Below are 144,179 nucleotides of genomic sequence, written 5' to 3' on the forward strand. Positions count from 1 at the left end.
AGAAGCAGATTTCTCTAAGATGTATTACAATGTTTCTTCTCATGGGTACCACTGATATTTGGAACAGAAAAAAGGCTACCTTTACAGCAGTTACCTGACACGCACTGCCTGCAGAAGCTGGCGGGGGACATTGTATGGAATACATAAGACTATTACAGCATTTCAAACTGTCCGTTTAATGTGAAATATAATGTATTGTTAATTCAACCATTGAGACAATTTGTTTCGCCAGTGTTGGCTGCTACTAGACACCTGGGCCATAAGCGGATCTCCGAGGAAAACAAAAGAATCAGGTGTTTGCGTTCAACTTCCCCTGAACAGAACGGGAAAGAGAAGGGTCAGGTGGAATCAGAACGACCCCATACACATTACATGTCCGGCCAACTTTTAATGTGTGTGTGGGGTTGTCAAGGGAACTACGTAAAACCGGATCTGTTTTAAGTTCTAAGTCACCCACAAACATAAAATAACTATTTAGGGTATATTATTTTTATTTATTTTATTATTTATCATTAATTCCATGGTGCTGTACATGAGAAGGGGTTACATACAAAGTTATAGATATTGTTTACAGTTAACAAATTTACAATGACAGACTGGTACAGAGGGGAGAAGACCCTGCCCTTACAGACTTACATTCTAGGGGATAATGTGGAAGAGACAGAAGGTCGGGGGTGCAGCAGCTCTGGTGGTGTATATGCACTTTGTCTTCTCCAGTTGCGTTCATATTATATCTGCTATTTACGGTCCATACTGTGCTTAATTCTAAAAGAAAAGAAAAAAGTTATATAATATATATTAGGGATTCACTCTGCTAGGTCTAAGGTAGTGTTCACACAGGCTTTGCGGTTTGGTCCAAAGAGGTGCAGTTTTATTGCCTTCATAAAACTCCAAGGGACTCAGAACCAAAACATCCTCTTCTAGGGAACAAAGGTATCACAGCAAATAAACAGTTCATTCAGCAGGCACTTGTATGTCACACAAACAAATTACAGTCCTTTCTCCCGTAGCAAACTTCATACAGAGAGAGGCCCGATCCCTCCAGTCTCTTTATCCACTTCCAGCACCAGATATAAGTATTTGGGTATGTGCACACGTTGCGGATTGCTGTGCGGATCCGCAGCGGATTTGGCCCTGCAGATCCGCAAGAGATTACAGTACAATGTTATCCTATGGAGAAAAAAACTGCTGTGCACATGCTGTTGAAAATTCTGCGTGGAAGCGCAGCAGTTTATTTTCCTTAGCATGTCAATTCTTTGTGCAGATTCCACAGCGTTTTTACACCCATTCTATTATGGGAATCCGCAGGTGTAATAACGCAGGCCAAATCCGCAGGAAAAACTCGTGGAATTTGATCTGCGGATTCTGCCAAAAATAGCAGATTCTGCGCGGAAAAATCCGCACAGCAATCCACAAAGTGTGCACATACCCTTCAACTCCAGAGACTGTTCACACTAAAGAAGTTGCAGCTTCCACACGATTCTCTGCTCGAAGATGCAGACTGCTCAGCTTTCCTACCTGACCCATGCAGTCTCTATTCAGAGAGAAAACCTAGCATGTCTCTCTCCCTACTATAGCTAACATTTTGGTTTGTCACTCACCAGCAGTACACTCAACGCTGCTTCATTTAGCAGACTGACACACCATTAAGCTATTTCCTGTTTTTTTGGCAATACCCTACAGGTGAATCTAATTAAGACTTGCAGTACTAGGATTTAACCCTGCTATGCTAATATATAAAAGGACCGCCAACAGGGCATTGCTTCCATACTGTCATATGGGGCCTGGCACAGAGGCCCCAGGGTCAGGATTCATCCATTCCCTCAGTTGCTACAGTTGTGGCCAAAAGTATTGACACCCCTGCAATTCTGTCAGATAATACTCAGTTTCTTCCTGAAAATTATTGCAAACACAAATTCTTTGGTATTATTATCTTCATTTAATTTGTCTTAAATGAAAAAACACAAAAAGAATTGTCCTAAAGCCAAATTGGATATAATTCCACACCAAACATAAAAAAGAGGGTGGACAAAAGTATTGGCACTGTTCGAAAAATCATGTGATGCTTCTCTAATTTGTGTAATTAACAGCACCTGTAACTTACCTGTGGCACCTAACAGGTGTTGGCAATAACTAAATCACACTTGCATCCAGTTGACATGGATTAAAGTTGACTCAACCTCTGTCCTGTGTCCTTGTGTGTACCACATTGAGCATGGAGAAAAGAAAGAAGACCAAAGAACCGTCTGGGGACTTGAGAAACAAAATTGTGAGGTAGCATGAGCAATCTCAAGGCTACAAGTCCATCTCCAAAGACCTGAATGTTCCTATGTCTACCGTGCGCAGTGTCATCAAGAAGTTTAAAGCCCATGGCACTGTGGCTAACCTCCATAGATTTGGACGGAAAAGAAAAATTGACAAGAGATTTCAACACAAGTTCAAGCTGCCCTGCAGTCCGAGGGTACAACAGTGTCAACCCGTACTATCTGTCGGCATCTGAATGAAAAGGGACTGTATGGTAGGAGACCCAGGAAGACCCCACTTCTTACCCCGAGACATAAAAAAGCCAGGCTGGAGTTTGCCAAAACTTACCTGAAAAGCCTAAAACATTTTGGAAGAATGTTCTCTTGTCAGATGAGACAAAAGTATAGCTTTTTGGGCAAAGGCATCAACATAGAGTTTACAGGAGAAAAAAAAAGAGGCATTCAAAGAAAAGAACACGGTCCCTACAGTCAAACATGGCGGAGGTTCCCTGATGTTTTGGGGTTGCTTTGCTGCCTCTGGCACTGGACTGCTTGACCATGTGCATGGCATTATGAAGTCTGAAGACTACCAACAAATTTTGCAGCATAATGTATGGTCCAGTGTGAGAAAGCTGGGTCTCCCTGAGAGGTCATGGGTCTTCCAGCAGGACAATGACCCAAAACACACTACAAAAAGCACTAGAAAATGGTTTGAGAGAAAGCACTGGAGACTTCTAAGGTGGCCAGCAATGAGTCCAGACCTGAATCCCATAGAACACCTGTGGAGAGATCTAAAAATGGCAGTTTGGAGAAGGCACCCTTCAAATATCAGGGACCTGGAGCAGTTTGCCAAAGAAGAATGGTCTTAAATTCCAGCAGAGCATTGTAAGAAACTCATTGATGGTTACCGGAAGCGGTTGGTCGCAGTTATTTTGGCTAAAGGATGTGCAACCAAGTATTAGGCCAATACTTTTGTGTGGCCCATTTTGGGAGTTTTGTGTGAAATGATCAATGTTTTGCTTTTTTGCTTCATTCTCTTTTGTGTTTTTTCATTTAAGACAAATTAAATGAAGATAATAATACCAAAGAATTTGTGTTTGCAATCATTTTCAGGAAGAAACTGAGTATTATCTGACAGAATTGCAGGGGTGTCAATACTTTTGGCCACAACTGTATATACTGCCGTGCAGGACCCGTCTCCTGCAATAGGAGATGGCAGCCAATCAGAGGGCAGCTGCTGTCGTCGGCACACACGGCTCCAGTGTATGACGTCCGTGTCATGCGCCTTTGCATCCGCACCACAAATGGTGGTCTCAGCTGGACCAGGTAATAATAATAATTTTATTTTTACCGCGCCAACATATTCCGCAGCACTTTACATTTTAGAGGGGACTTGTACAGACAATAAAAGACATTACAGAATAAAAATAATTACATAAATCAACCAATACCAAGAGGAATGAGGGCCGCGCTCGCAAGCTTACAATCTATGAGGAAATAGGGGAGACACGAAAGGTGGATGGTAACAATTGCTTTTGTTGCTCTGACTAGCCATAATGTAAGAAATCAGGTGTTCATGTAATGCTGCATTAACTGGTTATCAGCCAGAATGTGCAAAAGTACAGACAGAGGGCTATTAAATGCATAAAGCATGTAAAGAGAATTTATTATTTTTTTTAAATACTGAAATCCGCAATATGGGGAGATATACGAGGGGTCAGGATGGAGACATATGGGGCAAGGATGAGACACTTAGGGGCCCGGAAGGGGGACGTAACTAAGGAAGGTGCCAGGATTTAGGACATTATTACTGTAGGGGCTTATTAAGGGATATTATTACTACTGTGATGTATTTTATTTTTGAGGATACTGTTTTCAGTGGGGAGGGGGGTCCTGTTACTCTGCAGAGTGTCACTGTCACTTTTTTTCATCTGGTGTAGTGTAGAAGTTGGTGGAAAAATGGGGAATGTTCTCTGGATAAGTGTTATTTTTTGCAGATATGAGTCCTGGCTGGAGGAAATAATGGCAGTCTCTTCAGGATGAAGACGCAAAGCGAGGAAGAAAATCTTCAACTAGAGTCGTCACTGGTAAGTCAGTGTGTTACCTGTACACTGATGCTATACACTATAGACTGTACAGAGCTCCTGTATATAATGTCAATGGTGATCCCTGTACTATCTGTACACTGTACACAGAGCTCCTGGGTGTAATGTCACCAGTGAGTCAGTGTGTTATCGGTACACTGACACTATACACTGTGTACTATATACAGAGCTGTATTATGGCACTTAATATTAGCATTGTAGGTTTTTTTTTTATTAATGATCAGTATTGTAGTATTCAGTCACTATGTAGTGGTAATATGTGGTCTGGTCTTGGTGTGGGGTGGTATTTGTCCCCTGTATTTGGTATTAGCTCACTGTGTGATGGTAGTATGTGGTCTGGTCACAGTGTGGTAGTATTTGCTTCTTGTATGTGGTATTATTTGCGATGGTATATTACTATGTGATGGTAATATGTGGTCTAGTCATGGGGTGACGGTATTTGTTCCTTGTATGTGGTATTATTGAACATTTTAAAAAAGGTATGTGACACATTCCCTTAAAAAAGAATTAAATAAAAATATACAGAAAGTATTGGATATTTTAACAAATGTTTAATAGATTAGAGTAGAGTAGGCTCCTGCCAAAATAATCTAACTTGCATAGGTGGCAGCTTTTGGCCAAAAGAAAAGCTGATGGCAATGAATGTGGTCTTGTGTTCGATGGGAGCGGTTAACGTGTGAGGATGTTGTGCAGAAGTGGAGTTTGTCCAAGAGAGAGTGGTGGGACTGTGGTAGGTTTGTGGGGTGCAGTCGGAGCTGAGGTAGAGCCTGGGCGAAGTTTCAGTGTGGCCTGGAAATGTTGCATCTCAGTTGTTTCATTTTAAATCCAAAATAGTGGCATGCAGAGCCCAAGTATTTCTGAACTTAACTGTATATATTCAGAAATATTTGGACTGTGATCATATCTTTGTGATTTGGGAACTACGTGCCAGTATTTTTTTTTTATTTAAACTGAAACAACTGAGATGCAAAAGTATAGACTCTCAGGTTTATTTAAAGGGGTTGAACAAAAATATCCTGTGAAACAGCAGTTACAACCATTTTTCTACAAAACCTCCTCATTTCAGGTAAGTGAACAAATTAACTTTGCCATAAATAAGATGTTAATTTTTTACTACTTTGTAGAGAATCCTTTACAGGCAGTGACTGCCAAAAGTTGGGTTTCCTCCTTTTGTGATGCTTTGCCAGATCTTTACTGCAGCTGACTTCTGTTGCTGCTTGTTTTTGGGTCTTTCTGAGTGAATCTGAGCAGAAAGTATTGCCTTTTATGCTTCAGAATACATCCGGTTGCTTCTGATTTATGTCACATCATCAATAAACACTAATGACCCAGTGTACTTGTAAGCCATGCAAGCCCACTGCCTCCACCATGTTTTACAGAGAGTGTGGTGTGATTTGGAACCTGAGCTGTGTCAAGTCTTCTCCATATTTTCTTCTTCTCATCATTCTGGTACAGATTGGTCTTAATTTTATCTGTCCAAAGAGTGCTTTTCCAGAACTGGCCTGGATTCTTTAGATGTTATTTTGTCAAAGTCTAACCTGGCCTTTCTATTTTTAAGACTGATTAATGGTTTGCACCTTGTGGTGAACACTCTGTATTTGCTCTCATGAAGTCTTTTCTTTATGGTAGACTTGGATACTGAAACATCAACTTCATGGAGAGTGTCTTACTTGGTCACCACTGAATGGATTCTGTGATCAACCAACATTGTTGCTTACCTTGCACACTTTTTTTGAAGAATGTACCAAACTATTGATTTGGCCACTCCTAACATTGCTGCTATCTCACTGATGGATTTTTTCTTTTTTCTTTTTCTTCAGCCTAATGATGATCTGTTTCCCTTCAAGTGAGAGCTCCTTTGACCGTATGTTGTGGGTTCATGGCAATGATTTCAAATTGTAAATGTCACATCTGGAATCAGCTCCAGATCTTTTACTTGCTTAATTGATGATGGATTACGGAGGAAATAGCTCTTGCCTCCCATTGAAGAGCATTTGAGAGTTGTCCAATTACCTTTGGTCCATTTAAAAAGAAGCAGCTACATATTAAAGAGCTGTAATTCCTAAACCCTTACTCCGATTAGGATGTGATTTTGATTTCTACCTTCCTAACCTTTCCTTTATTCCTCTCTACCCTTGATGAGTGTTTTTGTATGCAAGTTGCTTTTTGTTATCCCTGTTTGTCTTGCGTGTATAAAACTAACATATCTGCCCTAGGCCTCCTGGGGGAGGGGACAGCTTAGGACATTAACAGGAGCATAGTAAGATCAGAGACTCTGGTCTCTCTACCTTTAAGAGTACCCAGGACAGGGATAGTTAGGGTCCCAGTTCCATGGACAGTTTGAGGCTCCCCCTTCCTAACCAAAGACTGTCAAAGTGTGACAATATGTCTAGATGAAATGTGGCTGGAGTTATGCAAATTGCCTAATTGTGGTCTCATGACTGCCTGCTCCCGGGGCCGGCACCAGAGAATCCTTACAGCATGCATTGTGAAGATTCACAAGTCTGCAGTCACATAGATTGACTGCAACTTGTTGCCTTAGGCCAGACAACCCCTTGAAATAAAATCTGGTGAAATCTGTGCTCACTAATTCAAATACCTCCCTCCCTTCTGTTCCGCACAGTGTGCAGAAACTGCTGTGAGAGTTGTAGGGATTCACTCTGGTAGGTAATGGCAGGGCGGCAGTAACGAGGCAACACACGGGCATAAAGTCCAGTTTCAGTGGTTTAATGTCACTTAGTAACCAGCTGGTTAACAGAACATAAGGAAAAACCATACACATACTCCAGCTTGGAGAACCACTGGTCCCAGACTCACCCCTTGCACAGGACGGGCTTAACTAAGCGGCTGCCAGGTCCTGCGGCATCCGCCAGGTGCCATTCCCGGGGTTCTTCCAAGTCTTGCTGCTATAGTCCTGCAGCATGGGGATCCTGTATACAAGTTTCAGGCTGAGTCCAGCCAAGATCCTGTAGCTTCCAGAAATACTCTCCTTGTGGCAATTACCAACCTCCATTACATAGGGTCCAACCCCTCCCACCAGTGAGATAGACATCACATGGGCTGATCACGTGACCATGACCTCATCGCAGGTCCTGTCTTTAGGGAAAAACCCGGCCAAACATTAATCTGCTGGGAGAAACATATCTCCCATCCAGTAAAACACCCTTTACTGTACCACAGAGTCCACATGTTTAGAATTACTGTAGTGAGAAGATCTCAATTTATGGGGTGCATGTGTCCAGAAGTACAAGCTGGGCGCAATGTATTGGGCACTAATGAAGTATATGGGCAACATCTAATTTACTTTTTTTTCCCTTAAACACCTGTGGGACCAAAATAGTCACTATACCTATAGATGAATTAATTGAGGAGAATAGTATTCAAGAGGGGGTAACTGCTGTTCTAGCATCTTGGAGGCACAAGAAATAATAATAATTTTTATTTATATAGCGCCAACATATTCCGCAGCACTTTACAATTAAGCGGGGACATGTACAGACAATAAATTCAATACAAGTTAAGACAATTTAAACAGTGACGTTAGGAGTGAGGTCCCTGCTCGCAAGCTTACAATCTACAAGGAAATGGGAGGGACACAGTAGGTGAAAAGTGCTTGTTATTTCAGGTCTGACAATTATAATAAATAGGGATTTTCATATAAGGCTGCATGATCCGGTCATCAGCCCGTGTGTTTAAGTGCAATAGTCAAGTAACAAGTGCAGTTATTGTGTGCATGGAGGGTGTGGAGACAGATGAATAGTAGGGTGCAAATTCAGAATAATATTTGGAAGGAGGGAACAGGGCAAAGTTAGTTTAATGAGTAGTTGATGTGGTAGGCTTGTTTGAAGAGATGAGTTTTCAAAGCGCGTTTGAATAGGTCGGGGCTAGGTATCACTCTGATCATCTGGAGAAATGCATTCCAGAAAGCTGGCGCAGCATGAGAGAAGTCTTGGAGACGGAAGTGCAAGGTTCGGATTACGGAGGATGTTAGTCTTAGGTCATTTGTAGAACGGAGGACACGTGCAGGGCAATAGACAGAAATGAGAGAGGAGATATAAGGCGGTGCAGAACTATGGAGAGCTTTGTGGGTGAGAGAGATGAGTTTATACTGGAACCTGTAGCGAATAGGTAGCCAGTGTAAAGACTGGCACAAGATGGAGGCATCGGTGAAGCGGCTGGACAGAAATATGACCCTGGCTGCCACATACAAGATGGATTGGAGAGGAGAAAGTTTGGTAAGAGGGAGACCGATCAGAAGAGAGTTGCAGTAGTCCAGACGAGAATGAATAAGAGCGACAGTAAAGGTACCGTCACACTTAGCGATGCACCAGCGATCCCGACCAGCGGTTATGACGCGGTCAGGATCGCTGGTGCATCGCTAAGTGGTCGCTAGTGAGCTGCCACACAGGCAGATCTCACCAGCGACATCGCAGGGGTCGGGGGTCGCTACTTACCTGTCAGACGAGGCGATCCTGACGTCCTCCCGCCCGTGTCCACGCGTCGCTCGTCTCCACAGCAGGAAGCCCAGCAGGAAGCTAACGACGAGAAACGGTCCAGGACGTTCTCGCGCGATCAGCGATAACCAGCGGGGGAGCGGTCGGAGGTAAGTATCACACATAGCGATATCACTAGCAATATCGCTATAACGTCACAAAAACCAGTGACGTTATAGCGATATTGCTAGCGATAACGCTTAGTGTGACAGGCACTTAAGAGTCTTAGCAGTTTCAAAGGTGAGAAAAGGTCAGATTCTGGAGATGTTTTTAAGATGCAGGTGACAAGAGCAAGTGAATGATCGGATATAGGGAGTAAAGGAAAGTTCGGTGTCGAATATGACCCTAAGACAGCGGGCATGCTGCTTGGGAGTTATGGTTGAACTCTCCAGGGTTATTTCGATGTTAGGTAGAGTGAGGTTAGTAGAGGGGAGAAACACAAGAAGTTCAGTTTTGGAGAGATTTAGTTTCAGATAGAGGGAGGACATGATGTTAGAGACAGGTCTGTAGTTAGCAGTGCAGTTCTGGTCCAGGGATGGCTTTTTAAGTAAAGGGGTTATGATGGCATGTTTAAATGAGGAGGGAAATATACCTGAAGAAAGAGAGAGGTTAAATATTTTAGTCAGGTGAGTGGTGACCACTGGTGAGAGAGACTGCAGGAGATGTGAAGGAATGGGGTCACTGTTGCAGGTTGTAGGCCGAGCAGAAGCGAGGAGCTTGGAAACAGGCTCAAAGATGTCTAGTGAGCTTGAGGTGCGGCAGGGAAGGGGATCCAATTATTTCTCCAAATGTCAAATGACGCCAAACAGTTTTTGACTACATATTTTGTGTCACAGGATTTAGCAGAAATTTCAGACCAAATTATGAGGTCCAGTTTCTTCCAGTGCCACTTCTCTTGTAGACAAAATTTAGAACTAGACCCGTTCCATACATTCGTCACATCATGATTGGATAACAAAGTTCTTACTATCGGTGGTGTTTATGACTTGGCCTACAATCCTTACTCATGTGAAATTTCAGAAAGAAATATTTATTTGGGTAACAAGCCATGTACTGAGAAACGTAATATGGATTTTGCATTTCAAAGAGGGTTACCTGCACCAAAGAAGATGGAGCTGGACAAAGGGACTCGTATTATTCAAGCATTGGTGCCCTTTCTGCTTCAGGATAGCCGTAATCAATATATCTGTCCTGAGTCCATGCTAGTGCTGCTCGTGATCCAGATCCCTGTGAATCAAGAATATGTGGCAAAGGGTGCCTGTTTAAAAAAAAAAAAAAGGCATTTAACGGATTTTTTTCATTCACCAAATTAATTTAAAGTGAAACTGTTAGTACAAGTTCACTATTGAAACTAGTGGTAAGGCTGGATTAGGCCAAGTAGAACATTAGTCATGCTTGTTCTGTAGTAATCTGATGCTCCTTTGCTGAGAAATTAAGCTCTGAAGCCACATGCAAATAGCTTGGAAGTGTATTGGGGGAGGGGTTAAACTCAGCGTATATAGACAAGCCCCCAATGCACTTCAAAGCTAATTTGCATATGGTTTGAAGCTTGATTTCTGTGATGGCAGATCAGATAACTAAAAAAGGTTTTATATGTATTTTGAGTTCAGTTCAGTTTCAGTTGTAAAACTCCCCTGACAGGTTCTTTAATATTTATCAATAAACTGAGACATGCCCAGAAACTTGAACCGTATATTATCCTCAATGTCTATGTCCCAGCATTTTAAATGGCATTTACATAAAATTGCCAAATGTGTACAGTATATAAAAACGTAAACTCCAGAGTTAATTCGTCACAAATTGACTAAATATACATTTTGCCCAATAATTAGAAAAGGTTACTTCAAAAAGACAAGACAAATGAATGACTTTCCATGCGGGAATTTAAATATGCTCTTATGTAGCTGCTGTCAATTCTGACTCATAGATGGAAGCCCAGCGAGATGGAAACCTTTCCATGATGTCTGGGTGTACTAACATGGCCCCCTGAGAAAGCCGACGTGAAACGCGCGTAGGGGCATGTGTCTACACTCACCGACATCAATATGGGTAAGAGCCAATAATGGTACTGTTATCTCCCCCTACTGCTTAGGTCTTTTAATTGAATGTTCACTGACCTGAGGAAATTAATGACACTATAACACCTTACCTATGTACAGCGTCGGACTGGAGCACCTTGGGCCCATCAGAGAAAATCATTCTTGGGACCCACTATGTAGCTACATAAAAATAAATACAAGACCACCAATTGTGAGGTAAAACACGCTAATATCCAGGTATAATATAAGGTAGTACACATCTTAATTATGTAGCAGAAGTTGGGGTAGCACCCCTCATAGAATATAATGTAGCACCCTCATAGAATATAATGTAGCCCTCTCATAGAATATAATGTAGAACTCTCATAGAATATAATGTAGCCCCCTCATAAGATATAATGTAGCCCCCTAATATAGTATAATGCAGCCCCCTCATAGAATATAATGTAGCCTCCTCATAAAGTATAATACAGCCCCCTCATAGAACATAATGTAGCCCTCTCATAGGGTATAATGCAGCCAGCCTGATATAGTATATTGCAGCCCCCTACAGAATATAATGTAGCCCCCTCAGAGTATAATTGTACCCTCTCATAAGGTATAATGCAGCCTCCCATAGAATATAATGCAGCCCCCTCATATAGTATAATGCAACCCCCTCATATAGTATAATGCAGCCCTCTCATAGAATATAATGTAGCCCCTTCATATAGTACAATACAGTACCCTCATACTGTAGAACATAATGTAGTTCTCTCATAGAGTATAATGCAGCCAGCCTGATATAGTATAATGCAGCCTCCCACAGAATATAATGTAGCCCCCTCAGAGTATAATTGTACCCCCTCTTAAGGTATAGTGCAGCCCCCCATAGAATATAATGTAGCCCCCTCATAGGGTATAACGCTGCTCCCCTCATAGGGTATAATGCGGTCTCCCTCACAGGGTATTATGCACCCTCTTCATAGGGTATAATGCTGCTCCTGATATCATATAATGCTGACCCCTCATGCGGTATAATGCTGCCCCATTATAGGGTATAATGCACCCCCTCATAGGGTATAATGCTGCCCCTCATAGGATACAAGGCTGTCCCCCTCATAGGGAATAATGCTGCCCCCTCATAGGATATAATGCTGCTCCATGATAGGTTATAATGCTGCCCCTCATAGGGTATAATGTTGCCCCTCATAGGGAATAATGCTGCCCCTCCTCATAGGGAATAATGCTGTCCCTTCATAGGGAATAATGCTGCCTCCCTTAGGCCTCTTTCACACTTCCGTTTTTGACCATCAGTCAAAATCCGTCAGGTTTTGAAAAAACGGATCCGCCATTTTTTTTTTTTTTTGCGGATCCGTTTTTTCCCCCATTGAGTTGCATTCCTGGCGGATCTTGACGGATGGCCATCCGTTGGATCCGTTTTTGTGAGGATCCTCCAAATTTTTTTCGTTCGCCGGCATGCTTGGACGGACTATGCAACGTTTTTTTTTTGTTGATGGATCCGCATTTTACATTGCGCATGCCTGGAGAAAGGAAGTCAGGGACAAAATTAACCCTGAAATCCTTTCTGGCGGACGATAAAAATTCTCTCTCTCTCTCTCTCTCTCTCTCTCTCTCTCTCTCTCTCTGCCAGCGGTTCCTTTAAAATTCTTCATTCTGAGGATCCGTCACAAAACGGATCCTGTGGCATACGTTCACATCAGTTAGGAACGCATCCGCTCTTCCACCTTTTTGGCGGATTTTAACTGACACAAAAAACTGAAGTGTGAAAGAGGCCTTATAGGGAATAATGCTGCCCCCTCATAGGGTACAATGGAGCCCCCCCCATAGTGTATAATCAACCAGGACACACTGATATATACACTACCGTTTCAAATTTTGGGGTCACCCAAACAATTTTATGTTTTCCATGAAAATTCATACTTTTTTAAGCAAATGAGTTGCCAAATGAATTTAAAATCTAGTTCAGACATTGACAAGGTGCAAAAAAAAAGATTTTTATTTGAAATAATAATTTTCTCCTTCAAACTTTGCTTTTGTCAAAGAATGCTCCCTTTGTAGCAATTACAGCATTGCAGACCTTTGGCATTCTAGCAGTTAATTTGCTGAGGTAATCTGGAGAAATTTCACGTCATGCTTCCAGAAGCCCCTCCCACAAGTTGGTTTCGCTGGATGGGCACTTTTTGCGTACCATAGAGTCAAGCTGCTCCCACAACTGCGCAATGGGGTTGATAATGAGTGCAAATTGTAAAGCGCTGCGGAATATGTTAGCGCTATATAAAAATAAAGATTATTATTATTATTATTATTATTATTATAGATCTGGTGACTGCGTTGGCCTCTCCATTACAGAGAGAATACTAGCTGCCTGCTTCTTCCCTAAATAGTTCTTGCATAATTTGGAGGTGTGCTTTCGGTCATTGTCCTGTTGTAGGAAGAAATTGGCTCCAATCAAGCAATGTCCACAGGGTATGGCATGGCAATGCAAAATGGAGTGATACCCTTTCTTATTCAAAATCCCTTTTAGCTTGTACAAATCTCCTATTTTACCAGCACCAAAGCAACCCCAGACCATCACATTACCTCCACCATGCTTGACTGATGGCGTTAGGCACTCTTCCAGCATCTTTTCAGTTGTTCTGCGTCTCACAAATTCACAAATGTTCTTCTGTGTGATCCAAACACCTCAAACTTGGATTTGTCTGTCCATAACACTTTTTACCAATCTTCCTCTGTCCAATGTCTGTGTTCTTTTGTTCCATATTAATATTTTCCTCTTATTAGCCAGTTTCAGATATGGCATTTTCTTTGCCACTCTGCCCTGAAGGCCAGCATCCCGGAGTCGCCTCTTCACTGTAGATGTTGACACTGGTGTTTTGCATGTACTATTTAATGAAGCTGCCAGTTGAGAACCTGTGAGGCGTCAATTTCTCAAACTACAAACTCTAATGCACTTGTCTTGTTGCTCAGTTGTGCAGTGGGGCCTCCCACTTCTCTTTCTACTCTGGTACACATCGTTGTAGGAAATCTTCAGTTTTTTGGCAATTTCTCACATGGAATAGCCTTCATTTCTAAGAACAAGAATAGACTGTCGAGTTTCACATGAAAGTTCTTTACTTTCTGGCCATTTTGAGATTTTAAAGGAACCAACAAATGTAATGCTCCAGATTCTCAACTAGCTCAAAGGAAGGTCAGGTTTATAGCTTCTCTAATCAGCCAAACTGTTTTCAGCTGTGCTAACATACTTGCACAAGGGTTTTCAAGGGTATTCTGACCATCCATTAGCCTTCTTACACAGTTAGCAAACACAAAGCACCATAAGAACAGTGGAGTGATGGTTATTGGAAATGGGCCTCTATAAACCTACGAAGATATTGAATTACAAACCAGACATTTACCACATTAACAATGTATAGGTGTATTTCTGAATCATTTAATGTTAGCTTCATTGGAAAAAACTGTTTTTCTTTAAAAAATAAGGAAATTTCTAAGTGACCCTAAACTTTTGAATGGTAGTGTGTGTGTGTATGTATACTAGGGTGACCGCAAAAAATCGATGTCGGAATTTTGTCCGTCTGGACCCCACAAAACGATTACCCTTTCCAGATATTGAGAGAGCCAAAATTTGAGCTCGATCAAACGACGTTAACCCGTGCCGCTCGTCGCTCAAAGTTTGAAAAAATCCAAATTGAGGTATTTTAAGATTTAGGTATTTTGCATAGTCTGTTAGACTATAAAGAATGTGACAACAACATTGCAGAAATAGCCCTGACCAAATTTTCGAACCATTTGTGGTATTTGAATGCAGAGTTGGTGGGATTATCGTTTTTTGATCCCACCATTACAGACAGTGAAAAGTTGTTAATGGCTAATAAATTGCTCAGTAGCACAGATGAACCATCAGAGCACGCTAGGGTTGTAAATCCAAAAGTTAGGAAAGAAAAATTAAAAGAGGTAGGAAGTAACCGACTTTAACGACCTTCTGACAAAAGATGAAGAACAAAAGCAATATGTCCTGCAAGTTGTAAGCAAATGCCGAGCATTATATTCTGACGTTTCAAAAACTACTTTAACAAAAGCTCTAGAATAGATTAGATAACTATGTAAAATTATCAACTCATGTAGGTTAGCGTGCTCTGATGGTTCATCTGTGCTACTGAGCAATTTATTAGCCATTAACAACTTTTCACTGTCTGTAATGGTGGGATCAAAAAACGATAATCCCACCAACTCTGCATTCAAACACCACAAATGGTTCGAAAATTTGGTCAGGGCTATTTCTGCAATGTTGTTGTCACATTCTTTATAGTCTAACAGACTATGCAAAATACCTAAATCTTAAAATACCTCAATTTGGATTTTTTCAAACTTTGAGCAACGAGCGGCACAGGTTAACGTCGTTCGATCGAGCTGAAATTTTGGCTCTCTCAATATCTGGAAAGGGGAATCATTTTGTGGGGTCCAGACGAACAAGATTCCGACATTTTTTTCCCCCCCATATGAGATCCGGTCACCCTAATGTATACATATATGTATGTGTGTATGTATGTATATGTATATATATATATATATATATATATATATATATATATATATATATATATATATATATATATATATATATATATATATATATACTGTGTGTGTGTGTGTGTGTGTATATATATATATATATATACAGTGGGGAAAAAAAGTATTTAGTCAGTCAGCAATAGTGCAAGTTCCACCACTTAAAAAGATGAGAGGCGTCTGTAATTTACATCATAGGTAGACCTCAACTATGGGAGACAAACTGAGAAAAAAAAAATCCAGAAAATCACATTGTCTGTTTTTTTTCATTTTATTTGCATATTATGGTGGAAAATAAGTATTTGGTCAGAAACAAGCAATCAAGATTTCTGGCTCTCACAGACCTGTAACTTCTTCTTTAAGAGTCTCCTCTTTCCTCCACTCATTACCTGTAGTAATGGCACCTGTTTAAACTTGTTATCAGTATAAAAAGACACCTGTGCACACCCTCAAACAGTCTGACTCCAAACTCCACTATGGTGAAGACCAAAGAGCTGTCAAAGGACACCAGAAACAAAATTGTAGCCCTGCACCAGGCTGGGAAGACTGAATCTGCAATAGCCAACCAGCTTGGAGTGAAGAAATCAACTGTGGGAGCAATAATTAGAAAATGGAAGACATACAAGACCACTGATAATCTCCCTCGATCTGGTGCTCCACGCAAAATCCCACCCCGTGGGGTCAGAATGATCACAAGAACGGTGAGCAAAAATCCCAGAACCACGCGGGGGGACCTAGTGAATGAACTGCAGAGAGCTGGGACCAATGTAACAAGGCCTACCATAAGTAACACACTACGCCACCATGGACTCAGATCCTGCAGTGCCAGACGTGTCCCACTGCTTAAGCCTGTACATGTCCGGGCCCGTCTGAAGTTTGCTAGAGAGCATTTGGATGATCCAGAGGAGTTTTGGGAGAATGTCCTATGGTCTGATGAAACCAAACTGGAACTGTTTGGTAGAAACACAACTTGTCGTGTTTGGAGGAAAAAGAATACTGAGTTGCATCCATCAAACACCATACCTACTGTAAAGCATGGTGGTGGAAACATCATGCTTTGGGGCTGTTTCTCTGCAAAGGGGCCAGGACGACTGATCCGGGTACATGAAAGAATGAATGGGGCCATGTATCGTGAGATTTTGAGTGCAAACCTCCTTCCATCAGCAAGGGCATTGAAGATGAAACGTGGCTGGGTCTTTCAACATGACAATGATCCAAAGCACACCGCCAGGGCATCGAAGGCGTGGCTTCGTAAGAAGCATTTCAAGGTCCTGGAGTGGCCTAGCCAGTCTCCAGATCTCAACCCTATAGAAAACCTTTGGAGGGAGTTGAAAGTCCGTGTTGCCAAGCGAAAAGCCAAAAACATCACTGCTCTAGAGGAGATCTGCATGGAGGAATGGGCCAACATACCAACAACAGTGTGTGGCAACCTTGTGAAGACTTACAGAAAACGTTTGACCTCTGTCTTTGCCAACAAAGGATATATCACAAAGTATTGAGATGAAATTTTGTTTCTGACCAAATACTTATTTTCCACCATAATATGCAAATAAAATGAAAAAAAACCAGACAATGTGATTTTCTGGATTTTTTTTTCTCAGTTTGTCTCCCATAGTTGAGGTCTACCTATGATGTAAATTACAGACGCCTCTCATCTTTTTAAGTGGTGGAACTTGCACTATTGCTGACTGACTAAATACTTTTTTTCCCCACTGTATATATATATATGCCTTAAATTGTCCGTCATCCACTTCCGTCTGGATGTCCCCGAATCCCACAATCCACCGCGCTGACCGGAAGTATGCCAACTGCCATATTGAAATACCCAAGTGATGGGTATTTCAATATGGCACCCGCTGGTGGTACCAGGCCCTTCCACAGTACCACCAGCGGGACACCGCCAGGATCCCCCCACCGCTGCCACTGCTGGACCCGCCGCTGCCTGCCCACCCACCTCCGTCACAGCCGGCAGGAAAGAAAAGAGGAGGATGAATGACCTCATGGAGATCAACATCCGACACTGCGGAGACACCATCACGTGTTTCTCAACGCAGTGATTCTAGAGCACTGCTCCCATCCCTTATGGGAAATATGTAAAACATGCAAATATATAAGCCGCAGAGACACCATCACATGTTTCTCAACGCAGGCAGTGACTAGCCAGGTCTTTCACCGGGAAGGAACAACAACAGGAAGGGCAGTCTCCAATGAAGGAAACCACCTATGCCAAAACATGGTATCCATCCACAGACAGCTGTTTCGGGGTATTGCCCCTCATCAGTGTGGAGTAGGAAACTGGCTAGTGGGAGCAATGCCTAGTAACAGACCATGAAAAGAGGAGGATGAATGACCTCATGGAGATCAACATCCGACACTGCGGAGACACCATCACGTGTTTCTCAACGAAGTGATTCTAGAGCACTGCTCCCATCCCTTATGGGAAATATGTAAAACATGCAAATATATAAGCCGCGGAGACACCATCACATGTTTCTCAACGCAGGCAGTGACTAGCCAGGTCTTTCACCGGGAAGGAACAACCACGGGAAGGGCAGTCTCCAATGAAGGAAACCACCTATGCCAAAACATGGTATCCATCCACAGACAGCTGTTTCGGGGGATTGCCCCTCATTAGTGTGGAGTAGGAAACTGGCCAGTAGGAGCAATGCCTAGTAACAGACCATGAAAAGAGGAGGATGAATGACCTCATGGAGATCAACATCCGACACTGCGGAGACACCATCACGTGTTTCTCATCGCAGTGATTCTAGAGCACTGCTCCCATCCCTTATGGGAAATATGTAAAACATTCAAATATATAAGCCGCGGAGACACCATCACATGTTTCTCAACGCAGGCTGCAAGCCACGGTCTTTCCCGCCGGACCCGCCGCCGCTGAACCCCCCCCCACCATGTACATCCACACACACGTACTCACATTCACACACATGTACTCACATATACACACACACACGTACTCACATATATACACACTCATATATACACACACATACTCACACACACACACGTACTCATATACACACACACGTACGTACACACACACACGTAGTCACATGCACACACACATGTAGTCACATACACACACACACTCGCATACACACGCATGTACACACACACGTACTCATATACACACACACGTGCTCACACACACACACATATATATATATATATATATATATATATATATATATATAAATAAAACACATATAAAAAAATAAACACAATATTCAGCTCTCCTCCTCGCTCCCACGCTGATTCTGGCTCTTCTCAGATGTCAGGAGCTGCACTGCCGTCTGCCTGACACAGCAGGTACAGGATTAAGTGACGTCTTCGCGCACCGTCTGTGTCAGAGGCAGAGGGGAATGATGGGAGAGGGAGCGTCATCTGACGCTTTCTTCTCCAATATTGTTTTCAACTATATCGGCAACTATGATGCCGATACAGTGGAATGCGGCACACACTGGGGGCGGTGCTGCCACCGGATTCCCCCGACTTACTGCTCCATAGCGGCTGCATGGGTTGGGGACCCCTGGAAGAGCGGGGACCCTGGTCTGCCGGCCCTGATAGCGGGCAGTGTTTTCCCGGCTGCTGCAACTAACGCTGTACGCTATTAAAGTGAAATAAATATTGAGATCCTCTCCACTCCCTTGGGGGCGTGGGGAAGGGTGAATATTCATTTCTCTTTAGCAGCGGGGACAGGCTTTAGCTGTAGCAGCCGGCTTCTGCCTCCTGTCACCCTCTGCTGCTCCTCTAGCACCAGGGGTCCCCATAGCAGCTGCATGGTGTGCCACTATTAGCGACATGCCACTGGCTGGGAGCCCCTGGAGCAGCAGGGGCCCTAGGCAGCAGCTGGCCCTGTATGCCAGCAGGTGTCAGTGCCTGGGTCCATCAGAGAATCCTCTGGTTCTCCTGTGGGCCAGTCCAACCCTGCCAATGTACTGTTAGTGAGTTTGCCAACTGCACTGTCACTTTATACATATGTACGATTATAAGGAGGTTTTGGTTCTGTGATTTTCTTTCCTCATATCTTATGACTGTGAGGTGACCCATATTTAGTGGTGCACCTTTAACCGGATTCAAATAGCTCTGTCTTGACAAAATTATCCTGTGATATATGTTATTGAATGTCTGTCTTGATTCAATTTGTTATTAAAATTATACCTTTTTAATCATTATATATATTTTAGTGGTTGATATGCTCTGGGTTCTTGTATTTTAATAACATGACATGTGAACCTGAATTGTCATGTCTTCTAACCACAAGATAAATAGTATAAAAATTTAAATATAGAAGGGTTACATATAAGCGCTGATGAGTGGGCAGACGGGAGGTAATATCTTCATAAGAATTTATTAACAGTATAAGGATTCTGCGTTTCAACATCGGACAGATATCTTCCTCAGGCCCGGCCTGTATGATAGCAGTGCAACAGAGATTAAATGGTTAAAAGAGAAGGAAAAGGAGTTACATACTGAAATCATGGGGTAAGGGTCAGTGCATATAAACTAATACGATATAGGCAATGTGATTATGTCCTGGCCTGAAGAAGACATCTGTCCAATGTTGAAATGCTTAGCCCTTATTCTTTTAATAAAGAACCCTTTATTAAACCCTTTATTCTTATTCTCTTATGAAAATATTGGTGGTTCCTGCATCGATCCATCCCCTGGGCAGCTGCAGCTGATTCCTTCCATCTCTGGATTTGAAACATAGTTGTGCCTGGTATTTGCACATCCCTTCAAGGTGAGCACACTACTATATGCAGTAGCGTACCTACTGTGGGGTAGATAGGGCACTCTGAGGGGCCCACCCAAAGCTACGCTACCCTTAATTGATCAGTGTGCATAGTTCGCCAATACAGGTAAGTCCTGTGGTAGAGTAGATGGATATGGCCTCCCTGAACTACCAATCTCCTTTCGGTAGACTGCAGGTTGCTTTAAGCCTGCGGTCTACAGAACTGTCGAGGCGTCGACGCTTGCATAGGATGTCAGAGTCCTGGCTTAGGTGAAGTGGGGGCATTATAAACAATGGGGGACCCTTATAGACTAGTGGGACCCTGTAACAGTGCGAGGGAGCATGATACATTTTAGCGACTAATACAGCTTGAGGACTAATGCAGGGGCCATTATACAGCTTGAGGACTAATGCAGGGGCCATTATACAGCTTGAGGACTAATGCAGGGGCCATTATACAGCTTGAGGACTAATGCAGGGGCCATTATACAGCTTGAGGACTAATGCAGGGGGCATTATACAGCTTGAGGACTAATGCAGGGGCCATTATACAGCTTGAGGACTAATGCAGGGGCCATTATACAGCTTGAGGACTAATGCAGGGGCCATTATACAGCTTGAGGACTAATGCAGGGGGCATTATACAGCTTGAGGACTAATGCAGGGGGCATTATACAGCTTGAGGACTAATGCAGGGGGCATTATACAGCTTGAGGACTAATGCAGGGGGCATTATACAGCTTGAGGACTAATGCAGGGGGCATTATACAGCTTGAGGACTAATGCAGGGGCCATTATACAGCTTGAGGACTAATGCAGGGGCCATTATACAGCTTGGAGACTAATGCAGGGGCCATTATACAGCTTGGAGACTAATGCAGGGGCCATTATACAGCTTGGAGACTAATGCAGGGGGCATTATACAGCTTGAGGACTAATGCAGGGGGCATTATACAGCTTGAGGACTAATGCAGGGGGCATTTTACAGTGTGGGAGATGATGCGGGCGCCATTTTTCAGCTTGAGGACTAATGTAGGGGCCATTATAAAGCTTGTGGATTAATGCGGGGTCCATTATACAGTGTGGGAGCTAATGTAGGGGCCATTATACAGCTTGGAGACTAATGCAGGGACCATTATACCTCTTGGGGAATAATGTGGGGCCATTATACAGTGTGGGAGCTAATGTAGGGGCCATTATACAGCTTGGGGATAATGTAGGGGCCATTACACAGCTTGGGGATTTTTGTGGGGGATGTTATCCAGCTTGAAGAGTAATGTGGGGCCATCATACAGCTTCGGGAGTAATGTGGGGCCATTATACATCTTGGGGACTAATGTGGGGTCTGGGGCCATTATACAGCTTGAGGACTAATGTGTGTACATTATACATGATGAGAGCTAATGTGGCAGCCACTATACTGCTTAGGTACTTATGCAGAGGCCATCACACAGTGTTGGAGCTAGTGTGGGTGAAGGCAAGGGGGTAGTCGTGGCTGACAGAGGCAGTACTGGCACACCCTGGCTCTCGGCCACATTAACACATTGTAGTCCACTCACTTTTACGTCGAGGTCCATTCCACACTCTCAGCTGTGGGCCCATTATACTGTGTAGAGGGCAGTTGTGGGAACATAATATTGTCGTCATATGGACAGATACTCCAGTCTCTGCTTGGGAACTCTGCAGCTTCTTCAGGGTTACATTTGGTCTCTGTGCTGCCTCTCTTATTAATGCCCTGCTTGTCAAAGCTGAGAGTTTTGTTTGGCGGCCAACACTTGGCAGGTTTATTATGGTACCATGCTCTTTGTATTTGATGATAATGGATTGGATGGTGCTCCAGGGGATCATAAGAGATTAGGATACTTTATTATAACCAAACTCTGACTTGCACTTCCCAACAACTTTATCCCTGACTTGTTTGGAGATCTCCTTGGCCTTTATGGAGTTATTTGGTCAGTGGTGCCTCTTGCTTAATGGTGTTGCAATCACCGTGGCCTTTCACAAACAGTGTATATACACTGACAGACCATGTGACACTTAGATTGCACACAGGTCTCTCATCCATCCCAAGAATAGGGTCCCAAGTCTCCTGTGTGAATGGAGCAGTAGTGCACATGCTCGAGCACTGCTCTTCTCACTTCTATGAGACTGATAAAATAGTTATCTTCATCAGTTCTGTAGAAGTGAATGATGCGGTGTTTGAGCATGACCACTGCAGTTACAGGGTAAGCTCTTTGGCGCCCTACGTTAGACATTCTTAATATAGGTTGCAATTTCTGCATCAAGCTTTCATTTTTAACCTCTCTGCTTTTTTGTTGATCTAACAGGTGCACGGCTTGATACTAGTAAATTGCACTTTATGACTACTGTATAGAAAAAAATGTCAGCATTAGTAAATTTCCCCCTTTCCACTTGGACAAATAACGCTCATCACACTCTTCATAGAAGTTTCCTTCTCTGCCAGCAGGTGGCCCCAGAGAGCTGTGTCATGTGTATCTCCCTTTTCGCCAGTGACATCACAGAAGTTTCCTAATAGATCCCATCTGGATTTTGATCCTCACAGACAGGTCAAATTAAACAAATATTTTTTTTCCACAATACAGCATTCCATTTGTTCCTAGTCAGTAGAAAGAAGTCTGAAGTCCAAAACATTCTGCAAACTAATCTCTCAAGCATTTTTTACACAATCTTAGTCATCCTTTTTATTTTCAGCAATGAAATAGCTGGAAAAAAATATTAGTTTATTTTGGAGTCAGAGTGTTGAAAATAGCTGGAGTAATCACACATTACTAGTCTACGGCAAAGGATATCATAGTGTGATGTCATTTGTCTTTAAAGGCAACCGTCATCAGAGTCGACTTTTTCCTTAGAGTGGACCCTCTTGGTCGTGGCACCCACCCACCTAGGGCGAGCTGACCTTGTGAGGAACCACCCCCTATACAGGGAGTGTCAGGGGCAAGACCAAGGGGGTGAGCCACAACGACTGCTGGCACCAGACGGCCGGCTCAAGTAGACACTATGTACGAGTGCAGGAAACAGGATAAGACAAGACGTAAGTTCAAGGTATCTTCATTAAGGCAAATTCAGGATAACATTCAGTGCAAAAACGTGATAAGCAAAACACAGCAAGGTGCGTGCGAGGGCACACCAAGGTCCATAGCATGGTACATGCCAGGTGGCACGCCTGGGTACAGGCAAGGGCTCAATGGCATCGGACTCCGGACAACTGGCAACGATCGACAGGAACGGGGCATCCGGCTGCTGACATCAGGCCGCAGTCATCAAGCTTACAGTCTCTGGCAGCGATCGGCAGGTTCCGGGCATCCGGCAGGCAAACCAGGGTTCAGGCAAGGAGGCACGACAGATCTCCAGACATGGTGCGTGCTAGGGAACACGCCGAGGTCCAAGACAAGATTCCAGGCAGGGTGCGTGCTAGGGGCACACCAGGGTCCAGAGCTAGGTGCAAGGCAAGGTGCGTGTGTAGGGGACACGCCAGGGTTCAAAGCAAGTTGTAATGCAAGGTGCGTGTGTAGGGGACACGCCAGGGTTCAAAGTTCAACATACAAGACAGGGTGCGTATGTAGAGACACGCCAAGGCACAAGGTTCAAGGCAGAGTCCTGCGTGTGCAGAGGACCACGCCAGGGTCAGGGTACCAGGCAGAGTCCTGCGTGTGCAGTGGGCACGCCAGGGTCAAGGTTCAAGGCAGAGTCCTGCACGTGCAGAGGGGCACGCCAGGGTCAAGGTTCAAGGCAGAGTCAGAGGCAGAGTCCTGCATGCGCAGAGGGCACACCAGGGTCAGGGTTCAAGGCAGAGTCCGCGCGTGCAGAGCGGCACACCAGGGTCAGGGTACAGACTAGGACCTGTACGTGCTAGAGGGCATGACAGAATACATGGCTAGACCTGCGCGTACATTTACAGAAGGACGGGGAGGTATGCCACGGGGCAGGCGAGGGCCTGCACAGTGCAGAGACAGCGTGAGTGCAAAGAAGCACAGAGAGCACGGCTGGGTCACTGGATAGCTGGACGGGCTGCAGCACAAACAGGCGGGTAAGACTGCGGCATAGCAGGCGACACAGCTGTCACTGACCGACGAGCACGGCTGAGGCACAAGCAGGCGGGCACGGCTAGCGCGGGCACGGCTGACGCACAAGCAGCAGGCTAAGAAGGCAAGGCGCATGCAAAGGGCACACAAAGAAACAAGGCAAAGCTAGGCAGGGTACAGAACAATGAGCGGAATGTAGGCAGAAACACAGAGCCAGGTGAGAGCGAGAATAGAGCTAGCAGCGGAGCGTAGGCCGAAGCCCAGAGCCGGGTCAAGGGAGAATCTTGAGACTAGCATGGAAATGTGCAAGAGAGCACAATAGGAGAGAGTCTAGCAGCGGAGCGTAGGCTGAAGCCCAGAGCCGGGTCAAGGCGGAGCCTTGAGACTAGACACGGAACATAGGACGAACAACAAGGCAAGGAAGCTTAGGCAAGACACAGCGAAACAGGCTCAGGCAGAGAACAGCGGAAGTACTACTAGGCAAGGCAAGGACAAACATTGCACGAGAGACAACACAAGACATGGCACAAGACTAGAGACAGAGTACAAACACAGCGTGTGCAGAGACGCACGACAGGGCAGAGTGCAGGGGCACAGAATACAAGGAGCGACCGAGCAGACCAAGCAGCCATGCAGGGAAGCAACACGATACTCAGGCCCCGACCATAGGAAGGGGCGGTCTGATATAACACCTACAGTTCCGGGTCAGGATCAGGGAAGGACTTCCGGTTCAGATCCTCCAGGAGCATAGAGAGCGTTGCTAGATCAGACTGGGCAGAACCATAGAGAAGGTCACATGATCAGGGCTCCAGGAATACATAGAGGATTGCAGAATCAGACAGCGTTGGAACATAGGAAAGGTCAAATGATCAGGGGGTCCAGGAATACAGAGGATTGCAGAATCAGAGCAGAGACGGATGGTTACCTAGCAACGGCATGCAACCATGAGGTAAGGCGCGCGTGCACACCGCTCCAGGCATCTTGCAGCACGAGACATAATGGGCATGAGAATTCAGTACACGTGCACACCGCTCCAGGAGTCATGCGGCACACCAGACACGACTGGCATGATAGTTCGGTGCACGTGCACACTGCTCTAGGGGTCATGCGGCAAAACAGACATGGCGGGCATGACGGACATGACAGGCATAACGGGCATGACAGTAGGCCTCTGATGACCGGTTCCCTTTAATATTTATTTTTTAATATAATAATAAAAAAAAAAAAATAGGCAGCACTCCAAATTAAATGTGACAAAAGTGGATACTTTACTGATACTCAGGTGGCGACGTTTCAACGGTGACCCGTATTTATCAAGCAACGTGCTCATAGTCAGTACAAATTTAGTGGTAACACGTGCATATAATTCCAATAATTAATCTGTTTTACATATTCAAATTGCCATTGCCATAGTAACGTTTATAAGTGCTCCATAAAACATATGTGCATATGACCAGAGATCTGGATTACAAAGTGCAACAGTGCATATAGAGTGCTTTAAAAAGACTCAGCTTTGACAAAAAAAACGATCATGACACAACCTATGAGGGTACTAAGGCTTATATATGGTACATATAGTTTTTTGTTTTTTTTTTAATTTATTTTTTAATATAAATATGTGAAATTTTATTCCAGTCTCTCAGTTTCCATAGTAAGATATGGATTCCAGCACTGTTTTCAGTGGAAAATATTGGAGTTCTTTGTATATCAGGTGTTCTGCATCCGGGATAATGAACACCATTGAGTGACGGCTGATCGGCGGGGTGTAAGGTGTCACACCCCCACAGATCAGACATTGATGACCTATCTTAAGGATAGGCCATCAATGATAAAGTCCCGGACAACCCTTTTACTGGCCATGACTATGTGAATAAGGCCTTCTGTCTCCTCTATATAGGATGGGTCTGACCAGTGAGTGACTACATAGAGGGCATCTCTCTCTAAGTATCCCACATCCATTCATTAGATATGTATATGGAGTCCATTGATGTGCAGTGGGCATTGTGCAGTGCCTTATTTCCCATGTCCTGGTCCTATGGGGTAATTAAACAGTTATTGTTGGGACCGCCCTGCAGATTGCAGCTGACTACTGTGGACTCACAGGATACCTTTTAAAAAGGTGGTCACTGGAGGACCCGAAAGGCATTATACAAAGAGGAGACCCTCATTGAGTGTTTTCTAGTTAAAAAATAAAGTCTTCTAAAGGCTGTGGATCACAACCATTTATATCAGGGTCAGGTTTGTCCTTACAAGTCCTGAAAAAGGAGTTCAAAAGATGATGATTATTTAGGGACTACAAGAGCCATCCTATTGACTCGAGGTGATAACGTGACATGCTGGTTGTTTTGGAGCCTCGAACACTTATCTTTGTGATGTAGAATTAATCTTCTAAATGTCAGTGGAAATGAAGCATTCCGTGAACGCACACCGCTGGATGAATCACTGGTGCTAAATAACAAAGGTTAATGATAATATTAGCAGTCTATAGCTCTGGCACACGGCACTTACCAAGGATTTTGATATCTGTGAGTTATTTTATCTTCACAGTTTCTGCGAAACTCTCCAATCTAATGTAAGAGATAAAATCACAGACGTAAGACCGTTGCATACAGTGCTTCCACCAAATGGGGGTAGTGAGCTGTCATACCCAAGATACTATAGAGACATGTTCTACTACGGTCTCCATTATTTTCCCAATGACCCATCATTAGGGGAAGATTACTATGGCACACGGAGAACTACTCAGAGATTAATTTCGCAGGCACGAACTCTTTACTATGGCCAAGGCTGTGGTCAACCCATTCCACATAGTCCATAGACCCCTTAAGACCAGGCAGATGCCTCTATCGGGCAGGTATACTTCATTGACATATTCACAAAATGTAAAAAACAAAGATGATGTAGCCTAAGGCCACTTGGCTCATGCCATGTTTTTTACATACAGTTGAATCCTGTTGCCATTACTTTTGCCTTAAATGTATGACCACAATCAATGGATTAATGCAAGTCCTGAAAGCTTAGTCTGGGCTTTTATTCTATACATATATTTTGGATATGTATATACATGGTTAGAGGAAACCTTGGCATGATTATACATATAGAAGTCATAATATGGATTTACAGGCGCTTCTTATGAGAAATCTAGTGTAGAAGCCGCTGGGGAAAATGGTAGTGCCCTGGGGGTGTGTCTATGCACTTGGAATTCTTCTTTCAAATCCATTGACACGCCCCTACTGCATTTCCAGCTTGATTTGCATATGGCTTCTACACAAGATTTCCCATGACTTCCACATCTGATCGCTGCAAAGAAAGGTATAATTTATATTGGGACGTAAGTGTCTACACAGCAGAACCATTACTTCTATAGGTAAAACTGTTCTGACAGGTTTTCTTTAAAGCGGGGTTTTTTTTAATTGCTGGAGTGGTGCTACTCATCTAAGGTCCCTGACACTAGTATTATACTTTACCACCTGAAATCTTCACCTTTTCTCAGCGCCATCTTATGACCCGCAACTTCTGCCTGACCGAAAGTCAGAATTAACGATTACAAGCTCTCAATGGAAGTTTATGAGAGCCAGATCGGGGCTGTTGTAGACTTGCACTAAAAACTGACTTCCGGCTCGCTTCATGAAATATTGGAGCGATCCAGCAGGTTACAAACTGTTGAAGACCGACTGGAGCGGTGCTGGTAAAAGGTGAAGATGGTGACTGGTAAATACCAGATTGGGAGCAGGGACCTTACATTAGTAGCACCACTCCAGCATTGCAATAAAAAAAACCTGCTGGAATGGTGCTTTAAAAAAAGGAGCATAACCATAGGCAGGGAGGGGGTAGATGTTACACAGAAACCAGAGCCTCACAGTGCCATAAGACCTTCATGTGTCAGAAAAAACCCCACCAGTATTGGGCCAAAACGGATCTAAAATTCGATGTGCCACATCAGAACACATGGTTGGTAGGAGCCTTATCCCAAACTGCAATGGTTAAGTTTTTCTGGGGATCTAGTAGCTCTCCTGACTTGTCTGCTTAGTAAATACTTTTCGCCTTCATAAATTAATTCTAGAACATTTTTTTTTTTAATTAAGACCATGTGTTACCCCTGCCGTTCACAGTAGCAGAGTTTGTCGAAGTAAAGCAATTAGCTGCAATTTAAGAAAACTGCAAAGATAATAATATTTTAAGGGACACACCCCAAACATAAGAACCTAGAAATAGCCTGACTAAATATCTCTTTCTGGAAAAATTCACATGACTGGCAGAAAGTTTCACCTTCTCCTAGCAGCCAAGTGATTATAGACGCTTGAACACACAGCTCTGGCAGATGTCCCTGTAATGCTTCACGACAGTAGTCAGAGATAATGTAGTCACCAGTGACTGTACAGAAATATATGGTGTATTCTTCTGCCCACCAGCGATAATGGAGATGAATTGGTGGCATTTTTTCTCTATATAAGAACATAATTATAACCTTCCAGACTAGTCCGTGTTTGCTTTAATTCATAGGTGAACTATTGAGAAAAACGTTGTAGGAAATGGCGGGAAGGCTAGTCATTAAGAGCGCGCTCCTGCTGTTCTATTCTGAGCTTAGGGAACGGAAGGGATAAGAACGGGCAATCCACAGGCTAGCTACATGTAATTAATAATGCCGCACAACTTATCAAAGGATTGAATTAGTTGTGTCCTTTATACTAAGGGTAATAAATCTAACCAGTCATTGTAATGTCAAAGTCCGACTATTTTGTTATCATATTTGTAGGTGTATTGAACCGCTCTAAGGGCAACAGATACTTTGAAGTGTAAGGCCATTGACAAGATGTGACCTAGAAACGTTGAAGGACAAAGAACTTAGTTCTCAATTAAAGCAAGTAAACCATGCTTGACAAATTGATGTCTGCTCTGGTTTGATCATGCTCCACGGCAGAAGAGGGTTTCTGAATACATAACTAATGTAATCCCATTTACTCAACTGGTCAGGCAGAAAGAATGTCACGAGGCCACACGTCTCTTCAGAATGGTAGAAGGTACAACATAGTTTTATTAAGTGTGAAGACGTTAATCTCCGTATGGGTTATTATGACAACTTGTGATACCCTGTGGAGACCACTGAGATTCAAATAACCAGCACAATATCTGGCTGTTTGGAGTCTCAATAAAATGTCTAACTAGGTTTAGTTCTAATATTTCTTTATATTTGTAAATCTATAATTATTAGTTTGTCTAATTGTCATTGCTGTCAGCAGGTGGTGCAAACTTAAAGGGCTGTTATCGACAGGACAACGTCTTCACTTCTAAGAAGTTAATAGAAGCCACAATAACAGCCTTAACAAAAGACGAAAACCATATACTTACCACCCGGACCGATGATGCTCCGGAGATATCAGTGCTGCCTCTCCTGGCTGATAAGGGGGTTGTGCCGTGAAAAAAGGACATTTTAAGCAATAGATCTTGGACTGATACTAAGGGTCCTGTTTCACTTAGCGACGCACCAGTGATCCCGACAACGATACGACCTGGTAGTGATCGCTGGTGCGTCGCTAAATGGCCGCTAGTAAGCTGCCAAACTGGCAGATCTCTTCAGCGACGCAGCAATCATCCAGCGATCCTCGGCGGTCATTGGTACCTTGTCACACAGCAGCTTTTTCTGACAAATCCCGCCTGCGTCCCTGAGTTCTGCGTCGCGAGCGAGGTCGCTCGTCGGGTCAAACACAGCGATGTGCACTGGCCAGCGGGACGCCGACGACGAAAAAATGGCCCAGGACATTCCAGCACGATCAGCGATATCCAGCAGGGGGGGCCGGTCGCCGCTATGTGTCACATGTAGCGAGATCGCTATGTGAGAAGGGGGCTTAAGTTCCACACTTGGTGTGATCAGACCATCTTCCTGCATGGTCAGACACAGCCATTACACAGCACACAGCAGGGGCACATTTATAACATTATCTCAGCACAGGAACATTTTTGAACATAATATTATTCCAAGATCTATTGATTAAAATCTACCTTGTTTGTTGGACAACCTCTTCATGTGACATTGTTATGTCAGTGGCCTCTAATTTTCTGCAGCCCTCAGTATTCGATGAGTGCAGATGTCCACCCAAATGAAATACTAAGAGCTGGACCAGATTTTTGTCATGGTGTCAGTTTTTACCTTCAGCGCTTCATCAGTTTTTCAGTTTTTCTAGTATGAAAAAACAACAACTGATGGAGGTTTATCGAGCATCTCTTTTCAAACAATGAGTGAAAACTGGACCCCATTTAGATGACATCCATATGCTATCTGAGTTTTTCACTGACCCATAGACTGGATTGTGCAATTGTCATCTGCATAATACACGAACATGTCAACAGCCCTATATGCTATAATGGGTACATGTTCTCCCCTTAAACTGCACGTGTTAATGAGGCTCTGACCCTTTCTAATCAGGGCTAATGAATGGTCATTATGCATTAATGAATCAGGGAAGTGAAGAGTAACTTACTAAAACTGTAACTAGCGTAAATATGGATTTATACAAGCAACATCCTATACACAAAGTTGATATCACAGCACTAGGTTAAAGTTTTTGTAACATGCACCAAAGTTAACTGTATGGGGAAGAACAATTATTAAAGGATTTGTCCACTACTTGTCACGTGGACCCGTCCTGTGTGACACGACCTGCAGGTCGGTAACTAAAACAACAAGACACGGCACGTGTAACTGTCCTGTGTGACACGACCCGCAGGCCGGTAACTAAAACAACCAGACACGGGGGAAGGGGAAACAGTTACAACGGTGGGCCCTGCGATAGGGAATGGGGACGAGGAGACCTCCTGCACTCCCCTGAGTCAGCATCCCTCACCCTCCTAACAGTCCCTATACAGGCTCCGCACCTGTCGCCGAGCCGGAACCCGTCACCCTAGCACAACCTACACCTATCCCTTGCTAGGGAGCTGGGTGGTGCAGGCACTGGCCCCACTGCTGTACTAATATACACCAGGGAAAAATACAAACAGGGATAACACCACTTAGCTTTGCTCTGTTCCTATTGCTCCCAGCAACAGAGTCCACCACCAGAATGCAGCTTTCCTCCAGAATAGCTGCTACTTCTCCAAGCTTTGTCAGAGCTGCAAGGAACACCTCTCTGTAATTCCTTCCTTCACCAGTGTTTACACCAGAGCTCCCCTGAGCTGCTCTCTGTAGTTTCTTCCTTCACCAGTCTTGGTTGGAAATGAGCAATATCACCAACAGTGATTGCAACCACCTGACACTCTTTTATAGGTAAGAGCCAGCAATCACACCTGCTTCATAATCACGTGCACTAAACTAAAGTAACCAGAGTGCAATGACCCTAACGGCCACCGGGGGCAAAACTAGAACTGAAACCACACAGTGCAATGACCCTAATGGCTACCGGGGGCAAAAACTAACTTTAAGCACACAGCTTAAGGAAAAAAAAGGTTACTAGTGCTTTTATCTGTCATGATCCAGCATGGATCATGACACTACTAGGCCAACCCCTTCTGAATGTTTGACCATGTTAAAATAAAAACAATTAGGCTGGAGTCACCCCACCATATAACACAGCTGAGTGCTATGTGATAAAGCATCGCATAGCACTCGGACCAGTGTTATAGTATGGGGCAGCTCAGATCTGCGATTATTTTCTGGTGCTGAATCCTCTCCTCATGATAGGGTAATCTCAGCAAGCTGCAACTGGCAGCGAGACTCGGCTCACATGAGCCCATAAAAGTCTATAGATGCGAATGAAAAATCGTGCTGCACTCGGATGTCTGTCATCCCAGTGCAGTCCGATATATGCTGACTCAAGCCATCGAGGAGCTAGAGAAAATACTTTCTCTTCTTTTATATTTACTGAGGTCAACTAATGGTTCTTTCCATCAGGTACAATCAGCATGACCATACATTCGTAAAGGTTTAAGCTAAATTCTTTGCATTGCTCATGTGAATCTCGATATGTCAGCAAATTCCAAAACTATGACATCACCTGGTTTTTGCTATGTAATCTGATAGCAGCATAACATAATGGTATAGACCCTAATTCCAGCGAAGTGTCACTTACTGAACTTCTTAGGGTACCGTTACACATAGTGGCGCTCCAGCGATCTCAACAACGATAAGACATGGTAGGGATTGCTGGTGCGTCGCTACATGGTCGCTAGTAAGCTGTCAAATAGGCAGATCTACTCAACGACGCAGCAACGATACGGCGATCCATATAACGACCTCGGTGGTCGTTGGGACCTTGTCACACAGCAGCTATTCTGAACGATTCCAGCCTGCGTCCCTGAGTTCTGAGTCGCCAACGAGGTCGCTCGCCGGCGTCAAACACAGCGATGCATGCTGGCCAGCGGGACACCAATGATCAAAAAATGGCCTAGGACATTCGAGCATGATCAGCGACATCGCAGCGGGGGCCCGATCGCCACTGTGTGTCACACATAGCGAGATCGCTGGCGAGGTCGCTGTTGCGTCACAAAACCTGTGACGTTTCAGCGATCTCGCTAACGATCTCGCTATGTGAGATGGGGCCTTGGTCTTGGGCAAGCTGCCATGTGCTGTTATTTTTAAAATAGACTACAGTATGGTAGTGGGGCGGTCTGATTTCTTCCCGCCCGGGTTTTCCATGTGGCCTACGGCCACAGGTTCCTTGTAAAAGACCTCTGCAGGGGGTATGGAATGGCCATGGAGGAGTAGAGACGTGTGTTCATGTGGCGCCCCTGAGGGTTCAGTCGCCACAGAGGTACTGCACCTCCTCCTGAGGTGCGGTACCCTACCATCCAGGTAAGGTGGAGACACCTGACCACACTCCAACACCTGCACCCCACACCACAAAGTAGTGTAGCAAAGCACCTTCGGCGGCTCCCTGTGTGGAGTGTAGTATAGCACCCCTTGGTGGCTCCCTGCTTGGAACACGAACCGTGCCGGGAGGTGGGTGGAGCTGAGTTTACATAAGAGAGCGGGAGATTATTAGGACTAGGTCAGTCTGTGAGAGAAGCTCCCCTGAGAGGGATGGATTGAAGGAAGTGCTGTAGCCGACCTCAGTGATCTGGGTCCGCTGGCACAGGGAAGAGACATTAGAACGAAAGCCTGATTCTCCATTGGAAAGAAAGGATTAGTACAGAACGTAAGGAGAATAGGAGGACTAAGGATCAGGGTTGGAAGAGAGAACCCTTACCAAGTTCTATGCGCAAGGCCGGGGTCCGGTCCCCGAGGTTGTATGAATACTAATGGTCCTGCAGCAGACACCGGAGGAATAGAAGTTGTCACCACTTTATTCCCACACAAGACTTGGGGTCACAACAGCAACGATAGTGAGCCGGGACTAGGTAGTAAGCAGGCTACAGCTGTCTGCCGTACAAGTAGTATTCTTAGGAACATCTGACAGGAGGAACTCCAGTGTAACTCAGTACTGTGAGTACTTCACTCAAAGGCGCTAAGAGGGAGACGTTCAGAAAAGGCACATATGTTGGCAGAGTGTTGGAAAGGAGTACCTCCTCTTGCCTGGAAGTTGGCAGAGCTCCTGACCCAGAGGACACAGCACGGCTGCGGGCACCTGTACCTGCAACAGACTGTGAGTAAAGCTTTGGAACTACATGCTCTGGTGTCCTCCACTTATTCCTGCGCCAGCCTGCCCGACACTGCTACATCCCTCCTGCGCCCGACACTACACCATCTAAGTGTCACTTCACCTACACTGCCCTGGGACTACAGCCCTGCCTGTGGAGGGCTATAACATCATTGCTGCACTACACCATCTGTCCCAGAAGATCTGTCTGCAGCATCGGCTTACATCTTCGTTGCCGAACACCACAGGTGGCGTCACGAATCACTTATAAACCTTCACCACCATAAGCACACTGAAACAACCCCCTTTTACAATGGAGCCCCAGGGTCACGGACCGGGTCGCTGCTGCCGTGACAACTCCCGTTAAGATGATCAACCGGCCTGGTACCGAGTACCCCATAGCCCTGGTGAGTGAGGGCGCTCCATTCACATCACTCCTGTCCTGAACTGAGGAAAACAACATCCTATACACACAGAAAACAGAAATACCTCAAATGGGGGTAAAAAAAGAAGTGAACGCAGAACATTACCCCAGATACTCCAGGACTTGCTGCAGGAGGTATTAAGCGCTTTCTCTCCAGCCCCTTCCAAGAGTCAGACATGGTGGATACTATGGCACTACCTGGTACTATGGTGAACCTCGGGGCTCGAGTCAGAGGATACACAGTGAGTACAGAGGTGGTAGCCCTGGAAGAGAAGGACCTGGAGAGTTTCCAGGTGCTTCCAGCAGCTACTGGGGGTGAGTCACAGATCACAGCACAGAGGCAAGATGTTCCCCACGCAGGTGCAGTAACAGCCGCGTCGTTACAACGCATGCGTGGGTAGAGCGCGCAGTTGTGGCTGTTAATGCGCATGTGGATCGCCCTCGCCGTGCTCTAGGATGGTGGGCCGGACTGGGGGGTGGTCCCTCTTTACACCGTGCAAAGACGTTACAGACACCAGATGGAGGCCGATTTCGGGTACAACAGGTCCAAGTTTATTTCCAGCTGTCCGTCTGACGGCTCCAGCAATACACCGCAATTCCTTCACGGCCCTCCGCTTCTAGGCCCCGGTACACACACCATACTTTCACTTGGGACGTAAATACACACATTGTCCCTTTTTCAGCTTAGTGACGTTCCTGCCAGTTTGGTCACTGTGGCCACCTTAGGTCTGTACACCAACAGCAATTTTACTGGTCAGCTGTCGTCGTCAAATTCGGTATGCTTTCCCTCAGGACCTCGTCTGTACTGCGGTACTTCGTGTCAGGACCACCCCCCTGATTTCTTTCCTCCTCAGTCCCCTGGTTTAGCTCTCCTCACAACACACAATTTGTCACAGACTTCTCGTCTCTTGAGCTCCTCCCGGGGACTGGAACTTTCTGGAACCCTCCTGTCAAATTTATAACTTTCCCGACTCCCTGTAACTCCGCCCCCATGACCAACGGTTTCTAAAGCCCTAGGCTGCTGTCAAATCCAGAACTCGCACTCCCTCTGCCATCTTGTGGTCATCCAGGGTACTGCACTTAGTCTACACTGTTCAGCTGTTTCCCTTCTATCATAACTGACAAGTCCGTCCATCCGTCAGGTCACCTTCCCTACAGTGCCAGGGCCGTGGGGTACTCGGAGCAGGGCCCGTCGATTTCAATGGGAGATGTCACGGCAGCGGTGACCCGGTCCGTGGCCCTGGGCGTCCATTGTAAAAGGAGAATGTTGAATGTGTGGATGATGATTAAAGTTTATTAGTGAATGATTTGTGACGCCACCTGTGGTGTTCGGCAATGAAGATGTTAAGCCGACGCTGCAGACAGATCCTCTGGGACAGATGGTGTTGTGCAGCAATGATGGTGTAGCCCTCCACAGGCAGGGCTGTAGTCCCAGGGCAGAGTAATAGATGTTGAGGAAGAGGGTGCAGTGTTCAGCACAGAGATGTAGCAGTGCCGAGTGGGTTGGTGCAGGAATATGCGGAGGACACCAGGGCATGTAGTTCCAAAGCTTTACTCACAGTCTGTTGTGCATACAGGTGCCCGCATCCATGCTGTGTCCTCCAGGTCAGGAATTCAGCCAACCTCCAGGCAAGATGAAGTACTCCGTTCCACCACTCCGCCAACATATGTGCCTTTTCTGAACGTCTCCCTCCTTAGCGCTCGTAGTGAAGTACTCACAGTACTGAGATACACTGGAGTTCCTTCTTTCAGATGTTCTTAGAACTCTACTTGTACGGCAGACAGCTGTAGCCTGCTTCGGGGACTCCTTGCTACTAAGTCCCGGCTTACTCTCGTTGCTGTTGTGCCACCAAGTCTTGTGTGGGTATAAAGTGGTGACAACTTCTAATCCTCCGGTGTCTGTCGCAGGACCAATAGTATCCATACAACCTCGGGAACCGGAACCTGGCCATGCGCTTAGAACTTGAGGAAGGGCTCTTCTCTAACCCTAATCCTTAGTTCTCTTCTTCTCCTTACGTTCCGTACAAATCAATCTTTCTTATGGAGAATTAGGCTTTCTGAATATCTCTTTCCTGTGCCAGCAGACCCAGGTCACTGAGGTCTGCTGCAGCACTTCCTTCATCCATCCCTCTCAGGGGAGCTTCTCTCACAGACTGACTTAGTCCCAATAATCTCCCACTCTCTGGTGCAGACTAAGCTCCACCCACCTCCCAGCACTCTTCGTGTTCCAAGCAGGGAGCCACCAAAGGTGCTTTGCTACACTACTATGTTGTGTGGGATGCAGGTGTTGGAGTGTGGTCAAGTGTCTCCACCGTACCTGGATGGTGGGGCACCAGACCTCAGGAGGAGGTGCAGTACCTCTGTGGCGACTGAACCCTCAGGGGCGCCACACATGCACGGGAGTAGCGGTGACGTGATGTCACTGCTATTCCCAAGCGTTTGTAGTAACGATGCAGCTGTTACTGCGGCCACAAACTGCGCCTGCGAAACTGACTGCTGCAGTGCCTTATGGGATTTGGGGACAGCGGCCTACTGGAGATTATATATGTAATAATACAGTATATATACATATATATATGAGACTGATGGCTTTCCACAGTCTGAGCTTGTTCACTTTCTTAAAGGGCCTGGGCAAAAGGAGGCTCTGTACAACAGGAACAAGCACCCAACACTGGTGCTTGGATTAAAAATATTCCTACTAGGGAAGATAAGGAGCATTATGTCTCAAGACTTGAAAATTCATATTGGGCTGAACTATCCATATTAAGGGATAAAGTCCAACAATGGGGTGAGAGGATTACGTCAATGGAGGCATGTACTTCTACACTTTCTGTACAAATGGGGGCCCAGGAAACTGTATTATCAAATCACATTTATCAACCACATTATTTTGCTGATTTGATGGGATAATGCAGAAAACAGAGGCAGACGAAACAACATCAGAGTCAGAGGCTTCCCTGAATCAATAGAGCAGAAAGATCTGGATAAAACACTTTGCCATTTGTTCAGCTCCATCTTGGGTGCCCCTCCTGATTCTCCTCTGGAACTTGATAGAGCCCACAAGGCACTGTGGCCCAGGTCTATGGACCTTGATCACCACAGAGATGTGATCTGAGGGGTGCACAGATATCAGCAAAAAGTTGCAATAATGGAGCAGGCACGTGCCGCAGGGGTTATACAACATCAAGGGAGAACGATTCAAATACTCCCAGACCTCTCGAGATGGACATTACAAAAAAGAAAAGCATTGAAACCCTATTGGAAACCTTACGATCACACAATATCCCTTATACTTGGGGTTTCCCTATTCGTTTGAGGGTCAGGCAAGCAGGCAGAACACACATATTGAGTCACCCCAGAGGTATCCAGGCTTTTACAGCAGCTTTTCGTATCCCTCCTGTTGCACTTCTGGACTGGGCCTCCTTACTTTCGGGGTTTCAAGTAGATGAACCACCACAACTTCATCCACAAAATCAAAGAATCCCCAGACGGCAAAATAACAGAGTCCATGACAGAGCAAGAGAGGATTTCCAAAGAATTCCATTTCCTCCTGAATCAATGGACTGTTCCCAGCCCTTCTGAAGTATAGAGACTGGTGGCAACGCATTGGATCGGTAGATATGAGTAATAGTACATATGTATTTGAATATTTGCATCTCTGGGTGCCTGAGGATCTCTATATGACTGTGGTTTAATAGCAGTAGGTGGGGAAACTCACCCCTGAATCACTGGTAGAGACTGAATGCTGTAGCGCATCTCAGTGAGATGGTTCATACTGACTGGATAGGTGGGCTGGTAGCAGGCTCAGTATACCCTAGATACCGCATTACATGACTGCATCTTATTACCTGTTATACAGTGGGGCAAAAAAGTATTTAGTCAGTCAGCAATAGTGCAAGTTCCACCACTTAAAAAGATGAGAGGCGTCTGTAATTTACATCATAGGTAGACCTCAACTATGGGAGACAAACTGAGAAAAAAAAATCCAGAAAATCACATTGTCTGTTTTTTTTTCATTTTATTTGCATATTATGGTGGAAAATAAGTATTTGGTCAGAAACAAGCAATCAAGATTTCTGGCTCTCACAGACCTGTAACTTCTTCTTTAAGAGTCTCCTCTTTCCTCCACTCATTACCTGTAGTAATGGCACCTGTTTAAACTTGTTATCAGTATAAAAAGACACCTGTGCACACCCTCAAACAGTCTGACTCCAAACTCCACTATGGTGAAGACCAAAGAGCTGTCAAAGGACACCAGAAACAAAATTGTAGCCCTGCACCAGGCTGGGAAGACTGAATCTGCAATAGCCAACCAGCTTGGAGTGAAGAAATCAACTGTGGGAGCAATAATTAGAAAATGGAAGACATACAAGACCACTGATAATCTCCCTCGATCTGGTGCTCCACGCAAAATCCCACCCCGTGGGGTCAGAATGATCATAAGAACGGTGAGCAAAAATCCCAGAACCATGCAGGTGTACCTAGTGAATGAACTGCAGAGAGCTGGGACCAATGTAACAAGGCCTACCATAAGTAACACACTATGCCACCATGGACTCAGATCCTGCAGTGCCAGACGTGTCCCACTGCTTAAGCCTGTACATGTCCGGGCCCGTCTGAAGTTTGCTAGACAGCATTTGGATGATCCAGAGGAGTTTTGGGAGAATGTCCTATCGTCTGATGAAACCAAACTGGAACTGTTTGGTAGAAACACAACTTGTCGTGTTTGAAGGAAAAAGAATACTGAGTTGCATCCATCAAACACCATACCTACTGTAAAGCATGGTGGTGGAAACATCATGCTTTGGGGCTGTCTCTCTGCAAAGGGGCCAGGATGACTGATCCGGGTACATGAAAGAATGAATGGGGCCATGTATCGTGAGATTTTGAGTGCAAACCTCCTTCCATCAGCAAGGGCATTGAATATGAAACGTGGCTGGGTCTTTCAACATGACAATGATCCAAAGCACACCGCCAGGGCAACGAAGGAGTGGCTTCGTAAGAAGCATTTCAAAGTCCTGGAGTGGCCTAGCCAGTCTCCAGATCTCAACCCTATAGAAAACCTTTGGAGGGAGTTGAAAGTCCGTGTTGCCAAGCGAAAAGCCAAAAACATCACTGCTCTAGAGGAGATCTGCATGGAGGAATGGGCCAACATACCAACAACAGTGTGTGGCAACCTTGTGAAGACTTACAGAAAACGTTTGACCTCTGTCATTGCCAACAAAGGATATATCACAAAGTATTGAGATGAAATTTTGTTTCTGACCAAATACTTATTTTCCACCATAATATGCAAATAAAATGAAAAAAAAACAGACAGTGTGATTTTCTGGATTTTTTTTTCTCAGTTTGTCTCCCATAGTTGAGGTCTACCTATGATGCAAATTACAGACGCCTCTCATCTTTTTAAGTGGTGGAACTTGCACTATTGCTGACTGACTAAATACTTTTTTGCCCCACTGTATATACAAAATGGAGATCTGCTGACCTAGTGTTTAATCATTTGCCTTAAAACAGAGAGACCATTTGGGCTCAGCATTTGACAGTCTGCTATACTTAAGTTCTTGTACACCCTCAGCATATTGTTATTTTAAAGTTGTTGTTTTCTATCATATATACTTGTTTTTATATAACAGCTTATTGGATGGTGTTGACTTGGTTTGGGAGGAGGCTCTATCTGTGGAAAGCCCGCTACCCATAAGGGGGCTCTGTACCTTGCGGGATGTGGTATAGTATTTTTCCTTTTGCCCCCCACATCAAACACTGGGTTGGGCTCACAGTTTGCTAGTGAGCTCCAATATTATACCCTGTTCTTAATTTCACTCTTAACAACTGTTTTCTATTCTTTCACATTCCTATATCTTTCTACACCGTGTCATGCCCGCCATGTCCGTTATGCCTGTCATGTCCGTCATGCCCGCCATGTCTGTTTTGCCGCATGACCCCTGGAGCAGTGTGCACATGCACCGAACTATCATGCCCGCCATGTCTGGTGTGCCGCATGACTCCTGGAGCGGTGTGCACTTGTACTGAATTCTCATGCCCGTTATGTCATGCCCGCATGTTCCTCAAAAAAGATCTCCAATATTATATGGAATGCACAAGCAAAAAGTACAATTACTACATTTACAGGAAACCCATTTTAAAGAGGGACACGTTCCTACTATAAGAGACCGTTATTACACAAAATGGTTCCATAGCGCCAACGCAGAGTCGCGGTCAAGGGGAGTGTCTATAGCAATACACAAATCTTTGATACATTCAGTGGTAGACACTTGGTTGGATACTGAAGGAAGATATGCCATACTCAAGCTCAGAATATTTGACACTATATATACTATTGCGGGATGGTATGATACCAACCAAAGTCAAACTAATGCTTGTTTCTGAAGGAACTCTCCGATGTAGCAGACGGTGTAGTGATAATTGGTGGTGATTTAAATATGTCCTTAGATTCTGCCTTGGATAATACGACATAACGGAGCGCCGATCCCTCCAGACAAAGATCAGCCTTGAAAAAAATGTTACACCACATGCAATTAACAGACGTTTGGTGTATCATAAATCTGCAAGGTAGAGATTATACTTTTTATTCAAATTCCCACAAATCTTACAGCCGAATTGACTTTTTCTTAATTAGTCATTGGGCACTCGCTTGGCAACCTTGACCTGCCATAGGCAACATTATTTGGTCAAATCATGCGCCTGTTTTCTTAACCATCCATCCTCCAGATAGCCCAAACCGTACTTGGACATGGAGGCTTAATGATAATTTACTTAGGGATTCTGTCTGTACCTCCGACCTTAAGTAGACAATTTTTTATCAGCACATTCTTCAGACCACACATCTTTACCCTTAAGGCCTCGTCTCACATAGTGAGATCGTTAGCGAGATCGCGGAAACATCATAGGTTTTGTAACGCAACAGCGACCTCGCCAGCGATCTCTCTACGTGTGACATAGTGGCGACCGGCCCCCCGCTTGGATATTGCTGATCGTGCTCGAATGTCCTAGGCCATTTTTTGATCGTTGGTGTCCCACTGGCCAGCATGCATCGCTGTGTTTGACGACCTCGTTGGCGACTCTGAACTCAGGTACGCAAGTGAGAGTCCTTAGAATAGCTGCTGTGTCACAAGGTCTCAACGACCGGCGAGGTTGTTATACGGATCGCCGTATCGTTGCTGCGTCGTTGAGTAGATTTGCCTGTTTGACAGCCTACTAGAACCATGTAGCGACGCAGCAGCGATCCTTACCAGGTCGTATCGTTGTTGGGATCACTGGAGCATCGCTATGTGTAACGAGACCCTAACAGTGGGAAGCTCTCAAGTGTATCCTTAGGGGCACTATGCTGATAAAATATGGAGCTTGTCTCAAAAAATAAAAAGCTCTTAAAATCTCAGAACTTCTAAAACAGATATGTACACTGGAAATTAGACATAAAAATAATCTCTCTCCGACCACCTTGGTAGAATTGACTAAATGTAGAGAGGAACTTAGATCCATAATGGATGAAAAATATCTGAAATATAAAAATCGCTTTAAGAGGGTCTTATATAATCATGCTGATAAATGTAGTCGCACTTTATCGCATCTCCTTCATCCTCGCAACCAAACTTCTTAGGCTAGTTTCACACTAGCGTATCTTCACGCAGCGCATGGCTCCGCTAAGCCCCGCCCCCTGCCGCGCCCCCTCCGGTCATCTCCTCCCTACTATCGCACAGCGTTGCATGTGATCTGCGCACCCTATCTTTAGCATAGGGTGCGCAGACCGTGCGCTGACCGTGCGCTAGTAGGATTTTTGTGTGCGCTGCACACTTTTGAAGGTGCGCCGATGTGCGCCGAACGCACCATGATGCATTTTGGTGCGCTCGGCGCACCTTCAAAAGTGCACAACGCACACAAATATCCTACTAGCGCACGGTCTGTGCACCCTATGCTAAAGATAGGGTGCGCAGATCGCATGCAGCGCTGTGCGATAGTAGGGAGATGACAGGAGGGGTGTGTCAGGGGGCGGGGCTTAACGGCGCCATGAAGATAGCGTGAAGATACGCTAGTGTGAAACTAGCCTAATATCCCCATATTACATCAGCAAGGAGTAGGGGAAACATAATCCTGTGGAAATTCTGGGAATAATGGAATCATACTATGCTAAACTTTACAACATTCAGGGGAATATCTCGGACTTAGACCCTCAGATTCTGCAGGACCGCATTGATAAATATATAGATGATCACGGCCCTCCCCACTATGGATACTAACTCACGAGAACACTTGGAAAATCAATTTTTGGAAGATGAAATCAACTCTGCTATTAAAAACATACCCCCAGGTGGAACGGACGGCTTTACGCCACAGTTCTATAAATCATTCAGAGAGCAAATTACTCCATTCCTCACTTAGTGTTTAAAGCTGTCTCTGTCTCCACTTCCTTTGCCCCATAAACCCTAGAAGCACACTTAACAGTGATCCCAAAACCAGGGAAGGATTCGTCATTAGTCTCCAACTATCGGCCAATATCCCTATTATATATTGACATCAAAGTTTTCAGGGCTTATCTACAGCATTCTATAATACTGTAGATAAGCCACTGATCCAAAGTGAAAGATAAGAAAAATAACTTTTATTATAATCACCTTGGGGGCGTCTGATGCGGTCCGGTCCAATGGATGTCGCAAGTCCGGGTCCGGCGCCTCCCATCTTCTTGTGACGCCACCCTCCTGCTTGCTTCCTCGCTCCTGGCATCGCACTTCTGCACAGGCGTACTTCCCTGCCCTGTTGAGGGCAAAGCAAAGTACTGCAGTGTGCAGGCGCCAGGAAAGGTCAGAGAGGCCCAAGCACCTGAGAACTGCAGTACATTGCTCTGTCCTCAACAGAGTAGAAAAGTACGCCAGCGCAGAAGTTCGTTGCCGGGAGTGAAGAAGCAAGCAGGAGGATAGTGTCGCAAGAAAATGGGAAGAGTCAAACCCGGACCTGCGACACCCATCAGACCAGACAGCCCCTCCCCAGGAGAGTATAATAAAACATATTTTTCTTATCTTGCAGGTCGGATCGGGGGCTTATCTACAGCATTATAGAATGCTGTAGATAAGCCCTGAAAGGCAGCGGCCGCATCTTATAGCAGGTGACAGGTGCACTTTAAAAGACTTTGTTTTGAAATTTCCTGGGTCACTGCCTGTTTGTCACACTGCACCAACCCCACTGCACTATACTGTGTACAGCTCAACATTAGAGAACTGCTAAATCTGCAGATAAAACAGTGATTGTATCAAAATGATATCAAGCAACCCAGTAAGTGGCACATTTCTGTAATCAGGTTCTTTGCCCACATTTTGCTTCTCTTAAATGGGGTAGCAAAAATTTGGTGACAGATTCCCCTTGAAGGCCAGTAACCAACCCCCAGGAAGACAAATGTGGCTGATGAAAGTATCTTGCCCCAGATGAAGCAGACAATTCTAGTATGGAAGGAAACAGGTTCAGAGAGGATAACAGGTGGACTTTCTAGAGTAAGCCTATTATGGACGTATATGGTGATATGTATGTGGTTCCACCAAACATACCTTGATTTGATGATTACTACATAACTGACTTCTGTTTAGGAAGCTGAATTCCGACACTCCCCAACCTATTCCACCCACATAATAGTCTTTGGGCAACGGAGCAGGAGTGCTTGGAGCGGCACGACACAGATAATCGACATCACTGGTGCTCTCAGCGGATGGCATCCTTTCTCCAATATATCTGGTGAAATCAGGAAGTTTTGTCCTGTAATCTCTCATATAGTCCGGGCCTACAAAGGACAGAACAATGCAAATGGCTTTTAGTGAACCATATATATGAAGGATGAATCAGGTCACATGGGCTGCAAGTAGTCACATGGTTGGTTAAAGATATAAGTCTATATTAACCTAATAACCTGTGAAGGTATAACAACCCCCTTAAGGAAGACAAGAGTTGTTCTTGCAATAGAGAAAAAGTCCTTCATGCCTCCAATACTGTAGAATAAATCCCTGGACAGTCCTTGTACCATGTAGTCATCTGGTGCATGTAATATTACAACACACAAGGCATCCAGACCTCCTTAAACACTTCAACCATGACAATTCCTTATGGCAGAAATTAACATAGTTTCAATGCAATATTAAGTCACTTTGTCATCAACACAAGTGAGGTTTTTCACTTACAATTAGTTTTGGATATAAAAACATAATTTGAAAATATCTATAGTACGTCAAACAGGAATCATGGGATAGGATAACATTAGTCGTATTCTGGGAATTGGTATGTACCATCTTGGGTAGTAGTTTTGCCTGTACTGAACAACAAATATTAAAAAACTTGGCCACCTTTCCACAAGTCATATCATGGTCTGCTTCTGATCTGCTAGATAGTCTCCAGTCACTTTGTCATTGCTATTTTCAAGAAGTAGAAGAATCTAGAAATTGCAACAGTTCAGCGACAAAGGTAGACCACAAACTGGCCAAGCAGGTCTGCTGATTGCTGACATGCTTGGCACATACAATTGCCTATCCTTTGACAGATCACTCACTACATACTACCCCTCGAAGTGGCATGGGCACAATAACTGTGCAGCAGTAAAATGATCAAAACAGGTAAGCAGATGCCCACAAGCCCCAGATCCATCTGTGTAATGCCAAGTGTCATGTCCCACGACTTGGGAAATCATTTAATATTTGCATTGTTTGTGTTGCATCATCTGTTGCTAGGCAGAAGTTTGCCTTTCCCTGTATTTTGTTCCAACTCTCTCCCTGTAGTCCTGTGATGTATGCTTGTTCCCTCCCTTATTCTCCATTTTGTGATCGTCCCTCCATCTGTATGCATCTTCTTACATGTCCTCTGAAGAATATTCCTTTTTACCTGCTGCTTTCATCATAATACAAGAATTTCAGTTAAAGCATCCCTCTTTTCCTGGAGTCTTCTTACATGAGATCGTGGCTGAGTTAAACTGTCTGAATAATCGGTATGAACGTGAGTACAGGTCGATACGGAAAGGGCCCAGAAAGAGAGGTCTATCCAGGCACCATACGTTCTACATATCCATGAGTCAGAATAGTAAAAAGGAATAACCTGCCTTCAGAGACAGTAACTCAAGGTCTGTGCTAAATCTCAGTGGAAAAGGACAGTTCCAGCCAGACCCCAGCGTGCATAGAAGCCACACACTGCAGCTGAACAGAGAGGAATATAACTCCCATCATTACACAGGACCCTGCAGCTGCTCCAGCATTAGATACAAAGTATCAACTCTGTGCAGAGTCTGTGTATTTCCTGTTGCTGAACAGTGAGAAGTATAACCCTCATCATCAACTCTTCCTGCCTGCAATCTAATTATGTCTGAAGCAAGGAATACAATGTCCCTACCAGACTTACAAGCACAGGAAAGAGACCCAGACCCCCATCCACCATCTAGCGAAAGGGGAAAATGTACAGTCAAACCCACATGGAAAGTCATGGAGAATTTAGAGACTGCAAAATGTGAATTATATAGTGATGTGTCTTCAGTATGGAAGAAAATGCTGAGTCATATAGACACTGCATCAAGGCCTGCTTCTCATGAGTTACCACCAGAGGGAGTCCTAGAACAATTATGCACAGCATGCCAAATGTATATGCAGAAGAGTGACCAATACATTATTCTCCTGAAGAAACTGAATCTCCCAGAGACTTTAAACGAATTGCAAGGTTTCCAGCAGCTTAATTCTGAAAGAGACTGCACTGTACGTGACATTAAAGCCAAGATAGAGGCTAGAATCGCACGAACACCAGATGCATCAACTCGCACATCCAAATCGTGTAAGCACTCAAAACGTTCATCTAGGTCAAGTTCATCAAAATATTCTACTCTTACTGAGCCGCTTATAAGAGCACGTGCTAAGGCTGAAACTACTAAGGTACAAGCTGCTTTTGCACAAAAGAGAGCAGAAATGGATGCAGAAGCGGCACGCGTGAAAGCGGAAAAGGAAGCTCTAGAGAAGGAATGTGAGCATGCAACAGCCATGGCAGAATTAAAGGTACTCGAGCAGGCTGTCAGTGGGAGTCAAAGAGACAGCGTCAGTTTGTGTGAAATGGAGGCAGAAGACCCTATTGAACGCACAAGAGACTACGTGCTAAGCCAAGATGGCGAACCGCAGATCATCACTAACACTCCTGATGGTGTTGACGCTTCTCCAGAGCACCAGGATGCCGATCCACTTACAGAATCCTGCATTCAAGGTCAGTACAATGCTCCCAAACTTGAACTTCCTTCACATTCCAGTATGCGCCAAAACCCTGCATCTCACCAAACTCCACAGGCTAATACCTACATGCAACCCAATATGCCGGCAGGTCATTATACCCTCGACAACCACACAGTGCCACCTCCGCAGGTAGCAGAAACTATACCCACCAAACCAGTTGCTGGACTAAATGCATATGCCACTCCATACTTCCCCATGTTTCAAGGCCAAGACGTCTCCACCTCTATGTACAACACCGCTCAGCCTACAATTGTGCATCCTAAGTCAGAAAGAACAGACATGTCCGACTTCGCAAGGTACATGATTCGCAGTGAACTTACTAAAACCGGTCTCACAAGGTTCGACGACCAACCTGAAAATTACAGAGGTTGGAAAAGTGCCTTTAGAACCGTAACTGGTGACCTCGGCATCACTGCTGTGGAAGAGCTGGACCTGCTGATCAGATGGTTAGGACCACAATCCACAGAGCGTGTCAAGAGACTCAGGTCTGTACATATCAGTAATCCAACGGCTGGTCTCATGGCTGCATGGGAAAGACTAGAGAGAAACTTTGGCAGTCCAGAAGCCATAGAGGATGCACTGTTCAAGCGACTACAGAGTTTTCCAAAGATATCAAGCAAGGACAGTTCAAAGTTCCTAGAGCTCAGTGACCTGCTGTTAGAGCTCCAGCTGGCCAAGGCAGACACCCACCTACCTGGCCTTAGCTACCTGGACACTGCTCGTGGAGTAAACCCCGTTATCTCCAAGCTACCATACAATGTAAAAGAGAAGTGGACTGCAATAGGCTCAAAATACAAGAAAGACCATCAAGTGTCATTTCTTCCGTTCTCCTACTTTTGTGAGTTTATAAAAGACATTGCAGAGTGTAAGAACGACCCAAGCTTTTCCTACGGAGAATCCAGTGGCCCAGCTTCACCTAATTCTAAATACGTGAGCACACGCTCGAATGACAGAAACCGCAGGGGTCCAGTGTCAGTGAAGAAGACGGATATTCCTCCCTTACCAACATCAGCCCCAGGCAAGAACAAGGGTGAAAAGATAGAGAACCCAAATCGTGAGTGTCCCATCCACAAGAAGCCACATCCCTTAAAAAAGTGCATCGGCTTCAGGAAGAAACCACTCCAAGAACGCAAGGAACTTCTAAAGAAGTTTGGGGTATGCTACAGATGTTGTGCTTCTACTGAACACCTTGCTAAAGACTATAAAACTACAATTAAGTGTATGGAGTGTGACAGTGAGGATCACGTACAAGCACTCCACCCATACTGTCCAGACTCTACACCTTTTAAAAATTTTGCAATTTTAAAACTTTAAATTTTTATGCCCTTAAATCAGAGAGATGTGTCACACAAATTTCTTAATAAATAACATTTCCCACATGTCTATTTTACATCAGCACAATTTTGGATGCAAAAATTTTTTTGTTAGAAAGTTATAAGGGTTAAAAGTTGACCAGCAATTTCTCATTTTTACAACAAAATTTACAAAACCATTTTTTTTAGGGACCACATCACATTTAATGTCATTTTGAGGGGTGTACATGACAGAAAATACCCAAAAGTGACACCGTTCTAAAAACTAGACCCCTCAAGGTGCTCAAAACCACATTCAAGAAGTTTATTAACCCTTTACGTGCTTCACAGGAACTAAAGCAATGTGGAAGGAAAAAATTAACATGTAACTTTTTTTTTGCAAAAAATTTAATTCAGAACCAATTTTTTTTTATTTCCACAAGTGTTAAAAGAGAAAATGAACCACAAAATTTGTTATGCAATTTCTCCTGAATATGCCAATACCCCATATGTAGGGGTAAACCACTTGTTCAGTGCACAGCAGGGCTCGCAAGGGAAGGAGCCCGTTTGACTTTTTCAACGCAGAATTGGCTGGAATTGAGATCGGATGCCATGTTGCATTTGGAGAGCCCCTGATGTTCCTAAACAGTGGAAACCCCCAACAAGTGACCTCATTATGGAAACTAGACCCCTTAAAGAACTTATCTAGATGTGTGGTGAGCATTTTGAACCTTCAAGTGCTTCACAGAAGTTTATAATGTAGAGCCATGAAAATTAAAAATAATTTTTTTTACTCAAAAATGATTTTTTAGCCCGCTATTTTTTATTTTCACAAGGCTAACAGGAGAAATTGGACCACAAAAGTTTTTGTGCAATTTGTCCTGAGTACGCTGATACCCCATATGTGGGGGGGAACCACTGTTTGGGCGTATGGGAGAGCTCGGAAGGGAAGGAGTGCCATTTTGGAATGCAGACTTTGAGGGAATGGTCTGCGGGCATCATGTTGCGTTTGCAGAGCCCCTGATGTGACTAAACAGTATAAACCCCCCACAAATGATCCCATTTTGGAAACTAGACCCCCGAAGGAGCTTATCTAGATATGTGGTGAGCACTTTGAACCCCCAAGTGCTTCACAGAAGTTTATAAACGTAGAGCCGTGAAAATTAAAAATCATTTTTTTTCCTCAAAAATCATTTTTTTATCCCGCTATTTTTTATTTTCCTAAGGGTAACAGGAGAAATTGGACCACAAAAGTTGTTGTTCAATTTGTCCTGAGTACGCTGATACCCCATATGTAGGAGGGAACCACTGTTTGGGCGTATGGGAGAGCTCGGAAGGGAAGGAGTGCCATTTTGGAATACAGACTTTGATGGAATGGTCTGCGGACATCATGTTGCGTTTGCAGAGCCCCTGATGTACCAAAACAGTGGAAACCCCCCACAAGTGACCCCATTTTGGAAACTAGACCCCCAAGGAGCTTATCTAGATGTGTGGTGAGCACTTTGAACCCCTAAGTGCTTCACAGAAGTTCATAACGCAGACCCGTGAAAATAAAAAATCATTTTCTTCCTCAGAAATGGTTTTTTAGCCCTCTATTTTTTATTTTCCTAAGGGTAACAGGAGAAATTGGACCACAAAAGTTGTTGTGCAATTTGTACTGAGTATGCTGATACCTCATATGTGGGGGGAACCACTGTTTGGTCGCATGGGAGAGCTCGGAAGGGAAGGAGTGCCATTTTGGAATGCAGACTTTGATGGAATGGTCTGCGGGCGTCATGTTGCGTTTGCAGAGCCCCTGATGCACCTAAACAGTGAAAACCCCTGACAAGTGACCCCATTTTGGAAACTAGACCCCCCAAGGAGCTTATCTAGATGTGTGGTGAGCACTTTGAATACCCAAGTGCTTCACAGAAGTTTATAACCCAGAGCCGTGAAAATAAAAAGTCTTTTTTATTTCCACCAAAGTGATTTTTTAGCCCCCAATTTTTAGACCCCCAAAGTTGGTAAATAGTGGAAACCCCTCAATTATTGCTCCAACCCTAACCCCAACACACCCCTAACCCTAATGCCAACCTTAACCCTAATCCCAACCCTAATCCCTAATCCTAATTCTAATCCTAATCCTAATTTGCCTTAACCTTAATTCTAACCCTAATTCTAACCCTAGCCCTAACCCTAACCCTAGCCCTAACCCTAACCCTAGCCCTAACCCTAGCCCTAACCCTAGCCCTAACCCTAACCCAAGCCCTAACTGTTGTGAGTTAGGCCGACGCCCTATTCAGTTGCTGGTGATTCCTTCTGGCTTGTCAGCTCTTGGTTTTCAGCTCTGTTCCAGTCATCTAAAGCTAAGTTTTTCTGCTAATGTTCACACTTGATTTTGTTTGTCTATTCAGTTTTTTGGTGTGGTCAGCCAGCCCCTGCTGGGGGCTGTGCTGAATTTCCACTCATATTTATCAGTATTTTGCCAATTGGCTTTTTGTCCCTTACTAGTTCGGTCTCTTTTTGCTCTGTCTCAGAATATTTCAGAGTGCTGATATAGTGGGAGAAGTCTAGTGACTTCAGGGTTAATTTTGCTATCAGAAGTGTTAGACATGATTTTTGTAGGGTTTTTTGCGGGTTGCAGACAGTGTCTCTCCTTTCCTTTCCTGTCTAGTTAGTTTGGGGCCCATCATTTGCTCAGCCTATTTTCCTGCCTGTGTTTGTGCCTTCATCTTGTTTCACCGTCAATACATGTGTGGGGGCTATCTATTCCTTTGGGGTCTGCTTTGGGGCAGTTAGTTTTCCCTTTTCTTGCTTTAGGCTTATTTAGTCCTCCGGCCATGACAAGGCGTCTAGGAACATCGTAGGCACGCTCCACGGCTACTGCTAGTTGTGTGGTAAGATCAGGGATCTGCAATCTACATAGTTACCAACCTCTCTGGTTTTCTGTGACTTAGCTTGTTTTGTTTTTTTCTCCTGGGTGACCCATTCATAACAGAATCACCAGCCATACCGCAGATTCTAGAGTACTCAAAAGCAGGAAAAAGTTGTTAAAAAAAAAAAAAAAGTGTCAGAATTTTTTTTTTTTAATTTTTTTTCCTCTTTTTTCTCTGGGGCCATAGGAGGATTTTTTTACTTTTTCCTAATGGAGATTAAACAATTGTCTGATCGTGTGGAGCAGCTGGCTGCTGAAGTGCAGGGAATTTCCACCTACCTCATTCAATCGCATGCTGGTGAACCTAAGATCCCTACTCCTGATGTGTTTTCTGGGGATCCGTCTAAATTTCTGAATTTTAAGAATAATTGTAAATTATTTCTGGCCTTGAAGCCTAATTCATCGGGGAGCTCTGTGCAGCAGGTTAAAATTGTCATCTCCTTGCTGCGCGGCGATCCCCAGGATTGGGCTTTTTCTCTGACACCTGAAAATCCTATTCTGACTAATGTGGATGCATTTTTTCAAGCCTTGGGGTTGTTGTATGATGAACCTAATGCTGTTGATCAAGCTGAGAGAACCCTGTTGGCATTAAACCAGGGTCAGGATTCTGCAGAGTTATACTGTAAAAAATTCCGAAAGTGGGCGGTCCTTACTACATGGAATGATAGTGCATTGGCAGCTCTCTTTCGGAAGGGTTTATCAGAGACCGTAAAAGATGTTATGGTGGGATTTCCTGTTCCCTCTGGTATGGATGATTCCATGTGCCATTCAAGTTGATCGGCGTTTACGTGAACGTAAAACTACACGGGAGGCACTGCCATCTTTTGAACAAACGTCTAAACCTATGCAATGTGATGGGGTTTTGTCTAGGGCGCAAGGTCAGGAGTTTAGAAGGCGTAATAAGCTGTGTTTTTTCTGTGGAGACGCCTCTCATATTATTTCTGTCTGCCCAAAATGAGAGAAACGTTTTGCACACACATTTGCTGTGGGCAGTATACAACCTAAGTTTCTTTTGGAAATTACTCTGATCTGCTCCTTATCCATGTTTTCCACGAAGACTTTTGTGGATTCAGGAGCAGCGTTGAATCTGATGGATTTGGACTTTGCTAAACGTTGAGGTTTTTCCATGACGCCGCTGTGGACGCCTATTCCTTTGAGGAGTATTGATGCTACTCCTTTGGCGGAGAATAAACCTCAGTTTTTGACCCAGGTGACAATGTGAGTTGCCCCAGACCACCAAGAAAATTGTAAATTTTTGGTGCTGCATAATCTGCATGATACTATTGTTTTGGGTTTTCCTTGGTTGCAAACTCATAATCCAGTTTTGGATTGGAAATCTGGGTCTGTGGTGAGTTGGGGTTGTCAGTGTGTTCTTAGGGACGCTCCTGTTTTCTCCACCTCTCCTCAGTCTCATGATATTCCTGATTATCTAGCCGATTTTTCTGATGTATTTAGTGAGAGCAAGTCTGCGCCTTTGCCTCCTCATAGGAGTTATGATTGTGCAATTGAGTTGATGCCTGGGTGTAAATTTCTCAAGGGTCGGCTTTTCAACTTATCAGTACCCGAACATGATGCTATGCGATCCTATATTAATGAGTCATTGGAGAAGGGTCATATTAGACCATCCTCGTCACCATTAGGTGCTGGGTTTTTTTTGTGGCCAAGAAAGATGGTTCATTAAGACCGTGTATTGATTATCGTTCCCTTAACAAGATGACGGTTAAATATCAGTACCCGTTACCTCTGATGTCTGATTTATTCTCCAGAGTTAAGAGTGCCTGCTGGTTTACTAAGCTTGACCTCAGGGGGGCGTATAATCTTATTCGCATCAAGCATGGGGATGAATGGAAGACGGCGTTTAATACTCCGGAGGGACATTTTGAGTACCTAGTGATGCCTTTTGGGCTCACTAATGCCTCTTCTGTCTTCCAGTCCTTTATGAATGATATTTTCCGTGACCTTGTGGATAAGTTTTTGATCATCTATCTGGATGATATTTTGATCTTTTCTAGTGATTGGGATTCTCATGTGGAACACATCCAGACTGTGTTCCGGATTTTGAGGGAGAATTCCTTGTTTGTTAAGGGATCGAAATGCCTCTTTGGTGTACAGAGAATTATATTTTTGGGATTTGTCTTATCTCCATCGACTATTGAAATGGACCCAGCCAAGGTACAGGCCATTTATGATTGGGTTCAGCCTACTTCTTTGAAGGCCCTCCAGAAGTTTTTGGGTTTTACTAATTTCTATCGTAAATTTATAGGTAATTTTTCTGGTATTGTCAAACCACTGACTGATCTGACCAAGAAGGGCGCTGATGTGCTGAATTGGTCTCCTGAGGCTATCTTAGCATTTCAGGAGCTTAAGCAGAGATTTTCTTCTGCTCCAGTTTTACGGCAACCTGATGTCTCACTTCCATTTCAGGTGGAGGTAGATGCTTCTGAGATTGGTGCAGGAGCTGTTTTGTCCCAAAAAGACCCTGTGACTTCTAAGATGAATCCCTGTGCCTTCTTTTCTCGATAGTTCTCCCCATCTGAACGCAACTATGACATGGGGAATCGGGAATTGTTGGCCATGAAGTGGGCATTTGAGGAGTGGAGACATTGGTTGGAGGGAGCTAGACATCAAGTTGTGGTCCTCACTGATCATAAGAATTTGATTTATCTGGAGTCGGCCAAACGCTTGAATCCTAGACAGGCTAGATGGGCCTTGATTTTCACGTGTTTTAATTTTGTGGTCTCTTTTCTTCCGGGCACTAAGAATGTTAAGGCGGACGCCCTTTCTAGGAGTTTCTTTGCCGATTCTCTTAGTGTGACCGAGCCTACTACCATCCTGGGTGAGGGGGTAGTTCTTTCTGCCATTTCGCCCGATTTGAGACGCGCCCTGGAGAAATTTCAGGAGGATAAACCTGAGCGTTGCCCTATGGGAAAATTGTATGTTCCTGACCAGTGGAGAAAGAGAGTGATGTCTGAAATTCATTGCTCCACATTGGCTGGTCATCCAGGTATTTTTGGTACCAGAGATTTGGTGAGTCGGTCCTTTTGGTGGCATGCCTTATCTCGTGACGTCAGGAATTTTGTACAGTCCTGTGGGACTTGTTCTTGGTCTAAACCCTGTTCTCGTTCTAGTGGGTTGCTGATGCCCTTGCCAGTGCCCAAGAGGCCATGGACCCATATCTCAATGGATTTTATTTCTGATCTTCTTGTCTCTCAGAGAATGACTGTTATCTGGGTGATTTGTGATAGATTTTCGAAGATGGTCCATCTTGTACCACTCCCAAAGTTGCCATCTTCCGCTGACTTGGTGCCCTTGTTTTTCAATAGGTGGTTCAGTTACATGGGATTCCTGAGAATATTGTGTCCGACAGAGGAGTCCAGTTTGTTTCCAGATTCTGGAAAGCCTTTTGTTCCAATCTGGGAATTCAGTTATCCTTCTCCTCCGCGTTTCATTCCCAGACCAATGTACAGACTGAGAGAACAAACCAGACCTTGGAGTCTTATTTGAGATGTTTTACATCTGCTGATCAGGATGACTCGGTCTCATTTTTGCCCTTGGCCGAATTCGCACTGAACAATAGAGCTAGTTCTGCCACTTTGATGTCAAGGCCCATTTTCCAACCGGCATAGGACCATTGGTCCCCGGTTTAAAGTGGGTGATATGGTTTGGTTGTCGTCTAAGAATATTCCTATGAAGGTCGCATCTCCTAAATTTAAGCCAAGATTTATTGGTCCTTATAAGATTTTGGAGATTCTTAATCCTGTTTCTTTTCGATTGGCTCTTCCAGTTACGTTCAAGATCCATAACGTATTTCACAAATCTCTGTTGGATCTCCTGACTCTGTGTTGGTTGAAGGCAATGTGGAATATGAGGTAGAGAAAATATTGGATTCTCGTTTGGTTAGACGGAGACTCCAGTATTTGGTCAAATGGAAGGGTTATGGTCAGGAGCATAATTCTTGGGTCTCTGCCTCCGATATTCATGCCAATAGTTTGGTTTGTGCTTTTCACCGGGCCCATCCTGATCGGCCTGGTGGCGTGGATGAGGGTTCGGTGACCCCTCCTCAAAGGGGGGGTACTGTTGTGAGTTCATTCTCTGGTTCACCAGTTGTGAGTTCTCCTTCCAGACTCCCTCTGGTGGTAACAGGAGGTAAAAAGGCTGATTTGATCGGTGGAGATCTGCCACCTGAGAATGAGGATGACGATTGGATCTCAGGAGTCTCAGTTTGGATTTAAGACAGCCGACGCCCTATTCAGTTGCTGGAGATTCCTTCTGGCTTGTCAGCTCTTGGTTTTCAGCTCTGTTCCAGTCATCTAAAGCTAAGTTTTTCTGCTAATGTTCACACTTGATTTTGTTTGTCTATTCAGTTTTTTGGTGTGGTCAGCCAGCCCCTGCTGGGGGCTTGCTGAACTTCCACTCTTATTTATCAGTATTTTGCCAATTGGCTTTTTGTCCCTTACTAGTTCGGTCTCTTTTTGCTCTGTCTCAGAATATTTCAGAGTGCTGATATAGTGGGAGAAGTCTAGTGACTTCAGGGTTAATTTTGCTATCAGAAGTGTTGGACATGATTTTTGTAGGGTTTTTTGCAGGTTACAGACAGTGTCTCTGATTTCCTTTCCTGTCTAGTTAGTTTGGGGCCCATCATTTGCTCAGCCTATTTTCCTGCCTGTGTTTGTGCCTTCATCTTGTTTCACCGTCAATACATGTGTGGGGGCTATCTATTCCTTTGGGGTCTGCTCTGGGGCAGTTAGTTTTCCCTTTTCTTGCTTTAGGCTTATTTAGTCCTCCGGCCGTGACGAGGCATCTAGGAACATCGTAGGCACGCTCCACGGCTACTGCTAGTTGTGTGGTAACATCAGGGATCTGCAATCTGCATAGTTACCAACCTCTCTGGCTTTCTGTGACTTAGCTTGTTTTGTTTTTTTCTCCTCGGTGACCCATTCATAACACCTAACCCTAGCCCTAACCCTAGCCCTAAGCCTAGCCCTAATGGAAAAATGAAAAAAAAAATAATATTTTCTTTATTTCATTATGTTTGCCTAACTAAGGGGGTGATAAACGGGGGGGTTATGTACTTTTTTTAAATTTTGATCACTGTGATAGATTATCATAGTGATCAAAATGAATGAATGGAATCTGCCAGCCGGAGCCTGTAGATTCCTGGCGGGCACACTTCACGTGCGCCCGCCATTTTCCCCGGATCCAAGATGGCGGCACCCACCGGAGGACGTCGGCGGGACGGAGGACCACCGGGAGGGGACCCTGGACCACGGAGAGGTACCGGGGGGGGATCAGGGACCCTCTTTCTCTCTCCTCTGATGTGCGAATACATCAGAGGAAAGAAAAATTAAATGCAAAATCTTGGCTTTTTTTTTGCGATTGCCGTTATAGGGTTAATGACGACGATCGCAAAAGCGGGGTTGGTAAAAACCGACCCGATTCATGTTCTCTGGGGTCTCGGCTACCCCCTGCAGCTGAGACCCCAGAGAAAATCCAACACTGGGGGGCGCTATTTACTTACTCCACAGCACCGTGAATTCACTGCGCTGTGGTTTAAGTATCCTTAATTACCGCCGTTAAAAGGCGTATCGGCGGTCGTTAAGGGGTTAATAATCCTTCTCACGGATTATTTATTTTTTGATTGGTATGAGAAGTCAGTAAATATTAGATGCTTTGAAAATTACCTGATAGAGACTAATGTTGCTTAGTTACATTTACATCAATGGTTTTGTGAGGTTTCATTGTGCTCCATAAATCAATAGAGACAGTATGTAGTAGTCAGGCTAGCTGGCTATTTGTTTTTATATCTGTACCTGTATGCAATAGAAAATTCTGATTTTTCTGAACATTTATCCAAACTAGTGAGACATTCAGACATTCAAAATACTGGATACACTGTAAGTTAACCCCTTCACCCCGAAGCCTGTTTTCACCTTCACGAGTAGGCCAATTTTTTCAATTCTGACCACTGTCACTTCATGAGGTCATAACTCTAGAATGCTTCAGCGGATCTCACTGATTCTCAGACTGTTTATCCGTAACATACAGTATAGTACTTTATGAAGGTGGTAAAATTTATTTGATATGACTTGCGTTTATGTGTGAAAAATCGGAAATTTGGCTACATTTTTCAAACTGTTTATGCCTTTAAATCAGAGTCATGTCACACAAAATGGTTTAGAAATAACATTTCCCACATGTCTACTTTACAATTTTTGAAACATATTTTTTTGTTAGGAAGGTATAAGGGTTAAAAGTTGACCATCGATTTCTCATTTTTCCAACAAAATTTAAAAACTATTTTTTTAGGGATCACCTCCCACTTAAAGGGACTCTGAGGGACTATATGACAGAAAATATGCAAAAATGACACCATTCTAAAAACTGCAGCCCTCAAGGTGCTCAAAACCACATTCAAGACGTTTATTAACCCTCCAGGTTCACAGAAATGAATGCAATTTTGAAGAAAAAATAAACTTAACTTTTTTTCACAAAATATTCCTTTATACCTAATTTTTACTTTCGCAAAGGTAATATGAGAAAATGGACCATACAATTTGTTGTGCAGTTTCTCCTAAGCATGCCAATATTCGATATGTGGAGGGAAACCACTGTTTCGGCTCACATCAGAGCTCGGAAGGGAAGGAGCATCATTTCACCTTTTGAATGTAAAATTTGCTGGCACACTTAGTGGATGCCATGTCGTATTTGAAAAGCCCCGATGTGTCTAAACAGTGCAAACCCCCACAAGTGATAACATTTTGGAAACTAGACCCCTCATGGAAACTTATCTATATGTGTGGTGAGCACCATGAAACCACAGGTACTTCACAGAAGTTTATAACGATGAGATATGAAAATTAAAAAAAAAATCACATTTTTCCCACAAAAGAAATTTTTAGCTCCAAATTTTGAATTTTCATAAGGTCAACAGGAGATATTGCACCATACAATTTGTTGTGTAATTTCTTCTAAGTATGTTGATACCTAATATGTGGAGGAAAACTGCTGTTTAGGCACACTGCAGGGCTTGGAAGGGAAGGAATGCCATTTGACTTTTTGAATTCAAAATTTGCTGGAATAATGAGTGGACACCATATTGCGCTTGGTGAGCCCCTGATGTGCCTAAACAGTAAAAAAAAACCCATATGTGACATCATTTTGGAAATTTTACCTCTCAGGAAACTTATCTATATGTGTGGTGAGCACCTTGAAACCACAGGTACTTCACAGAAGTTTATAACGTTAAGCCGTGAAAATAAATAAAATCAAATTTTCCCACAAAATGTTTTTTAGCCCCAAAATTTTTCATTTTCACAAGGGTAACGGGAGAAAATGGACCCCAAAATTTGTTGTGCAATTTCTCCTGAGTACACTGATACCCTATATGAGGTCGACAACTACTTTTGAGGCACAGCGCAAAGCTCAAAAGGGAAGGAGCGCCATATTACAGTGCAGATTTTGCTGCACTGGTTTGAGGGTGCCATGTCATATTGGCAGAGCCCCTGAGGTGCCAGAACAGCAGAACCCCCCCATATGTGACCCCATTTTACAAACTACACCTTTCAATGAATTCATCTAAGGCTGTAGTCACAGAATTTTATACCATTAGGCAGTGAAGAAAATATAATTTACATTTTTACCACTAAGATAGTATGTTAGCCCCATATTTTACATTCTCGAACTGGTAAATGGGTAAAAATGTCACCAAATTTGTCCCACAATTTCCGTTGAATGTAGAAATACCCCATATGTGGCTGTAAAGTACTGATTAGCCACACGGTGACACTCGGGAGGGACAGAGCGCTATTTGCCTCCTGGAGCGGAGATTTTCCTAGAATAGTTTGCGGAGTCCATATACAGAGCTTCTATGTGCTAGAAAGGCAGAATACCCCCTCAAGTGACACCATTTTGGAAAATATACCCCTTTGGGAATTTATCTACAGATGTAGTGATGATTTTGACTCCATGGGTGTTATCCCAAAACAAGCAGTAGTGGATGTTGCTGAGTGAAAATTGCAAACTGCCATTGTAGTGACAGTACGTTATAGTGACCAGTTCATTATAACTAGCTCATGCTTCTGGAGGCCTGCACCTGTAAATTAGGTGGGCTCTCATCACTACAGAAATGCAAAACATGAGGGCCCTAAATGCGGTTTAGACAAACTGGGACTCAGAAGGGAGGGGGCATCTGCATTTTGGAGCGCAGAATTTGCTGAAATTCTTTTGAGGGGTGAGGAGCAATTTCTCTTTTCCGTGGATGTCCCCTATATTTCCGTAACAGATGACGGATCTGAGTGGGGACTTGCTTTTTTTGTGAATTGAGTTGAAGTATTTAATGGGAACATTTTACATAACATTTGGGAGCACATTTATCCAGCGTTCTAAGCTGAGCACTTACTTTGGGGATTACATTGAAATCTCCGAGTGACATGAAAGATGAAACACCCGAGGGATCCATTCACTATAATATGGGAGCAGAGTTACTCTGGACCCTGTATGGCCTCTGTTCAGCGTTGTCCTTTTCAGAAGTGCACAAAACTGTGGTTGACTGAGCTTTTATGCACGCCTAAAAAGGTGGACACCGCCAGGTCACAGGTCCTATGGTGTCCACAGTTCCTCCATCTGCCTCATTATAGGGAATCTTTCGCTGGAGGTTCCGTCTGAATCATGTATTTCAGAGATTTATACGAAAATCCTGGTGTAAGCGCTCAGCATAGAGCGCAGGATAAATGTGAGCCGAGCCTTACAGCGATCTTTGGCAGGCAGAATGAACAAATCAACAGCAGGTGAAGAATTGATTTATTTTTTACACCATTCCTCATGCGGTATAAGTGATGAGACGACTCTATTCTTCGGGTTGGTGCGATTACAGTGATACCAGATTTATATCAGGTTTTTTTATGTTTGGCTGCTGTCACACATTAAAAGATGCTTTTAGTGCAAAAACAATTTTTTGCATCTCCGTTTTTAGACAGCTATAATTTTGCCATATTTTGGCCGACAGAGTCATGTGACAGTTTCTTGCAGGGCGAGTTGACGTTTTTATTGATACCATTTTCAGGCACATGAAATTTTTGGTTTGCATTATATTATTTTTGGGAGGTAGAATGAGCAAAAACTTGCAATTCAGGATTTTTTAAAATTCCGTTCCGCATGTGGTAAAATTGATTAGGCACATTTATTCTTCGGGCCAGTATGATTACAGCGATACCACATTTATATAGTTTTTTTATGTTTTGGTGCTTTTACACAATAAAAACTATTTTATAGAAAATGGCTTGTTTTTTGCAGGACAAGATGATGTTTTCAGCGGTAAAATTTTTATTTTTTGATTCTCATTTTATAGTACTTTTTGTTTGGCCGTATAATGACAAACAATAGTTTTTCTCTAGTGGGACAGTTTTATAAGTCTGGTTGTTCCAGACGCGACGATACCAAATATGTTTACTCTGAGATATGGGAAAATTATATCTAATTGATATATTGACATCTGATGGAATTCCCTGTCAGATGCAGTGGCCCAAAAATACTCGCTTCAAACTCAGCTCAAAAGGCATAGACCCTGTGTCTCCCAGCACCAAGTTTCGCAATTATCACAGGGGTGTGAATTCTTGTGCAGGACCAGCCAACTGTAGTCCTTTGGTTGACTCAAGCACAAGGCAGACATTGTGGTACTACAGATCCCAGCACACTGGCTGAGAGATATTGAATCTGGAAAATGACCTATAATAACAGAATGCAATATCTCTGAGCCTAGTCGAGCACATAATCGGAATTGGCATTCCTTCCCTCATATGCCTGTACCCTACAGCCACCTGTAGAACTCTGCGGTATTGAGTTATAAAGCATAGCTACCAGGAGTTACTGTACATACGGTAGGCATATTTGGTCTCTCTACACAGATGAAATCCAGCAGAACCCAATGGCGCCGCCGCTGTCTTAGACCCTCAGGCAGAAAGTTCTGAGCATCAGCGGTATCAACGGTTCTGGATATACTGACAGGTATGGAGGAGAGAGGCAACACAAGCCCAGGGGTGGGTGCAGCGTGTGGGAGAGGGCAGTCTAGGGGATAATAGGCAGCTCCTCATTTTGAACTCAGTCTTTCAACTGGCAGGAGGCCCGTTAGCTGACACGGCCAGAGAATCACATATAAAAAGGATTTGGACCTGTGATCCATCAGCGCCTCCCTGTGGTCACATGCTACATAACACGGTAATTGCAATCTATCTGTACCCTACCCTTATTCTACACTCCTGACTGCATACTTGTACATTGGCTTTGTATACAGTGGGGAAAAAGTATTTAGTCAGCCCATCAATTGTGCAAGTTCTCCCACTTAGAAAGATGAGAGAGGCCTGTAATTGACATCATAGGTAGACTACAACTATGAGAGTCAATATGAGAAAACAAATCCAAAAAATCACCTTGTCTGATTTGGCAAGATTTATTTTGCATATTATGGTGGAAAATAAGTATTTGGTCACCTAAAAACATGCAAGATTTCTGGCTCTTACAGACCTGTAACTTCTTCTTTTAGAGGCTCCTCTGTCCTCCACTCATTACCTGTAGTAATGACACCTGTTTGAACTTGTTAGCAGTATAAAAGACACGTGTCCACATCCTCAAACAGTCACACTCCAAACTCCACTATGGTGGAGACCAAAGAGCTGTCGAAGGACACCAGAAACAAAATTGTAGCCTTGAACCAGGCTGGGAAGACTGAATCTGCAATAGGAAAGCAGATTGGTGTGATGAAATCAACTGTGGGAGCAATAATAAGAAACTGGAAGACATACAAGACCACTAATAATCTCCCTCGATCTGTAGCTCCACGCAAGATCTCAACCCGTGGGGTCGAAATGATCACAAGAACAGTGAGCAAAAATCCCAGAACCACAAGGGGGACCTAGTGAATGACTTGCATAGAGCTGGGACTACTGTAACATAGTAACATAGTTTTGAAGGCTGAAGGAAGACCCTATGTCCATCTAGTTCAGCCTATTTTTAGTGCAGCTGTTCTGCATTGTTGATCCTGCGGAAGGCAAAAAACCCACAGAGTAGAAGCCAATTTTCTCCACAGGGAAAAAAATTCCTCCCCCTAAGCTGGGTCAACCATCTACCTATAATATTATGTTATTCGTAACCTTCTATACTGTTACTCACAAGAAAAGCATCCATTCCTTTCTTAAATTCATTCAGTGAGTTGGCCATCACCACTTCCTCAGGAAGAGAATTCCAGAGGCTCACTGCTCTTACCGTGAAGAACCCTCTTCTATGCTGGTGCAGAAATTGTCTTTCCTCCAAACGAAGAGAATGCCCCCTTGTTCTTGTCACAGTCCTTGGTACAAACAGTTCATTGGAGAGATCTCTGCATTGCCCTCTGATATACTTGTACATATATATTAGGTCTCCCCTACGTCTTCTCTTTTCTAGAGTAAATATACCTAATTTTGATAACCTTTCTGGGTATTGTAGTGAACCAACTCCATTTATCATTTTAGTAGCCCGCCTTTGAACCCTTTCAAGTTCAGTAATGTCTTTCTTGAGCACCGACATCAAAAATTGCACACAATACCCACAATGTGGTCTGACGAGTGATTTGTACAGAGGGAGAATTATGTTTTCATCTCGTGTCCTCAGACCTCTTCTAATGCATCCCATGACTCTATTTGCTTTGGTGGCAGCTGCCTGACACTGGGCACTCCAATTTAGCTTCTTATTGACTAAGATGCCTAAGTATTTTTCCATGTCTGATTTCCCCAGCAGTTTCCCATTTAGTAAGTAATTGTAGCATCTGTTTCTCCATCCCATGTGCATAACCTTACACTTATCTGTGTTAAACCTCATTTAACACACTACGCCGCCAGGGACTCAGATCTTGTAGTGCCAGACGTGTCCCCCTGCTTAAGCCAGTACATGTCCGGGCCCGTCTGAAATTTGCTAGAGAGCATTTGGAGTATCCAGGAGAGTATTGGGATAATGTCATATGATCTGATTAAACCAAAGTAGAACTGTTTGGTAGAAACAAAACTCGTAGTGTTTGGAGAAGACAGAGTGCTGGGTTGCATCAAAAGAACACCATACCTACTGTGAAGCATGGGCGTGGCAACATCAGGCTTTGGGGATGTTTCTCTGCAAAGGGACCACGGCGACTGATCCGTGAACATGAAAGAATGAATGGGGCCATGTATCGTGAGATTTTGAGTGCAGACCTCCTTCCATCAGCAAGGGCATTGAAGATGAAATGTGGATGGGTCTTTCAGCATGATAAAGATCCCAAGCACACCACCAGGGCAATGAAGGAGTGGCTTCATAAGAAGCAAATGAAGGTCCTGGAGTGGCCTAGCCAGTCTCCAGATCTCAACCTCATAGAAAACCTCTCATCTTTTTAAGTGGGAGAGCTTGCACAATTGGTGGCTGGCTAAATACTTTTTTCCCACTGTATATCCCCAGCGTGGACTGGTGATGTATATCCCCCCTCACTGGGAGCGCCTAAATAACTTGTACCTATAAGGGAAACCTTTCTGGCGACTATTTGCCCTCCGTTCAGTTCCCTCACTGACCTGGGGAAAGTGGTGGTGCCAGAGAGCTGATCCCTGCTGGGTCCTTCTCCTCTCCAGAGGTGAGTGAAGTTGACACACCCCTTCCCCTGTGCGATCCGTCACATGTCAGCTCTCACATAGAGCTGACACCAGCACCCGATCGCTATGTAAGGGGCTGACATTGCTATGGACAGCAGAGACACGCTGCCCCTTTAAGAGACAGCACCCCCTTGGCTGATACGATGGTACATGCTATTCTACCCTTCAAAAGACTTTGGTTTGCTCTTCCAGCTATGGAGAGGGGAGGGGCTGTTTTCCCAGTGAGTTTTTGGGGTGTCTGCAGGAGACCGACGTGAGGAGTAAAACGTGCAGCTTGTAACTCACTGAACTTGTGGATTGTGTATACCCTTCTGGGGATAACGAAGGTGGTTTTCCTGTGATGCTGCGTGGAGCCATGAAGATCTACAAGGAAGGAATTCAGAAGAGGGAGTTCACCGTTTCTAGGAACAGGTTTGTCACACAAGGACAAGACCACGTTGCACAGAGCTTCCAGGGAGGACATCGCATCATCTTGCAGAGAACTGCAGGGGGCCCCCAGGAAGGAACTGAGACACCAACTTTACTGTGAGTGTTAACCCCATGTGCGCACATGTTTAGGGCTTAGAATAGGCTGTAATAGACAAAGCACGGTAGCTGTGCGGCCGAAGTAGCAGCGGCCATCCAGGCTACAGTTAGAGTAGCAGCATGCTGTACTTTATTGTATTGTTTTGCCTTTTGCAAAATACACTGATCTGTAATAGTTGGTGCACCGTGCCATTTGTACGGCCCAGCTAGAGAATATCACTTTTGTAAATTGTTTTATGTCATTGCATACCCCTGTTTACACTTTCCTAACACTGCATACCTTGTCTGTACATAAATTAACCCTTTGTTGTTTGCACCTCATCTTGTGTACCGTTGTCTCCCTGCATTGTGGTGGTCCCCCGGCCATCACTTCAGCTACGGCGTTCAGCGTGAGCACGTGTGATCACGGCGCCATACATGTACAGCGATTTGCGTGAACACAGCTCCTGCAGCATCGTACTTGTACAGCACAAGTCAGGAAGATGTTAAAGGGGCTCTCTAGACTTTATCAATAATTTGGCCATCAATGTTTTCTCGGAAGATCTCTGACCTTTGGGACTCGGCTATTATGCACAACGAAGGCCAGTGATCCTAGATTTTTTGCACAGGTACAGTGGATCATCCATGAGGGCAACTGTACCTGGTACTGCAGCTCATTCCTATTTAAAAACTGAAGTAATGTTGCAATCAAAATGATTTGGCCTCCCATTGTAAATTGTGTCGCCACTCTGTACTCAGTATGCTGTGACCAGGGGCTCCTTCCCTGTTCCTAATGCTAGGGGTGCACTAGCTTGCCCTGTTCCCCTGATTACTTCTGATGGTGAAGACGCCAGGGCCACGTACCTTGCCTTAGCTCCTGAATCCACCCTCAGTCTGTACCTCTCCCTCACCCAGGGAAGAGGGAAGTAGTACTATAATACAACAACTAGACTAACAAGGTAATAAAAACAGGGATACAGGAAAATACCAATCATACAAATATACTTACACAGACTACAGAGGTCAACACCAGGGAGTGGAGGGTGAGTGAAAACCCAAAGTAGGAGAAGAAAATGATTAGCACACACCCAAAACCTTGCAACAGTCTCAGATAAATCCACCAAAACCTTTTCAAACAACCACCAACCTTAACCATGCAGCATAAGCTATATCTGGCAATAAGTGCTTGCCGGGGCCCAGATTATATAGGAGATGGGAGTGGCTAACAGTGAACAGCTGAGAGCCTTAATGCAGAAAAGCTTCCAAAAGCTCTCAACTGAGAAGATTAACCCCTGCACAGCTAAAAGAAACCTGCACCATTTAATATGAAGGTGAAGTGCTTCTAATCCATGCAGAAGTCGGAGAAATAAGGTGCTGTGGTCTTCTGACTTCTCTCTGTCATGGTAAATCAGTGACATTAAGGTTAATAGCAAAACTTACAGGAAAGATGTATATCTTTGTACCGTGTTAGCCAGTAGATAGAAAAATATTCAGGATTGAGAATCCTCAGTAGTTGATGCCTTTTAATGGCTAGCTGAAAAGATGGTAACACATTGCAAGCTTTCGAGACAACTCAGGTCTCTTCATCAGGCTAGACTAATACAAAATCTGAACTCACATATTTATGCACAATACAGCCTAGAAAAAATGCAATAGATAAGACAAGTGACGTGAAGCAGAACTATCAATATGGGAGAGGGAGAAACATAAATATAAACATTGGACCAGTTCATAGATAAGGAGTCCGGATGTTTTATGGTCCTCTGATTGGGGTCTAGTTCTGTGTTGTGATGCCCCCACACGGTTTTAAAAGGAAATTCCTTAATTGATGTAAAAAGACATAAATCCATGCGACACATTCATTCCAGCACTGAGAGTGTCAAAGTTCGCCATAAATTTGTACTCCCAAACTCGTCTCTCTCTCTGAGAATTGAAGTTACCTTTCAATACCAGTAATTTCATATCCACGCTGCTGTGATCAGGGATACAGAAATGTTTTGCCACAGGTAGATCCATTCTTTTTTCACTTATTGTGTGACGATGAGCATTCATCCTTGTTCTAAGCTTTTTGCCCTGTCTCCCCCACATACAGACCCCCAGTTGGACATTTAGTACAAATAATTAAGTACACCACATTAGATGTAATGCAGGTGAAAGTACCTGGGATCTTGTAGTCCTGATGTGAGTTGGGGATCTTTATCTTGTCCGTGGTCATTATAAATGGACAGGTTTTACATTTTTTCTGGTTGCAAGGAAAGGTTCCTGCAGCTGTTGGAGAGGACAGGGAGCTTCTGACAATGATGCTTCTTAAATTTGGGGGCTGCCTAAAACACAGCAGTGGGGGGTCTGGAAAAATGGATTTTAATCGGGCATCTTTTTGTAGTAAAGGTTGTAATTTCCGTGTAGCTCCCCTTAGCACCTCCAGATTTGGATTGTAGGTGACTACTAGAGGCACTCGGTTATTTTCTTCTTTAGCTTTGTAATTTAGCAGGTGATTCCTTGACAATCTGGTGGCTCTTGTAATTTGGTTTTCAATTGTTCTTGGATGGTAACCCTGATTCAAAAAGGTATTTTTGAGGCGACCAAGGTGTTTGTCTATCCATGGGGTTGGAACATATACGATTGTATCTGATGGCTTGGCTATAGATAATAGAGTTCTTTATGTGTTTTGGATGGAAACTGTCCCATTTAAGGTATGTTGGATGGTCGATTGGCTTCTGATACAGGGATGTCTCTATTTCATTGTTTTTTAGCTTAACGCTGGTGTCCAAAAAATTAATCTCAGTACTGAAGTAGTTGAGTGTTAAATTGATGGTGGGATGAAATTGATTAAACTGTTCGTGGAACGTCTTTAGCTGTTGCTCAGACTCCGTCCAGATGATTAAAATATCATCAATGAAGCAGTAGTAGGCCAGGGGCCTGATGGGGCATGAGGACAAAAAGTCGCTTTCAAGCTTTGCCATGAAAAGATTTGCATACTGTGGAGCCATTTTACTTCCCATAGCTGTGCCAGTCTCCTGTAGATAGATCCTGTTGTCATGATGGTTTAAATGCCTGCAAATTCTTCATGGAAAACACAGGGACTGATGCTGATGCTGTGGTGAAACTTATACAATTCATCCTCACCCACAATTACTTTGAATTTGACTATTCTAGTTTTGGAAATTTTTAACCCCTTCATAAGAAGCTTCTTTAGTGCTTGGTGGAGCACTTTTGGTTATTACTTGCTGCTAAAAAGATGCATAGCCAGACATATTTTTGAAGTAATTCCAAGAAATCCACTTCCCAAACATTATTTGGTTTGCTTGATTGATTGCTTCAGCTACCTCCTTCAAATCCTACCAAAGATTTCCAATGGAGATCAAGTCAGGCAACTGTAATGACCACTCTAGGATCTTCCAGGAATCATTTTGAAACAAAGCCTAGGTGGGAGGCTTGGAATTACTTTCTTTTAAGAAGATCTAATGATGGCCAAGCTCCAATTTCCTAACAGAAGGCATGATGGTTGGACCTAGGATTTCCTGATACTTGATTGCATCCATCTTGCACTCCATATATTGCAGTTTTATGGTGCCAAAAGAAGCAGAGCAGCACCCAAGCATAATCAAGCCACCACCATGCTTCACTGTAGGCAAGGTATTCTTTTCTTCTTCCACACTAATCCATGGGATCCATAGGCTCAGTAGCGTAGCTACCTGGGGGGCAGAGGAGGCGGTGGCCCCGGGCCCCATGCTGTGAAGGGCCCCCCCGAGCTATGCTATGTAGCTATATCGGCGTGCAGATCGCGCCAATACAATTACATGCTGCAGCAGGGAGTGAGTCATGTGACCGCTCTTTTGCAGTCTGTGGAGGAGAGGGGGAGGTCACTCACCCAATCCTGGCTGAGCGCGCTCTCCTTGAAAGCTCCCTGCTGCAGAGAAGACATCAGCTCCAGCAGCACCCGGGAGGCAGGGGGCTGTGCCTCTGCCTGTGAGCTGAGTTCACTGTCTGCTCTGCACTTGATTGCTTCTGACTGAGAGGAGCCTGACAGCTGAGGAGCAGCACCCAGGACCGGTGGACACTGTACACAGCATGGGAATTGATGAGTATCTATGTTAATTACTATTTGAAGTATCTCATCTGTTGCTTTGGATACATACATAAACTTACTGCTATTTGGGTGTAATATTCATTGCATGATGCTCTCCTTACGTGTTACATAGTTTTCAGGCACTTTGCAGCGGTCACTGATGCGCTATATGGCGATGCTTTGTCTTGGCCTGGGAATTTACTGCACTTTGGGACTGAGAGAAAACCAGGAAAAGTGCAAACTAGAGATCGCACTGCTGGATGCAGTCATTGAGCTGTGCAGGGAAAGCGGCGCATCCTCCATGGCAGGCAGAGGGAGGGTTAAACCAGTGTATCGATCACCTTATCTCGCTGTTTGTGCTGGCGTGTAATTATTAGCCTACCTGTTACCAGGCTGACAGCGAGTCCTAGAGGATTAGGGTATGTGCACACGTTGTGGAATACTCTGCGGATTTTTCCGGGCAGATTTGGCCAAATCCACACGTAAATCCGCAAGGTCAAATGACCTGCATTTTACCTGCGGATTTAGTGCAGATTTTGTGCGGATTTCCCCTGCGTTTTTACACCTGCGGATTCCTATAATGGAGCAGGTGTCAAAATGCTGCGGATTCTGCACAAAGAATTGACATACTGCAGATTTAAATCCGCAGAAAATCCACAGCATGTGCACTGTGTTTTTCATTTCTCATAGACTGTACTGTACAACGCAGCAGAAACTGCTGCGGATCCGCAGGACCAAATCCACTACGGATCCGCAGCAGAATCCGCAACGTGTGCACACACCATAACTAGTGTTTGCTGCTCCCAGAGTGCTCCTACTGGGAAGTTAAGTCTGGCACTTGTAGTGCCACAGCAGCAGTTAGTGCTTGATGACAAATAGCTGTGGAATAGTGTTTTTCTATACAGCGATTGTTAGTGGCATGGACATTTTACTAGTGTGATATAATATATTAGTATCAGTAATGCAGGTGACTTATTGTTGGAGTGAATCCTACAATGTGGTGAGCTACAGGGGGGAGGGAGGTCACCCCGGGACCAGCGCTTTGAGGGGACCCACCCACAGCACGCCGATAGTGTTACATTCTGCGGCAGATCAGGCAAAAACGATCTCCCTGCTTTGCCACCCGGCCGCTATGGGGCCCCTGAGCAGGTGCAGGGGCCTTGCTCAAGCAGTGGGTCCCCACCTGTCATTGCAAATTCAACTGTGTTGGCTGGATGCCATTTCAGCTGACTACAATGATGAGAGAAGGAGCATTACGCTTCCTCTCCCATCATCCCCCTCTCATCAGCTTCTGATGTCACTAACGCCAACACTGACAGGGGGTCACAATGACGTCACTACATGGAGCCTACAGTCTGGAGATGTGCGGGAGCGAAGAAACCAGGAGGAAAGGTGAGTTTTGGATTTATTTTTTATGAGGCTGCATTATACTATAGAGGCTGCCTATGGGGTGCATTATATAAAGGGCTGCATTATTCTATAGGGTCTGCCTATGGGGAGTGCATTATACTATATTGAGGACTATAGTGAACTTGTCTGGTACATTATACTATATGGAGGCTATCTAGGGGGCCATCGTACAGTGTGAAGATTACAGTGTTGGAGCTATCAAACAATTCGGGGAATACTAAGCGGTCTGTATATATACAGTGAGGAGGGATTAGACTGTGTATAAGAGAGCATCATACTGTGTATAGGGGAGCATCATACAGTGTATAGGGGAGCTGTACAGGGGGGAGACTCATGACATTATTAAATGTAAAGTGGACACTTATTGTTATAGGGAACTCAGGTAACTGACTGTCAAAGGGGCACAAATGGTGCTATTACTTTCTAGGAGACAAAATATGGGCACTGTTTTCGAGAGTTGCTTTAGAATTTAGAAGGCACAGAGAACCACACATCAGGTACAGTTATAGGGACACATACAGCAGCAGCGGCTCAGCATTGGGGTATCAGCAGGGTAAGGAGTTTGTGCAGGTTGGGAGTAGTCCCATTGGTGACAGTGCTAAAAATATGAGACATGAAATGTATCTTTGTTGTATTCTCTGCAGACGAGTCCTGGCTGGAAGAAGTCATGTTGGTCTGGACCAGATGGAAAAGACGGGAAAAGTGAACGATTCCATCAGAAAGAACGTCAGCTGTAAGTTACCATCTTTAACTGTGCTGTGATCTCTTATACGGTATGTTGTGTAGGACGGGTATCTACCACTCACTATATGGTGGTAATATCAATATTGGTCTTTATTTAGAAATTATATTCAGCAACAGCACGGTCCTCTGCTGAGGTTCTGCTCCACTATTATTGTGCGTCACCCAGTTGTAATCAAGGTTACCTGGTTGGGGGCCCACTCAGAAGTTTCGCCGCCCCTGAACCAAAACCCTAGCTACGCCTCTGCATAGGCTGTAAAATTTTCCAATTTTCATCGCTCCACAGAACAGAATCCTAAAACTTCTGTGGTTTATTTTTATTGTTTTGAGCAGAATGGAGCTGATTGTGCTTTTTGGTCAGTAGTTCTGTATTTCTTTTAGTTTGCGTTTAGTATGCACCTCATTCAAGCATCCATTTTTTTCATGTACATATTCTATCCGTGTCTTTCAGAGATAGAAAATGCATGTGCATTATTGATCTGAGTCACTGACTATTGCAGTATATGGATTTGTGAAAATCACTTACCGACTAGGATGCTACTGTATCTATGTGCATTCTGTATCCTGTTAGTTTTTAATATTGGAATGGGTAGAATTTTTTTTTTTTTGCATAAAAGAAAATGTCTAGTATGATAAAACACTGATGGAAATTCATGAAAAAACGGACTTCTGAATGAGGCTTTACAGTGCAAACAGAAACCAAGGTGCCTGGTGCCATCAAGTCTTGCTGCAGGATTTTTGCAGTCACTCAATGATTTTTGTCACCTGTCAGCGCAGGAATCTGGCTGCACCTGGTAGTAGTTTCTTTGTTCTGACTAGTCCAGTTAGTGTTTCTTTATTTTTGAATTTGCAAACTTTGCTTCGGACTTATCTCTAGGAATATTCAGTGTCTTTGGTATTGTGGCACTCCAGAGTCCAGTTGCCACGGTGACATTGCCTCCCTCTAAGGGGTGATGTCATGTCTGGAGGCGGGGGTGTCCCCATACCAGGTAACACAGTGTACATGTGAGTTCCTGCTCCAGGCCAGAAAGGGGAGCTTCCTTATAAATTCTGGCCAGCAGGTGGGGTTAGTGAGTCAGAAAGAAGTCAACTGAGAGCGTAAACAGGGGAGTTGTCATGGAAACGGGAGCCAGCTGGAGCTCGTGACAGGACAGTGAGAGAGGATAATTGACAGTTGGTCTGTGGAGAGAAAAGGGACAGGAGCAAGAGACAAGAGCTCTGGGGAATAAAAACTGTGTATAGCTGACCCCAGAGCGGAGCGCTGACAAAAAGGGACGCGAGAGTCCTTGGCTGAGCAGGGGACTTCAAGCTACCTGGCCACACCGAATACCTGTAGGCATGGTGGGTCGCCTTCACACCCAGACCTGTGGGGTACTCGGTACCGGGCCGGTATCTCACAGGGAAGTGTCACAGTAGCGGTGACCCGGTCCGTGGCCTTGGGCGCCCATTGTAAATGTTCGGTGTGAATGTGTAAGTTGTGACGCCACCTGTGGTATTCGGCAATAGAGATGTAAGCCAACGCTGCAGACAGTTCCTCTGGGACAGATGGTGTGGTGCAGCAGTGATGGTATAGCCCTCCACAGGCAGGGCTGGAGTTCCAGGGCAGAGTGGATGTAGCGACACTTAGATGGTGTAGTGTCGGGCGTAAGGGATGTAGCAGTGCTGGGCAGATTGACGCAGGAATAAGTGGAGGACACCAGGGCATGTAGTTCCAAAGCTTTAATCACAGTCTGTGGTGGCTCAGGAGCCCGCATCGGTGCCGTGTCCTCCGGGTCAGGAGCCCAGCCAATCTCCAGGCAAGATGAAGCACACCTTTCCAACACTCCTCCAACTTATGTGCCTTTTCTGAACGTCTCCCTCTTAGCGCCTTAAAGTACTCACAGTACTAAGTTACACTGGAGTTCCTCCTGTCCGATGTTCCTATGAACTATAATTGTATGGCAGACAGCTGTAGCCTGCTTCGGGGACGCTCTGCTTCTAAGTCCCGGCTCTCTATCTCGTTGCTGTTGTGCCCCCAAGTCTTTATGTGGGAATAAAGTGATGACAAACTTCTATTCCTCCGATGTCTGTTGCGGGACCATAAGTATCCATACAACCTCGGGGACCGGACCCCGGCCTTGCGCCTAGAACTTGAGTGGGGTTCTCCTCTAACCCTCAATCCTCTGTTCTCTTTCTCTCCTCACGTTCCATACTAATCCTTTCCTTCTTATGGAGAGTACAGGCTTTCTTTCAGTGTTCCTTTCCTGTGCCAGCGGACCCAGATCACTGAGGTCGGCTGCAGCACTTTCCCTCCTTCATCCCTCTCAGGGGATCTCCTTACACAGGTCCGACCTCGTCAGACTCCTGTGACTAACTCCCCATATCCTATCCTCTTCCCGCTCTTTTAGTGCAAACTAAACTCCACCCGCCTCCCAGCACGCTTTGTGTTCCAAGCAGGGAGCCACCAAAGGGTGCTTTGCTACACTACTGTGTTGTGTGGGGTGCAGATGTTGGAGCGTGGTCAGGGGTCAACACCTTACCTGAATGGTGGGGTACCACACCTCAGGAGGAGGTGCAGTATCTCTGTGGCGACTGAACCCTCAGGGGCGCCACATAGGCAGCAGACCAAGAGCCCGGGGCTGACAGTGAAAAGGACAGTTCCCATGATATAGGCTCACGCTGTCAGCCATACAGGTTAGAAATCATCACGCAGGAGAGGGCTGCAGCTTAGCTACAAACAGCAGGGACCCGAAAAGAGAGCGCAGAAGGAAGGTCCCCAACTCCACCTGTCAGGGTAGATCCCCTGAATGCCTCCATGCAATCCAGACTCAATCCATCATCTGTAATTGGTACCCCAGATTGCATCTACTTTCAAGTAAAAGGTAAAGAAAACTGCATCTCTCTGTATCCTTCACTTATTTTCTGCACCCCAACGTTCACCACTATCTGAACAATCAAATATATTTGCCCTGCGGACCCGCTCTATCCGTGGGGATATGTACCATCTTTGCTGCATCACCATCAGCCCCAGAGGACCAAAACCGCAGCGTCGGCCACCCGTTGCTGAACACCACGGGTGGCGTCACGATTAAACACCACATAATTATCCTCTATTTTATGACACGGCCAGGGCCACGGAAACAGATCACGGCCCCGTGACCTCCCCCCATAGAACTGTCCGGTCCGATTCCGGGTACCCCACGGCCCTGGTGGGCGTGTCACTATTATTTTGCATCCTTTTTATTTTTGCAAAGCAATAATCTCCTCCCTTAATTTTTATCTCTTGATTTATGTTATACTGTGCAGTCAAACATCAAAGTCAACAAACCCCTAGCCAGTCCAGCTATTTGATGTGTTTTATTTGAAGCGTGCCTGATATTTTTAATGAAGCTTTTGATTACTTACATCTTGTCTTTCACGATTAGTGTAGTGTAGGTGCATTAAAGAGGTTGTCCACTATTCGGACAAGCCCTTCTTAACACCTATGGTTCCCCTCAGTAAAATAATAACACTTTTACTTACCTTACACCATCTCCAGTAGAGCCAGTACCGTCACTGGTGCAACAGCATCGGCCCCAGAGTTGGGTATTTGTTATTTTACTGGTGGGAATCATAGGGATTCAGAAGGTATTGTCGAAGTAGTGGACAACCCCTATAACCTTCTCAGACCCAGAAGTCCCAGAACCCATAAACCGTTGTACACTACAGTGTACGTGAGGTCTAAGGAGGTTAATATACTCTCCGTTTGCGGTTTTATCTGGTGTCCAGCGCTGCTCCGATCCTCTTCTGAGTCATGTGACTGATGTTCTACCTGTCTGGATCACACAGAGCTCCATGTGTAAGGTGAAAGTCACTTTTACAATGTAAGCTTATGGAAAGTCAGAGAAAATCTCCTTTGATTTGTTTATTTTAAAGGGAACCTGTCATGTAAAATAAATGTTATTAATCTGCAGATATTAGTAAATAGAAGATTTCAATTTTCGGCGCTTCCAGAGGACAAGGATGGTTAAAGATGAGATATTTTGCTCAATATCGAATTTATTAAAACCCTTTGCTAAGAACAAAGTTTGTGTGTCATTAGCAAAGTGTCCTACTAAATTCAATATTGAGCAAAATATCTCATCTTTAACCCCTTTCTGTCATGTGACGTACTATCCTGTCCATGTGCCCTGGGACTTAATTCCCAGGGACGGGATAGTACATCACAGCGATCAGCGGCGCCCATGTGGTGAGCGCCGTTGATAGCGGCTGGGTGTCAGCTGATTATCACAGCTGACACCCGGCACAATGTGTCAGGGGCGGTCACGGACCGCCCCCGACACGTTAACCCCTTGCACACCGCGATCAAACACGATCGCGGTGTACCAGGGGTTAAAGGGAAGCATCGGCAGGGAAGGGGCTCCCTCCGTGCTTCCCTGAGCCCCCCACAGCAGCGCAATGTGCAGCGCTGCTGCGGGGGGCTCTTTCCCTGCAGGTCCCCGGATCCAAGATGGCAATGGGGACCTTCGGAGGCCTGCAGGGAGCTGGCTTCCTCATGCCTGCAAAGCGCAGGCAAGGAGGAAGCATTGTGCAGTGCCTGTGACAGATCGCTGATCTGTCACAGTGATCTGTGATGTGACAGATCAGCGATGTGTCACAGGACAGTGATGTCCCACCTGGGACAATGTAATAAAGTTAAAAAAAGAAAAAGTGTAAAAATAATTTCAAAAAAATCGCTAAATAAATTTAAAGAAAAAAAAAAAATATTCCCTAATAAATTCATTTTTTGGAAATAAAAAAAACAAAACAATAAAAGTACACACATTTGGTATTGCCGCGTCCGTAACGACCCACCCTATAAAACTGTCCCATTAGTTAACCCCTTTAGCGAACCCCTTAAAAAATAAAAATAAAAACGAAGCAAAAATAATGATTTATTATCATACCGCCGAACAAAAAGTGCAATAACGCGCGATCAAAAAGACGCATATAAATATACATGGTACCGCTGAAAACATCATCTTGTCCTGCAAAAAATGAGCTGCCATACAGCATCATCAGTGAAAAAATAAAAAAGTTATAGCTCGCAGAATAAAGAGATGCAAAAATAATTATTTTTTATATAAAATTGTTTTCATTGCATAAAAGTGCCAAAACATAAAAAAAGACCTAAATGAGGTATCGCTGTAACCGGACTGACCCGAAGAATAAAACCGCTTTATCAATTTTACCGCACGCAGAACGGTGTAAACGCACACCCCCCAAAAGAAATTCATGAAGCGCTGGTTTTTGTTCATTCTGCATCTCAAAAATCGGAATAAAAAGCGATCAAAAGATGTCACGTGCCCGAACATGATACTAATAAAAACGTCAACTCGTCCCGCAAAAAATAAGACCTCACATGACTCAGTGGGTCAAAATATGGAAAAATTATAGCTCTCAATATGTGGTGATGCAAAAACTATTTTTACAATAAAAATCGTCTTTTAGTGTGTGACAGCTGCCAAATATAAAAACCGCCATAAATAGTAAATCAAACCCCCCGTTATCACCCCCTTAGTTAAGGAAAAATAATAAAATAAAAAAAGTATTTATTTCCATTTTCCCATTAGGGTTAGGGCTAGGGCTAGGGTTAGGGCTAGGGCTGAGATTAGGGTTAGGGGTGTGTTGGGGTTACGGTTGGAGTTAGAATTGGGGGGGTTTCCACTGTTTGGGCACATCAGGTGCTCTCCAAATGCAACATGGCGTCTGATCTCAATTCCAGCCAATTCTGCGTTGAAAAAGTCAAATGGTGCTCCTTCCCTTCCAAGCTCTGCCATGCGCCCAAACAGTGTTTTACCCCCACATATAGGGTATCAGCATACTCAGGACAAATTGCAAAACAACTTTTGGGGTCCAATTTTTCCTGTTACCCTTAGGAAAATTGGGGGCAAAAATATCATTTTTGTGGAAAAAAATGTTTTTTTTATTTTCACGCCTGGGCGTTATAAACTTCTGTGAAGCACTTGGGGGTTCAAAGTGCTCACCACACATCAAGATAAGTTCCGTGGGGGGTCTAGTTTCCAAAATGTGGTCAGTTGTGGGGAGATTCAATAGTTTAGGTACATCAGGGGCTCTACAAACGCACATGACACTCGCAGACCATTCCATCAAAGTCTACATTCCAAAACGTCACTACTTCCCTTCCGAACCCCGACGTGTGCCCATACAGTTGTTTTCTCCCACATATGAGGTATCAGCGTACTCAGGACAAATTGCACAACAACTTTTGGGGTCCAATTTCTCCGGTTACCCTTGGGAAAATAAAAAAATTGGGGACTAAATGATCATGTTTGTGGAAAAAATACGATTTTTTTATTTTCATGCCCGGGCATTATAAACTTCTGTGAAGCCCTTGGGGGTTCAAAGTGCTCACCACACATCTAGATAAGTTCCTTAGGAGGTCTAGTTTCCAAAATGGTGTCACTTATGGTGGGTTTCCACTGTTTAACCAATCTCAGTATATATACACAAGGGTCTGAAATATAATCATAAACATTTATCCCCTAAAATGATACTTTATTTAGTTAAAAAGACCAAACAATTGGTCATACACCAAAATACCGAAGTGACAAAAATAACACAGTGTCCAAGCAAAAAACCCCTTAGGGGAACCACTAGAAATCCCTGGTAGATATCCTGAGCTTTCACCTGCCTGGCCTTGTTCATTCAGCCCCTTTGGCTCGAGGGACTCCATCCTGAATATCCACTCACACTCTCTTCTAAGGATCATTTTATCTATATTTCCCCCTCTCGGATTTAAATTCACAACCTCTATTATGTTGAATTTAATTTGACCAGGGTCACCTTTATGAAAGGACCACATATGTTTTGCGAGTGGGGTCTCCCTTTGGTTTCTGATATCGCCCAAATGTTCTGTAGCCACCGTTGAGCGGGGCGCCACAACGTTTCCCCCTAGGGTGCCAACCTCCGCGGCCAGGCAGGTGAAAGCTCAGAATATCTACTAGGGATTCCTAGTGGTTCCCCTAAGGGGTTTTTTGCTTGGATACTGTGTTATTTTTGTTTTTTTGTCACTTTGGTATTTTGGTGTATGACCAATTGTTTGGTCTTTTTAACTAAATAAAGTATCATTTTAGGGGGTAAATGTTTATGATTGGGTTTCCACTGTTTAGGCACATTCGGGGCTCTCCAAAGGCAACATGACACCCGCAGAGCATTTCATCAAAGTCTGCATTCCAAAACGTCACTACTTCCCTTCCGAGCCCCGACGTGTGCCCATACAGTAGTTTTCTCCCACATTTGGGGTATCAGCGTACTCAGACAAATTGGACAACAACTTTTGGGGTCCAATTTCTCCTGGTACCCTTGGGAAAATAAAAAAAATGGGGACTAAAAGATCATGTTTGTTGAAAAAATACGATTTTTTTATTTTCACACCCGGTCGTTATAAACTTCTGTGAAGCACTGGGGGGTTCAAAGAGCTCACCACACATTTAGATAAGTTCCTTAGGGGGTCTAGTTTCCAAAATGGGGCCACTTGTGGGGGGTTTCCACTGTTTAGGTACATCAGGGGCTCTCCAAAAGCAACATGACACCCGCAGACCATTCCATCAAAGTCTGCATTCCAAAACGTCACTACTTCCCTTCCGAGCCCCGACGTGTGCCCATACAGTAGTTTTCTCCCACATATGGGGTATCAGCGTACTCAGGACAAATTGGACAACAACTTTTGGGGTCCAATTTCTCCTGGTACCCTTGGGAAAATAAAAAAATTGGTGACTAAAAGATCAAGTTTGTGGAAAAAATATGATTTTTTTATTTTCACGCCCGGGCGTTATAAACTTCTGTGAAGCACTGGGGGGTTCAAAGTGCTCACCACACTTCTAGATAAGTTCCTTGGGGGGTCTAGTTTCCAAAATGGTGTCATTTGTGGGGGGTTTTCACTGTTTTGGTACATCAGGGGCTTTCCAAACGCGACATGGTGTCCGATCTCAATTCCAGCCAAAAACGTCAAATGGCGCTGCTTCCCTTCCGAGCTCTGCCATGCACCCAAATAGTGGTTTACCCCCACATGTGGGGTATCAGCGTACTCAGGACAAATTTCACAATAACTTTTAGGGTCCTGTTACCCTTGGAAAAATAAGAATTGAGGGTGAAAAGATAATTTTTGTGGAAAAAATATGATTTTTTAATTGTACGGCTGTACGTTATAAACTTCTGTGAAGCACTGGGGGGCTCAAAGTGCTCACCACACTTCTAGATAAGTTCCTTGTGGGGTCTAGTTTCCAAAATGGTGTCATTTGTGGGGGGTTTCCACTGTTTTGGTACATCAGGGGTTTTCCAATCGTGACATGGTGTCTGATCTCAATTCCAGCCAAAAAAGTCAAATGGCGCTGCTTCTCTTCTGAGCTCTGCCATGCGCCCAAATAGTCATTTACACCCACATGTGGGGTATCAGCGTACTCAGGACAAAGTGCACAATAACTTTTAGGGTCCTGTTACCCTAGGGAAAATAAAAATTGGGGGTGAAAAGATAATTTTTGTGGAAAAAATATGATTTTTTAATTGTACCTCTGTACGTTATAAACTTCTGTGAAGCCCTTGTGGGCTCAAAGTTCTCACCACATATCTAGATAAGTTCCTTGGGGGGTCTAGTTTCCAAAATGGGGTCACTTGTGGGGTGTTTCCACTGTTTAGGTACATCAGGGGCTCTTCCAAACATGACATGGCGTCCGATCTGAATTCTAGCCAATTTTGCATTGAAAAAGTCAAACAGCGCTACTTCCCTTCTGAGCTCTGCCATGCGCCGAAACAGTGGTTCCCCCCACATATCAGGTATCAGCGTACTCAGGACAAACTGCACAATAACTTTTGCCGTCCAACTTCTCCTGTTACCCTTGGTAAAATAAAAAAAATTGAACCTGAAGTATTTTTTTTGTGAAAAAAAGTTAAATGTTCATTTTTTTTAAATATTCAAAAAATTCCTTTGAAGCACCTGAAGCAACTTCTTGAATGTGGTTTTGAGCACCTTAAGGGGTGCAGTTTTTAGAATGGTGTCACTTTTGGGTATTTTCTATCATATAGACCCCTCAAAGTGGCTTCAAATGTGATGTGGTCCATAAAAATAAAATGGTGTTGCAAAAATGAGAAATCGCTGGTCAACTTTTAACCCTTATAACTTCCTAAGAATAAAAAAATTGGGTTCCAAAATTGTGCTGATGTAAAGTAAACATGTGGGAAATGTTACTTATTAAGTTTTTTGTTTGCAGTATCTCTGTGATTTAAGGGCATAAAAATTCAAAGTTGGAAAATTGCAACATTTTCAAAATTTTCGCCAAATTTCCATTTTTTTCACAAATAAACGCAAGTTATATGAATGAAATTTTACCACTAGCATGAAGTACAATATGTCACGAGAAAACAGTTTCAGAATCACCAGGATCCATGGAAGCGTTCCAGAGTTATTACCTCATAAAGGGACAGTGGTCAGAATTGTAAAAATTGACCCGGTCCTGAACGTGCAAACCACCCTTGGGGGTTAAGGGGTTAACCATCCTTGTCCTCCGGAAGCGCCGAAAAGCGAAATCTTCTATTTACTACTACATTCACATGTAGACCTTGCACCAAGGCTGGCATAGTTCCCGCAATCGTGATGCAGACCGGAGGATCACAAAGAGCTGATCCACTACACGGGTCATTTGAGCGAATATACAAGACATCCAAAGGGTGAGTGCAAAAACCATAATCTGTTGCAGCGGATGTAAACATTGTACACCTACACTACCGTTCAAAAGTTTGGGGGTCACCCAGACAATTTTGTGTTTTCCATGATAACTCATACTTTTATTAATCAAATGAGTTGCCAAATGAATTTAAAATCTAGTCCAGACACTGACAAGGTTCGAAAAAAAGATTTTTATTTGAAATAATAATTTTCTCCTTCAAACTTTGCTTTCGTTAAAGAATGCTCCCTTTCCAGCAATTACAGCATTGCAGACCTTTGGCTTTCTAGCAGTTAATTTGCTGAGGTAATCTGGAGAAATTTCACCCCATGCTTCCAGAAGACCCTCCCACAAGTTGGTTTAGCTTGATGGGCACTTTATGAATACCATACAGTCAAGCTGCTCCCACAATAGCTCAATGGAGTTGAGATCTGGTAACTGTGCTGGTCACTCCATTATAGATAGAATACCAGCTGCCTGCTTGGGTCATTGTCCTGTTGGCAGCGGGGCCTCCCAATTCTCTTTCTACTCTGGTTAGAGCCTGTTTGTGCTCTCCTCTGAAGGGAGTAGTACACACCGTTGTAGGAAACCTTCAGCTTCTGGGCAATTTCTCGTATGGAATAGCCTTCATTTCTAAGAACAAGAATAGACTGTCGAGTGTCACATGAAAGTTCTTTTTTTCTGGCCATTTTGAGAGCTTAATGGAACCAAAAAATGTAATGCTCCAGATTCTTAACTAGCTCAAAGGAAGGTCAGGTTTATAGCTTCTCTAATCAGCCAAACTGTTTTCATCTGTGCTAACATACTTGCACAAGGGTTTTCAAGGGTATTCTAACCATCCATTAGCCTTCTTACACAGTTAGCAAACACAAAGTACCATAAGAACACTGGAGTGATGGTTGTTGAAAATGGGTCTCTATACACCTATGAAGATATTGCATTACAAACCAGACGTTTGCAGCTAGAATAGTCATTTACCACATTAACAATGTATAGAGTGTATTTTTGAATCATTTAATGTTAGCTTCATTAGAAATAACTGTACTTTTCTTTCAAAAATAAGGAAATTTCAAAGTGACCCTAAACTTTTGAACGGTAGTGTACTCTTAGACTCTGCGCCCCCTTGTCTCCCCCTTTACCTTCCTCTATATCCTTGTGCAATCTGATATGGGATTCATCTGAGAGCACGGAGAGCCCTGCTGCCTGGAGGAAATGAAATGACTACTATTTACTGTATATAGGTCATATCAAGTTATTCTTCAGTAAAAAGTTTATTTTTGAACTGAGGTCTCCTTCACTAATCTCTCCATAACATCCAGTCCTGGCCACCCAAGTACAACGGTACCATGCAGTCTGCAGAGGTATAATTCCACACACCCAGCCAGGACCTCCACTTTCATGTAGCGTACCGGGGTGTTAAGAACAAGAACCTCACCCACAGCTACCACCCCAAGCAACATTACAGTTACAGCCACTAATCTCTAAGCATTGAGCCGTGACTGAAGCCGTGTCGGCCGCACCCCTATGACTGAAAGAACGAGGCTGCTGGGAGCGGGAAATAAGGCTCATTTCCTCCCGGCAGTGGGGCCCTCAGTGTGGCACCTGCACAATGTCAGAATGTTATAAACCTGCAGATTGAACCAATAACTGCAGGTTTAAAGCATTTTTGTACATGACAAGTTCCTTTTAAACAGCAGTGAATTTTTTACATTTGCGTTGGGGGTTGAATAATTTTGGATAGAAACTGTACAGTCATGACCAAAAGTTTTGAGACTAGCACAAATAATGGTTTCCACAAAGTTTGCTGCTTCAGTTTTTATTATGACAATGTGTATAAACTATGTTAGAAAGAATGATCAGATGAATCGCAAAGTTATTCCTTGGCATGAAAATGAACTTAATCACAAAAACCATTTCCACTCAATTTCATCCTTGTCTCAAAATTACCTGTTTGCAAAATTTGAGTGATCTTCCCATTAGCTCAGGGAAAATTGTTGCCAACAATAAAGCATCCTGATACCATTCATGTCTACGGTTGCTTTTCATCCAAGCGAGTGGGTTCACTCACAATTTTTCCAAATAACGCTGCAATGAATATAGGATGGTATCTAAACCTCCTCCAAGAGCAATTTCTCCCAAAAATCATGGAGCAATTTGATCATGAACAACACTTTTTTCAGCATGATGGAGCACATGTCACAAAGTAAAATTGATAACTAAATTGCTTGGTTAACAAAACACTGACATTTCGGGTCCGTGGACAGGAAACTCACCAGCTCTCAATTCCATTAAGAACCTGTAGTCAATACTCAAAAAGCAGGAGGTAGAGGGGGCAGACAAAAAACACAAAAATTGTGAGAAACTCCAAGCACTGATTAGATAAGAAGGAGTGGTCATCAGTCAGCATTTTGCCCAGAGGCTGATATCCAGCTGCGAATCGCAGAAGTCTTAAAAAATAAGTCATCAGTGTAAATATTGGGTCCTTGTTTAGGCTTGATGTATTTGTCAAATAAGTGTAAAAATGTGTGGAATGCTGTACTTTGTAATGATAGAAACATCTGACTACAACATGTAAAAATGCTGAAGTAGCCACCAAACTCTTGGCAATGACTGTAGATTTGATAACAAAATTAGAAAACTGTGATAGATTATAATTGACGTATCTGCTGAGCAAAAAAACAAAGATAGATATTAAATAGATATAAGATACACAAAGAGATCCAGAACTATGGCTATAATGAAGCAAACACTAGAACTATTTGCAGTTGCATTTTTGCTGAATGAGAATCCGCCATGTATCATGCACTTGTGATGTACTGATGTGCCAGTGTGTTACCTGTATATAGCATCCTCTTTCCCGAGGCATGAGGGCAGCAGGACAAGGAGGTTGAGGGCCGACCACTATGTATTGGATGCATGCTGTGCTGCCTGGCAGTCAAATGACATGAGAAGTTCTGTAACTTATGAATGGCTGAAGCCTGATCTGCCCGCAGTCACTGAGCAGTGTAATAATATCTTTGTCCATTGACTAAACAATGTTTCCCCAGCAACAAAGTCACCAGGACAACTAGAGATGACAATGGTAGTGGAAACTATTGAGAATGGTCCTTTGGAAAGTTGTCCTCAGGCCCAGTATAGACTATAACAAACAAGCAAGGTCCATCATTTGCCATGCACCATTATCATTTCAACTCTCATCCTGGTCTGTAATTGAATGTTCCAGCTCTGAAGTGTCTGTCCAAGCAAATCAGCCACAAGAAATGACTGCAGGGAATGCAATCATCAAAGCTTACACACTAGATTTTTGGAGTAAAATCGTAGAAAAGTTGCAGAATTTAGGTGCAACTGAGACTTCAGCCAAAATTTGGTGACTTTTGGCATTTTCTCTCCACTTTCCCCCAGCTTCGTCAAAGTGGGCAGAGCTGGGGCAGGATGGTGATGTGGTTGGGGCGGGACACCAGAGCTCGTCTAATTGATGACAAGCCATGGTGTTCACTGCGCCAGAAATCTTACCCCAGTATCTGCCTGGAATTAAATTTCTAGCATAGAGTACGGAGGGGCACACCACTTATCACACTCTCCAGATTCATGAAGAGGTCTGACTCCAGCGCGACTCATCAAGACTGGCATGAACAACGCAGGCTGGTTTTGACAAATTGGTCCCATATGATCAGGGATGGTTGTCATTCAAAATATATGGGGGGTACAGTAAAATTGCCATGGCATTTCATTTTTTAAAGGACTTCTATGGAAATAGACAAAAAAGAGAAGTTATGAATGAAAAAAGGAATCATCTTATTACCACACTTGGAATTTGTCCCCACACACCTATGTTTTAGTACAGTACATGGTAAAGTGAATGATGTCATTGAAAACTTCAACATGCTATATACAGTTGAAACCAGAAGTTTACATACACTATATAAAAGGACACATCCGCATGTTTTTCTCAATATCTGACATGAAATCAGAATAAACCTTTCCCGTTTTAGGTCGATTAGGATTACCAGAATTATTAATATTTGCCAAATGCCAGTGGGTCGCCCACATCCCAGGGCTGTGGGGTGCTCGGTACTGGGCCGGTGTCAGGGGAATGTGTCGCGGCAGCGGTGACCCGGTCCGTGGCCCTGGGCGCCCAATATCAATGGTGGTTGTTTTTGTGGTTTAATGTAATAGTAGTTCGTGACGCCACCCGTGGTGTTTGGCAAGTAAGATGGTAAGCCAACGCTGCTTGCAGATCCACTGGGACTGATGGTGTGATGCAGCAAAGATGATATAGCTCCCCACAGGTGGAGCTGTAGTCCCAGGGCAGTGTGGGTGCAATGGATGAGGAGAAGCCCAGGATGGTGTAGACGCGGATACCCAGATGTAGCGGTGCTGATGCGGGAATGAATGGAGGACACCAGGGCTTGCAGTTTCAAAGCTTTACTCACAGTTCGTAGTGCACACAGGTGCCCGCTTCAGTACCGTGTCCTCCAAGCAGAGGCCCAGCCAAACTCCAGGAGAGATAGGACTCTCCCTGCCAGCACCCCGCCAACATGTGCCTTTCCTGAACGACTCCTCTATTGCGCCTTTTAGTGTGAAGAACTCCAGTACCGTGGTTCCCTGAAGTTCCTCCTGTCAGATGTTCCTAACAACTCTACTTGTATGACAGACAGCTGTAGCCTGCTTCAGGGACTCCCTTCTCCTGAATCCCGGCTCTCTATTTGGTTGCTGTTGTGTCCCAAGTCTTTGATGGGAGTAGTGCATTTACAGCCAACTACTCCACCGGTGTCTGCTGCAGAACCATAAGTGTCCATACAACCTCAGGGACCGGGCCCCGGCCTTGCGCTGAGAACCTATAGGTAGGGTTCCTATCCAACACACTCCTCCTCTCTGTTCTCTCTCCTCTTCATTCCGTACTTGTCTTTCTCTCTCTTATGGAAATGCAGGTTACAGTTCTACGTCTCTCCTTCTCTTTCCTTTCCCGTGCCAGCTGGCTCAGGTCACTGAGGCAGCTGCAGCACTCCTTCCTCCATCCCTTCTTCCAGGGATCCCCCCACTCCTCACTGAGTGGGTTCCTTCCCGACTGACCTCCTGTCAGACTCCTCTAAGACTCAACTGACCTAAATCCTATCTTTACCCTTCTTTTATACTAACTCCACCCACCTCCCAGCACATCTCGTGTTACGAAGCAAGGATCCACGAAAGGTGCTCTGCTACCCACTAAGCATTGAGCTGCAATCTGGTCCTCTGCTGAACTATCCTTTGTGTGGGATACAGGTGTTGGAGTGTGGCAAGGAGTTCCCACCTTACCTGGATGGTGGGGCACTACACCTTAGGAGAAGGTGCAGTACCTCTGTGGCAACTGAGCCTCAGGGGCGCCACACCAGAATAATGAGAGATAGAATGTTTTAAGGCAGTAATATTCTGGTTTATTCAGATTTCATGTCAGATATTGAGAAAAACATGCTTATGTGTCTTTTTATATAGTGTAGGTAAATTTCTAGTTTCAACTGTATATGCTATATTGATGGACAAACAAAAACGTTATGTCTCTTCAAAAACAGGAGAGAAAAAATGAAAGCGCAAAAACTAATATTTCCTAATCATGAAGGGGTTAACCATATTTAGAAATGGAGTCTTGAAGACTGTTCCTGTCTTTATTTTTTATACTATTCCTGGAAAACTGCCATGAAATAGGTATAAAGCTCTTAGGGTAGGTGCAGACAATCAGTAATCGCTGTGGGTTTAATGCTGCGTACTTGTGCAGCATCAAACCGACAGTGGCCAGCTGTGACAGCATAGTGAATGAGATTTCAAGAAATCCCATGCCCACTTTGCATCCACAGACGCTCGCGGCTCTTCCGCAGAGACGGACATGTGGCAAATCTCTCCAGACCACAGCATATCAATTTATCTTTCAAGCGTCTTGGCAAAAGAAATTTCACCCGTACAATGTATTGAATTTAGTGAATCCACACGGTTCAGTGAACACATACGGATTTACCTGCGTTCAATAGACGGCAGTGCTTTGGACTCAGCGAACATGTGTTATGTGCAATGCACTGACACTTCCGGATCATGTGCACCCAGCCTTTTAAGATTTTGTAATAGGTCCCTCTAGGAGGAAAGGAAAATCACCTACATGTTGATCACATGTATTACCCTTGTAGCGTTCTAATACGTATTGTCCCCCCTTCATACGTGTTTTCCCCAATAATGTAAAAATTTCCCCCATCCTGTACTAACGTCTTCTCTGATAAAATGTCCTCCTTCCTGAGTCTTTTCTGGTTATAATGTGCCCCCTCCAGTAAGAATGTTCCCCGTATGGGGCCCTTCCCAGTAATAATTTCCAACAGCCTGGGTCCCTTCATAGTATAATGTTCCTCATACTGGCTCCCTTCCTGCCATAATGTCCTCCAGCCTAAGACACTTCCAGTAATAATGTTCCCCTAATGCCTAGACCTCTTCCTGGTATAATGTTCCCCATCCTGGTCCCTTTCTAGTAACAAATGTCCCCCATCCTGAGCCCCTTAAACTAATATATAGTTAGCTCCAAAAATATTTGGACAGTGACACAAGTTTTGGCATTGTAGCAGTTTACCAAAATATTATCAAGATACAGTTAAATAATATGGGCTTAAAGTGCAGACTCTCAGCTTTAATTTGAGGGTACTCACATCCTAATTGGAGTAAGGGTTTAGGAATTTAATATGCAGCTCCCTCTTTTTAAAGGGACTAAAAGGAATTGGACAGTTATCTCAGAAGCTCTTTAATGGGATGCATGGGCTATTCCAGCATTTATTCATCATCATTTAAGCAGGTAAAAGGTTTGGAGTTGATTCCAAGTGTGACATTTGTATTTGGAAGCTGTTGCTGTGAACCCACAACATGTGGTCAAAGGAGCTCTCAATGGAAGAGAAGCAGACCAGCATTAGGCTGAAAAAAAAGTCCATCAGAGTGATTACATAAATGTTAGGAGTGGCCAAATCAACAGTTTGGTACAGAGTTTTATTTCCTCCAACATAGTAAGTGTTGCGAGGGTTAAGTTCACGTATTTTATGGGTTGGTTTTTAAGGGGACATTCATAGAGTGGGTGGGAGAGTGTCCTCCCATATCTCCACCTATGGAGCCGGCACCACTGTGTTCTGACTGGACCATGGTGAGGTCACAGTCATGTGATCAGTCACATGGTTGAGGAGTCACATGGTGTTTGTTCTGCCACCATATTGTTTTGTTTTCCTGTTTTGCCCAGAGGACTGTATTTTCTTTACCACCTTTGGTTTATACTGCCTACTATAAACCAAAGGAAGTGTTTAAAGCCGCAGTGTACCCGTGTCTACCTCTGGGTGCAGGTGAGTGAGCCGATCTACCACAATAGGTAAATCTCTGTTAATCAACTTAGCGGGGACTTCATCGGACTAGTCACATTTCTCTCCCTATGGTCTGCATCCATCTTTTCAAACTATATTTTCTCTTAAATGCCACAACATTTCACAGTAAAATATACCAGTCTGGAAATGTGCAGCCAGGCTCTGACTCATGCTGTCCATGGTTCGGCAGCATGAATCTAATGACAAGTTTCCTTTAATAGTGATTCTGAAATTTTTTTTTATTATTTATATACACCATTTGTGGTCATTTTCTGCTGGACTACAAACATTCCAGAGTCCCAATAAAGCCCAATAGAGCCCAAAACTATTTAGCAGCTATTCCTAGTTTGTGGAATGATCTTGATTCACTAGAACACTGTACTATACAGATTGCTGCTGTCTCTTATCCCAGTTGCTCCCTGGAGCATGATTTTGATCCTGCACCACTTGTGTATTACCTGATAGTCCCCTAAGAACACAACACCTGCCATCTTTGTATAAAGCAAACCATGACACTTTGCTGCCTGTCAATTACCATTCCCGTGTCTATTGCTAATTATGTCTGCTGCTTTTTTATGGTCGCATTTTTCCTAATCTGAAGCATACATTATCTTTCACTGCAAATTTTTTTTCAGAGAGGAGAATATACATGAATAACTGTATAAAGTAAGCACACAGATATGCACACTGATCAGCTATGACACTAAAACCACCTGCCTAATGTATAGATTGCCCACATTATTATCAGAACAGCACTAACACTTTGAAGAATGGGGTCCACAAATCCTCTGAGGGTGGGTGACCTGTCTCTGGCACCAAGATGAAATTATTAAGGTGAAGCCGTCTTCTTTTTTCAGCACATCCCACAGAGGCTCAACCAAATTGTGATTTGAGAAAATCAAGAGTCAAGTCAGCACCTTGTACTCAAACCTTTCCTGTACAATTTTTCAGTATGGTAGAGTGCTTAAAACAAAGGCATAACTAATTAAAAGGGAACTTGTCAGCTCGTTTTTCTGCAATAAGCTGCGGCCACTGCCTTTCAGGGCTTATCTACAGCATTCTATAATGCTGTAGATAAGCCCCCGATCTAACCTGAAAGAGAGGAAAAACAAGTTTTATTTTACTCACAAGGGGACGGTCTGGTCCGATGGGCGTCGCAGGTCCGGGGTCCGGTGCCTCCCATCTTCTAGCGATGACGTCCTCCTCCTTGCTTCGTGTCGTGACTCCTACGCAGGCGTACTGATCTACCCTGTTGAGGACAAGTACTGCAGTGCGCAGGCGTCGGGAAAGGTCAGAGAAGTCCAGTGCCTGTGCACTGAAGTACTGTTTGTGGTGGGAGAGTTTTAGCCTAACAGGGCTAGGGGAGATTTAGTGTAATGGGGGGATGATTTGAGGACACAATTTGGGATGCTGGAGAAATTTGAAGACAATATGAGGAGCAAGGAGTGAGATGGGGGCATGTAGGAGGAAACAGTATGGAAAGATGGGTGCAGACACAGTATGATGAGTAAGGGGATGGGTGCGGACCGGATGAGGAGCAAGGGGAAAATGTATGGGGAGTGGGGGAAATGTGTGAGGAGACAGTATGGAATGTGAGAGGATAAATGCATGAGGAGGGAGACTATTGAAGGGAATAGTGTCAGGAGACAGTATAGGGGGAGAAAAGTGTGAGTGGGCACAGAATAAAAACTGAGTAGTGTGTGTGGCGGGGGTTAGCATAGGGGGACAGTGTAAGGGCACAGCCAGGAAGGGAAAGTAAGCTAAGGAGGGGGAGTGTGGTGAGGGGACACAGTATAGAGACTCTCCATATACTGTAGGAGGGATATAATGTAGTGTGAGAGGACAGTGTGGAGAGGGCAGTGTGGAGGTGATATACCATAAGATGGACAGTGTGGGATCATATTTTTTGCAAGGAACATAGCGAGGGGCAATTATTTATTCAAGGGCTCAGCGTAGGGCAGATATTTTTATTCAGGGGAATTATAATGACTCTGCTATATTTAAGGGTATCGTGTGGGGATGTGATGCACAAGACCGGAGAAGATGGAAGTCTACAGAGACGGCTGTGGATGAGAAAAGTCATCATGGAGTGTGGACAAGATGAAGAAAAGAAAGAGAACTCCAGAGACAATGTCATTTATCATGTACCTGGATGTAATTTTTTTTGTGATGCTGACTAATTCTCATATTTTTATATACAGTATGTTAGGTGCATTAAAGAGCAAAATGCATGCTGTCAGGAATGCTTCAACGGAGCCCACTTATTCTGAGAATGTTATTGTACTTCATGTTAGTGGTAAAATTTCTTCGATATAACTTACGTTTATTTATGGAAAAAACGGAAATTTGGCAAAAATTTTGAAAATGTTGCAATTTTCCAACTTTTAATTCTTGTACCCTTAAATCAGAGAGTGGTGTCACACAAAATAGCTAATAAATAACATTCTCCACATGTCAACTTTACATCAGAACAATTTTGGAATAAAATTTATAAAACCATTTTTTAGGGACCACCCTACCCCCTTGTGGTAGGACCACTGCGATATGCACCAAATCCAGCTCATCTTGTTCAGTTTTTGACTTGTTAAGCTTATCAATTAGCTACCTGTTTGTATACCTCTGCATTATCTGACATATCTATTTTCTCTTGTTTCTTTCATATTTGAATGTGTACTTTCCATCTAGATAAAAGATTTTTCTGATGAAGGTCCTATTGTGGAACGAAAACGATCAATAACAAATTGTGGTCTGGATGCAAATAAACAAAACTTTATTTTCTTCACTAGCTGAGTGCCAAGTTTCTTCTACATTATTGATACGAAGGTGTCACGGTCACGTGTCTCTGGGCACACAGCGGTTACCGCAAGGTGAACCCATAACACACGTGACCCTGGATACACCGCCTCCAGTGGGGCGCATTTAAATAATAAAACGTGCAGGTGGATACGCCGCCTCCACCTGGCGAATTTAGGTATTACACGTTATACAATAATTCTGGAAACCCCGCTTCCAGTAAGGCGAATTTAAATAATAAAGGGGGAACCTGGGAAACTTTAACAATGGTGGGCCCTGCGATAGGGAATGGGGGACGTGGAGACCTCCTAAGCTCCCCTGAGCCAGTGTCCCTGCACTCCTTACGTTCCCTATACAGGCTCCGCACCTGTCGCCGCACGCGAACCTTAACCCCTTGCTCGCCCTGACCCTAAACCCTCACTAGGGAATAGGTCGGTGCGGAGACTAATCCCACCACTGCACTAATAACACACATGAGGAAAGAGACAATACAGGGGAAACACCACTTAGCTTTGCTCTGTTGCGTACGCTCCTAGCAACAGAGCCCACCACCTGTGTGCACCTTCTCCTCCACCCGGATCCATCACCATAACAGGATCCTTCACCATAGCGCAGCCTTGGAGCAGGGTCCACCACCAGTTGCTGTTGCTTAGTAACAGAGTCCCAAGGACGAGTTCAGCTTCTGCCACGAAGTCAAACATGCTTGAGTCCAGCTCAGCAGCCAAGTCCCACATGGTGAGTGCCACTCTCCATAGTCGCCACTCCACCAGTCCATGCAGACACTTCCCGCCGACACCATCACTGCGACCCCACCATGCCATGCCAGCCCTTCGTCCAGACACCATAGCTGACACACGTCCCCCCTGGCTAAGCAGCGCAGGACTCCTCTCCAGCTCCATCCTTCCACCAGGCTCTCAAACTCAGAGTGAACACAATCTCACAATATCACAGGCAGTGATTGCACACCCCTAGCACACCTTTATAGGGTGTCACACCTGATACATAATTACGTGCACAAAAAACCTAAAGTGCAATACCACTAACCACCACCGGGGACAGTCAAGACACCTTGGAACTTTCCAAAGTAAAAAAAAGTTCACCCAGTGCAATTTAAAACTGTCAGATCATGACAGAAGGGCTCGATACCCTACTTGGGCACCGATAACTGATTATAACAAGAGTGCCGTGTACCTTGTATTACACAACCCTAACCCTAACACATGCCTAACCCTAATCCCAATCCTTACCGTAATCCCAACCATAACAACAACCATAACCCTAAACATAACCCTAACCCCAACACAACCCTAACCCTATCACCAACCCTAACCCTAGCCCCAACCTTAACCATAGCCTTAGACCAAAATGGAAATAAATACTTTTTTTATTTAATTATTTTTACCTAACTAATGGGGTGATAAAGGGTGGTTTGATTTACTATTTTTTTTATTTTGATTACAGTGATAGGATCTATCACAGTGATCAAAATGAACCAATAGGAAAAATGTCTTATTGTTAACGGATGCCGTCCGGCCGATCTTGGCGAGCGCACTGAGCATACTCCCGCCATTTTCTTCCCAAAAGAAGATGCCGACAGCCGGGGGACAGGTCCAGGGGATGCAGGAGGGTCCAGGGACACCGGAGGTACCGGGGGGCTCAGGGGACCTCATTTCTCACCCCTCTGAGAAGCTAGGTCATATCAGAGGAGAGAGAAATTAAATACAATACGATACACTTTATTGATCCCGAGGGAAACTATGGTATCACAGCAGTGTTACAACAGCATTACAAACAAAGCATTAAGAACAGCATTACATAGAGTAATTACTAGACACAGATCTTGCACATGACTAGGCCTCTTTCACACATCAGGTTTTCTGCTTCAGGCGCGATCCGGCGCTTTTGACTAAAACCGGATCCGTCGAAATGCAATGCCGGATCCGGTTTCCCCCCCATTGACTTGCATTAGAGCCGGATCGAGCCGGATGGCCATGCGTTTTATCCGATTTTCGCCGGATCCGGCAATGTGACGCGATCCGGCGTCTGGAAAAAACGTTGACTGTAACGTTTTTTGTATCCGTCGAAAAAGGCGGACACGCCGGATCCGGCGTGTCCGGCTTTTTCATACAATGAAAGCCTATGAGCGCCGCAATGCGCCGGATCCGGTTTCTTTGGTCTGAGCATGCTCAGTAGCTCTGCCCACAGGACATATATAAAAGCAAGACAATGGGACCCTCAGCCACACCCAACATGCCACCCAAGCCAAGAACCAGGAGCAGGAGAAGGCAGCAGACATCTGCAGCAGCAGCACCATCAGCACCACCCCAAATGGAGCAGCATGCTGAACAGCGGGAGGGGAGTCCAGCAGCAGATGAGAGACGGTAATTATCAAATCCCCCATGCCTCCAAACTAGGGCTATGGAATATCAAGATATTCATTGGCCCTTTGTTTCTCTTTATTCAACAGCCGCCCAATAGATGCAGCAGCAGCAGCAATGGCAGCAGCAGAAACACCACCCACAGCCATGGAGTCTGGCCATGAGGAAGACAGCACATCTTCAGGGAGCCCTCCCTCGCATCGTCAGCGTTTGACGGTAAGTTTTTATTTCCAAAATCCATCATCTCTGTAATATATGTGTATTCATTGCCTTTTATTTCAAAACAGGAATCACAAGATGAAGAAGAGCTCCCAGAAGAAGAAGGAAGGGGTGGACAGACACTTGGAGTGGGCTCACAATTGGTAAGTTTTTTGCATCAAACGCAGAAACACAACATCACACTACACACAACACATAGAAAACAATGTTCTGCAGACCACACACAGCAAACAAATGCCTACATCCAAAGACATAACATTTTTTGTTTTCTTCTCTAGTCTTCCCAATCTGGTGCTCGGCCAAGAGGTCCTCGCAGTGCCTCCCAGGGTCGTCGGCGACAGCAACGCGGCGGTCACCAGCGTGTAAGTATAAATATTTTTGCTTTGGTTTTTTTGCACTTTTTATTTCATTTCTTTTGTGGAGGCTAATTATGTTATTTTTGTCTTTTTCTTTAACAGCCTTCACAGCGTGCTCCCGACTCTGACGGTGAGGATGGAGGGATTGATGTGGACCGCCTCATCGATCTCGTCAGAGAAAGGGAGCCGCTCTGGAATATGGCTGACCGACGCCACTCTGACCTGATCGTTACCCGACGACTCTGGGAGGAAATCTGTTCGCTCCTTGTGGACCGCTGGGAGGACCTCGAAGCTCGGGCCCAGATTAAAGAGCGTAAGTATATACAGTACCGGTTGCTTGATTTAAACCAGTGTTTCCCGAACTCCAGTCCTCGTGGTCCCCACGGATCATGTGTTCAGGATTTCTATTTACTTTGGAAATCCTGAAAACATGACCCCTGGGGACCATGAGGACTGGAGTTTGGGAAACACTGATGTTGTATACTAACCACTTTGTCCTTTCTCGTTTCAGGGGAGAGAATTGTGAAGCGGTGGCGGTCTGTGAGGGATCGTTTCAAGAAGGAGTTCAATAAAGAGATGCGGGCCCCGAGTGGATCTGGAGGACGCAGGAGCAAGTACAAGTACGCACGAGCCCTGTCGTTCCTCCGGGAGACAATGCTCACCAGAAGGTAAATATTACACACCACATGTGACAAAAAAATGTTTAGATGTAACTTTTTTTTTTCAGCCAGGGCCATACCATGTCACTATTTTAATTGTTTTTTTTTCTCTTTATTCCACAGCACGGTGAGCAGCACTCGGGAGCCTGCACGATTGGACCCTTCTGAGGCGATCCCTGAGGAGACCGGCACCGAGGGACACTTCGACCGCCCCGGTACATCTGCACCTTCCCAGCCTTCCCACACATTCGACCCATCTGTCCCATCCACCAGCACAGGAGCATCGTGGCCGCCTACATTACATGAAGCTGCTGGTGAGGAGATCGCTTTCCCTTTACCCCACCCTTCTGCCCCTGCCATCTCTAGTACACCTGCGGGTACTGGGCGGCAGCGGCAGAGGGGTCAGGAAAAGACTTATGTGCCAGAGTTCTTGCATCTGAATGCATCTTTCCAGAACTGTCTAAAAGTCTTGTCAGAGCAAATCTCCGTAGGCTATCAGCAGATCAACTCCAGCATTCTGGAGGTGAAGACACTTCTGCAAACCATAAATTCAGAAGCAAGATCTTCGCCAAACCACACCTTTTTCAGGTCTGTTGTGGAGCGCATGGAAATGCTCTCTCCTGCCCAGCAGATGCATGTAATGCATTCATGCCACGCTGCTCTCCAGCAAGTTACCTCCCAACCTCCTCCTCCCACCACAGTAGTTCCTCCACCTGCACCCCCTCCAGCCACTTTCCATCCTCCCCCTCCTATTACATCTACACCCCCTCCAGCCACTTTCCATCCTCCCCCTCCTATTACATCTACACCCCCTCCAGCCACTTTCCATCCTCCCCCTCCTATTACATACCATCCACCTCCCCAGCACCATCCACCTCCCCAGCACCATCCACCTCCCCAGCACCAGCAACCTCCCCAGCACCAGCAACCTCCCCAGTACCAGCAACCTCCCCAGTACCAGCAACCTCCCCAGTACCAGCAACCTCCCCAGTACCAGCAACCTCCCCAGTACCTGCAAACTCCCCAGTACCAGCAACCTCCCCAGTACCAGACATCTCCCCACTTCCAGCAACCTGCCCTGTACCAGACATCTCCCCACTTCCAGCAACCTGCCCCGTACCAGACATCTCCCCACTTCCAGCAACCTGCCCCGTACCAGACTCCTTCCCCATACAACTTGCCATCAACATCATCTGCTCCTACAGTCCCTGCCCAACCCTCCACTCCACCACCCACCACCTCTTCTGCTTCCCACATGTCCACCCATTCTGTAGTTTTTTCCACACCTTCACCTCTAACTGTTCCTTCCCCACCACGATCCCAGTCCTCTCTCCACACTCCCAGTGTCGAAGTGTCCCGCAGCCCCTACAGCAGTATTTCCACCACACACTACACAGATTTATAATGTGTGTATTTAAATAAAAATGACCAGTTTTATGGTTTCAAAGCTTTATTAAACAAGTTTATTAAAATTTTAAAAAAGTTTACTAAAAAAAACATTTTTCAATAAAAGTTAAATTATTTTACACTGGTTGTCTGTCATTTCTTTCTGCGGCGAAAAAGGTTAAATACAGGGTATTTAAAAGGTGAAATGGTATTCAAAACTAGGTATATAACTGTGGGTAAATTTTAGCTTTTTGCCACAGTTGTGTTTCTGGTTGTGTTTGAAGCAAAGTATTTCACCTAAAAAGTTGTGTTTATTGTTGGTGATTTCATAACAATGTACACAACTTTTGTTAAAAGGTGAAATACTTTGCATAAAACACAACCAGGTACACACCTGTGGCCTAAAGCTAAAAATAGAGACCATGACAAGATAGCCAACTTTGGTTGGCAAAGGTATATACTGTTGGTACAGAAGGTACACAAGTTTGGTTGGGCACAAATCTTTCACACTCTGTCATCCTGCCAGTGTACTCTGCCTTGAGGTGACATAAAGTATAGTGCAAAATTGTCCCTCATTACTGAAACCGTCACAGAACTTCTAGTGGTAATGTCATGGTAATCTTGCAAGGTGGTTTCTTCAGAGGTGTCCTCAATGGAAATGGGTTCCTTGCAGATAACAAAATTGTGGAGTACCACGCACGCTTTGATCACCTCGTCCACAGTTTCTGTCTTGAGGTTGATCGCAGTCAATAGGACCCGCCATTTGGCTGTCAGAATACCAAAGGTACATTCAACCATTCTTCTTGCTCTTGTGAGGCGGTAATTAAAAATGCGTTTTGGTCTTGTCAATCCTCTGCTAGAGTACGGTTTCAAAAGGTGTTCTGACAGCTGGAAGGCTTCATCCCCTACACAGACAAATGGCATAGGTGGACCAGATGTTTGCGGCAGCGGTCTAGGTGGTGGGAACTGGAAGGTGTTTCCATACAGTTTACGCCCCATGGCAGACAGTTTGAAAACTTGAGAGTCATTGGAGCGGCCATAGGCCCCAACATCAACCGCAATAAATTTGTATTCCGCGTCAGCGATGGCCATGAGGACAATTGAAAAATATTTCTTGTAATTGAAATATTCCGATCCCGATCCAGCTGGCTTTACAATGCGGATATGTTTCCCGTCCACAGCGCCCAAGCAGTTGGGAAACTGACATATCTGTTGAAACTTGTCAGCAATTTCAATCCACCTCTCTGTTGTGGGCTCTGGTAAAAACTCTTCAGCTAAGGAGTCCCACAGTGCACGGCATGTGTACTTCACTATTCCAGATATGGTGGAAATCCCGAGTCTGTACTGGAAATGCAGTGACGAAAGGGATTCTCCAGTTGCAAGAAATCTGTGGGGAATTAAAAAACAATAAATTAGTTTTAAATCACAGCATTACATACCAAAACTGAGCTATAACACTTGGAGATACAAACTACCACCAACAAGATTGCAGTGAAAGTGTGCTCTGATGTGATCACATCCAATAAATGTGGCTTACCTTAAAGTCACCATCAGACGCTCTGTGGGTGAAACAGAGAAGCGGCAATAGGTGTCCGCTTTTCTTATGAGGTGTGCAATGCGCTCCACCAAGTAATCAAAATTCTCCATTTTCATCCTAACATATCCAAAAAATGTATCCGGGTTTCGTCGAAGGTCCATGCAGAGTGTAGAATAGACCCCACGCGTCATTCTCTTGGCTGTGATGGGGTGGATCCACAAATGTCGTCTACGATGCCTGATGCGCTGCTGTCTCGCTCTCTCCTTCTCCAGAACAATCACCCTCAAACGATTCGCCTCCGCTATAAAATCCGCCAAATTCTTCAAAATATTTCCAATGACAACATCCATCTTCGCCAGTAACTTGCTCTTCTCTCCAACCTGCACTTTCTCCTCTACAACCTGTCAAAGAAGGGCTGTAGGAACATGCTATATATAGTTTTCCAGTAGCCAATCCCGTTCGGAAGGCCACAAGGGTCAATTTTAAAAACCGGATCCGGCGTAATCCGTCGAAAAACGGATAGAAAAACGGATGGACCGGATGAGACAGATCCGGTTTTGTCTGTCAAGAAAAAGACGGATCCGGCAGAAAACCGGATCCGTCACATCCGGTTTTACTAAACATTTGCCGGATCCGGCGTTCCGGCATGACGCCGGATCGTGCCTGACGCCGAAAACCTGAAGTGTGAAAGTACCTTACCACAATATGTAACAAGCAAAGGTACACAAGTCTCTGATCATTTCCCTTAATGTGCCATCCCTAGGTTGTAGCCATCTTTCACCCTTAGTGAATTGTTATACATCCCCATAGCAGTAGGCACAAACGATTTCCTGAATTTCTCCTTCTTGCACCTTAGTAGGATTAGGCAGCTGCTGAATGTACTCTTATGATTCAAGAACAGCTCGTATAGTGGGTGTGTATTATTGTTCATTATAGCTATATGTGAAATATGACCTTTTTTTGCGGTCACCGTTATTCCGTGAATAACAGTGATCACAACACTGGGAGACCCCGGAGAATTTCCGATGCTGGGGGGCGCTATACCCTTATTTTTCAGCGCCGTTAAAAAGCTGCGCTGAGTAATAAGTACCCTTAACTTCCGCTGTTAAAAAGCATATTGGCGGTCATTAAGGGAGCCGGCTTTGACACATCTGGCCCTCTGGCTGATCCAGTCCAGCCTGTGGACTGAGACAGTCAAAGGTCAGAAAACAGTGGCCCTCGGGTGCACAATACCTTTGCCTGTCCACTGCCACTCGCTATCTGCATACTTGGGATGCAGACAATGGTGAATACATTTGTGGAGAACAGAGCTACCGGCTCCTTCTTCCAAAAAATACAAAGACAGATACATAATAACTAAATACCCTGCAGTAAATAAATAAATAGCAATATAGTGCATGAAAATAATATAGGGTACTTAGTTAACATAATTTTGATAAAGAAAATGCAAAAGACATCCCACCACTTCACGGTGACCTTATTTGGGACTGTTTTTTTTTTGTTCAGTGGCAAGTGTGAACATGCGCTTACATACCTACATTTTCTTAGGTTTTTTCCTTCTTCCATCAATCAGAGTGTGCAACTGAGACTGCAGACGCGATGATAGCATTACATCTGTATGCTGTACAAAGAGTCAGTGTACTGGAAATTGGGGCAAAGTGAGGTATGTGTTGTTGTTTTTTTTAACCCCTTTACCCAACAAGGTGGTTTACATGTTAATGACCAGGCCAATTTTTACAATTCTGACCACTGTCCCTTTATGAGATAATAACTCTGGAACGCTTCCTTGGATCCTGGTGATTCTGACATTTTTTTTCTCATGACATATTGTACTTCATGATAATGGTAAAATTTATTTGATGTGACTTGCGTTTATTTGTGAAAAAAATGGAAAATTATCAAAAATTTTGAAAATTTCGCAATTTTCCAACTTAGAATTTTCATGCCCTTAAATCACAGAGATATGTCACATAAAATACTAATAACTAACATTTCCCACATGTTTACTTTACATCAGCACAATTTTGGAACCAAAATTTTTTTGTTAGGAAGTTATAAGGCTTAAAATTTAAACAGCGATTTCTCATTTTTCAACACCATTTGTTTTTAGGGACCACGTCACATTTGAAGTCACTTTGAGGAGTCTATATGATAGAAAATAACCAAAAGTGACACCATTCTAAAAACTTCAACCCTGAAGGTGCTCAAAACCACATTCAAGAAGTTTATTAACCCTTCAGGTGCTTCACAGGAATTTTTTGAATGTTTAGAAAAAAATGAACATTTAACTTTTTTTCACAAAAAAATTATTTCAGGTCCAATTTTTTTTTCATTTTACCAAGGGTAGCAGGAGAAATTTGACCCCAAAAGTTGTTGTACAATTTGTCCTGAGTACGCTGGTACCCAATATATGCAGGTAAACCACTGTTTGGACGCATGGTAGAGCTCGGAAGGGAAGGAGCGCTGTTTGACTTTTCAAAGCAAAATTGGCTGGAATTGAGATCGGATGCCATGTTGCGTTTGGAGAGCCCCTGATGTGCCTAAACCCCCAACAAGTGACACCATTTTGGAAAGTAGACCCCTTAAGGAACTTATCTAGATGTGTAATGAGCACTTTGAACCCGCAAGTGCTTCACAGAAGTTTATAACGTTGATATAGAAGGGTTAATGATTTGCCTTTAAATGCCTAACTGCCTTTAATTCTTCATTTGCCTTTTGCCTTTCATTTATTCTTATGACACTGCAGTTTTGCCTGTCTCCTCTTCAAGGGAAATATGTTCTTATCATATATGTTCTCAATAGTCAGCTACAACCTGTTCTGGGTACATTGTAAACAAGGTATGACCCTGAGGTGATGGTGGGGGCCACATGAGTACCATAGAATTACATATTGTTGTAAATGGTATAAAAGATTGCCTTGTGTTTCATTACGTCAGATAAAGTGATTTGCCTACGGCCCGTGAGCAGTCTCTTTTGTCTCCAAGCGCTTGTAAATTAAGGGCGTAAACTCCTAATTTGGCCTCACTGGTGATCTAGCATATCTGACTCTGGGTCAGAACGAAAACAGCTATGACAGTTTGGCAATTCGGAATCCGTATGTGGGAGCTTCCTGGGAGGTTGAACATTCAAAATCCAGCAGCTGCAGCAGGTGAGAAAATTTTATTCTTACATTGATTTTGCATTTGCAATCTCTCTCTGGATCTCTACATATCTCTAGGTAAGGCTGTACAACACGGTTCAAAAGAACCTACATCACCAGTGAGCAGTAAGTATGTCCGTATGAGAGTTGAATAATAGAGTAATAAGATAATAATTGTCATCTGTATTATCTGTCAATCTGTTCTGTCAGTATACTAACTGGTTGTGTACTGTGTAGCACAGAGCTGGGATACTCCGTGCAGTGTTGTTATTTTGGTCATTTTTGATTGGCAGTAAATCATATGAGGCTGTATTTTGTATAGGGCTGTGGTTTTTGTTGTTCTTGTTGTTTAAGAAGTTGGCTTTGGTGTTCTCAGAGTGTCAGTGGATACTGCTGTAGTTTTATAAGATGTGTTAATTTCAATGTGAAAAATAGGCAGGCTGTGTGAGTCCTTGTATGTATGTCTATGAGATGAGAGATGAGTAATTGAGTATAAGGGATATAAATAAATCCCTGATTGATGAGGGGTTCCGATTAGGAATGTTCCTCTATATGTGACAGAGGACATTATTCAACTCACTTTGAGCTGAATTAGGCAGAGTGATTGAGATAAGGGATTTTTTGCTATCTTCTCTTTATAAAATCAAATGACCAATGAAAAGTGAAAAGGAAAAACAAAATCCCTGAATAAGCACGAATGAATGAATCATCACACATAATTTTGTGTCAAGAGATTGTTACCTTTCTAGTTCTTGTGGGAGATCCCGGACAGATGCATTTTAGATATTTCAAATCTACATCTGAGACTGAATTAATTGAGTAATGATATAGCTCGTGTTATATGTGGCATTACATTGTAAAGGTTCCGGGATGCATTTGGCTAGAAAAGGGCAAGGCTCAGTTACTCACATTATACAGTTACCTGCTCTTACAGTGAAATCCCGTGACTTTGAGAGTTTTGCAGAGATTGATTTTGATTAAGTGCTAAAGAACTACTGCATTCTGTTACTGTGTGAAGGACACTACATTTCTAAAATTTTGATGGGAGGCGAAAATGAAAGGGCTGCGCGGTTCTCCTCTCCGTTCTTATCTCCGCTGAGTGTCTAATGGGAGGATTCACGGAGCTGCGCTCAAAATTCTCTGTATTTCTGTCCTTGGTGTAATACTCGCTAGGAGATTTGTGCATTTTAAAGCAACAGTACTTAATTGAAGTGGAATGAAATTTTGGAAGTTGAAAGTAAAATATGGTGCCTAATTTAGAAGGAAATTGTAAGTGATTGTTTGGTCATTAATGTGTTTGAACCTGCTTCTAGTTGTGTGATTGATTTATAGCAAATTGTGGATCAACAAAGGAGGTAGCCGAGTGTATGGCTGATAAAGTAGGTTAGAGGCCTATCACACCTGGGCCTTCTTACTTTAGTCAGCGGGTTTTTTTGTTGTGGGCGAAAGGCGAGGGCAAGGAGCCTTCTGGATACACGTTGGCAGAGCATTTCAGAACAGAGGTGAGATGTCTAAGTTGAAGCAGCCTTCCCACGTTCCATGGAGCTGGGCTGGAAGGAAAAAGGCCTATTCCTATTCTAGCCAGCTGATCTAACGGGCGAGAGGCAAGGAGCCTTCTCGTTACATCCTGTAGGTCTACCGGATGAGAGGCAAGGAGCCTTCCCGCTACACCTTGGCAGGCTCTCTCTGACTTGCTATGTGTGGCCTGTAAGACAAGGTCAGGCATACTAGAGGGGCATTTCAGAATAAAGGTGAGCTGTCGGGAGAAAAAGTTGAAGCCATGGGCAACTTTTTCTGTGTACAGTCGGTGCCCCCAATGGGATCCAAGACAGCTATGCAGATTGTAAAAGACTGAGAAGAAAGGAAGCAGTAAAACAGGTGGAACCAATATTGAAAAAGGCAGAAATACCACAGTGTGAATGTTTAGATGTACAAAAAGGCACAGACAAGGGAAGAAAATAGCAAGTGAATAAATGATGTTTGAGAATGTGCAACAGTATGGAAGTAAGGTGTATTATGAATGTTTTGATTGACAAAGTTTAACCAGAGACCCAGACAAAACAGATTGACTTGTAAACACTGTGGTCAGACTCAGACAAACCCAGACTGAATAGCTACTTGTGTGACCTGTGCTACTGACCTAAGCGAGTTGCGCTAAATCCTGTCCAGGCAAGATCATATGCAGTGACATAAGAAGCTGACATAATAGTGTAGGTAGTGGGTAGTGGGGTCATTGACCTTTGAGGAGTAAGCTGACAGTAGACACCAGACGACCAACGCCATCAGGACCTAGAAGGGTGACTAGAGTAAGAAAGATGCAGGTGTGTTATCCCTGGAGCCCCTCTGACCAGCTAGTTTTGCTGAAGCAGCTGCCTGACCCTGAAAACCAACCATTCCCATTTTACAGACACATAAAGGAAATACAGCGGACATATAAGTGTACCTGGGCAGACCTAGAGAGGTTGGTGAGTATAAAGGCAGGTGACGCACTAGGACACATAATTAAGACACACACAGATGTGGCAAAGAATCAAGCTTGGGGCATGGATGATAAATCTGCACGGTCTGGGGAAACGTACTGTGAGTCACTAAGACAATGGGCTATAGTGAAGCAATCAGAGCAGTCTGTCATCCTGACTAACGTGACACAGCAAAAAGGAGAGAGTGTAGAAATGTACTTTGGACAGTTACAACTGAAATGGGCAGACATGGGGTACATTTGCATAAACCCACTTGATGTTAGAATACTGGTGAATGCATTCATTGACGGTATGAACAAAGACTTACGAGACGCAGTACAGACAGCCAGACCTGAATGGAGACATGTAGATCCGAAAGACCTCCTTAAAGTAGCTAAAGTAGTTGAGCAAACAAGGACGATAAGACAACCTGTCATGTATGCTGGAGCACAAGGAAAACAGTGGAGACGTAGTAAGGGACCAAGGGACCTAGGAACAGTGAGGTGCTGGAATTGTGGTACTTACAAAACTTATGGTTAGTGACAATACCCCTATGAATTTACTGTCATGATTAAATTGAAAGAAGGAACCACTCCTCCTTGCTTAAAGCAATACCCCTTGAGCCTAGCCAAATCAATGGCCCCAGCAGAGATATTAGAAAGTATGTTAAGGCAGGGGTTCTGGTGCGAAGATCTTCCCCCTGCAACACCCCTTTGTATCCCATTATGAAAAAAGGACCCAAGGGTTTGCTGACACTTACAGAAAGGTTCATGACTTAAGGGCTATTAATGATGTTACAGAGAGTATGACCTCAATCGTCCCTGATCCACACACATCTGTCACAGATCCCAGTGATGTCAAAATGTTTCACAGTCATTGATTTAGCGGGTGCATTTTTCTCTGTATCCCTGCACCCTGAATGTCAGTATCTTTTTTCTTTTACGCATAAAGATAAACAATATTGTTGGACAGTCCTCCCACAAGGGGGAAAGAAATCCCCTGCCATCTATTCAGCAGCGATGGCAGGGATCCTTGAGTAGTGGCAATCACCTCATCTGCAGATTGTACTATTACAGTACATGGATGACCTCTTGCTCTGCTGCCCGGACCAGATGTCCTGCAGGGACGCCACAGTTTCCTTGCTATGTTTTTTGGCAGAAAAGGGTTGCAAGGTCTCACGTGACAAATTACAGTATTACAAACAAAAGGTGACATTTTTTGGACATGGTATTGCCGAAGGTACAAGACACCTGACTGAAGACAGAAAACAGGCAATTCAAAATCTCCCTCTACCCAAGTCACATCAGCATCTACGCACTTTCCTAGGCTTGGAGACCTACTGTAGGCCTTGGATAAGGTCTGCTTTACAAATGATGCAACCACTTTATGACTGTTTGTCATCAGACCCCTATGATCTCATTCAAGAAGCAATTGATTCCTTCCATTCTCTCAACCTGCTCATTGTATCAGCCCTGGCCTTAGGCATTCTAAACTATGACCAGCCATTTTTCTTGTTTTGCACAGAGCAGGGAGGACATGCTACCGCAGTACTAACACAACAACATGGAAGGAAACATAGACCAATAGCTTCCTACTCAGCACAATTAGACCCAGTGATCGGAGGGTCACCTACATGTGTCCGTGTGGTAGGAGCAACTGCACTACTACTAGGAAAGGCATGTGAGATCCAGCTCCGTTCTGAATCCAGCCACCCTCCTACCTGTGGATTCAGAAAAGGGGGAACTGGTGACCGTATTAGCAAGTGAGGAAGAATACTTTGACATGACATATGAACATGACTGCATAGAACTGATGAGTCAGGAGACAGTGGGGTTTTGCTCACGTTCATGAAAAACCTGTTCCTAATGCAGATTTTGAGGTGTTTTTGTAGATGGCTCCAGATACCACCAGGATGGGCGATTCTACACTGGATATGCAGTAGTATCCTCACATGAGGTAATCCGAGCTGAACCACTCCCTCCTCACATGTCGGCACAGGAGGCAGAGTTGAAGGCACTCACTGAAGCTTATAGAGCCGCTGCAGGTAAAGTCGCTAATATTTACACAGATTCGAATTATGCATGGGGAATAGACCATGATTATGGCCCTATCTGGAGAAGCAGAGCGTTTCTTACATCAGCCGGTAAGCCCATTAAAAATGCAGAGCTGGTGAAACAATTGATGGAGGCATTGATGTTACCAGTCCAGGTTGGCATTGTCAAGGTAAAAGCACACACAAAAGGTGGAGGTAGAGGGCAATAGAAGGGCGGACGAGGCTGCTAAAGTAGCAGCAAGGTGGCCTAGGGAGCAGTGGACGGTGGCGGGGAGTCAGGGTATTCCAGCTACTGAGCCTAGATGTCCTGAAATCCCTCGAGCAAAAGGCTGCCCAAACAGAGAAGGTACACTGGGGGAGACTGGGAGCTGAGCTGAACTGAAATGGAATATGGGAGAATAAGGATAAATTGTGCCTACCGAAGTCCCTGTTCCCAATCATGGCACAGGCAACACATGACCCCACTCACGCCTCAGAAAGTCACATGTGTGCCATGGTAGATGCCTTCTGGATCGCTCCTGGTTTCAGTTACGCAGCCGCGAAACTTGTACAATCATGCCTCATCTGTGCACAGCACAACCCAGGTAAAACAGTTAAAGACCCTAAGAAAACGACACCTAGGCCTCTCTACCCATTTCAGAGACTGCAGATTGACTACATACAGCTACCCAAGGTAGGAGTGTATGAATACATCCTAGTATGTGTAGATCTCTTCTCTGGTTGGCCGGAAGCCTATCCGGTAAGATGTGAAAATGCTAAAACGACTGAAGACAAACTGATGAAAGAACTGATCTGCAGGTATGGTGTCCCAGAAACCATAGAAAGCGATAGGGGTACACACTTCACAGGAGAAATAATGAGGGAAGTCATGCAGGCCCTGGGTGCACAGCAAGCATTTCATACACCATATAGGCCACAAAGTAGTGGGAAAGAGGAAAGACTAAATGTGACACTTAAACTGAAAATTCAAAAGGCCATGGCAGACACAGGAAAGAGCTGGGTAGAGTACTTGCCTCTTGCACTCTTTTCAGCCAGACACACTCCAAATAGAAACACAGGTTTGTCTCCTTTTGAAGTCCTGTTTGGTAGTGCACCAAAGACTGGTCTGTACTTCCCACAGGTGCTACAAATGTAACACGGTGCTATGACAACCTATGTCCAGGCCTTGCAGAAAAGACTTAATGTGGTGCATAAACATGTGTTTTCATCCATTCCAGATCCTAATGCCAGTGCAGATGTGCATCAGCTGCTTCCAGGTGATTGGGTGGTTATGCGCAGACACATGAGAAGGAGTCTAGATCCATGATTTGACGGCCCCTTCCAAGTCCAGCTGACCACATCCACCTCAGTAAAACTTGAGGGAAAGCCCACCTGGATCCACGCCAGTCACTGCAAGAAGGTCCTTTCACCAGCAGAATGACTGTTCTCCTAATCACCTTGCTGGCAGTGACAGGATTACTGCACTCTACATAGACACAGGATAAACTCTTAAATGCTGACTGGGACAACAAACTTATTCGGCATCATGCTCTTCTCATAAAGGACATGGAAGGACAGAAACCGAAAGACTGTTGGATCTGTACACACAGCCCAGTATCTGCATGGACTATGCCGTACTTAGCCTTACTTCTGGAGCCATGGAAGGTATTAACCCCACACTGCATACACAATGAGACTTGGACTCAATCTAGGTTTTGGGGAAAAGATGTTCCCCGTGATATATCTGCCTCATTGGCTATAATCGGATGGGCCGCTAATCCCTGGTTTCATTTCAACATAACGCGGCCTAACGTACAAATGTGGTGGCGGGAATATGATTCAGACATCAGAAATATGGTCGCCAGGAGGAGGACTGAAATCCCTCACTCAGACCCCATTCCCAATGATGGACTGTGGTTCAGTCTTCAACACACGGGAGCAAATACCTGTGGTGAGGACAATAATTGCTTCTGTAAATGTTTATAAAATGGAAAGAGGGAGGCATATCTAAAGAAGAATATAATGCTGTCTGCAGAACCTGCAGGGCACAAATCAGATTATCTAAAGCTGACAATGAATTGAGGCTTGCAAGAGGCGTCAAAAGCAATAATAAAGGATTTTGGGGATATGTCAAAAGTAAAAGAAAAGTCAAAGATGCTATAGGATTTTACAGGATGAAAATGATGAAATGGTAAGACAGGATATTGAGAAGGCCGAACTTTTAAATTGCTATTTTGCATCTGTTTTCTCTCAGAAAGGAAATGTAACATCAACTATTCTTCACTGTCCTATTAACGAAATAGAAGAATCCAGTATAACTATAAACAGAAATATAGTGAGGAAACACTTAGCTAACCTAAATGAATTCAAGTCTCCAGGTCCAGATGAATTACACCCCAGAGTATTGAAGGAGATAGCAGAAGAAATTTTTGCACCGCTCTCCATAATCTTTGAAAATTCGTGGAGAACAGGAGAAGTCCCAGAAGACTGGAGAAGAGCAAATGTTGTTCCTATCTTCAAAAAGGGGACGAAGGTGGACCCAGGCAACTATAGGCTGGTGAGTCTAACTTCTATACCAGGAAAGAGCTTTCAACAAATTATTAAACAACATGTATGTCAGTACCTGGATAAGAATGAAGTGATTAAACAGAGTCACCATGGGTTTGTAACTAATAAGTCATGTCAGACTAACTTAATTTCCTTCTATGACAGAATCACTGATTGGGTGGATCGGGGAAATACTGTAGATATAGAATAACTTGACTTCAGCAAAGCATTTGACAAAGTATTTCACACAATCCTTATTGAAAAAATGACTAAGAATGGAATGGACAAGGCAACTGTTAGGAGGATTCATAACTGGCTTAGTGATCGGACCCAAAGAGTGGTCGTAAATGGCTGTACATCCAGTTGGAAGAATGTCTCAAGTGGGGTACCACAGGGCTCTGTCCTGGGCCCTGTATTGTTCAACATCTTTATCAATGATTTAGATGAAGGAATTGAGGGTAAACTGATTAAATTTGCTGATGACACAAAGCTAGGAGGGATAGCTAATACTAGAGAAGAGAGAGAGAAGATTCAAAAAGATATAAATAAACTGGAGCAGTGGGCAGCAACTAACAGAATGGTTTTTAACAGGGAAAAATGCAAAGTACTACATCTGGGCAATAAAAATGAAAAAAGCATATACAGAATGGGAGGAATAGGGCTAAGCAACAGCACATGTGAAAAAGACTTGGGTATACTAATAGATCAGAGACTGAATATGAGTCAACAGTGTGATGCAGCAGCAAAAAAGGCAAATGCAATTCTAGGATGTATTAACAGAAGCATACAGTCTATATCACGTGAAGTCATTATTGCCCTCTACTCTTTGGTCAGACCTCATCTGGAATACTGTGTCCAGTTTTGGGAGCCACATTTTAAAAAGGCATCAACAAACTGGAGCAAGTTCAGAAAAGAGCGACCAGAATGGTGACCGGTCTGCAAGCCCTGTCTTATGAGGAAAGGTTGCAGGATTTGGGAATGTTTAGCTTGCAAAAGAGAAGACTGAGAGGAGACTTAATAATTGTCTACAAATATCTCAAGGGCTGTCACATTGCAGAAGGATCATCTTTATTCTCATTTGCACAAGGAAAGACTAGAAGCAATGGGATGAAACTGAATGGGAGGAGACAAAGATTAGATATTAGGAAAAACTTTTTGACAGAGTGATCAATGAGTGGAACAGGCTGCCACGAGAGGTGGTGAGTTCTCCTTCAATAGAAGTCTTCAAACAGAGGATTGACATATATCTGTCTGGGATGATTTAGCGAATCCTGCTTTGAGCAGGGGGTTGGACCAGATGGCCCAGGAGGTCCCTTCCAACTCTTCGATTCTATGATTCTATATACACTCATGGTCAAACACAGGTTAATGAGATGGTGTACCAAGATGGTGTTGAAGGCTGTAAAACATCTATGGGTAAAATAATAAGGAAAGAAAGGGGTAAATGTACATCTGGTATAAACGGAAAACACATCTTGGTGTGCCCATAAGCCTATGTCAGGACTTTTGAGTTTATACCAATGTATACAAACCCTTGGTCATGTTTGTGTTCTCCCAGAAGGAGTATTCTTGGTTTGCAGACATCGTGCCTACAGGTGAGTGAGCCCAGACATAAGAGGAGTTTGCACTCTTGCCAAACTAACACCAGCCCCTTTCATAGTTCCTCATAGTAAAATAGACACTGCAGCAGTTCCAATTCATACTCTGTATAGACGTGCTGCAGACAATAAGCCCCGGCCAAATGGTAGGACGCATCTACTTTAGTAGAAATGGGGATAACAATTAAAATATTCAGTAGTATGCTAATATACCCCTTCATAACACGAATGTGGGATAAATTAGTGGAAGCTACCGACTACCTGGATGATCAGATTTTCCAGATTCTTGAAGTTCTTAATGTAACTAATACAATGCAGAGACAATTAATCATAGTTACTAACCAACAAACTATAGTACTAGATTACCTGACAGCAAAAGAAGGAGGAATGTGTCAAATAATTGGTCCCACCTGTTGTAATTATATTGACCCTGCTGGCAATCTCCAGATCAGGGCCAGTATAGACAAAATAGGTGAACTTAGAGACCAATGGTTAATAATAATATAATAATAAATGTTATTTCTATAGCGCCGACATATTCCGCAGCACTTTACATTTCAGAGGGGATTTGTACAGACGATAGACATTACAGCATAACAATAATCACATAGATTATAACAAATACCAAGAGGAATGAGGGCCTTGCTCGTAGATTGTGAGCCCTCGCGGGCAGGGTCCTCTCTCCTCCTGTACCAGTTATGATTTGTATTGTTTAAGATTATTGTACTTGTTTTTATGTATACCCCTCCTTACCTGTAAAGCGCCATGGAATAAATGGCGCTATAACAATAAATAATAATAATAATAATAAGCTTACAGTCTATGAGGAAAGAGGTTGACACGAAAGGTGGGTGGTAACAGTTGCCCTGATTGTATGGACCAGCCATAATGTTAAGTGTGTAACAGTACAGACACAGAGGGCTAATGGATGCATAAAGCATGTGGGAACATGATGCGGGGAACCTGGTTATGGTGAAACTTTTGGCTGTGCCACACAGGGATAGATTAGGTTAATGTGTTGAGGCGATAGGCCAGTCTGAGTAAATGCGTTTTCAGGGCACACTTAAAATTGTGGGGATTGGGGACTAATCGTATTGACCTGGGAAGTGCATTCCAAAGAATTGGCACAGCACGTGTAAAGTCTTGGAGACGGGAGTGGGAGGTTCTTATTATTGAGGATGCTTACCTCAGGTCATCAGCAGAACAGAGGGCACGGGTAGGGTGGTATACTGAAACAAGGGAGGAGATGTAGGGTGGTGCTGAGCCATGGAGGGCTTTGTGAGTGAGGGTAATAAGCTTATACTGAATTCTGGAGTGGATAGGTAGCCAGTGTAATGACTGGCACAAGGTAGAGGCATCGGTGTAACGAATAGTGAGGAATATGATCCTGGCTGCAGCATTCAAGACAGATTGGAGAGGGGAGAGTTTGGGAAGAGGGAGACGGATTAAAAGAGAGTTACAATAGTCGAGACGAGAATGAATAAGAGAAACAGTAAGAGTTTGTGCAGAGTCAAAAGTAAGAAAAGGTCGAATTCTAGAAATGTTTTTGAGGTGCAGATAACAAGAGCGAGCCAGTGATCGGATGTGGGGGGCAAAGGAAAGCTCGGAGTCAAGTATGACCCCAAGACAGCGGGCATGTTGCTGGGGAGTAATAGTGGAACCACACACAGAAATGGCAATGTCGGGTATAGGTACATTAGTAGAGGGAGGAAACACAAGGAGTTCAGTCTTTGACAGGTTCAGTTTCAGATATAGTGAGGACATGATGTTAGACACAGCGTTTAGACAATTGCCGGTGTTTTCTAGAAAGGCTGGTGTGATGTCAGGAGAAGAAGCGTATAATTGGGTGTCATCAGCATAGAGATGGTACTGGAAACCAAATCTACTGATTATTTGACCAATAGGGTCAGTGTACAAGGAGAAGAGGAGGGGGCCTAAAACCGATCCTTGAGGAACCCTAACAGTAAGGGGAAGGTGAGAGGAGGAGGAACCAGCAAAAGATACAGTAAAGGAGCGGTCAGAGAGATAGGAGGAGAACCAGGAGAGAACGGTGTCCTTGAGGCCAATGGAACGGAGTATAGTGAGGAGGAGCTGATGATCCACAGTGTCGAATGCTGCAGAGAGATCCAAGAGAATTAGCATGGAGTAATGACCATTTAATTTAGCTGTTTGTAGATCATTAGAGACTTTAGTGAGGGCAGTTTCAGTAGAGTGTAAAGAGCGGAAACCGGATTGGAGAGGGTCGAGAAGAGAGTTATCAAAGAGATAGCGGATAAGACGGGAGTGGACCAGGCGTTCCAGGAGTTTAGACGTTTAGAGATGAAGAGAAGATTAGAGACGGGTCTATAGTTAGCGGCACAGTTTTGGTCGAGGGATGGTTTTTTAAGTAGTGGATGTATGACGGCATGCTTAAATGACTAGGGAAAGATACCAGAAGAGAGAGAGAGGTTAAATATTTTAGTTAGGTGAGGGGTGACAGCAGGGGAAAGGGGCTGGAGTAGATAAGACGGAATTGGGTCACTGGTGCAAGTGGTTGGGCAAGAAGATGCAAGGAGCCTGCTTACTTCTTCTTCTGTGACTGGTTCAAAATCAGAGCGTGAGCTAGATGCAGTGGGGGAGGGAGGACGGTGCATGGTATGAGGTGACTGGGGGATAATTTCCTGTCGAATCTGGTCAATTTTTTCTTTGAAGTAATTGGCCAGATCGTCAGCTCGGAGCTCTGTGGTTGGGGCCTGTACTTTTGGGTTGAGTAGAGAATGAAAAGTGTCAAAGAGACGTTTCGGGTTATTGGATAGTGAGGTGATGAGGGTGAGGAAATAGGTTTGTTTGGAGAGGTGAAGGGCAGTGTTGTAAGTTCTAAGCATAAACTTATAATGGATGAAATCTTCATGTAGATTGGATTTTCTCCACAGACGTTCGGCGCACCTGGAGCACCGCTGCAGGAAACGTGTTTGCAGGGTGTGCCAGGGTTGTCACCGTCTGTGTTGTGGTGTTCTATTTATAGGGGGTGCAAATTGATCCAGGGCACTTTGAAGTGTTTCATTGTAATGCTTCAATGCAGAATCAGGACATGAGAGGGAGGAGATAGGGGCCAATGAATACTGCAAGCTCTTCATAAGTTTCTTGGTGTTAATGGCCTGTATGTTTCTATAAGTATGGACAGTGGGGGTGACCTGAGCAGCCTGGCAGTTCTTGATAGAGAATGAAAGAAGGTTGTGGTCAGAAAGCGGGAGAGGGGAGTTTGCAAAATCATTCACTGCACAAAGACGAGAGAAGAGCAAGTCGAGGGAGTTTCCGTCTTCATGCGTTGGAGAATTAGTAAGCTGCGAAAGGCCAAACGAGGAGGTTAGAAATAAAAGGTGAGTAGCAGATGGGGAGAGGGGAAGAGCAATGGGGATGTTGAAATCTCCCATGATGAGGGTAAGGATGTCACAGGAGAGAAAATGTGGAAGCCAAGTGGCAAAATGATCCAGGAACTGATGGGAGGGGCCGGGAGGACGATACACCACCGCCACTCGCATGGAGAAGAGGGAGGGTGTAGAGTCTGACAGCATGGACTTCAAAAGAAGGGAAGACTATTGAGGGTAGTTGAGGGATAACCTGAAAGGTACATTTTGGTGATAGGAGCAGACCAACGCCTCCACCTGCTCTTTTGTCTGATCTTGGGGTATGAGAGAAGTGTAGTCCCCCGTATGAAAGAGCAGCGGTGGTAATGTCTGACTGCTGGATCCAGGTTTCAGTAAGAGCCAGGAGGTTAAGAGAATTAGAAAGAAAAAAGTCATGAGTGAAGGAGAGTTTGTTACACACAGAGCGAGAATTCCAAAGGGCACAATTAAGAGAGACAGATGGCATGCAGGGAATATTAAAAAGATTAGAGGGGTTTCTGAGTGTAGCAGTTGGGGGGTTTGACTTTCTATAACATGGGGGATCAGGGTTGGGAGCAATGTCTCCTGCGACTAGGAGAGGGAGGATAGAAAGAGTGAGTAGATGGTTAAGTGGTTTGTGAGAGCGTCTCTTATGTTGAATGGTGGGACTGACTGGATCTGTGCAATTTAACAATGTGAAAAGAGCGTGAGTGCTATACATAGAAGAGGAGAGGAGCGAAGGGCCGATATGGATGGAGTGTAGAGTGTTAATGCCAGGGCGGTGGATGTGTGTGAATGCAGCGGCCAGGATATAAATTACACAAATGCATATGGTATATATTTGTTGTACTCCTATTGTACAGGGAGTAGATGTATATAAATGTCTTACCTGTCTCCTGCCCTGTCTAACTGCCTTGTTATAACTGCCAGTACTTTGATACATGTACTTCGATTACATGTGCATAAATTCCCCCTGCATAAATGCTCCCCCAAGCTATGTCTGAATATATAGGAGGCCAAGGCTTAGATTTTTTTTGTGCTCTCTCTCTTCGTTGATTAATCAATCAAACTAAATTGAGACAGCAGGACTCAATAAAATGTTGTGGTCAGATAAAGAGATGTCCAGCACTACATGTATCGTAAAGCACTTTGAAAAGTTTCTTGACCTCACAACATAAGGGGACAAGCAGAGTAAGTTGAAATAACTACTGTATATACCAGATATAAGCTTGCATAGTTGAAAACACATATATAGCATTCAGGATTAACTGCTTGCTGACATTGAATGGAGTGGAGAAATACAGGAGTTGATTCAGAGGAGAGATTGAAAGAGTTGGTTACCAGATATAAGCTTGAATAGTTGAAAACACATATATAGCATTCAGGATTAACTGCTTGCTGACACTGAATGGAGTGGAGAAACACAGGAGTTGATTCAGAGCAGAGATTGAAAGAGCTGGTTACCTGTATGAAGAGAATAGAGATACGTGTCACATTCAATGGTTAAACAACACAGTGCAAACAGAGAGTCCTGGTGGGGTAACACATTCTTTTTTTTAAATCCAGCAAATTGGTTTAATGGTTTAGCAAGATGGATTTTTGGCATTGTACAGACTTGTATGCAAATTTTGTTGTTTTGCTTATTGTTTTATGTAGCCGTAAAAGCGCTAATATATGTATTACTTAAGCTACTGAATAATGTATGCGTGAAAAAAGAATCAAAGGCTGAACCTTCTGTAGTGTATCATAGACCCCAGATAGCCATTGCTGATGGGGAAAGGGAGTGTCCACACTGAGGGTGGATGGGCGAAGCAGGTTGGAAGCCCCCTTATGGGTACTAGACCCATGAGACAGTAGCTCCTTTGTGGACATCAGCTGACCCTGTGGCAACGGTTATACCATTTACAAAAGGGGAAATTGATATAGAAGGGTAAATGGTTTGCCTTTAAATGCCTATAACTGCCTTTAATTCCTCATTTGCCTTTTGCTTTTCATTTATTCTTATGACACAGCAGTTTTGCCTGTCTCCTCTTCAAGGGAAATATGCTTCTTATCATATATGTTCTCAATAGTCAGCCACAACGTGTTCTGGGTACATTGTAAACAAGGTATGACCTTGAGGTGATGGTGGGGGCCACATGAGTACCATAGAATTACATATTGTTGTAAATGGTATAAAAGATTGCCTTGTGTTTAATTACGTCAGTTAAAGTGATTTGCCCACGGCCCATGTGCAGTCTCTTTTGTCTCCAAGCACTTGTAAATTAAGGGCGTAAACTCCTAATTTGGCCTCACTAGTGATCTAGCATATCTGACTCTGGGTCAGAACGAAAACAGCTACGACAGCCATAAATCACAAAAACATTTTTTTTCACAAAAGAAAAAAATGTCCTATTTTCCCAAGGGTAACAGGAGAAATTGGACCCCAAAAGTTGTTGTGCAATTTGTCCTGAATACACTTATACCCCATATGTGGGGGTAAACCACTGTTTGTGCGCATGGCAGAGCTCAGAAAGGAAGGAGTACTGTTTGACTTTTTCAATGCAGAAGTGTCTGGAATTGAGATCGGACGCCATGTCGCATTTGGAGAGCCCCTGATGTGCCTAAACAGTGGAAATGCCCCAATTCTAACTCCAACCCTAACCCCAACACACCCCTAACCTTAACCCTAACCACAAACCTAACCCTATCACAGCCCTAATCCCAACCCTAATCCTAATCCCAACCAATACATAATCCAAACCCTAACTCCAACTCTAGCCCCAACCCTAACCCTAACTTTAGCCCAAACCCTAATCCTAACTTTAGCCCCAACCCTAACCTTAACCCTAACTTTACCCTCAACCCTAACCCTAACTTTTGCCCAATTCACTTTAGCCCAACTCTAACCCCTAATGGGAAATGGAAATAAATACTTTTTTATTTTATTATTTTTCCCTAACTAAGGGGGTGATAAAGGGGGTTTGATTTACTTTTTTTTATTTTGATCACTATGATAGGGTCTATGACAGTGATCAAAATGAACTAATAGGAAAAAATTTCCTATTGTTGCCGGGTACCGACAGGCAGATCTCGACGGTCGACTGCACATGCGCCCGCCATTTTCACCCAGAAGAAGAAGTTGATGGCCCGGGAGAACTTCAGGGGGGCCTGTAGGGACAGCGGAGGTACCGGGGGGTGATCGGGGGACCCTATTTCTCTCTCCTTTGATGTGCGATCACATCAGAGGAAATTAAATGGAAAATCTGATTTATTTTTTTTTGCGGTCACAGTTATACTGTTAATAACGGCGATCACAACACCGGGGTTGGTAAAAAACGACCTGAATCATGTTCTCTGGGGTCTCAGCTACCCCCGGCAGCTGAGACCCCAGAGAAATTCCGACGCTGGGGGGCGCTATAACCTTAAACCTCAGCGCCGTTAAAAAGCCGCGCCATGGTTTAAGTACCCTTAACGGTCGCCGCTAAAATATGTATCCGTGGTCATTAAGGGGTTAAATGTAACTCATCATTTTCCCGTGCTCGCAACGATCGCCGGCAGAGCAAGGGAGAATGATCAGAGCCGTGTTGAGCACCCGGCGCCGGGGAACAGCGCTTACTGCAACGCTTCTTTCCTGGCGCCCATCCATGTGATACTGATGCGGCACACACATGCCGCACGTGTGCCGCAAGTATTACACACACGGATACTGACATCTCCGGTACCTGAAATATCAGGACGTGTGAAAGAGGCCTTATAACTGGTTTTTCTGTTTGGCTGCTGTCACACGCTAAAAGATGCTTTTTATTGTAAAAAATATTTTTTGCATCACCACATTTTGAGAGCTATAATTTTTCTATATTTTGGCCCACAGAGTCATGTAAGGTTTTGTTTTTTGCGGGATGAGCTGACATTTTTATTGGTATAATTTTCAGGCACATGACATTTATTGAACACTTTCTTTTCCGATTTTTGGGAGACAGAATGAGCAAAAACCAGCAATTCATGAATTTCTTTTTGTAGGGCATTTACACCGTTCCTTGTGTGGTAAAATTGATAAGGCAGTTTTATTCTTTGGGTCAGTACGATTACAGCCATACCTCATTTATATCTTTTTTATGTTTTGGCGCTTTTATACAATAAAAACTATTTTATAGAAAAAATAATTGTTTTTGCATCACTTTATTCTGACAGCTATAACTTTTTTATTTTTTCGCTGATGATGCTGTATTGTAGCTCGTTTTTTTTGCAGGACAAGGTGACATTCTCATGTTACCATTTTTTTATATCCGTCTTTTTGATAGCGTGTTATAACACTTTGTTTGGCGGTATGATGAGAAAGCATTGTTTTTTGCCTTTTTTATGGTGTTAACTAGTGGGACAGTTTTATAGGTCATTATGGACACGGCGATACCAAATATGTGTATTTTTTATTGTTAAGATTTTTTTTCATTCAAATATTTATTTAGTGATACAATAAATATTGATTTTTGTATTATTATTTTTAAAATATTTTTACAATTATTTTAATTTTTTTAACTTTATTCTGACTTTTACACTTTGTCCCATTATGGGACAATCATTTTTTGCAGGCTGATCGCTTTTATAGCATGCAGATGAAGCAGCATCTGCATGCTATAGAAGCTGTCACCGCTGCACTTTCTGCACACTGATCCGAGAGACTTCCTGATCATGCACTGCGCATGACCGGGAATTTTCTCCGCTATGGTAACCCGGATGTTGTCATGACGACATTGGGTTACCATAGCAGCGATCGGGACAGAGGGTCTGTCAGCCCTCTGCCTGCTCCCGGAATGCTGCGATCGTGGGGTTAAAGTGTCAGGAGCGGTCTGTGACCACTCCTGGCAAATAGTGCCAGGTGTCAGCTGTGAGAATCAGCTGACACCGTGTGCGCGGCCGATCGCTATGACATAATTATCCGTTCATAGTCAGGCAGGCCCGGGTCACATGGACAGATCATTACATCAGAGGTCAGAAAGGAGTTAAATATGTGTCTGCAATGCTTGCATGTATACAGGTTGCTATGTAGGGGTCTCATACTGTATTTAGGAGGTTATGTGGGAGCTCATACTTTATATAGAGAAGCTATGTAAAGGCTCATACTATATATACGGAGGTTATGTGGGGCTCATATTGTGTATAGGAGGCTATGTAGGAGCTCACACAGTATATAGGAGAGGCTATGTGGGGGCTTATACTGTATATAAGGGCTATGTGGGGGCTCATACTGTATATGGGAGGCTACGTGGGGCTCATATAGTATATAGGAAAGGCTGTGTAAGGGCTCCTACTGTGTATAGGAGGCTATGTGGGGGCTTATACAATATATAGGAGGGGTTATGTGGGGTCTCATACAGTATATAGGACAGGATATTTGGGTACTAAATCTACATAAAGAGGGGCTATATGAGGGCTCATACTATACTGACTTCTTCCTTTCTAATTCTCTTAACCTTCTGGCTCTTACTGAAACCTGGATCCTGCAGTCAGACACTACCGCTGCTGCTGCTCTTTCATATGGGGGATTACACCTCTCTCATACCCCAAGATCAGACAAAAGAGCAGGTGGAGGCGTTGGTCTGCTTCTATCACCAGAATGTACCTTTCAGGTTATCCCTCAAGTATCCTCACTAGTCTTCCCTTTCTTTTGAGGTCCATGCTGTCAAACTCTACACCCCCTTCTCCATGCGAGTGGCGGTAGTGTATCGTCCTCCCGGCCCCTCCCATCAGTTCCTGGATCATTTTGCCACTTGGCTTCCACATTTTCTCTCCTGTGACATCCTTACCCTCATCATGGGAGATTTCAACATCCCCATTGCTCTTCCCCTCTCCCCATCTGCTACTCACCTTTTATCTCTAACCTCCTCGTTTGGCCTTTCACAGCTTACTAATTCTCCAACGCATGAAGACGGAAACTCCCTCGACTTGGTCTTCTCTCGGCTTTGTGCAGTGAATGATTTCACAAACTCCCCTCTCCTGCTCTCTGATCACAACCTTCTATCATTCTCTATCAAGAACTACCAGGCCGCTCAGGTCACCCCCACTGTCCATACTTATAGAAACATACAGGCCATTAACACCCAGAAACTTACGATGAACTTGCTGTCTTCATTGGCCCCTATCTCCTCCCTCTCATGTCCTGATTCTGCACTGAAGCATTACAATGAAACACTTCAAACTGCCCTGGATGATTTTGCACCTCCTATACATAGAACAACACTACAAAGACAGCGACAACCCTGGCACACCCTGCAAACACGTTTCCTGCAGCGGTGCTCCAGGTGCGCTGAACGTCTATGGAGAAAATCCAATCTATACGAAGATTTCATCCATTATAAGTTCATGCTTAGAACATACAACACTGCCCTTCACCTCTCCAAACAAACCTATTTCAACACCCTCATCACCTCACTATCCAATAACCCGAAACGTCTCTTTGACACTTTTCATTCCCTGCTCAACCCAAGAGTGCAGGCTCCAACCACAGAGCTTCGAGCTGACGATCTGGCCAATTACTTCAAAGAAAAAATTGATCATATCCGACAGGAAATTATCTCCCAATCATCTCATACCATGCACTGTCCTCCCTCCCCCACTGCATCTAGCTCACTCTCTGAGTTTGAACCAGTCACAGAAGAAGAAGTAAGCAGGCTACTTGTATCTTCTCGCCCAACCACTTGCACCAGTGACCCATTTCTGTCACATCTGCTCCAGTCCCTTTCCCCTGCTGTCACCCCTCACCTAACTAAAATATTTAACCTCTCTCTCTCTTCTGGTATCTTTCCCTCCTTACTTAAGCATGCCATCATACATCCACTACTTAAAAAACCATCCCTCGACCAAAACTGTGCCGCTAACTATAGACCTGTCTCTAATCTTCCCTTCATCTCTAAACTCCTGGAATGCCTGGTCCACTCCCGTCTGATCCGCTATCTCTCTGATAACTCTCTTCTTGACCCTCTCCAATCCAGTTTCCGCTCTCTACACTCTACTGAAACTGCCCTCACTAAAGTCTCTAATGATCTACTAACAGCTAAATCTAACGGTCACTACTCCATGCTACCGTAATTCTCTTGGATCTCTCTGCAGCATTCGACACGGTGGATCATCAGCTCCTCCTCACTATGCTCCGCTCCATCGTCATCAAGGACACCGTTCTCTCCTGGTTTTCCTCCTATCTCTCTGACCGCTCCTTTTCTATATCTTTCGCCAGCTCCTCCTCCTCTCATCTTCCCCTTACTGTTAGGGTTCCTCAAGGATCGGTTTTAGGCCCCCTCCTCTTCTCCTTGTACACTGCCCCTATTAGTAAAACAATCAGTAGATTTGGTTTCCAGTACCATCTCTATGCTGATGACACCCAATTATACGCTTCTTCTCCTGACATCACACCAGCCTTTCTAGAAAACACCGGCGATTGTCTAAACGCTGTGTCTAACACCATGTCCTCACTATATCTGAAACTGAACCTGTCAAAGACTGAACTCCTTGTGTTTCCTCCCTCTAATAATGCACCTATACCCGACACTGCCATTTCCGTGTGTGGTTCCACTATTACTCCCCAGCAACATGCCCGCTGTCTTGGGGTCATACTTGACTCCGAGCTTTCATTCACCCCCCCCACATCCAATCACTGGCTCGCTCTTGTTATCTGCATCTCAAAAACATTTCTAGAATTCGACCTTTTCTTACCTTTGACTCTGCACAAACTCTTACTGTTTCTCTTAATTATTCTCGTCTGGACTATTGTAACTCTCTGCTAAACGGTCTCCCTCTTACCAAACTTTCCTCCCTCCAATCTGTCTTGAATGCTGCAGCCAGGATCATATTCCTCGCCAATCGTTACACTGATGCCTCTACCTTGTGCCAGTCCTTACACTGGCTACCCATACACTTCAGAATCCAGTAAAAACTTATTGCCCTCACCCACAAAGCACTCCATGGCTCAGCACCACACTACATCTCCTCCCTTGTTTCAGTCTACCACCCTACCCGTGCCCTCCATTCTGCTGATGACCTGAGGTTAGCATCCTCGATAATCAGAACCTCCCACTCCCGTCTCCAAGACTATACACGTGCTGTGCCAATTCTTTGGAATGCACTTCCCAGGTCAATACGAGTAGTCCCCAATCCCTACAATTTTAAGCGTGCCCTGAAAACTCATTTATTCAGACTGGCCTACCGCCTCAACACATTAACCTAATCTATCCCTGTGTGGCACAGCCAAAGGGTTTACCATAACCAGGATCCCCGCATCATGTTCCCACATGCTTTATGCATCCATTAGCCCTCTGTGTCTGTACTGTTACACACTTAACATTCTGGCTGATCCAAAAAATCAGGGCAATTGTTACTACCCACCTTTCGTGTCTCCCCTTTTTCCCTCATAGATTGTAAGCTTGCGAGCAGGGCCCTCATTCCTCTTGGTATCTGTTATGATCTATGTGATTATTGTTATGCTGTAATGTCTATCGTCTGTACAAGTCCCCTCTGAAATGAAAAGTGCTGCGGAATATGTCGGCGCTATAGAAATAAAATTTATTATTATTATTATTTATTATACAGTATATATGGAGGCTATGAGGGGCGCATACTGTATGTGTGGGACTCACACTGTATATAGGAGGCTATGTGGGTGGCTCACACTATGTATGGGCTATGTGTTGGCTCATACTCTATATAGGAGGCTATGTGAAGGCTCATACTGTATATAGAGATGTGAAAGCTCATACTGCATATACCGGGAGGCGATGTGAGGCTCATATTGTATATAGGAGCCAATGTGGAGGCTGACATTGTAAATAGGAGGCTATGGGAGTGCTCATATTATATATAGGTCCGTGATTTCCCCATCCCCTCCGCCTGCCTCCAGTCTTTGAATGACAGGTCACTGCTGAGATATCAATAAGAGGAGGAAGGTCATTCCAAGACCGGAGGCAGGCGGATGTGGCAGGGAGTCACAGACAGGAAGGAGAAAGCCCAGTACACAGTCTGGCTCCTGTGCATAAAATCTAATTAGCATAAAACTTCAAATGGTGATTAAAGAAGAACCACAAAGCGGATTTCTTCATCAAAGGTATCAATGTAATTAGTATTACAGCACCATTACAGTCATGTCTTTACTTACATTACAAAATTGTGATGACAGGTTCTCTTTAACACCAGAGATCTTGAGAACGATGAGGACTTAAAAAGTAAAATATATCCCAAGATTTTAGAACTTTTCAATGCAATACAGTGACTGAGCTTGATTACATGAAACTAAAAATCCTTTCCAAAAATAAGACTTTATTCATGAAAAAAAGAATGAAAAGAAATATAAGATTCAGTTTGGCATCTTCCCTCTAAAGTGTGCTGCTCCAGGCAACCACCTAATATGTCTGCACAGTAAGTACAGGCCAGTCACTTGCCTCTGAAGCTCTGCCAGTATACTTGTATAACTAGTTTTATTGGCACATAAATATGGAGGCTTAGAAATCGTAGTATTTATTTATTTATTTTTTTACAAAGAACCTGTCACCATTCCTAACCTGTTTGGTCTGTTTTAGCATATACTTGTATACTCCCAAACAATTCTTTTTATAGAAGTCTTTGCTGTGCGAATTCTCTTCCTAGAAATATGTGAAAAAATTAACAACTGGACACTAGCACTTCAACATAGTCAGCAGTGATTGGCAATTATTTGTGTGCACAGACACCCCCCAAATGGGATCCGTCTGTTGTCAGTTTGATTATACATTTCTAGAAAGAAGAACAAAGTTCCGATCTATGGGAAGATGCACCTGAAATGTTATAATAGGGTGAATGCATTTACTTCCTAAACTGATGTGTCAGGAGAGCTGGCAAATTCTTTTTAAGTTGGATCAAATAGAACTTGGTCACGCTTTTCTATTACTCTGCATTTAAACGGGTTGTCTCTAATGGTTGAAATTGCAAAATGCTGTGACTTTTGGGTTTTCACTGGCTGTAAGGCCGGTTTCACATTAGCGCATTTTCAGCGCGCGCACGGCCGGGGGTAGCTCCGCCCCCGATCCGGCTCTCTGCCCGGCGTGCCCGCCCCTTGCTTGTAGCGCCGCCTCCTAGCGGACAGCGGCGCCTGCGATCGGCGCACCCTATCTTTAGCATAGGGTGCGCAGATCGTGCGCAGGCCGTGCGCTAGTTGCGCTTTGACCTGCGCTGCGCACTTTTGACGGTGCGCCGTGCGCGCCAAAATCCGAAAAGTTTGATTTTGGCGCGCACGGCGCACCGTCAAAAGTGCGCAGCGCAGGTCAAAGCGCAACTAGCGCACGGCCTGCGCACGATCTGCGCACCCTATGCTAAAGATAGGGTGCGCCGATCGCAGGCGCCGCTGTCCGCTAGGAGGCGGCGCTACAAGCAAGGGGCGGGCACGCCGGGCAGAGAGCCGGCTCGGGGGCGGAGCTACCCCCGGCCGTGCGTGTGCTGAAAATGCGCTAATGTGAAACCAGCCTAAGCCATACTCATCAACATTAACAGAAATAAACACGTAAAATAGATCACTCTGGTTGTAATGACTCTATCTAATACAGTTATGGCCAAAAGTATTGACACCCCTGCAATTTTGTCAGATAATACTCAGTTTCTTCCTGAAAATGATTGCAATCACAAATTCTTTGGTATTATTATCTTCATTTAATTTGTCTTAAATGAAAAAACACAAAAGAGAATGAAGCAAAAAGCAAAACATTGATCATTTCACACAAAACTCCAAAAATGGGCCAGACAAAAATATTGGCACCCTGAGCCTAATACTTGGTTGCACAACCTTTAGCCAAAATAACTGCGACCAACCGCTTCCGGTAACCATCAATGAGTTTCTTACAATGCTCTGCTGGAAATTTAGACCATTCTTCTTTGGCAAACTGCTCCATGTCCCTGATATTTGAAGGGTGCCTTCTCCAAACTGCCATTTTTAGATCTCTCCACAGGTGTTCTATGGGATTCTGGTCTGGACTCATTGCTGGCCACCTTAGAAGTCTGCAGTGCTTTCTCCCAAACCATTTTCTAGTGCTTTTTGAAGTGTGTTTTGGGTCATTGTCCTGCTGGAAGACCCATGACCTCTGAGGGAGACCCAGCTTTCTCACACTGGGCCCTACATTTTGCTGCAAAATCTGTTGGTAGTCTTCAGACTTCATAATGCCATGCACACGGTCAAGCAGTCCAGGGCCAGAGGCAGCAAAGCAACCCCAAAACATCAGGGAACCTCCGCCATGTTTGACTGTAGGGACTGTGTTTTTTTCTTTGAATGCCTCTTTTTTTCTCCTGTAAACTCTATGTTGATGCCTTTGCCCAAAAAGCTCTACTTTTGTCTCATCTGACCAGAGAACATTCTTCCAAAACGTTTTAGGCTTTTTCAGGTAAGTTTTGGCAAACTCCAGCCTGGCTTTTTTATGTCTGTATGGGTAAGAAGTGGGGTCTTCCTGGGTCTCCTACCATAAAGTCCCTTTTCATTCAGATGCCGACAGATAGTATGGGTTGACACTGTTGTACCCTCAGACTGCAGGGCAGCTTGAACTTGTTTGGATGTTAGTCGAGGTTCTTTATCCAACATCCGCACAATCTTGCGTTGAAATCTCTTGTCAATTTTTCTTTTCCGTTCACATCTAGGGAGGTTAGCCACAGTGCCATGGGCTTTAAAAGTCTTTATGACACTGCGCACGGTAGACACAGGAACATTCAGGTCTTTGGAGATGGACTTGTAGCCTTGAGATTGCTCATGCTTCCTCACAATTTGGTTTCTCAAGTCCTCAGACAGTTCTTTGGTCTTCTTTCTTTTCTCCATGCTCAATGTGGTACACACAAGGACACAAGACAGAGGTTGAGTCAACTTTAATCCATGTCAACTGGCTGCAAGTGTGATTTAGTTATTGCCAACACCTGTTAGGTGCCACAGGTAAGTTACAGGTGCTGTTAATTACACAAATTAGAGAAGCATCACATGATTTTTCGAACAGTGCCAATACTTTTGTCCACCCTCTTTTTTATGTTTGGTGTGGAATTATATCCAATTTGGCTTTAGGACAATTCTTTTTGTGTTTTTTCATTTAAGACAAATTAAATGAAGATAATAATAACAAAGAATTTGTGTTTGCAATCATTTTCAGGAAGAAACTGAGTATTATCTGACAAAATTGCAGGGGTGTCAATACTTTTGGCCACAACTGTATATGAGTTTCACTTTTTGTGTTGAAGAACTGAAATAAATAAAGTTTTTGATGATATTCTAACTTTGTCAGTTGCACCTGTACATCCATAGCAGAATAAACGCACATGCATTTTTAGTGTATTATAATTTTGTGAGACGCATCTGTATATATAATTTTTATAGAAAATTTTGTTAAACAGTAAAGTCAGCATTATTAGCAAAATAATCAAGTTTGCAGACTAGGTAAATAAGATTACTGAAAATAACATACTAATTATTCATTCACTGAGGATTATTTAGCAAAACGGGGCTAAAGCCCTGTTATGCAACACAAAAAAAGAAAACAACAGAACAATTCAAGTTACCATTACACTAAACCATAAACCATTATAGAAGTCATCGTAGAAACTGGATATAAGGGTAAAGATTCACTAATTTCTAGTCACTACCCAGTCAACTTTTCTAATCTCTCAGTTATTAATATGGAGTAGCCCTATGCTACCCTTTATGTCTTCTAGGATGTACCTGGTAGTTGAGACGAAAGGCCCTACCATTTTTTCTCCTTTTTCTCCTCCAGACTGCAATATTAGGCCGGGTTCACACTAAGGCTGGTTTCACATTTGCGTTTTTTAGCGCTGGAAAAAAACGCATACGTGCGCATGCGATTTTTCCCCTATATTTAACATGGGTGCGCATACATGCGCGCTTGTAAGCGCATGTATGCGATTTTCATGCGCTGCGTTTTTTTGGGGTGTGCGTTGGTATTTTCCAGACGCTGCATGTTGCATTTTTTGGCCCTGGAAAAAAGCGCATGCGCACGTATGCGCACGTTTTGCGCTAAAAATGGCCATTATAGCCTATGGATGCGCATACGTGCGCACTGGCATGCGCAGGTATGCGATTTTTTAGCGCTGCGTTTTTTGGGTGGTGTCCACTTTTTATCCTAGTTAGAATCTTCTAAAGTCAAAAAAAAAAGTCTATATAAAGGAGGTGCCTGCCAAAACTCTGCCACTACTACACTGAGAGATTGAAGAGCAGACAGTCAACCAAGAACCCATTATATCAGCGAAGAATGTGAGTATATTACATTATATGCCTGTCCTTTTAAATTATGTATGTACTAATGATTTTTATTATTTTTACATGCAGTATGTCTTCAGAATCCGAGTATTCCCCATCGCGGCAGGAATTGGCGCAAGCAGACCGTGAGGTGATTATTTTCGTGCATCTGGTAAGTATATCTGCTGCTTCTCCAAATCTCTTACGTTTTTTTCAACTTTCTTAAGACATCGTCATCATCATCTGCGGACGGCACTAGTGAGGGCGAAGAGCAGGAGCAGCGAAGCCAAGTCCCGGTGGTGATACGGAATGTAAGTATCAAATGATTTGTAATGTTCTTTATTTTTTATCTTCTATTTTTACTCATTTTTTTGTTTCTTTTTTTGTAACTTTTTATTCAATTTAAATTTGATTATTCTAATGAATGTGTTTTGTCTAGGTTCCACAACGGGATGAAGACGTCTACCTGGATAATGAGCAGCTCATCAGCCTGGTCCAGGAGCGTTCGCCGTTGTGGGACAGCCGTGACCGGCTGTACAAGGACAATGTGGTGACCCGGCGGCTATGGAATGAGGTGGCCGCAGCGTTGATGGATGGCTGGGACAGCGCCACAGCATCCTCCAAAAAGGCGTTTAGTGAGTATTTCCCTGCTCTGTATTGTGCCGCAGTGACTGTTGTCCTTGACGGCACTGTTGGGTTTCGTGCTAGGCGTATTCTAGCAGGAAACCCAACAGTGTCATCGGGGTCTACAGTGACTGCTTTGAGTATTGTATTGCTACATTGTGCCGCAGTGACTGTTGTCCTTGACGGCACTGTTGGGTTTCGTGCTAGGCGTATTCTAGCAGGAAACCCAACAGTGTCATCGGTGTCTACAGTGACTGCTTTGAGTATTGTATTGCTACATTGTGCCGCAGTGACTGTTGTCCTTGACGGCACTGTTGGGTTTCGTGCTAGGCGTATTCTAGCAGGAAACCCAACAGTTTCATCGGGGTCTACAGTGACTGCTTTGAGTATTGTATTGCTACATTGTGCCGCAGTGACTGTTGTCCTTGACGGCACTGTTGGGTTTCGTGCTAGGCGTATTCTAGCAGGAAACCCAACATTTTCATCGGGGTCTACAGTGACTGCTTTGAGTATTGTATTGCTACATTGTGCCGCAGTGACTGTTGTCCTTGACGGCACTGTTGGGTTTCGTGCTAGGCGTATTCTAGCAGGAAACCCAACAGTGTCATCGGTGTCTACAGTGACTGCTTTGAGTATTGTATTGCTACATTGTGCCGCAGTGACTGTTGTCCTTGACGGCACTGTTGGGTTTCGTGCTAGGCGTATTCTAGCAGGAAACCCAACATTTTCATCGGGGTCTACAGTGACTGCTTTGAGTATTGTATTGCTACATTGTGCCGCAGTGACTGTTGTCCTTGACGGCACTGTTGGGTTTCGTGCTAGGCGTATTCTAGCAGGAAACCCAACATTTTCATCGGGGTCTACAGTGACTGCTTTGAGTATTGTATTGCTACATTGTGCCGCAGTGACTGTTGTCCTTGACGGCACTGTTGGGTTTCGTGCTAGGCGTATTCTAGCAGGAAACCCAACAGTGTCATCGGTGTCTACAGTGACTGCTTTGAGTATTGTATTGCTACATTGTGCCGCAGTGACTGTTGTCCTTGACGGCACTGTTGGGTTTCGTGCTAGGCGTATTCTAGCAGGAAACCCAACAGTTTCATCGGGGTCTACAGTGACTGCTTTGAGTATTGTATTGCTACATTGTGCCGCAGTGACTGTTGTCCTTGACGGCACTGTTGGGTTTCGTGCTAGGCGTATTCTAGCAGGAAACCCAACATTTTCATCGGGGTCTACAGTGACTGCTTTGAGTATTGTATTGCTACATTGTGCCGCAGTGACTGTTGTCCTTGACGGCACTGTTGGGTTTCGTGCTAGGCGTATTCTAGCAGGAAACCCAACAGTGTCATCGGTGTCTACAGTGACTGCTTTGAGTATTGTATTGCTACATTGTGCCGCAGTGACTGTTGTCCTTGACGGCACTGTTGGGTTTCGTGCTAGGCGTATTCTAGCAGGAAACCCAACATTTTCATCGGGGTCTACAGTGACTGCTTTGAGTATTGTATTGCTACATTGTGCCGCAGTGACTCTTGTCCTTGACGGCACTGTTTTTTTTTATCAACAGTGGACAAAGTCCGAACACGTTGGCGTTCGATCAAGGACCGCTTCAACAGTGATGTTCGTGCTGAGGGCCAGGTTCGCAGTGGATCTGCGTCAAGGACCAGAACTAGATACCGTCACTATCATGCGTTGCAGTTCCTAAGACCGGTCCTTGCCACAAGATCGTAAGTATTATACATTTTGGGTTTTTATTTTTATTAATCTGTGTTTTTCTAATCCACAGCTGATGCTTCTTGTAAAGGCATGGTAGTAATGATTTTCCTTTCTTCCACAGCACCTGGAGCAGCACCCTGCAACCTGGCCCTGGAGCGGTCCTTCCTCGGACGTCCTCTGACCCGTCCCAGCCATCCGACAGCCAGGAAGCACCTTGCAGGTCAACCACACACACAGCTGGTGACCAGGAAGCTGGGCCATCAGGTGTTCCCCTGTCCCAGGTCTCTGCCACTGGTTATGCGGGCACTACCCGCCAGCGGCAGAGGGCCTTGGACAGGAATGTCTTGCCCGAGTTTATGCATTTGAGCGAGACATTTAATTCCAGCCTCAAGTCACTGTCCGACAGAGTTGAAAGCGGTTTTGCCCTCATGGAACGTGGTTTTAACCACTTTGAACACCGCTTCAATTCTGTAGAACAGCGCCTTGACCGTCTGGAGGCCGACCTCAACAGACCAGCACACCATTTTTTTAGTAAGATTGAAAAGGGCATGGCGGAACACCTTAGTCCTGATCAACAGCTGAATGTGCTGCAGGCCTGCAACAATGCTTTCTTGCAGGCTATGCAGCATAATCGGTACGGTCAGCAGTCAGTGGTGTCCTTTCCACCTGTGCCACCATTGACTCGCTTCACCTCACTACCGACTTGTGCTGCATACCACTGCACGGACACCTCTATTCAAAGCCAGGACACCCACCGTTACACCACCACAAGTCTGAGTGCAGCTGGTCACTTCACCGACACCACCATGGCAAGCGCTGCTCCTGTCTGGAGCACCACCGCCAATCCCATGCATGCGTGGAGCTCAGCCACCACTAGGCAAACATGGAACAGCCCTGCCGCTACAACAACATGTAGTAGCCCTGCCACCACCACTCTGCAAACCTGGGCCATCACTGCCGCCACCAGTCCTCCTGCAAGGACGAGCACTGACAACGAAGAGCAGCAGCAGCCACCTCAGCAGCAGCAGCCACCTCAGCAGCAGCAGCCACCTCAGCATCAGCCGCCACCTCAGCAGCAGCAGCCACCTCAGCAGCAGCCGCCACCTCAGCAGCAGCAGCAACCACCTCAGCAGCAGCAGCCACCTCAGCAGCAGCCGCCACCTCAGCAGCAGCCGCCACCTCAGCAGCAGCCGCCACCTCTGCAGCAGCAGCCGCCACCTCAGCAGCAGCAGCCATACCAGCAGACGGGGGACCTACATTCCATATTTGCCCCTACTTCAAGGCGAAATCAATCAAGGCGGGCATTGGGCCAAAGTCGGTCCAGGCACACAAGCCTACGGCGACATGCCTTTACAACTAATGTAACTGAACAGATTTCCTCTCCTACAAGTGTTCCAAGTTTAATTCCCTTAACTGGACTACCTTCCCCCACAAGTTTTGTTGCCCCTTCCCCTCAAACACCGTCTTCAACTGCAAGTGTTGCATATTCCCTGCACACCCCCAAATTGAAACCATCTGCCCCCAAACGCCGTAAAAAATAATTTTTAGTTTTTTTTTGTGATAAAAAATAAATTTACATTTGTGGTTCACCATTAATAAGTTTCATTAATGTTGTTTGCGCCGCTCACACACACTGATGGGTAAATACATGTTAAAAACCAACCCAAGGGCTAGTATAGTCATATGTGAAATAACATGGACTAGTATAGTCATTCCAAGGCCTAGTGTAATAACTCTAGTTTTACCAAATAGAATCTGGTTTCATGAAAAACAAACTGTTGAAACTTGTCTAAAAAATAAGTTTCTTTCTAGTTTCACCAGTTTGTTTTTTGTGAAACAAGATGCTAGTTGTTAAAAATCTAGTTATTACAGTAGGCCTTGGTATGACTATACTAGGCCGTGGTATTTCACATATTACTATACTACTAGCCCCAAGGCCTACTGTACTCATATTTGAAATACCACGGCCTAGTATAGTCATTCCAAGGCCTAGTGTAATAACTCTAGTTTTACCAACTAGAATCTATTTTCAAACTGTTGAAACTTGTCAAGTTTCACAAAAAGATACTAGTTGGCCAAAATCGAGTAGGCCTTGTTATGACTATACTAGGCCGTGGTATTTCACATATTACTATACTACTAGCCCCAAGGCCTACTATACTCATATTTGAAATACCACGGCCTAGTATAGTCATTCCAAGGCCTAGTGTAATAACTTGTAATGGAGCAGATTACATGAGCAGATTACATTCATCCACTCAATGCTGACTTGTATTCCCCATGGACTTTCATTGGGGTTGGGTTTTGAGGGTTGTGTTTTGAGAAAATCACATACTTTGTTTTAAACTAGTTGCACAATTTTCTCTTGAAAAAAAATGGTTTCCTGATTCATGGCCTGCAGCTTTGCTCATTCCAATATATTTCACGCAGACTAGCAATGCTGCATTTTAACTCGTATGTGTATTTACCTGCCCAGGTGTGTGAACATAACAAAATTCAGTTATACATGGGAAGTTTTTTAATTAATTGGAGTTTAAAAAATATAGTGCACTCAGTAATGGTATCAAATAAGGATTTTTATTACCATAAACAACAACATTACACCATTTCATCTTGCCAGTGCACCCGTCCTACATCAGAAATAAAGTAGGCCGCAAATTTGTCCCTCATTTGGCCAACTTCAACGGATGACCTGAGAGTGTGCTGAGTGAATTCAGGCAATGGGTTAGGAGCATCATCGTCCAGTTCAAAGGTCGGGTGCTCTTTAGCCATCACAAAGTTATGTAGAACCACACAGGCCTTCACCACCTCATCGACTGTTTCAAGTTTAAGATTAATGGCCGTGCCCAGAATTCGCCATCTGGAAACAAGAATCCCAAAAGCACACTCGACAGTTCTTCTGGCCCTGGTCAGCCTGTAATTAAAAATTTTTTTGGTGTGGTCCAAGTCCCGGCTGGAGTAGGGTTTCAGTAAGTTTCCGCACATTTGAAAAGCCTCATCGCCAACCATTACAAAGGGCAGTGGCGGAGCTTCGGTGTGAGGAAGAGGCCGTGGCATAGGGAAATTAAATTGGTTGCCATACAACCTCCGGCCCATGTCTGAGTTTTTAAAAGCCTGCGAGTCATTACCACGGCCAAATGCTCCAATGTCCACTGCTACAAACATACATCCGGCATCCGCAATTGCAATGAGTACTATTGAAAAGTACTTTTTGTAATTATAGTACTCAGATCCCGTTCTTTGGGGTTTGATGATCCGTATGTGTTTCCCATCAACAGCTCCCAAACAGTTGGGAAAATTGCATACTGTCCAGAATTTGTCAGCAATTTCCATCCACTTTTCAGCGGTGGGCAGGGGCATAAATTCTGGGCAAAGAACATTCCAGAGAGCCCGGCAGGTGTCAGCAACAATTCCAGACAAGGTAGAGATTCCAATACGGTACTGGAAGTGTAGTGAGGATAGGGTTTCTCCAGTCGCCAGGAATCTGTGAACAGACAAAGAAGTAAAATTAATATTTATGTATATTATTTTTAAAAACTATAAAAAAAAATATTAGTACATTCACGAAAACTAATTACCCAAGGTTTTGAATACTAAATTTACAAAAAAAAACATCAGACCACACCCCTTTGTTTTTAAAACATACCGTAATGTCACCAGTAGCCGTTCCTCAGGAGGAATCGCACGACGGAGCTGTGTGTCCTGTCTCCGGATGGATTGTTGGACACGAGCAAGCAAATCCATGAAAACTTTCGTGGGACATCCGGATATAATCAGTAAATTTCTCCGGGTTTGCACGTAGCTCGCTGTAGAGGGTGTGGTATGCCCCACGGCTCTCCCGGAGTTCAACAATCGGATGTATCCACATACGCCGCCGTCTTCGCTGCCTCTCTCTCTTCCTTTGTTCATGGCAAGCAACTGCATACGCCTGAGCCATCGCGATGTCCAAATCCAAGTTGAAGTGAAAACTCTTCCAGCGCAGATCCATGGTCACGAGAAGAATCAAGCAAATGTGAAGAATACTGTAGACAGGGTCTATATATATTAACATACCACACCCACAATGAAGTCCCATTGGTCTTGTGTGTTGTTGAATGGTTGTTTTTTCTTTTTTGTGGGGTTTTTCAAAAATCTGTAAAAAAACGCAAACGCACAAAAAACGCATACAAACGCGCAAAAACGCTGCGTTTTTTTCCTGCATGCGCATTAAAATGCTGGAAAAAAACGCAGCGTTTGTATGCATTTGTATGCGTTTTTTTAATGCGTTTTTTTGCGGGAAAAACGCGCTGCAAAAAAAAGCAAGTGTGAAACTAGCCTAACCTGCGCAAAATACGGTCCGTAGTTTACAGGCGTAATACGGATGAATGACCTCTAAATAGTGCTCCGTAGGTCATCCGTAAGCAAGGTGCGGTCACGTATTTTGCGCATGTGAGCATCCGTATGTAATCCGTATGGCGTCCGTATGCAATCCGTATGGTGAGATTTTCTCGCAGTCTTGCAAAATGGACATTTAATGGTTTTGAGGCCTGCTAACAATTTAAATCATTAGCCTCCACCCTATTTATTGGCTCAGGAACAGATGGCTGCCTCCATTCTGTCCATTTGTCACCTTGCCTTCACTAGGTGTGTTGGTGTTGTATGTGCAATATGGCAGAGGGTCTGAGTTTCAATACAACTGAGCAGGTTCTATTCAACTGGCTTTCGTCACGGCGCTTTGGGCAACCATACCCAGTGATAGTGGATCCGCGGAGGAGGAGACGCATGTGGGTCCATCCACTTTTGAGGCAACGACTCACAAGAGGTCATTTTCACCGCCTCTATTCTTCTCTGCGGGAGCATCCACTGAAATTTTACCAATACTGTCGCATGAGCATTTCCACATTTGATTGACTCTTGGAGACAGAGCGCCCTGGGATAACCTTTCAGGACACAAGGATGCGCAAAGCTATATCTGCAGAGGAGCGACTTCTACTCACAATACGGTATGTACTACACAACCACATTGTCTATGTTCATAATGTGTGGGCTAAAGTATGTTTTTTTGCCTTCTTGGACTAAGTTTAATGCCCTCATTTTACTCCAAATATGGTTCAATTTACACACCAGAATGTTAGCTCTAATATGTACTGCATATCACTTAGTAATTGTGCAACCAAATATGTGTGTGTTATTCTATCTCAATTCCTACCAAGTTTGGTCGGCATGTAACTGATGTTTTTGGACTTTCTGCATTCTAAAATTCTCTATTTCTGTTGTTCTACAGCTTCCTGGCCACTGGCCTGTCTTATGCCGCCCTCCACCATGAGTTTCTCATTGGAAGATCTACCATTTCTGGCATAGTGAGGTCAACATGTACAGAAATCTGGACAAGAGTCCATCAAGTGGTCATGCCCGAGCCCAGGATGGAAGACTGGTTGAGGATATCAAGGGACTTTGAGGAGGAATGCCAGTTTCCTAATTGTATTGGGGCCCTGGATGGCAAACATATACGGGTGCGTAAGTCTCCGAACTCTGGCTCCCAATTCTTGAATTATAAACAATACTTTTCTGTTGTATTGTTGGCTCTGGTAGACTCTCAATACAAGTTTATAATTGTTGACATTGGGGCCTATGGAAGGACGGGAGACTCTAGAGTCTTCAATACTTCCATAATGGCTCGGCGGCTACGCACCAACCAGTTGGATCTACAACCACCACACCAGCTACCAGGCTCCACTGAAGAATCAGTCCCTTATGTCCTTGTGGCAGATGAGGTGTTTCAGTTATCTCGCAATGTCATGAGGCCATATCCCCAGCGCAACCTTGACCACAGGCGCCGAATTTTTAACTTGCGCCTATCACGTGCTAGGCGACTGGTGGAGTGTTCCTTTGGCATTCTTTGTGCCAAATGGCAGGTACTCCAGTCTGCCATTCAGTTGAGTGAACAGAATGTTAATGAAGTTGTGAAAGCCTGTGTGGTTCTTCATAACTTCACCAGGATACATGATTGTTCCTCCTCTGCTGGTGTTGTGCGTAGGCCGGACAATGTGCGCAGAGTGAGACCACCTATGAACCCTCAACGTAGACTGCTCTCTGGCCTCAAAGTGCGTGATATTTTCACTAATTACTTCATCTCACCTGAGGGGGAACTTCTTGGCAAGACCATGCTGTGTCTATGTGATAATTTGTTTCTTTAAGTGTGTGTAAATATATATTACTCAACCCCTTATGATTCTATGACTGTTTCATTGCATTGTTTAGCATATGTTAGTATATTGACAGGGTTTTTGAGAAATCACACAGAGACGTTAACTGTAGTAGACAAATTTTTAGTTTTGCCTTTTTGTTTTTTTTTTCTTAAAGGCAAACATAATATTGCCATATGAAAACTTTGGCAATGGGCCAAATTGCCCTTTTTGCATTATCAAACTTTTTTGAAAAGTAACATTATATAACATAACCCAAAAAAACATTAGGCAATAACAACATTGCTGCATGAGAATATTTAAATACAAAGGAAAAAAATAGGTGATCTCCATAACCAAACTTAATGCTAAAAGATAACACTCACATTTCTTCAGAATGTTTTCCAATCATAGAAATATTCCACCATGACAGGCAAGGCTACCTCACGGCTTTCAGACAGATATTACATGTCTGTAGAACAGAGAATATTTAACCATGCTATACTGGAAAGGATGAAAAACAAAACTCACTTGTTAAGACATAGAGAGAGCGTGATATTCTGAAGGCTGGTCGCCTTGATTTGTTACTATAGATTGCTAGCAAAAAAGGTGACTACTTCACTAAGGCCAGCACGCCTTTCCTAGGCATGAACAAGTGAGTAGTGTATTTTCATCCTTTGACTTTACAGTATAGCGCGTTTAAATATTCTCTTTTGTACAGACATGTAATATCTGTCTGAAAGGCGTGAGGTAGCCTTGCCTCATGATGGATTCTTAATATGATTGGAAAACATTGTTAAAAAATATGAATGTTAAATTTTTTAACAAAGTTTGGTGATGGAGACCACCTGTTTTTTCCTTTGTATTTGGAGCACCAGTGAAACAGCACTGGACATCTACGGCCATCAGACTTATAAATCCTCATAGGTTGGGGAAGGGGAACGTGGAAGAGCAGCCTGTGGGTGCTGCTGGACACTGTGGCCAACATCGCCCTGTGTGGGATCATACTGTTGCCCATGATGTGGGAATTGTCCTGCCTCCTGGGAATGTTGGGGGTACTGGCCAGAGTAATGATGGGGAGGGGCATCTTGTTGGCTGTGGTAGGCACGTGGCTCATACCCACCAAGATAGCCATATCGTCCCCAACCAGGTTGGGACCAGCCTCCAACACTGGGTGGGTACAAGTGGCCATATTGGTGGGGTTGGCTAGAGGCTGACATTTTTGGCTGCTGAATAGAAGGTTGGGTAGTGGGAGGAAGGGGGTGAGGTGTAGGCCCACGTATTTGAGGATCCTCAGATCCTGCTTGAGCTTGCATTTGTGGGGGGTGCCTAAGGCGCATGAGATTTCGTGGTGAAAGCTGCCACCTCAATGTATTCAAATAGTTCGTAGGGCGTATTGGGGTATGTGCAGGCATCAAGCAGCATCTGAAAGCATCCTCTAATACGGAGCCTGACCTCACGGGAAAGGGCACGGAGATAATTGGCCAGGCTGCGAGAGTATGCCTCCTCCCCATTATCAGTGTTAACTCTGGCTAAATAATTCAGGACCCCAGTGTCCACATTAGTGCGGGTATCAGGGGTAGGTATTTGCTGTCTTCGGCTTCTTCCTCGCCGGGATGTGGCAGCAGGCTGAGGGGAGCCCCGGATGTGGCCAGTTGGGCTGCTGCTGATATTGCTCTGATCCTCTGCTGGTACTGATGCAGCAGCAGCACCAGATGGTTCCTGGTGGTGGGCTTTGGGGCGCAGGCAATGGCACATCCTGACTCGAGTCTTCACCCCTGCTCCTAGTAGGGGGAGAAGATGGGCCAGCCACCTCTTCCCCTGCAGACCCAGGATCAATGATGGGGTCTGTTTCCGAGCCAGTGCCTCTGTCCGTAAGGTTGGACTGAGTTCTGTGAAGAAATAGAACAGAGCCAAAAATAAATACCTATTTTTGGCCCTGTAAAGTATCTGTGTAATGTGGTGTGAGGTATCTACTTACGGTCTCAGATCCAGAATTGGGGCGAGGAAGGAGAGGAGGTCGTAATATATATATTTTCGTTTAACGTAGCCAGCATCCCCACTCCTGGACCGCTGCTGGCATTCCCGGCGGTATTGGTCCAGGATGCCTCGCCAGCATCTCATCACATCTTCCACTGCAATGTGACAGGAAATATTGTCAAAATCACATATTTGATAGGTCACATTTGCTACCAGTAGTCTAGGCATGGGGCCTTCTGGGGTGTGCTTTCTACCCATGGTGGCATATCTAATTGGGCAGATACACAGGGTCTCTTTAGTTGATGTTTCAAATAGCTACACTTAATAATTGGTTTGTCTAGGAGGATGAGGAGCTTGTGGCCTAAACCCAAATTATGGCTGTGTGAATCCACGTGTCACATCCAAATCTAACGGCCTCCTGAGGAAAAAAGCACAGGAAGGGGGGTGCTGATTCTATATTCCTTTTTTGTTGTGCGCTAAGGTTACTCATGTTTTGGCTTGTACTTACGAATTTTATGCTGCTCCTCACATGGCCGATCACCAAAGTCATGGTACATCTGGCGACAGATGCGCCTCCATGACGCCTCCTTTCTTGCCCGGTTGGAATAATGGGCATCACATTGGTCCCAGAGTTCGGGACGCTCCTGCACCAGGACTATTAACATTTCCACATTAATGTAAGTGGACGCCATGATGCTGCTGTACTCCGTGGAGGCGTACTTCCTGGATGTCTGGAGCGCTTTTTGAGCTCATTTGCATGTCTAGGCTTCCTGATGATGGATTGGCCCATTTCCTATCACCAGCCAAAAGACCTGCGTATTGCTCGCAGGTCACACGTGTGGTCCGTGTGTAATCCGTATTTTTTGCGCACCCATAGACTTGCATTGGCGTACTACGGCCGTAGTACGCTGACAATCGCAGCATGCTGCGATTGGCATGGAGCGTAGAATACGGATGAGAAATATACGGCTGGTGCGAGGGACCCCATAGAGAATCATTGGTCCGTGTCTAATGCGTGCTTTTAGCGCCTCTCACTCGGCCGTATTCCTCGCCAGTGTGACCCCGGCCTTAAACAATAAAACGTTTCCACTTCAAGAGAAACTTGCCTGTTTGTCATTCCTTATTTGTAATTGCATCTCCTTATTCATTCACCATAAAGTGCTGAGTTATCCGTTCTGAGCTAGAAGGGGAGGAGGGTTTCAGCCAATTCTTAAGAATTAGTTTTTGGTTAATATTAATATAGTGTGGAGAAGTTTTGAAGGACCTTTACTTATGTTGGTTGACCATATCTGAGTTTCCTAGTAGTGTAAGGCCACAGTCACACTATCAGTATTTTACCTCATTATGTGTGAGCCAATACCAGGAGTGGGCAACAAATAGAGAACTGGTGCACATGTTTCTATGATACTTTTCCTCTGATTGTTCCTCTCCTGGCTTTGGCTTTCAAATACTGAGGTAAAATACTGATTAAATACTGAACGTGTGCACGTGGCCCTAGAGCAGGGGTCCCCAACCGCCGGTCCGCGGCCCAGCACCGGGCCGCTGCAGTGCCCTTGCCGGTCCGCGGACACAAGGGGAGCCAGGGGCGGTCAGTGGCGTAGCGGGGGCTGGGGCGGCGCGCAGCAGTTCTTAGCGCCGTGTGTAGCGGCGGCCAGGGAGCGATCAAGCAGCTCCGCTGCCTGCAAGAGGGAATAGCAGGAGCGGAGCTGCAAGGACCCGTCCACTGCGTCCAGCTTCCTGCCCGCCGCCCGCGCTTCCTGTCTCTGACTGACACAGAGAGGAGCGCGGCCGCTGCTGTGTCAGAGCGAGGAAGCGCGGGCGATGCTGCGACAGGTGAGAGGAGAGAGGTGGTGTGTGTGTGTATGTATGTCTGTCTGTGTGTGTACATGTATGTCTGTGTGTGTGTGTGTGTGTGTTGGTCTGTGTTTGTGTAGCCTGGCCCTGGAGGAGATGGGTGTATGTGTGTGTGTGTGTGTGTGTTGGTCTGTGTTTGTGTAGCCTGGCCCTGGAGGAGATGGGTGTGTGTGTGTGTGTGTTGGTCTGTGTTTGTGTAGCCTGGCCCTGGAGGAGATGGGTGTGTGTGCGTGTGTGTTGGTCTGTGTTTGTGTAGCCTGGCCCTGGAGGAGATGGGTGTGTGTGTGTGTGTTGGTCTGTGTTTGTGTAGCCTGGTCCTAGAGGAGATGGGTGTGTGTGTGTGTGTGTGTGTGTTGGTCTGTGTTTGTGTAGCCTGGCCCTGGAGGAGATGGGTGTGTGTTGGTCTGTGTTTGTGTAGCCTGGCCCTGGAGGAGATGTGTGTGTGTGTGTGTGTGTTGGTCTGTGTTTGTGTAGCCTGGCCCTGGAGGAGATGGGTGTGTGTGTGTGTGTTGGTCTGTGTTTGTGTAGCCTGGCCCTGGAGGAGATGGGTGTGCGTGTGTGTGTTGGTCTGTGTTTGTGTAGCCTGGCCCTGGAGGAGATGGGTGTATGTGTGTGTGTGTGTGTTGGTCTGTGTTTGTGTAGCCTGGCCCTGGAGGAGATGGGTGTGTGTGTGTGTGTGTTGGTCTGTGTTTGTGTAGCCTGGCCCTGGAGGAGATGGGTGTGTGTGTGTGTGTGTGTTGGTCTGTGTTTGTGTAGCCTGGCCCTGGAGGAGATGGGTGTGTGTGTGTGTTGGTCTGTGTTTGTGTAGCCTGGTCCTGGAGGAGATGGGTGTGTGTGTGTGTGTGTTGGTCTGTGTTTGTGTAGCCTGGCCCTGGAGGAGATGGGTGTGTGTGTGTGTTGGTCTGTGTTTGTGTAGCCTGGCCCTGGAGGAGATGGGTGTGTGTGTGTGTGTGTTGGTCTGTGTTTGTGTAGCCTGGCCCTGGAGGAGATGGGTGTGTGTGTGTGTGTGTGTTGGTCTGTGTTTGTGTAGCCTGGTCCTAGAGGAGATGGGTGTGTGTGTGTGTGTGTGTGTGTTGGTCTGTGTTTGTGTAGCCTGGCCCTGGAGGAGATGGGTGTGTGTTGGTCTGTGTTTGTGTAGCCTGGCCCTGGAGGAGATGTGTGTGTGTGTGTGTGTGTTGGTCTGTGTTTGTGTAGCCTGGCCCTGGAGGAGATGGGTGTGTGTGTGTGTGTTGGTCTGTGTTTGTGTAGCCTGGCCCTGGAGGAGATGGGTGTGCGTGTGTGTGTTGGTCTGTGTTTGTGTAGCCTGGCCCTGGAGGAGATGGGTGTATGTGTGTGTGTGTGTGTTGGTCTGTGTTTGTGTAGCCTGGCCCTGGAGGAGATGGGTGTGTGTGTGTGTGTGTTGGTCTGTGTTTGTGTAGCCTGGCCCTGGAGGAGATGGGTGTGTGTGTGTGTGTGTGTTGGTCTGTGTTTGTGTAGCCTGGCCCTGGAGGAGATGGGTGTGTGTGTGTGTTGGTCTGTGTTTGTGTAGCCTGGTCCTGGAGGAGATGGGTGTGTGTGTGTGTGTGTTGGTCTGTGTTTGTGTAGCCTGGCCCTGGAGGAGATGGGTGTGTGTGTGTGTTGGTCTGTGTTTGTGTAGCCTGGCCCTGGAGGAGATGGGTGTGTGTGTGTGTGTGTTGGTCTGTGTTTGTGTAGCCTGGCCCTGGAGGAGATGGGTGTGTGTGTGTGTGTGTGTTGGTCTGTGTTTGTGTAGCCTGGCCCTGGAGGAGATGGGTGTGTGTGTGTGTTGGTCTGTGTTTGTGTAGCCTGGCCCTGGAGGAGATGGGTGTGTGTGTGTGTGTGTTAGTCTGTGTTTGTGTAGCCTGGCCCTGGAGGAGATGGGTGGGTGTGTGTGTGTGTGTGTTGGTCTGTGTTTGTGTAGCCTGGCCCTGGAGGAGATGGGTGTGTGTGTGTGTGTTGGTCTGTGTTTGTGTAGCCTGGCCCTGGAGGAGATGGGTGTGTGTGTGTGTGTGTTGGTCTGTGTTTGTGTAGCCTGGCCCTGGAGGAGATGGGTGTGTGTGTGTGTGTGTTGGTCTGTGTTTATGTAGCCTGGCCCAGGAGGAGATGGGTGTGTGTGTGTGTGTGTGTGTTGGTCTGTGTTTGTGTAGCCTGGCCCTGGAGGAGATGGGGACATGAGGAGAAGGCCATGAGGGGAGTGATGGGGTGAAGGCAATGATGGAGAGACAGCAGTGATGGGGAGAAGGGAGTGATGGGGTGAAGGCAATGATGGGGAGAGGGGAGTGATGGGGTGAAGGCAATGATGGGGATACGGCAGTGATGGGGAGAGGGGAGTGATGGGGTGAAGGCAATGATGGGGAGAGGGGAGTGATGGGGTGAAGGCAATGATGGGGAGATGGCAGTGATGGGGAGAGGGGAGTGATGGTGTGAAGGCAATGATGGGGAGAGGGGAGTGATGGGGTGAAGGCAATGATGGGGAGACGGCAGTGATGGGGTGAAGGCAATGATGGGGAGAAGGGAGTGATGGGGTGAAGGCAATGATGGGGAGAAGGGAGTGATGGGGTGAAGGCAATGATGGGGAGAAGGGAGTGATGGGGTGAAGGCAATGATGGGGAGAAGGGGGTGATGGAGCACTCATTCAAAACCTATGGTGAGTTGAGTCACATTATAAATGTTATTTAATTATAAGTATGCACTGCTAAACTACAACCGTGTCCATAGCCCCGCCCCCTTATGACCAAAGCCCCACCCCTGCCATACCTCCATCCCCGCCCTGCCGGGCCATGGAAGAATGGTCTTGCTTGAAACCGGTCCCTGGTGCAAAAAAGGTTGGGGACCACTGCCCTAGAGGACCGCTTGAGGAGACAATGGTCATTCAGCGCTCCATAGTGTACCCACTAGATCTGAGACTGACTTCCAAAAAGATGCTGTATCTGATCAGTGCCAAATACCGTGAATAATGTCAGAATTGGGAAGATGGCATTTGGGGCATGCTGTTAGTCCATGAGATCGTGGATCCACTTTCGGGATATGAAAGGGAACTTGTCACCTGAAAAAATGCTATTAACCTGTAGATATGGGTTTAATCAGCAGGTTAATAGCATTGTGAACATGCCCGGCACCCGTACGTAGATGGCACAGGTTCAGTCACAGTCAGTGTATAGCGAGAGGCAGCTGTAACTGCCCCCCCCGGCACTGACTGACAGCAGGCTCTAATGCTGAGGGAGCTGTCAGTGTGGGGGGCGGTTACAGCCACTGCTGTCTATACACAGAGCGGTGGCTGAACCCGAGCTTGATTGTCCCTATGTCTGAAACTCGAACGCTGTCGGGGGAAATAAAGTTAATTTCCTCCCAGTAGTGTGTGTGTACACACGGGTGCCTGGCAGGTTCACAACGCTATTAATCTGAAGATTAACCCCATATCTGCAGGTTAATAGCATTTTTTCAGGTGACAAGTTCCCTTTAAAAGCGTATATAGCCCATGAATGATTTTGTAGCCCAATTCTCTGAATGCTGTGCTCTGTATAATCCCCCCCCTCACACACATTACTGATTGGCAGCTCTTTGTGTACACTGTGCATAGGCAGAATGATTGTGATCTGTAATGGGGTCGTGGTTATACAGAGGAGGAGGACTTTATGGCACCAGACAACTTGTCCTCTAGTGATAATCTGCTGATAAAACACTGATTTTATTGAAACTACAGCAAGCAGCACAGTGACACATCACTGAAGTCAGTGTCTCTGCCCCTACATCATGCTGCTCTCAGATTACATAGAGAAAATCTTGCTGACAGACTCCTTTTAAGGAGCAGACAATTTTTCATTAAGTTTTCCTTTCCCTTTTCCAAGTGCCATAACTTTTTGATTTTTCTAATGACATAACTATATGAGGGCTTATTTTTGAGAAACAAGTTGTAGTTTTAAATTACATCATTCATTTTACCATATAATGTAAATATTCCAAGCACTGACATATATATAAAAAAGTCCACGTGCTGTGATATTGTGAAAATAATAATGCTATTCAATGATTGCTTTTGGGGTTTTGAGTTTACTGTGTTCATTGTGCAGGAAAAATAGCCTGGTTATATGATTGTGCAGGTCAGTTTGATTACAGCAATGCTGAAATTCCACACTATTTTTTTTTAAAGTGAAAAAAAAGCAAATTTGTATATATAAAAAAAATTTTGGTATGTGCCACCATTTTCAGAGATCCCAAACTTTAAGTGTCTGACGTTATTTTCATATCATTTTGGGGTACATGCAATGTTTTGATTCCTTTTTTTTATTATAAAATATTCTAAAATAGACCATTTTATATTAAACGGGTTGTCTGGTCTATAACTACAAGTTTCAGTTACTCTATGTGACTGCAGACTTGTGATTTCCTCACAACATTGGCAATGCACACTGGCACAGGGTTACCGCGACAGAAAGGAGCCAGAAGACCACAGCGTCGGATTGCTCTTACTCCTGTGCTGAATAGAAGCACTTAATCTTCTTATTAAATGGTGTAAATTTAATTTGGCAGAACAGGGGTTGAGAGCTCCGGGAGCTAGGACTCTCAGCTGAACATGGTTAGCCACTCCTATCTTGACTGACACACATGGTCAGAGCTAGCTTATGCTGCATGGCTGGAAGGATAGTAGTTGGTCATTATAAGAGTAGGTGTTTGGATTTATCTGTCACTGTGGCTTGCATTTGTGAATGTGATAATTCCCTTTGTTCTCCTACTTTTGTTTAACCCCATCCTCCACTCCCCCATACATTCCTCTGTTATATGTAAGTGTTTATTTGTATGCTTAGTATTTCCTGTTTCCCTTGTTCCTGTTACCTTTTTCGTCTGGTTGGTGTACTATGGTGCACTGATACCTCCTTCTTCCCTGGGTGGGGGGAAGGGTACAGACAGAGGGCATTTTCCTAAGTACCTTCCTAAGTAACCCGGGGAACAGCGCGAGCTAGGGTGCCCCCTAATGTTAGGGACAGAGAAAGAGCACCTTGTCCTGGGTTACCAGACAGCAGATTTGTGTCACAAACTTTGAGGATTCTCCGGTGCCGGGGCCGAGCTGTCATGTGGCGCAAGTATTTGACAAGCATACTCCTTACCACATTCCAACTAGATTAGTGCGGCCTCGCTCAATTCAGGGGTATTGAGCGAGGCCAAAAATAGTCTAGCAGGAATGTGGCCAGAAACATGCATATCGCATACTTGAGGCCACATCTTGGTCCCAGCGCAAAGAATCCTCATAGCGTGCAGTGAGCACTACATGTTAAATGCCACAACAACAAAACTCTATATCACTATTAAGAGTGAAACCAACAAGCTCTGTGCCATACCATTGTGCTGTAACTGCTAAGCAAAGAGACAATTCCTGGAATATTTGTAACCACCAAGTTTAGTGCCTCAATGTAAAAGACTTTCTCAGGTAATTAATTTCATTTAGAAGTACAAGAGGAGAGCAGCGTTAAAGTGAAGGACCTACCAACAATCTATAAGGACTTTAAAGAGTTGGGGAAGAAAGTAAAGGAACTGGATGCACAGGTAGTTTTTTCTTCTATCTTTCCAGTAGACAGGCATGGCACCAGGAGATGGAACAGGATCCTTGATGCGAACAACTGGCTAACACGATGGTGTAGACAACAAGGATTCAGATTCCTGGACCATGGCGTGAATTTCCTGTACATCGGACTTCTCGCCAGAGACGGACCACACCTCAACAAACCTGGGAAACACACATTCGCCAGAAGACTCGATATACTCTTCAGGAGGGCATTAAACTAGAAGAAGATTGGACGGGAAGAAAAACGTTAGACACGAACATGAAGCCAGAAATAATACTGATGAAGGATATGAGGTGTGGCAAAGAAGACCCAAGACAACATACTCGGAAGGGAGGTAAAAAAATTTCTAAAACAATCCACAGGGAGGAGATTGGAACAAAACAAAATCCTCTAAACTTCATGCTCACAAACGCCAGAAGCCTGACAAACAAGATGGAAGAACTAGAAGCAGAAATATCTACAGGTAACTATGACATAGTGAGAAGAACCGAGATATGGTTAGATGAAAGCTATCACTGGGCAGTTAACTTACAGAGCTACAGTCTGTTTAAAAAGGATCGTAAAAATCGGAGAGGAGCAGGGGTTTGTCTTCATGTAAAGTCTTGTCTAAAGTCCACTTTAAGGGAGGATATTAGCGAAGGGAATGATGATGTTGTGTCCATATGGGTCGAAATATATGGAGGGAAAATTAGAACAAAATTCTCATTGGGGTCTGTTACAAACCCCCAAATATAACAGAAATCATGGAAAGTCTACTACTAAGGCAGATAGATGAAGCTGCAACCCATAATGAAGTCCTTGTTATGGGGAACTTTAACTACCCGGATATTAACTGGGAAACAGAGACCTGCAAAATAACCAAGAATAATTATCTTTCACAATAGCTGAAGAATCCAACCAGAGGAGCAGCACTTTTAAATCTAACACTATCTAATAGACCTGACAGAATAACAAATCTGCAGGTTGTCGGACAGCTAGGAAATAGCGACTACAAAATTGTACAGTTTCGCTTGTCTTTCGCTAGGGGGACTTGTCAGGGCGTCACAAAAACACTGAACTTCAGGAAGGCAAAGTTTGACCAGCTTAGAGATGCCATTAATCTGGTTGACTGGGACAATGTCCTCAGAAATAAGAATACTGATAAAAATGGGAAATGTTTAAGAACATCCTAAATAGGCACTGTAAGCAGTGTATACCTTGTGGGAATAAAAGGACAAGAAATAGGAAAAACCCAGTGTGGCTAAACAAAGAAGATGTGCGAAACCGGCTAAATAAGATTAAAATAGATAAATCTCTGGGTCCGAATGGCATACACCCACGAGTACTAAGAGAACTAAGTAATGTAATAGACAAGCCATTATTTCTTATATTTAGGGACTCTATAGCAACGGGGTCTGTTTCACAGGACTGGCGCATAGCAAATGTGGCACTAATATTCAAAAAGGGCTCTAAATGTGAACCTGGAAATTATAGGTCAGTAAGTCTATCCTCTATTGTTGGT

The 144,179-nt window shown here is 44.4% G+C and overlaps 2 protein-coding genes across 2 annotated transcripts; one reads left to right on the forward strand and one right to left on the reverse strand.

Moving 5' to 3' along the window:
• Positions 1-494: 494 nt before the first annotated feature.
• Positions 495-83,002, reverse strand: SPMIP2 (sperm microtubule inner protein 2). The gene is made up of 5 exons (XM_073575930.1): positions 82,583-83,002; positions 43,799-44,028; positions 26,757-26,815; positions 9,937-10,099; positions 495-765 (listed from the first exon to the last, which is right to left on the reverse strand). The coding sequence occupies exons 1-4, from the start codon at positions 82,662-82,664 to the stop codon at positions 9,976-9,978; spliced, it is 495 nt and encodes a 164-aa protein (XP_073432031.1). The 5' UTR covers positions 82,665-83,002; the 3' UTR covers positions 495-765; positions 9,937-9,975.
• Positions 83,003-126,896: 43,894 nt separating this feature from the next.
• Positions 126,897-128,721, forward strand: LOC141091250 (uncharacterized). Its single transcript, XM_073576690.1, has 2 exons — positions 126,897-127,133; positions 127,244-128,721. The coding sequence occupies exon 2, from the start codon at positions 127,479-127,481 to the stop codon at positions 128,661-128,663; it is 1,185 nt and encodes a 394-aa protein (XP_073432791.1). The 5' UTR covers positions 126,897-127,133; positions 127,244-127,478; the 3' UTR covers positions 128,664-128,721.
• The last annotated feature ends 15,458 nt before the right edge of the window (positions 128,722-144,179 follow it).

The sequence above is a fragment of the Dendrobates tinctorius genome, unplaced genomic scaffold (assembly GCF_039654945.1).
Source record: "Dendrobates tinctorius isolate UK_male_01 unplaced genomic scaffold, ASM3965494v1 ptg000008l, whole genome shotgun sequence".
NCBI classification, from domain to species: Eukaryota; Metazoa; Chordata; class Amphibia; order Anura; family Dendrobatidae; genus Dendrobates; species Dendrobates tinctorius.

What these genes read in the sequence shown, in the direction of transcription:
- SPMIP2 (XM_073575930.1), bottom strand. Translation starts at nt 82,664, where the DNA reads ATGCATCCAATACATAGTGGTCGGCCCTCAACCTCCTTGTCCTGCTGC. An exon ending in AAAGAGGATGCTATATACAG is followed by an intron (nt 44,029 to 82,582) that starts GTAACACACTGG and finishes TGTCCTTTGTAG; the next exon opens with GCCCGGACTATATGAGAGAT. An exon ending in GTAGTAATCATCAAATCAAG is followed by an intron (nt 26,816 to 43,798) that starts GTATGTTTGGTG and finishes CTCTTACATTAG; the next exon opens with ATTGGAGAGTTTCGCAGAAA.
- LOC141091250 (XM_073576690.1), top strand. Translation starts at nt 127,479, where the DNA reads ATGCATTTGAGCGAGACATTTAATTCCAGCCTCAAGTCACTGTCCGAC.